At 46.8% G+C, this 105570-nt stretch overlaps 1 protein-coding gene across 2 annotated transcripts; it reads left to right on the forward strand.

The window, feature by feature from the left end:
* The first annotated feature begins 250 nt into the window (after positions 1–250).
* On the forward strand, positions 251–83523 carry LOC135373034 (atlastin-2-like). Of its 2 annotated transcripts, none has more exons than XM_064606347.1 (11): positions 251–360; positions 20733–20860; positions 26429–26485; positions 31933–32004; positions 33126–33281; positions 44026–44088; positions 44162–44215; positions 49615–49698; positions 50349–50432; positions 72309–72386; positions 83337–83523. In XM_064606347.1, exons 1-11 carry the CDS (start codon positions 306–308, stop codon positions 83460–83462), a joined length of 957 nt encoding a protein of 318 aa, XP_064462417.1. In that variant the 5' UTR covers positions 251–305; the 3' UTR covers positions 83463–83523. The 2 variants fall into 2 exon arrangements, with proteins under 2 accessions (XP_064462417.1, XP_064462418.1); XM_064606348.1 differs by having other exon boundaries at positions 72309–72420; positions 83337–83403.
* The last annotated feature ends 22047 nt before the right edge of the window (positions 83524–105570 follow it).

Consider the following 105570-nt stretch of genomic DNA (forward strand, 5'->3'; position numbering starts at 1 on the left):
AGCTGCAGATAGGCCTTTTAGATGTACACTACTCTTTCTTTTTTTTTTTCAGTTCTTTGTTAGCTGCGCCCACATGCTGAAGAGAGCACAACACTGTAAGGAAGACGAAGAAGAGCTACGCTTTAGAACACCTGCTTTTTCTGGTTCGTGATTGGGAGTTTTGTGGACGAGATCCCGTATGGCTTCGATAAGGCTGGAGACTTCATCGCCCAGTGGCTGACGCCTGATCACATCCGCGCCGGATAGCCTTAATAATACCCGAAACGAAAATTACAAGATGCATAAAAGACATCTCTAGTTTTTTAATGCCGCACCCAGGGCACCAAATCAAAGAGCTAACATTCAACGGAGGAACACACGGTAAGTAAGGAATTCTCATTTATGTTTCCACTGTATTCAATGTCAACTTTTCATTTATTTCTCAACACTGAGCGCGTAAGTATGTACATGACATGAGGAAGGTGGAATGGCTTTAGCAGCACCACGTTCAGTGCGGCATGCGTAATCGACCGACAGCAAGTTTTAAATAATTAATGAAAATTTGTTCTATATTTGAAAAGAAAAAAAAAAAAAACTAGTGCGATGATTAACAACCCTCTCGGGTACCTTTTTTTTTATGTTGTCTCTTTGCGCTGACCCCTCTGTTCGTTTCAACTCGCTAGCGGATGGAACATGAGTGAAAGCAGTTTTCTTGATATTAGAACAGTCAAACAGACGACATCGTTCCGTTCCTCCCGTAGTTCGTACTTCTATAGGCGACTACCACTCTTTGAATCGTTCGTATTTGATGTGTTCAAGAGTTTCTAGTGCAGCTCCTGAAACGTAGAAATTCTTCTGTGTTGCGGAACTGACCAATGTTTAAAGCGACATGTGGACCGCGAAGAAGACTTTCTGGAGGAAGTGTGGACACTTATTTAACATTGGCTTAGCTTACTTTGTTGGAAAGAAAATCATAAAGTAATTTACAAACAGGTACAATTACGGTCTCACTGCAACAAATCGGGCACTACACCAGAGGCGGACCCAGACCCCGGGTTCGGGGGGGGGGGCGGTTTCTCGGGGGGCCGGTTGTCAAAGCGCGCAATCGAGCGTATAAACTGACGTTCTGCAGTGGAGGGCGATGGTCCCTCTCCGGATCCTTCCAAAACAAAACCTTTCGCGACTGTTTTCATAAACTATTCACTCTGCTGGACAACAAAAAGTAGCAAACGGTACCTAGTATCGGTATTTGACTGCGCGAAACTTGACTGAGTGCACAGTGTTTGCTTACGTCGAAACTACGCCGCCTTAGCTTTTCTAAATCTTTCTGGGTAATTTCAATATTTGTCTGCATTTGATTAAAGCTCTGTAAGCTGACGTTACGACAAAGAGTGAGGACCATTCCTCCTCAGGACAAATACCAAATGGGAGTCTGTGAATGGTGAAAGCCATTCTTCCTTAAAAACCCTAGACAAACCACGCATCGCGAAACAGCCACAGCTGATTTTTTCTTGGTTCCGTTTCTGTGATTGAAATAGTCGAAGGGAAACGTTTATCCGTTCGGATCGAGTTTAAGTTCGACGATAAGGGTCCAGTTGTGGTTCAGCTCCGGAATGCAGCTATAATGGTTCGAACCGTTGTGTTTTTTTTTAGAAGGTTCGGTTCACGAACCGGTTGAGGAAGGGAAAGAAGCACAACCAACAAGTTAAAGCACATTTCCTGTTGTGTTGTACAGTGATTGAAGCAGACAGGAAGACGGCAACGGCCATTCAAGATTTTTAAACAGTTTGCGCAGAGTGAAAGACAAGATTAGTAGTGCTTACGACATCAGTATAACCATGAATTACCGGTTGTGGGTTGTCTGCATCAGCACGTAGCTCATGTCGCTGTGGTGAACAAACCTCCCGGGTTGTTCGCCTAACCTCGACAAGGATATAACAGTCACCCAAGCGTGCTCCTCGGCCTCATTCATTTAAAGGGACAGTCTGGACCCTACATGTGACGTAATTAGGCCTTATCAGATGATTCCTTATATCTTCCCATGCCACTATGGAAAATATTTCGTTTATATTCGGCTCTGAGAATTCATAATGGCATTTTCAACTTGTTTCTTTTGCCCTCGACTGAAAGCCGCACTTCCCAAAGCAGCAAATTACTCCCAAATTAATCAGCAAACGAGCTTCATGGTAGTTGGATTGAAATGGTGCGATTCTGAGCCTGTGGTCTTTGTGCAATATACCCGTTACCGTTAATGACTGACCACCCCCTCGCTACCATGGTGCCGGCAGAGCAGCAGAGTGAAGTGAAGCAAAGACAGAGCACGGGAAAGTGCAAGTGCAAACAGAGAGTGCCACTCATTTTCTATCTATTCACGATTTTTAAATATTATGCATATTGTTACAAATATTGCTTTTGACGTTTTTTATTGTTTCACACGCTCATATAGAACGGGCTTAGTATGTTATGTACATTCTGACCTGCATGAGGGTGACTACCCTTTATTTTCTAAAAGGCTCATGTAAGTTCGCACCTAACATCGCATCTTGGAGCTTATCCTGCAGTCCTACACACGGATACGAGCTGTAGTTCAGCTCATATAGTTCGCCTTCGCAATGCACTGCGCAAGGACAACAGAAGATGAAACCAGGATACAAACGAAGAAAAGAAAATTTCGAATACCGAAAGTCGCACAGTCGACGACATATTTATTTATTTATTTATTTATCTTTTCGCCACGAAGGCATTACAGTATCGGGGATAAAAAAAGGAACGTGACGATATAAACAAGTGTTATACACACACGTCACAACATTGATACTACAAATTAGTGACCAACGAAGAGTAACAGTGAGTAAAACGTGTCAACGCAATTTGCATGAACACCATCACGAGATAGTCCATTCCAATCGGATATCGCTCTTGGAAAGTGAGAAGGTTTAAAAACATCCTTGCAACGAGCATATTCACGGACTACTTTTTTCAGTGATCACTCTTAGTAGCACATAGGTAGGTTGAGTGAAGTAACGTGAAGGGTGCGGGCAAGCCATACCGTGATACAAAAAGTAGAAGAAACTTGATCTTAAGTTCATCCTACGTCCTGAGAAGACGTCGCAACGCAACATGGCCTTGGGTTGGGACACCCAACAACCCTTTTCTCTCCCGTGACGAGAGCAAAGAAACCAAGCAGTGTTATTTTTAGGATTCCGCGTTTTCTACGTTTATTTTTGGGCGGATTCGGCGAATGTTTTCGATGTTTATTGATTTTCGCGAAATCGGAGTTTTTCTATGTTTTTCCTTGCCTGTACATGGTTTACCCGACAGTTATCGCCGAATAGCAATTAGAATGTAATTTCAGTGCTGTGCGCGCCTAATGCAGCCCTAACAACAACAACCAATTCGAATTACCAGTTTTACGAAGTACCAGTCCGAATTGTGTAAGTGCTGCAAGAAATGACCGGAAGGCGTTTGTTCACCTTGTTCGTTATGAGGATTCTTCAGAATCACGTGGCGCCGCGATTGCTCCGATATGCGCGTCGCACCCCTTCCACAGCCCACATTAGCCGTCACGCGACAATACTTGCATACGACAACATCTTCCTTCCCTGAGAGTTCAAGATCTTGATTTTCGCAAACGTTGTCCGAGGCGCTCTTCCTTTTTCGTCCCATCTCGGGTGCCGCACGTGGAAAGTGGAGGGGTATGTACTGTCGTAACATCTACAGTAAACAACCAAAAATGCGACATTCTTCTTGACGTCACGTCCGTAAACGGTTCACAAGTGTGGTGTGGCACATACAATGGCAGAAGAATGAGATCACGAGCTGCGCATCCGATCAGGGACAAAAAGATTGACGCTGGAACACTCTCAGTGTTATCGCAGGTCATCCAACCATAGGAAATACCAAGAAAAGAACCGTAATAAACGAAAGTCTGCTTGGCATGTTGGAATGTTAATCTGGGCATGTGCAGCAATTTATCTGTCATAATTCCTGGCATGTTCCTTTGTATTGGATGTTTTGCGAATAAAACCGAATAGGGAAAAATTTACCCGGCGTATGTTTTTCGATGTTTTTGGATTAAAACCGAATGCACGGAACCTTAGGTGTTTTTTGTACTTTTTCTCGAGTAGCGCAGAGGACACGCCAGACTCTCACTGGCTTCATAACTAAGGACACTATACCGCCGGAAGCCCCCTGGTCTCTCCCGGTACCGCCCACGTTTGTACGCCTCCCAAACCTTCTGCAAAGAAGAGATCAGGTCCCCCCTCAAGTCCTCCGAGCCCATTTTTCATGCTCTGGTAGACGAGAAGTTTTCTACGTTTACGGCAGCATATACTGATGGCGCATCCCGAAACAACAAGTCCGCCTCAGCCTTCGTCATTCCATCCGAAGGCGTCGTGCACGGAAGACGCCTTTCACATCCAACCTCCTCCACAGCTGCGGAACTCTATGCCATCCTTTTCTTTCTACAACACATCGCTGATTTTCCACCCCGGGAATGGGCAGTCTTTACAGACTCCAAATCTGCATTTCAAGCAATTGAAACTTCCGGCATACGAGGCCCATCCGCACCCCTAGTCACCGACGTGTTAATGGCTTACCACACTATCTACGCCGCAGGCCACAGGCTAGTTCTCCAGTGGGTTCCAGCCCATTGTGGTGTCGTGGGGAACGAGCAGGCCGACAGCGCCGCAGAAGCAGCACTCTCGTCTCGGAACCGGACCCGTATTGTTCTGCTCAGAGGAGACCGCCGTTCAATTCTGCGACGTCTAGTGACACCCCTGGCTTCCCGCCAACGGACAACCGACATTCTTCCCCGCTCTATGTTGAACAGAGTTGATCCCATGCTCGCTTTCCGGATGCCACGAAACACATCTCGTCAGGATGCTGCATTAATCCACCGCATGCGCCTCGATGTGGCCTTTACAGCTCAGTGGCGTTACCGCTTGAGACAAATTGATTCTCCCACCTGTTGCCACTGTGGTGCTCTTGAGGATCTGGAGCACATTCTTCTTCATTGCCCTCACTACGAACCTTCCCGAATCACACTCTCCGAGTCTCTTCGTCAGCTGGACTCTCGCCCTTTCTCCCTACCGAAATTGCTTGGTCCCTGGCCCAATCCAGCCCAGCAACGCTCTGCGCTCAAAGCTCTTCTGACATTTCTGGACACCATCGGACTTCGATCGTTATTGTAAAGGGGCTCGTTATTTTATTCCCCCCATTCCACCAAGCACTGGGGTAGAGTATCGCCTGTTGCGATGAAACTCCCCACTCTCCAAGGCCGAAAATAAAGTTGTTGTTGTTGTTTGTACTTTTTCTATTTGACTCATGCATCCAACAGAAGGAGTGCCCCATAAAACACGTGCATTCGTGCCAGCTGACCAGCCATTGACAACCGCGCAAGGGTAGATTACGGTTGTCCACTCTCTCTCTCTCTCTTCATAACGAAATAAAAGCCTTGACGTCTGCGCACAAGAGTGAAGGAAAGGTTGTCTTTACTGGTTTGAGCAGCGTTTTTGAAATTTCCAGTTAGCATTCTGAGCCAGCGACTGGCCTTGTTGGTTGCGAAACGAATATGTCTATTCCATTTAAGATCCTCGGAGAAAATAAATTCCAGGTACTTGTATTCATCAACATTCCCCAGTATTGCATTGCCTACCCTATAAGTCGCGTGTGTAGAGTTCACGCTCTTCGCAAATGATATAGACCTGTACTTGCACAAGTTCTAGGGTAACTCCCAGTCGGCGGACCATTTATCAAACTGTAATGCAACCATATCATTATGTAAAGTAAGCAGTGTGCAATATTTGGCGAAGCTTTGATGATCATTATCACCTTCACATCATCTTCAATGATATCGCTAATATAAACAAGGAACAAAAGTGGTTCAAGGATTGATCCCTGCGGGACACCTTGACACCATTCCACTTGACATGCGGGACACTTGATTCCATGACGCATACCTGAGATTAAAAAATCATTAATTACGACAGATTGCCCGCGCTTATCCGCGTAAGATTTGAGCCACGAAAGTACATTGTAAGGGTTCAACGTGGAGAGTTTCTACAAAAGCAGTGAATGGGGAACAAGGTCGAACGCTTTCCTGAAGCAAAACAATACTGGATTTGTATGCCCACCGTTGTCAAACGAAGACGACAGATAAAAATGAAAATCAACAGGCTGGGATACGGTGAACATCTTAGTCGAAACCCATATTGGGCTGATGTAAAGAACCCATTGCGAGAGAACTTTTCGATTAGGTCGCTGTATGTTGCTGTTGTATAAATATATATATATATCATGTTCATATATGTATATCTATGAGTATCAGTTTCTCTGCGTGCAGTCATAGAAGCCTTCTTAATCTGTAATTTTGAATTTCAAACACGTCTAGTATCATTTACTTGTTTCTTTAACGGCTTGTTTCCCTTCATTATAATTCACTGGCTTGCACTGCGGCATTGAGGAGTGCTCAGTCACCCTCCCGGGTGTATATCGCTCGCTGAGTGACCCCTGGTTTGCCGATTCCGAACGATGCGCAGCTACCCAGGGCTGACGAGCCGCAAACACGGCGAAACACGTGTCCTCTGGTGCTGTCGCATCGTTCCATGTGTATTTGTTTCTCGGCGTGCAGCCACAGAAGCCATCTTAATCTGTAATTTCGAATTTCAACACGGCTAGTGTCGTTTACTTGTTTCTTTAATGGCTTTCCCCCTCATTATAATTCACTGGCTTGCACTGTGGCATTGAGGAGTGCTCAGTCACCTCCCCAGGCGTATATCGCTCGCTGAGTGACCCCTGGTTTGCCAATTCCGAACGATGCGCAGCTACCCAGAGCTGACGAGCCGCAAACACGGCGAAACACATGTCCTCTGGTGTTGTCGCGTCGTTCCATGAGTATCTGTTTCTCTGCGTGCAGCCATAGAAGCCATGTTAATCTGTAATTTTGAATTTCAAACACCTCTAGTATCATTTACTTCATTTTAATGGCTTTTCCCTCTTTATTATATATATATATATAATGTTTGCAATTCAAGCGTGCCACAATCCCAGCTGGGACGGCTGTTTCGAGCTTCTTGGCTCTCATCGGCACAGTGTAGGGATGTGACACGTTCTTTGGTCGGCACAAACACTGTGTCTCTGCAAGACATCAATGTTCCAGGGTGTTAGCAACATCCCTGGAGGCCGCAGTGCAAAGCCAGTAAGCATAGATACAAATATAAAAATGAGCAAATGCTCCATGGCTGCACGTGAGGAATATGTTTACAATTCAAGCGTCCCACAATCCCAGCTCTCGACGGCCGTTTCGAGCTTCTTGGCTCTCATCGGCACAGCGTAGGGATGTGATACGCTCTTGGGTCGGCACAAACACTGTGTCTCTGCAAGACATCAATGTTCCAGGGTGTTAGGAACATCTCTGGAGGCCGCAGTGCAAAGCACGCTTGAATTGTAAACATGTGTAAACACGTGCAGCCATGGAGCATTTGCTCATTTTTATATTTGTATATATATATATATATATATATATATATATATAGTTGTGGAAGGAAAAATACACGGACAACAGATTTTAGGGAAGTTAGAAACACTAGTTCAGTTAATGGGCAGAAATTAAAAGTTGAATGAGAAACGGGGTCGACGTTTCGACAGTAGCACTGTCTTCCTCAGGACAAAAGATGCCCAGGGGGTTACAGATTGCTTAAATAGGTTTGGTGTGTGACGTCATCATCGGTACAAGGCACGCCACAGGCGATTGTCGGTGAGTCAGGTTCGCGAATATTTCAGGAGGTCAAGTCCGGGTGGTGAGGTCATTCTCCTTTAGTCCCTCTCCGTATTTGGGGAAAAACATTCCTAGGCAGGGTGAGTGCCGCTTCGGACTTTGCTGAAAGAAAGAAAAAGGAAAGAAAGGAACGGAAAGAAAGAAGCTCAACTAGGCGGCCAGATTTCCTACCGTTGACAGTGCTCCGAGATCTTCGTTAATGGTTGATTGGAACTTGTGAATGAGATAGGATTCGCGTTGTTCTCTGCACCGATCTGAGCTAAAATTTGACTGGAGAATGAAAACTGACACATTATTTAGGGAATGACCTGGTTGTTTGAAATGACGAGAGACCGGGAGGTTTGGCTTTTTTGTAACGTCAGACCGGTGGTTGTTGAACCTGATCTGAAATTATGTTTTGGTCTTACCTGCGTATTGTGCTTGGCGCATGTCGCACTGAATGACATAAATGACGTTAGATGAATTACAGTCAAAGTCACCATTAATTTTGAATGAAAAATTAGAATTAGTGCTTTTAAGTACTTGGGCGCTTTGCATTAATTTGCATGTCTGACACCTGCGACCATCGCACGGGCGGCAACCCGTTCCTGGATGTTCTGGCTTGCTAACCTTAGAGCTAATTAGATTACCGTGCAGGTCGCGTGCGCGCCTGTACGTAACATGCCGTGGCTGAGGAAAAATTTGTCCCATGCGCTCTGATTGGAGAAGGATGCTGTGGTGACGGTTTAGTATACTGTTAACGCTTGGAATATTGCTGCTAAATGTTAAAATGAGGTTTACGGAACTATCATCAATCATGTGTTTGTGGTTTTGGAACAGGGCTTTGCGATCTACTTTATGGGCTCTGTTTAGTGCGTCGTCAACCAAATTAGGTGGAAATTGGCGATCGATGAATGTTTGTTTGAGTTCAGCTAGATTGCTGCTCAGGTCGTCGTCACTGGAACAGATACGCCTGTACCGAAGTGCCTGACTGTAAGGGATGGCAATTTTAGTATGACGCTGGTGACAGCTGTTAAATGCTAGGTACTGTTGAGAGTCCTTAGGTTTACGGAACAGGTTTGTGGACAAGACTCCGTTGGTTAACTTTACCTGGACGTCTAAGAAGTTGACAGTGAAAGCGGAATACGAATGGGTGGGCTTGATGGCCGGATGTGCTTGGTTAAAGTCGCCGATAAATGTGATTACGTCTGTGAGGGAAGAACGAGGCGCCCGCTCTGCTTCCGAGAGGAAAAGGTTTAATTAACTAAAAACCGAAAAGCAATATGCGAATATAGGCCCGTGACCACGAGACCCACCTCGACCCCTTTAATTCCGCAACATCATCCCCGGCCGGCGGGTGACGAGGACGTCTGCTTCCAAACGGCAAAGCCTTTGAACTGGACGGGTTATGGTAGTGCCGCTTGCGAGACGTACTGAGCATGCCCGCACTAACCCATCTCTCCCTCGTACCAACTTCGCTATGCGTCCGAGCTTCAAAAAGGGGGACGGACATTATCTTCCGGAAGCACCACCAAATCCCCTTCCTTGAAACGACTTTGGGTAGGAGACGCAGTCACGTGGGCAGACCTCAGCTGCAGAAGGTACTCGTATCTCCAGCGCTTCCATAAGAGTTCCTTAGCCTTCAGCATTTCTCGGAAGTTGTGCCGGAGTCCTCCGCGTCAGGCTGTGAGGTGGCAGCGTGTTCGCCCGGTAGAGAGATGGCTCGTTTGCCTATGAGGAAGTGGCTTGGCGTGAGGGGGACGAGTTCCTCGACAACAGATGCGACGTGGGTTAACGGGCGGGGAATTTACGAGAGCTTGCACCTCGCATAGGGTTGTAGTAGGTGCTCGAAAGCAAGGCGGCTTCTACCGAGACATCGCCTTAGAGCAGCCTTCACGGTGCCGGATGAGGCGTTCCCACCATCCGCCCCACCAAGGTGCTCGCTCGACGATGAACCGCCACTGTATACGGCGCTGAGTTTGCAAAATCTTGTACATCAGCTGTTGTGGCGCAGACAAGATGGCTGCGCACTTGTGAAACGTTCGGGCGTTGTCTGAGTAGACAGGTGGGCACACCACGTCTTGAAACGAAGCGACGGAAGGCCATTAGAAAGTCTACAGCGTTCATAGAAGATGCGAGCTCTAGGTGGATGGCTCTGTGACGCCACACGAGAAAAGGACGATGTATGCTTTTCCTGATGCGGCGTTTGTGATGAACAGCGGCCGTGCGAAGTCCAGACCAACTACCGAGGAAAGCGGTTGGCCTCTGTGATTCTCTCGCGAGGGAGGGGGGCCGTTGGAACGCTAGCGAGTTCTGCGCGCTGCAGGCGCAGCTGAGGCAGGAGTGTAGGACGCGACGAACCGGTCTGGCGTGCCCGGAGGATCGAAAATCGGTTCCTGACTTGGGTGATAGTATCTTGTACTCCGGCGTGCAGGGCTTGTCGGTGAGCGTCGACTATTACGAGATGCGTAAAGTGATGCTTGGATGGCAGAAGAATGGGGTGCTTTATGGCGTCGACCACGTTCAGTTGATGAAGACGGCCGCCGACACGCATGATGCCGTTGGCGTCCAAAAACGGTTGGAACGCATGTAGGGACGATGATGGTTTGACGACGTTGCCTTTGCTGAAAGCGGCAACCTCATGGGGGAAAGCCTCAGCCTGCACGCGACGGATCCAAAAGTTCTCAACATGCGTGATTTCCTCAAGTGTGAGTGGGCCAGACACGGATGGTCTCGCAGATCTAGCGTTGTTCGCAAATCTCAGCAAAAAAGGCGGTGACCCGAAGGAGCCTGGATAACGTCCCGTAGTCCGTGATTTCCATCCATTCTCCAATTCCGACGACTGCCGAAACGGAAGCATGTTTGAGCGCAGCTGGACATTCACTTGCTGGAGAGGCTCTGTCATCGGTTAATCGTACCCATGGCTGGCAAAGCTGGTTTCTGTACTTACGAAGGTGCCAAACGACGATGAGAGCCAGCCGGGACCTGTCCACCACAATCTGCAGCACTTCAGAGTGGTAGCGGATACGTCCCGAGTGAGCAAATCAGCGGGGTTGTCACTACCGCTGCAGTGGAACCATTGATCAGTGCGCGATGAAGACAAGATTTCGGTTATTCGAGACTGAACAAATTGCTGGGTTTTGCTGCCAGATCCATGAATCCACTGAAGAGCGATGATGGAATCTGTCCAAAAATGTACTGTCACTTGACTGAGAGTCTTCAGCGCTGAAACGTGACGGTAGAGACGTGTAGCTAAGAGGCAGGCGAGGAGCTCGAGACGAGGCAACGACACCTGTTTTAACGGTGCCGTTGGGAGAAATACTCCGCAAGTGTATGGCAGTGCCATAGGCTTTCGGACAGGCATCTGCGAAACAGTGCACATCGACGGGTGAGTTATCTTCAGGGAGAGCGCAACGCGGGAGTCTGAACAGGTTCAGTTCTCACCAGGCTGACCTTCCACTTCTCCCAGATTACGTTGTCTGATTCGCTAACTGGTTGGTCCCACGATAGGCCATTGCGCCACAGGTCTTGAAACAGAATTCTCGCAGATATAATGACAGGTGCGATGTACCCCAAGGGGTCATACACAAGTGAAAGTGCTTTCAGGACAGTGCGCTCGTGGCAGGGTGTGCGACGGCGAAGACTGCTGCTCGAGTCGTTTTGAGAAGAAGACCGTCCGTACTGCGATCCCAATATAGGCCGAGAACCTTGACGATGGGGGTCGCCGTCGGAGGCGTTGTCATAGGACGTGCCGTCCATGAGAAATCTCTCGCGCAGGACCGGAGAGTTTGAGGTCCACTTGCGAATATCCATTCCAGCGGATTTCAATATTTCTACCGTTTCTTGGTATACCTGCAACGCATCACTGTATGACGTGCAGCCGACGACCAGATCGTCGACATAAAACCCCGTCCGGAGGCGGGATACGGTGTTGGGATAATCCGAGCAAACTGGCTCAAAGTGGTTTGCAGCGTTGCTGCTAGCAGAAATGGACTCGAAGTAGCTCCGAAAGGGACTCTAGTCATCCGCCACTCGACAAGTTCGAGATTGCTGTCGTTGGATGCCTGCCGTACATCCTTTACCCACAGAAAGCGAAGGAAATCTCTGTCTTCGGGCGAATGATGATTTGCAGGTATGCCTTCCTGATGTCGGCGGTTAAAACCGTGGAGCTGCAGCGGGACTGCAACAGAAGATGTAGCAGGTCTGCGTTTACCTCCGGCCCTTTCATCAGGAGAGTGTTCAACGATTGCTGACCTGGCAAGTGGGACGACGCATCAAATACAACGCGGAGTTTCGTGGTGACCGCCTCTTGTCGCACAACCGCGTGATGGGGCATGTAATAAACGTTTTCTTGGCGGCTGCTGATCCCCATTACCTTTTCAGGATGACCTTCGTCAAAATACTCACGTATGACCTCGTCATACTGAGACAGCAATTCTGGGTCGAACCGAAACCGACGTAATTGCGAGAGGAGGCGCTGTAGAGCCGTATTCCTGTTATTGGCGCAAGCAGGGAGCCCTAGTTCTGGTTTAACCATTAGCGGGACGACGTTGCGACCGTCATATTGGCGTACATGGCTTGTAAAGTAGGCGGCCGCGAAGTCATCGTCGGGATCAGGAACCGGATCGCTTATGCCAAGGGCATCCAAGCGCCACGCTTCCGAAGGGTCCATGTGGTCGAAGAATTCTTGTTCCTCGCAGGAAAGGGAGAGGACTGATACCACGGTGGACAGTGTTCGACTGGGTGACCGCTGGACTCCCTGAACGACCCATCCGAAAATGGTCTCCACCGTGACAAGATCGCCAGGTAGACGTTCCACTCGGCCGGTGACCAGCTTCCAATAGTAATCGGAACCCACCAGCAGAGCGATGTCCGTGGTGCAGCTCGTATCGGCCACTTCGAGGCCTCGCAGCGAGAGAAGGCTCATGGTTACGTCGTCCAAGGCTGGCGTAGACACGCGGCATAGTTCAGAAATGCCGAGGGCTTCAAGCTCGATGAACGACCGCGAATCCGAGATGGCTTCGAGGCGGACTTGCACCCGTTCGCAGTGGAATCTTCTGGGGTGGCGCGTACGTGCGAAAGAGAACACGGAGGGGTCCTCCTCACCAGTGATTTGGCACCCTAGCTCCTTCAACAGATCGCGACGTATAAACGTTTGTTGACTACCTGTGTCAAGAAGCAGCCGAATTCGCTTCTTGCCTGCAGGTCCTTCTGCCCAAACCGAGACTGTCTGAAGGCCGTCTCATTCCAGATTTTGCATGCACGTTCGAGGGTGATGAAGACATGACAGTCTGTGAGACGACGTTGTCCAACACTTCGCGCGGTGCCCCCATGTCTGCAGCCGCGGGGAGAGTGGTCGAACAACGCTGAGCCTCCGGACGTCTTTGAATGTCACACAATATGGAAAGGTGATGTCCGTGGCACTTCGAACAAGACAACCCAGCCGCAGATCGGCAAACCCGTGAAAAATGTCCGGATTTGCCGCACCTGAAACATCTTCCCGGTGTAGACAAACGATGGCGCATATCGGCTGCCGGTAAAACCGCCGTGCAGGACTGCAGCGGATGGTCCGGAGAGTGACACAAGGGACAGGGTGATGAACGTGCTTCAGCAGTCCGCTTCGGAGGTGCGGCGTTTGCAGCGGCTAGGGCAGCGGCAGTAGGAAGCCGAACCGGCTCGTTAGGACTCTTGCTGCGAGCAGCCGACGCTGGCGAAACTGCCCGAGTTAGCAACACCTCTTCCCGAGTCTCCACCTGCACCTGAAGAAATGATAGCAGCGCCTGAAGATCCTCGGCGGCCTTGTCTATCCCAGTGCTTTCATTGTTGCCTTGGGGTTGAGGTACTGCGGCTGTATCCCTTCTCCGCTGATGAAAAAGGACACAGAGGTTTTCGGGCAAGCATCGTGTCCTTACATCGTGTCCTTACAGCATATTTGTCCTTAGTTACCCCCAAAGAATCCAACGCTGCCATTCGAATGGTCACATCGTCATGAAGACGTCGGAGCTGGGGAATGTTCTGGGAATTCGAGATGGGACGAAGAGCAAGCAAATGGTCGATGTGCTCCGCCGTAAGGAGTTCCGGTCTACCGTACCTGTGTGTGAGCAGAGTGACCGCAGAGTCGTAGTTGTCGCCGCTGATCCTGATGCTTTCGATGGATCGCTTCGCGTCGTCAGTGAGGTAGGAGACCAAGTACTTAAACTTCTCGACCGGAGCCAGTGCTTGGTTGGAGTGGATGGTGGCATCAAAATGCTGCCAGAATTGTTGCCATTCCTGTAATTTTCGCGAAAACTTGGGTATCTGAAGCTTAGGGAGAGCGACGATTTTTTTTTCCCCGCACGACGCTGTTGATCCAAAGGTGCAACATTCTGCTGCTGGTGAAGCCTACGACGTGCCCTTGTGATCATTCCCTCGAGACATTCCTCGTACTGGAGCGCCCGTCAAGTTCCGCTCCCAGCTGATCTTCCGTGGTTTCCTGGGCGATGCTGCTATCGAGGTCGTAGAGCGATTGCCGTTTTGCCACCAAATAGTCCAACGCAGCTTCAACCTCTTCGACGGACGAGTCCTGCTGCCCCAGCAGGTCGGAGAGCCGTGTCATGGTCCGCGTCAAGTGTGCACGTAGTCCACCTCTTGTACGCTTCAAGCGTTCCATGGCAGGTCACGACGAGATGACCTCCGAAGAGAAAGCGAAGGAACAGGCGGCCTACGTTCCCGGGTTTCGGCACCAGAAATGTGTGAGGGAAGAACGAGGCGCCCGCTCTGCTTCCGAGAGGAAAAGGCTTAATGAACTAAAAACCGAAAAGCAAAATGGCGAATATAGGCCCGTGACCACGAGACCCACCTCGACCTCCTTTAATCCGCAACAAGGTCATCTTCTGAGTGTGGCCACACCATAAAGATGTCGTCGAGGAACCGCTTGTAAAGCGTGGGCTTCTTTATGCGCTTGGTCAGAAATTCCTCCTCTAGAGCTCCCATAAAAATATTTGCGTAGTTTGGTGCCATTTTTGTACTCATAGCCGTGCCATTGACTTGCAACTAATGCTTACCGTCGAATTCAAAGTTGTTATTTTTGAGAATAGGATTGAGAAATGTGGATATGACACACGGATCGTAGGGGGTATCAGAATATTTGGAAAACGCCCTTTCAGCTGCAGCAATGCCATCTTCGGGGGGGGGATGTTGGTATACAGAGATGAAACGTCTAGCGTGACTAGCAGACTGGAAGGAGGAGGTTCACATTTACATAGTATTTGAAGAAAGTGGTTGGTATCCTGAATGTAGGATGGTAGTTGCGGAGGTATATACTTGAGAAGGTGGTCTACAAAGCTTGAGATGTTCTCAGTAGCTGTACCGTTGCACGAAACTATGGGGCGCCCTGGATTTCCAGGTTGATGGATTTTAGGCAGCATGTAAAACCTGCCCGCTATGGGGTTTTTGAGGAGTAGATAGTCGTACAGGGTGGTATCTATAATTTTTCTTGCCTTTAGAGCTTTTAGACTGCGGATAACATCTGCTGTAATTTGCTCTGTAGGGTCAGCGTCGAGGAGTTTGTAAAAATAATGTGCACGATAGTTGTCGAAGACCTTCGTTAACATAATTGTTTTTGTCCATTACCACGATTGCACCGCCTTTATCAGCTTTTTTGACGACTAATATATATATATATATATGTATATATATATATATATATATAGGGAAAAAGACGCCAGAGACTGAAGTAGGGAGTGGGGGAAAGTTATTTATTAAGCCGGCATTTAAAATAAGGGTCTGGGGAAGTCGACGTTTCGACAGAGGCTCCGCCTTCTTCGGGAGTAGCTCCGAGTAGAGCCCTGCAGGGGCCCGGGCCCGAGCCGGGCTTGTTATTGGATGTGTGCTCCCGGCCGGGCCGAGCCCGGGCCGACAAAATACGCTAGCACCACGGGCCGGGTCCGGGCCGTTAAAATACGCCACCATCGCGTGCCGACAGATATGTTTCCGAGAGTCAGGCCCGGCCGGGCCACGCAGCTAATTCCCCACAATGGAGATGCATTAGTTCATATCATCATGCGCTTGCGTCATTCCTGTGCATATTTTGCAAAGACAAGCAAGGCATTAGGCATATGATTTGACCCTCTAGAACATTCTGAAAGCCACTTTACATTGCTCCCCACTCCTCACATATTTCACAAGCACTTGGCAAAGCTCGGTGAGAGGGGTATGGACTGGGAGAAGGAGTTTGTCGACAGCGTCCTCTACCTCCGCAAAATCTTGACAGTGTAACGATAAAGCCCATGCCCGCGTACGTTCTGGATTTAATTTGGTCTGGTGCGGTTATGGTGTTAAACCACCATCACTTGTATGTTTGTCTTCTCTCCTTATAAATTTACTGATAAACTTGTTTGATAATCGCCAGAAACGCGTACGTCGCGGCTGGAAATACTAAGCTGGGATCTACTCGCCGGGTCAAGGGGTCGGGTCGGGCCGAGCCGGGCTCTAGTCACTGGGTCACCGGGCAGGGCGGGGTCGCGTAAAAATATGAATGTCCGGGCACGAGTCGGGCCGGGCCATTTTTCGATGCGCCCGAGCCGGGTCGGGCCCGGAAAAGTCGGCCCGTGCAGGGCTCTAGCTGCGAGTCCCCATCATAGTCCCGAAGAAGGCGGAGCCTCCGCAGAAACGTAGACTTCCCCAGACCCTTATTTTAAATGCCGGCTCAATAAATAACTTTCCCCCATTCCCTACTTCAGTCTCTGGTGTCGTTTTTTGCCCTATCTATATACAACATCCTGGTCCAGCTCTTTGGCTGCACGTATAGCACATGAGGCCCACCAAGGCCGAAACAGCCGTCCAGTACCGGCATGGCGACGTTTGACTTACAAACATATGCTATACGTGCAGCCAAAGAGCTCCTGCTAATTTCTTTCCCCCTTATACACTTGACTGGCTATGCACTGGGCTTTCAGAGGTGTCTTACGACACCCTGATGGGAGGCATCACGTGCCACGTGACCTTCTGACGCCATCCGCTCAAACGTTGCCTGCCTGCGTACTGCTGATGAGGCCCAAGAAGGCCGAAACAGCTGTCTGGTACTGGCATGGCGACGTTTGACTTAAAAACATATATATATATATATATATATATGTTTGGAAGTCACAAATATATATATGTTTGGAAGTAAGTTTGTAAGGCAGGGTCTTTCACTCTGTAGTGACCCCTAATTATTAAATAATGTACTCGGGATGAAAATTAGAAACCTTCTGCGTCATACTTGTGAAGGAATTTACCGCCCAAACAGGTGGTTTCCATCAGTGTACCTAATTTATTTGTCAAACAAGCTTAATTAGCCATGGAAAGGAAACGTTATATTACGCTAATTAGAAAGCGCATTACCAAAACACACCATTTCAGTCACAAGTACAGGATTAGACGGAGAACCTTTTCATATGCATGCACAACATGCAAAGTTTCGCTCTCAGTTCCGTATGAACCTTTCCTCCTCTGATTGTTGCCTTTCCCTCCTCCGTTTAGGCAGTGACGTCACGTCGCCGGGGCTTCTGCGGCCGAGGAACTAGCGCTGACCTGTGAACTTTACAATTCGTTTATTTAATATCAACGCACTTTTCGGAGGGAAAAAAATAGTCAGTTAGATTTGCGTTCCTTTAGAAGTAGTGCACTGAACCGACAACACCGGCTCCTAAAAAATGAAGGAAGTCAGCGGCAGCATGGTGGCGTTGTAGCCTATTTCCTACCGTTTGTTCGCGCTTTGTTTCTACTAGAACGCCCCTGGCGATGAAACTCCCCATTCGTCGTGTTAAAAATAGTTGGTTATTAGATTGTGTTCGTATTCCATTTCCCAAATCGGCACCAGCAATGTGGTAGAGTATCGCTGTAAGATGAAAGGAAAAGGAAAACTGAAAAAGTTATCCAGTTGTAGGACTCGAATCCACATTCTCTGGATTACCGATCCAGTTCTCTATGAATTGAGCTAAGCCAACACACCTCCTCACCGACTTCAAAGGGCGCGTCATCTGAAGGGACAAACCAACTCTCTCACACGTCCTCCTTTCAATCTTACATTTTTGCTCACTCATACAACTCAGCATCCAGCCATCATTTGGAGTATTGCCCCTGGCGATGAAACCCCCAACCATCATCATCAGATAAAGGTGTTGTGCACTGCGTACCCACGGTACTCTACTGTATTCTCATATACAGGGTACATCTTTGCGGTAGACAGACCCCACACCACGTACCGCTGATGCAGCCAACCCGCACCGCAACCGCCGCTGTGTTGCCCTGTTGTACATAACACTCAGCATATACTGAAACCACCGACTGAGCCATAGACCGTTACCGACTGAGCTACCGAGGTCGGTAAAAGAGACATTTGTTTCTGGCGGTTCAATATATATGGTGAAGGCGTCTTGTTCATCGTCTTACAGTTCACCATTATCTGTTGTAGCGTAGCTGTGGTGGAACTCCTTGGCATAGTCTTACACGCACTTGAATTGAAAAAGTTTAGTCCGCACAGAAATCGTCCATAATTCGAGTTTCCTACATTAACGGGTCCATATTAGCGAGGCACGACAGTATATGTTATGTTTACTGCCACAATCATTTAAAAAAAACTCATAGCATTTTCATAACCATCTCTGGTTCTAAAGAGATGCAGTTAAATTGTGAATACATTCGAACAAGAACAAAACAACAACTTTATTACGGGATGATGGCTGTAGAGTTTCATAGCTGGGGCGATGCTCTACCCCATTGCTGGTGGTAATGCAGAAAATGAAATCATCAGCCCCAAGAGCAAATATCAAAGTTCATCATCAACTTTAATTAAAGCTAGCGATATCCTTCACACGAAATGATAACGCAAAAAATTACAGTATCAAACACTTAACCATGCGTTTGAAATAAGACGGTGTGGGAAATTACCGCCCACAAACCCTGGGAACGTCACCTAGCTACGGAAGGCCAGCTCAGTGCCCCTTCCCCGTCCTTCGTTATGTGGACCTTAAGAGCCAGAATTCGTCTGCTACTGCAATTCACCGTTCTGCCAATTCAAGAACCTGGAAATGACTGCAGCTCACCTAGAATATGTAGACATAAATATTTATACAAAAAGTGCAAGACGCTTTCCAGAATAGCACTTTTGAGAAAAACTAAGACCCTGTTTGCGCTTTATTTCCAAGTTTTCCCATTTGGTACGCGGGAATGTTAGATCACTATTCGCAGACAACACTGGTTCGTCTGCATGGCCACGACCGCTGAAAGTTTGTTTGTAATTGGCTATCGCCATTGAAAGCATAATGCTGATTGGCTGATTCTTAATCGTTACGTCACGTTGACGAGTGTGCAGGCTTCCTGTACCTAGGTGGTGTTGGCCTGGGTCGCTCGACTTCCAACCTGCCGACAACAACCGCAACCCCGAAAAACACAAATCAGTCAACGACAAAGAACAGCAAAAAGCGTTTTTCTTTCTTTTTTGTTTTTGCTTAAGTGAAAGAAGAAACGCTGCTGGCATTCCGTCGGTCCCGAGCAGCAGGCAAACCATTGCCAAGTCACTTTTCTTGGCAAAAATACGGCCATTCCGCACCCATACATAGGCATAGCCATTTGCGTTAGCGTGCTCTGTACTCAATCTCAGGATGTCTTTGTTTTGTCCTGTTAGATTTTCACAAACAAAAAGCTCCTGGTAGGGTTTTTCATTTGATACCTTTTTGATTTCAACTTTGGCTTTAAGCTATCCCTGTACAGCAGAACGCTTCTTAAATCTTATCAGGATGATGAGTTTGTTCTGAAGATCCTACTGGGAGTCCGTGGTAAGCTTCAACTTCAGTTTTGGATAGGGGCCGAACATTAATTTTTAGTACCAACTCATGCAGCGTCTTAGTAATGTCTTCACCAGGGCTCTTACATGTGAACTTCGCCGCACAGTAAACTCCTAGTCAACAATAATCTGGAATTATATCGTTATCTGTCCTGATTTGTTCAGAACGCGAGGCGTACGCCGTTTTTGCAACACTTATTGGGGTAGATAATGATATCATTGGAGATGATGGTTGGCTAGGAGAGTGCTACGCGGTGAAGGTGCAGTTCTATGTTGAATCGGCGGCCGCGCCTGCTCGTTGTAGCTCATTGTCTTCTCCAGTTGCAAAATTTTATCTTTTCTTCTCAAAAGCACCTCTACATCGGGTAGCGTTTCGTCAGTTGCGTCGAACGTTTTGTCAGACGATGATCGTCTTGTCATTTCGCCTAGATGCGGCGATCGTCCCTGGCTAAATCAGAGAGGGAAGGAAAATTTAAGGGCGACTAATCTAATGAATGCGATGAGATTGCGTTGGCATAAGACATTTGTCTTACTTCTGATTGCTTCTCATACAGAATGCAAACCTCGACCACAGCCATTAGATACAGCACACCGCGTACACCACACCACACGCGGACATGGCTCATATGACATAAGCCACAGGGCATGACGCACAACCTCAGCCCGCTCGTGAAACTCTTGGACAAGGAAAGAGACAGGTCTGAACTTTTCCAGAGACGAGGCGCGACGGACAATACGACTCAATCTCCAGGCCGCTGTCACTCCACGCTTCCACTTGACGGGCACCTTGGTCATACCTCTATAATACGCCGGATTCTATTCGAAATGGGGCTTGTAAAGTTAACGAGTTTAAAAGGAAATCAAGCAACTCAGGAAAAAGGTGTTGACTCCAGGATATGACCCTGGAGCCAAGATTTCCCGTCATGGATGCGTACGCTACGCCGGCACAGCAGGATTTTCTCCTCAGCTAGTGTGCTCCAGAGTACATTTGGCCTTTGAGTGCCTTTTTCAAGTGTCTTGTAAGCGCCTCACGAGTCTTAAATACTTGACATATTTGCGTTTTGTAAACTTTGGCACTCAGAAGCTACAACTCCATGACGACGCGCTTGACCTGAGCGCTATTTTTGCGGAAAACTGTTTTCCCGACTTGTTTTGTGCATTGGATTCATGATGTTCATGTCGCACTTACAGGATTGCGTGAAGACTTCAAAACACAACTGGATAATCTCGTCTCTGTTCTTCTCTCTCCGGAGAACCTTGTACCAAAAATGCTAAATGGAAGGCCAGTAACCTGCGACGATTTTAAAGGTCTTCTCCTGGTAAGTCACTTTGCTCTTGTTTGACTTCCTGTATTGTTTGACACCCAACTTATAGTGCCAATATGAGCAGTGAGAGGACTCTACAAGCAAACCATACATGTGTAATCAAATAGACATAAGTTACACAATCTAGTACAATATACTGACCACGACCAGCCAACAACCCCTTTGGATGCCATTAAATTGCAATGGACCTCTACCGACGAAACGTCGCCGCGATGTAAATCACGACGTTGGTAGACATAACGAAACCAAAACAGAGCGGACGGAGAACACAGTCATTTCACAAAACCATGTTCCTACACTAAGGTACACGGGGCTTCTTTGTATAAGTGGCACACGCAAACGGGGTCACGTTTTTAGCCGCTTTCGTGTCTTCATTCGCGTTCCAAATCCACTCCCACCACGACGGAAAGAAAAGAAGGCTTCACCTCAACCGCTGCATCGTCTGAAAGTCATTGCCGTAATCTTTTGCGGAACATGGTTGTTATCACGACTTAGTTCGCTATTGCTTTGTATAATGACACCACATGCACTCCGAGAGGAACTCGTGCCTTCAGGCTCGAGAAGATGGAAGAGCCTGGTAGTCACCCTTAGATAGGGCTACCGGTAGTATGGACCAGAACACGACCATAATAATATGTAAAGAATTGCAACAAAAATATTACAGTATGAGATGCCACATCTAAACGTGGCGTCTTATGACTTATTGATTTTTTGCTATGGTAGCTTCGCTCTGCAAAGTCGGCGGCGCCGTTGTACGATCTGACGTAATTTGTTTCTGAACAGCGATAGGTGTACTAATTAGTCATTAGGACCTCCCAAAGGAATTGAGATAATCCATTGAGTCACCAGACTATTTTGGGAGCATCTATCTCGTGTCCAGAGGGCGTTGTGTGTAGTGTTGTCGGCTAGCCGTGGTCATAATAGAGCGATAGAAATAGAACGGAGAGATATAGTTTAACTTAAAATGAACGACACCACCTCGAAGACAGCGGTCCGGTGCGGCCGCTGGCCGTCACTGGGTAGATAGGTGCACAGACAGTTGACTACCTGGTTACAAAACATCACATCTTCCAAACATCTTGGGACTTCATGTGTCACGTCATCATGGCATGTCTGGACAGGTTAGGACAGCTCTGGACAAGCAAGGAGAAAGACACTTCTAACCTAGGCAGAGGAATTCAAATTTTAAATTTGAACAAAATGAACTTTGACTTTAAAAACAAACTTCAAATTACATTTACATTACTCATTTTAAAGTAAGGCATCATCTGAGTCAATGCTGAACTCGTCGTTTTCATGTCGACGTTATAAATACGATAGGGACACAGAAAAAGAGTAGACGGCTAGACAGTCCGCCACTTGCGACAGAAACACGGCGCATGCGCACATCCCCCTCTCCATCTTGCTTCCCGTTGGGTCTCGAACTGGCTGGAAAACAAACGCCATTTCGCCACTGCTGCAAGCCATGCCTGTGAATTGCGTGCCTTATGGCTGTACGAATTATTATGTGCAGGGCAAGATGTTACGTGTTTTATGTTTCTGTGTGATACGTGATATCCCCAAGAACGCGAAGCGTCGGTTCGCGCTCTAAACAGACGGGAAGCATTGTGAGACATGACAGTATTTCCAGCCGTACAGGAAACACACACGAATTTTTCCAAAGCTTTTCGCAAGATCCCCAACATAAGATTAGTACTCGATACTACTGAAGTCAGAATCCAGAGGTCATCATCTCTCAATGCAAAGAGACATCTTTTTCGCGTTATAAACATTACAACACATATAAAGCAGTTGTTGACTGCGACACAGTAGGCTACATCAGCTTTGTTTCCCGGCTTTGGGGTGGGTCCGTATCTGGTGTGGACATAGTACAGAGTAGAGGATTGTAAGATGACCTCGAAGCTTGTGGTGCCATAATGGTAGATAAGACTTTCAATGTTTCGTGTCTCCCCCAAGGAATTGTACAATCCACCATTTAGGATGAGAGGAGAAGCCAAAATATCCAAGGGTAGTGTTCAAAATACAAGAGAAATTGCCTGAGCAAGAGTGCATGTTGAACGTGTGACCGACGCGGGAAAGAATTTGACATTCATTATCGGGCCTTTCCCATCAGCATAGTGGACATAGCTGGGCAGATATTTCATGTATGCAGCTACCTCAGTAATTTCCAAATGCTCTTAATCAATCAGGTCTTACTGGGCACAGTGAAGCTATTAAACAAGTGCGCATGTATTACCTTATTATCACAATGTAATCTGTGAAGTCACCTGGTTATGAACAAGGTAATAAAAATGACTCAGATATGAGAACAGCATCTGGGAAAATGTTAGGTACACTACATATATGCATTTACTACATTCATTATAAGCAGTTACTACACACATTATATGCATCCTGTACATACATTATGTTCACACACTATTCATTAACACTATATGCATTATACCGCTACAGTGCTGCACTCAGACGGGACGCAGGTTTGTTAAAAGAAGGCGACAAACGTATCTGCGGACGTGAACTTCCCCTCTTCCTCCCTTTGATCAACTATATGCATTATACATTCACCATATGGACTACAATTTACAATACATGCATTCATTTTGCACTTCACGACTGGAGGCTCTTGACGAATCTTGAACTCCCTGATAATGTCTAAGACAGGGTACCCAGTTATATACTCTTTGTATAGGATACAATGCCCCAAGGTTCCCAGGCGGTGGATGCGTTTGGTGAGAACTTCTGGGACCAGAGCATACTAAAAAAAATACATATATTATGCGTAACGGAAACAAAGTCGTTAGTGCAAGGTTACGCTGCGGCATTGCGAATACCAGAGCTGACGTACCAGCAGCGTAGCCAGAAAAATATTTCGGGACGCGTTCTAGAAGCACGTTACATGGGAGAGGGGGAAATTTCCCTCATTTCCGTCTCCGAAATGCACTACCAAAGGTACCATTTGGGGTTGGGGATTTGAAGATCCATCACTTCCTCTGGTTACGTCAGTGCGACGTACTTTGAGGTGGATTGTCCTGCGTCTGTGTTCTCTTCTCCTCAGCGGTTCCTTAGGAAAACGAGGCGGGGGAAGATGTAAAACATGGGACGCCAGAGAACCAAAATAAGTGAGTGGGTCATTAGTGGCAGTAACAAAAATCACGAAAACGGAATGCCTTCTAAGGACAGCTTTGCTGCATGTTCTCCGCAGCCTAACAGACGGACCTGATCATCAACACGTTGGCCATCAGTTTGGTGGGAACCTAAACCCCCATTCTCAAGGCGAACGCCCTTCCGCTTTGCGACGACGAAAAACCGAACGGAACGAAGTCAAGTAGCGCCAAAACGAGGTTTATTACCGAACTCACAAATGCTCCAGAAACAGGCCGTTATAAACCAAGTCACGCAGGAAAGTAACTTACAATCACCGCAGCCTGGAATCTTCTCTTTTTCTTCACGTCGTGCGGTTTATAACATAATATTTATTATAATATAATATTATTATAATATAATATTATTATAATATAATATTATCATAATATTTCGGTTTTGGGAGAGAAAATTACGTGAACAAAGCGCAAGGCAGCTGTTTAATACCATCCTATTTAGACAGTTCAGTACAGACTATTTAAGGACTATTTACTGCACTGTATAGGGTATAAACATTTGGTACACAATAAAAACATAGTACGATTGCGGCAAGTATCGATGCCCAATTACCCTAGAACTAGCTATGGTTACGGACACTATGTATGACTTATCGATAGTTCTGCATCACTACTACGCGTTCCCTTGGTAGTTTTCTCTCTGGCTTTTTCTTGAATGTGCAGTCTGGTAGCGCAGCAAATTCATGAACACCCCATTTTCCATTTGGTACGTTTGAGGCAAAATCAGCCTCTTTCAAGCGCCGTGAGCATACTTTCCTGTGTCACCACTGAACTTATCTTTTCTCTTGATTGCCAGCAGTCATTTCTGCCCCAGGGAAGCTATTGAAGGTGACTGTAAGGCAAGCATGAGATGTCCTCGCACTAAATGATTGAAACAGTCAGAGTGAACCGTCTGAGGGGCGCATCTGTCCACCAGCGCAATGTACTCAAAGTCGAGTGCAGTAGGGGTGGACGGTATGCATCTTATCAGTAATCTTTAGTTTCACGAGTCTGTTCAAGGCCTTCCACTTACCCGTCCACCCCTATTGCACTCGACTTTCAGTACATTGTGCTGTTATGGGTAAGGAGGACACTCTGTCTGGTAAACAGTCACATGAAATGCAGTGCAACCAAACATGACAGTTATACGGGAGATGCTCAAATAACGAAAACTCAGATTCACCGAGCTGAGGAAACCACAGTTTATACCAGTGCGTAACGGTGCATATCACAGCGGGTTTCATAGCAAGAACTGCAATCGTACTAAGCGTTTATTTTTTCACCAAATGTGTCTGCTGTATAAAGTGCACTAACAAGTTTTCAAATGAGCTGTACTAAATTGTATACATTTCACCTGGGATGGGATAACAGCATCGTTCCACTAGGTTAACGTAATTTTATTGTCCAACCTATGTCACCGCGCTCAACAGTTTCGTTGCAATAAGGAATAGATATATTTGAGGTTTTCTTACCTGGTTTACATTCCCCTTTGAAACGCGCGTCTGATAACATAAGTAAGATATTGAAACAGCATATGTGAGAAGCATGACACGCGAGAAAATTGTTTTATGGCAATCATTTGCATTGCTCGGGACGGGTGGGACGCCTCATACATGGCGGAATGTCGGTAGGTTCTCGGGACTGCTACGAGATGGCGCTCGGTTTTGCATACGGTCTATTTTGATCGCCAAGATAGTTTCATCATTACTCCAGTAGATGGCGGCGCTGGCATAGATGTCTTCTGTTGTGGTATGGGAAACTTACGACGAGCCTTGTGTCGCAGTAGGTTGGTGGCAGGTGTGCGAGAAGGTGAGAACGTTGCAGTTCCCCAGTACCAGGACAGTCTCTGTAACAGTAACATGTGCACTAATGTTCTGCACGTTAAAGGCTCCTATCACCGTATTGTCGTTCTTCCTGACGGGCTGCACCATATTTTCAGAAATCTCAAGAGTAGCAGATACCTTTTCGCTCGTTTAGCGTCTTGCACTGTGAATGAAGTTGGTGACGTTCGTTGTTTTCGCCCGTTTCGCCCCTGTAGCTTGTCGCATTTTACATAATTTGACACAAACGTTGCTCTGAACTCTCCCGCGCGAGTGGTTTCTCTGTGCGCGTTGACACGCATACTCTTGAACTGAAGAAGTTCCTTCGCCAACGACTGCTAGGCCTCGCCGTGACATTTCGGCTGTGACACGAGAGCGTTGGTGGGCTGGATTTCGCCAAGTACCAATCAATTTTAAGCGACAGAAGGAAACGTATTATAAAATAGCACAGTGCTATGATAGATATCCTAGTTGCGTGATGAACACAAATGAAAAAGGGGAGCAAGGAATTTTCCATGTCTTACGAAGATGACGTTTTAGCGCTCAGGGCAATAACTGAGCAGGTACGCGATGTGTTTCTCACATACTTTAATGCCTCTTTTCAGACGTATTCATCTTTGTGTAAAAGAGGGAAGCTGCCTGACGTGCAGACTGTGACTGACGTAAGTATGTTTCGATTTATGATGGCAGTGCCTATAGATAAGTAATTAAATTGCTAGCTAAACTACTCTGTGGTACTTCACAAGTAGTGCAAAACCATTTGCGAATATGGAGATACAACTACTAGACGACTTTACCCGTTTCAAGCCTAGAGTAAGTTTGTTCCTGAAAACAGTTGTATATATTCAAGGTTACGTATATTGTACCATGACCCCATGACCATACCCCGTGACATCATGATTTATGTGATGATCCGTTGTCTTGCTCACATCTGATGTGAGACAGACCTGCGTCCATCGCCATCGTGCTCCTCTCCTTCCCACGCTGCCCCTGGGTGACACGCCTGCTTGATTCCCTCGGCGCACAATAAACAGTCTCCCACATAGAAGGCCAAGCCGTTCTCTTGCTCACACTTGATGTGAGACAGACCTGCGTCCATCGCCATCGTGTTCTTCTTCTTCCCACGATCTCCCTGAGTGATGCGCCTCCTTGATTCGCTCGGTGCACAATAAACACTCTCCCACATAGAAGGCCAAGCCGTTCTCTTGCTCACACCTGATGTGAGACAGACCTGCGTCCATCGCCATCGTGTTCTTCTTCTTCCCACGCTCTCCCTGAGTGATGCGCCTGCTTGATTCGCTCGGTGCACAATAAACAGTTTCCCACATCGAAGGCCAAGCCGTTCTCTTGCTCACATCTGATGTGAGACAGACCTGCGTCCATCGCCATCGTGCTCCTCTTCTTCCCACGCTGCCCCTAGGTGACACGCCTGCTTGATTCCCTCGGCGCACAATAAACAGTCTCCCACATAGAAGGCCAAGCCGTTCTCTTGCTCACACCTGATGTGAGACAGACCTGCGTCCATCGCCATCGTGTTCTTCTTCTTCCCACGCTCTCCCTGAGTGATGCGCCTGCTTGATTCGCTCGGTGCACAATAAACAGTCTCCCACATAGAAGGCCAAGCCGTTCTCTTGCTCACACCTGATGTGAGACAGACCTGCGTCCATCGCCATCGTGTTCTTCTTCTTCCCACGCTCTCCTTGAGTGATGCGCCTGCTTGATTCGCTCGGTGCACAATAAACAGTTTCCCACATCGAAGGCCAAGCCGTTCTCTTGCTCACACTTGATGTGAGACAGACCTGCGTCCATCGCCATCGTGTTCTTCTTCTTCCCACGCTCTCCCTGAGTGATGCGCCTGCTTGATTCGCTCGGTGCACAATAACCAGTCTCCCCCACAGAAGGCCAAACCGTTCTCTTGCTCACATCTAATGTGAGACAGACCTGCGTCCATCGCCATCGTGTTCTTCTACTTCCTACGCTCTCCCTGAGTGACGCGCCTGCTTGATTCCTTCGGTGCACAATAAGCAGTCTCCCACATAGAAGGCCAAACAGTTCTCTTGCTCACATCTGATGTGAGACAGACCTGCGTCCATCGCCATCGTGTTCTTCTACTTCCTACGCTCTCCCTGAGTGACGCGCCTGCTTGATTCCTTCGGTGCACAATAAGCAGTCTCCCACATAGAAGGCCAAACAGTTGTCTTGCTCACATCTGGTGTGAGACAGACCTGCGTCCATTGCCATCGTGTTCTTCTTCTTCCCACGCTCTCCCTGGGTGACGCGCCTGCTTGATTCCCTCGGTGCACAATAAACAGTCTCCCACATAGAAATCCAAACCGTTCTCTTGCTCACATCTGGTGTGAGACAGACCTCCGTCCATCGCCATCGTGTTCTTCTTCTTCCCACGCTCTCCCTGTGTGACGCGCCTGCTTGATTCCCTCGGTGCACAATAAGCAGTCTTCCACATAGAAAGCCAAACCGTTCTCTTGCTCACATCTGACGTGAGACAGACCTGCGTCCATCGCCATCGTGTTCTTCTTCTTCCCACGCTCTCCCTGAGTGATGCGCCTGCTTGATTCGCTCGGTGCACAATAAACAGTCTCCCACATAGAAGGCCAAACTGTTCTCTTGCTCACATCTGATGTGAGACAGACCTGCGTCCATCGCCATCGTGTTCTTCTTCTTCCCACGCTCTCCCTGGGTGACGCGCCTGCTTGATTCCCTCGGTGCACAATAAACAGTCTCCCACATAGAAGGCCAAACCGTTCTCTTGGTCACATCTGGTGTGAGACAGGCCTGCGTCCATCGCCATCGTGTTCTTCCTCTTCCCACGCTCTCCCTGGGTGATGCGCCTGCTTGATTCGCCCGGTGCACAATAAACTGTTTCTAGAATTTCGGAATATTGTTTCGAGCAGTAAAATTTCCTGACTGGCATTGTAAGCGCTGTGTGTTTAACGCCTAATTTACAGCCGCTGGTACATCCAGTTGAGAGTCTCCGAAACACCGACATCTCGCGTGATCTTTGATAGAATATGAAGTTACCTATCCTTTGCCATTTCCTGATTTCTTAATTGGCAATCGCCTTGTGCTCAGACTCACTGCTGGCAACGTTCGTTCATAATACCATCTGTGTGTGTACTGCCCATGTTGCCATCCGTACTATCCGATCACACTTGTTACCTCGGCATACAGTAAGTATGCACTAGTAAAACAATACGAAGAGGAACTAAAAATTGTATAATCAGTCAGCACAGACGCCCGTGACTCGTGGAAACAATAATTGTAGCATAAATATATAACAACAAAATAAAAATAACAAGGTACTCATGTAGCAATAGGAGACAAGCAAAAAGACGTGAATGTCTCGAATCGAGCTGCGGACATTTCGTGTCAAAGTCCGACACTTTATCTCTCGACAAACAGCGCAGAGGGTGCGGACCGCCTTAAACTCGCGACGTCAACCATATACAATGGGAATTATTTCGGAGTCGGAGGTGAACGGCGTGAGAAGGACGGCGGCCGTGGCGCCATCTAGAATCGGGAAAACCGTGAATCGGAGTTGCTCCCCGACTGGTATGGCCTCTTAACACATCCAACACCAGCGGTGCGGATGAGCCTCGTATGCCAGACACTTTTCAATTGCGTGCAGCGCAGATAAAAAGTCAGTGAACATGACCTATTCCCGCGGGGTAAAATTGACGATGTGCTTCAGAAAGAAAAGTATTTCACGAGGAATCCGGGTTTCATCGCTACCGTTGCATGTGTGCATTTGTACATTTTAACGTAATGAACTGCTCAGGGATTATTATTAGTAGTATACTACATGAAGAATGGCATTTAGACTCCGCTGTGGGATCCTTTATTTTTTAATAGATGTAATAAAACTCATATTTCACACATCCCGTGTTTCTTGTCGCGTCGGCCTGTACAAGGATCTTCCGCTACGTCGAGATGCATTTACATCGTACACCACCCACAAAAAGACAAGTCAACAGTGGATGAATAAAATACCAGTTGCTCATCTTCCAAAACTATTTGGGTAGATCACTTAAACGCTCGTAAATTAGAGTCTTGCTCTCAGACGACCTAATTTAATAAAAATTGCTTGGCCTGGTGCAAAAGCCCTTGGCTCTTTCCTTGTCTTTCCTTTGCATGAAACATGTCCCCCACGGCTTCATATGGTATCTTCTACCTGTCTGGACAGCTACTCCTTGCTGCATAGCTTGAAAACGTACACTCAAGTGGCGATAAAACAAGGAAAAAGACAAGGAATTTGAAGCATCCCTTTGGAGCAGTTGTGAAGAGTGCTGCTGGACTACATTAAACGAATGCGAAGAATTAAAACGCTCCCTTTCTAGGCGATGTACTGTAGGGGACACGGTTGTTTAAGATCAGCACCCCATGATTTATCTCATCTCACATCTCCCGATGTTGCAAGACTTTCTTTTGTGTAGTAAACACATGCAGTGCACTGTCCTTACCTTCAAATGCCATATGGGCACGCCAGTTTCAAGCGCAACTGAAGCAATATGGGTAGGCGAAGTACTGACCGGCAATTTTAGCTAACCTTGTCCCCAGCAGTGCATCAATGGAAGTTGTTCGAGTGAGTAGTTGTCAACTTTTTTCTGCTCACTATTCGCAAATTTTTCTCCTGGGGTAACGGACAAGAACGATATGTCAATAAATTTTCCCCTCGAAGCCATTCTCACGAAAGACACTAGCTGCATTTAAGAAATGAGCTAACACGTGCACTAGAACAGCATGCAAACAAAATACTCACGAGTATTTACTTGCCAGTGTTTTGTTTGTACGCACTTTTCAGCTTTACGTCGACAGTGGCTTTAGCCGCGCCTACCGAGACAATCCGTCTTAAATAAATAGATAATCCAATAAAATACGATAGTTAGCGCCTGTGTGTTCACAGGATTCCTGGCCCGTATATCAATAAACGCCCCCTTTCCTGCATGCTCTTTCACTCCCTGCACACATGACATGCTCACATCATGTCCCTGCTTCGTAGCGTCTACTACAATTCGACGTCGTCTTACTGCCACGAAATCCATATTTTTTTTGCCAATCCCGACATTTGCGCCCCTCATCATTAAACAAACTCGAAAATAATGCAATGCACATTTTTTTCTATATTGTCAACTTATCCAGTTAGCTATCGCAAGCCTTACTTCGTGCTACAGGATTAAAAAGTCGTTAATATGCCACACAACATCAATTTGGCTCTGCAATATCGCGCGTAAGAAATCACGGCGATCGCTGAGCGGTATCCTAGGGAGGCAGCGCTTCTTGCGGAGGGCGTCAGAGACAGAGGGTTCGGGCGGCTCTGTCTGATCGCGTTACAGTTGGACAGGTATTCTCGAATATAGGAGGCTATTGTCTCACCGTATCCGCACTCAATCAGCTTGGATCCGCCTGGAAACCTTAGAAACAGATGAGGCTGCAAAGCAGTTCTAATAACGGCTGGTAAGATGTAGTTGAACTAGTAATTATACCTAATTTCAAGACTTCTGTAGTGATTTTAGTTAAACGACTAAAGGGCTAGTTACTGCCCGTTTGAGCTCGATGTTGCAAAGAGCAGTCCTGTGAATCGGAGGCCAACTGTTCGGTCAGCTGTCTGGGCAGGAATCTTTTTCGTGACAAATACGCATGCATCCATATACGGGGGAAAATAAGCTGCTCCTCAATGCTCGCATGTAATGTATGTGGCTTTTAACATCATTACACCAGAAAACGCGGGGGCAGCACCACTCAAGACATTCCTTATTTCAAGCGAGGGGTGGAAGTGGTTATGTGTAGAAGGTGTCCTAGCAACGTATGAGAAGTGGTCCTAGGTAGGAGATATATAGAAGAGAAGTCTCCTTAAAAGAGGACAAAACAGACGTGACAGTATCCTGCCAATGGGCGTGAGCCAAGGGATGAGCAATAGAAATAGGGACGTGTCTGTATCGGTCTTCTGCTGAAATCCTCGGATATGGTCATAAAGGATAACCGGGACACGTGGTTCTTAGTATAATCAGTCTATTCATCTATATTATTTGCCAGACATGTGCAGAAACCGTATGTAGCCAACGGGCGTTTTTTGTTTCTTTTACATGAGCAGCAAGCTGCGTTCGTCCACAACCAGAAGGTCCTGAAGAATATTGACCAGGAATATGAATTAGCCATCACAGACGTAAGTTGCGACCTCATTCCGTGCATGACTTCTTTTTCTGAGGATTGGCGAACGCAAAGCGCCGTGGGAATGAGTGGTCTACGAACGTAGAGAGGTCCTGATACGCCAAGTGAATGGGCATGAGTTCAGTAGTGTGTGAAGTATGCGTGATAAATATCCTGGAAGGCAGAAAGAAAATGTCGGACACAGAAGGAAGAATGTTAAAGCAACCGTTGCCAGGATTTCATTCTGTGACACCGCAGTGTTCAGTGTGACTTTTAAGACACTACATACGAACGAATGCCATTTTTGCTTGGGAACGCAGTTCGTTACTTATTTTCACGAAATACCCATGCTAGCAGTTTTAGGTGAATCATTATGCTTATACTAATGAAACAAACAATGTGAAACACACCACTAACGCGCACAATAAACAGTTGAATTTCTGGTGAAATACCGGCGGTTGATAGAAAAGAGCCGCCTACAAGCATCGAAGGTATAGCCTCCGATTCCTAGAATTCATACCGTTGCTTCAAAATTCCAAATGCGTCCAGTTGCTGATACTTTACACTCTGCGGTGGTCATTGCCATAGATATGCAGTTGACCGTTGTCAACAGTAGCGTAGCCAGAAACATATGTTTCAGGGGGGGTCCTACGGGAGGTATACATGGGGAGATTATTTTACCCTGGTTTTCCCTCTCCCAGATGTAGTAAAAGCACGATTTTGGCGGGTTTCAACCCCGGGATTCCCCACTGTGACTACGCCACTGGTTAGGAAACTTAAGTGAGACATAGGCCATCGCCATCGTATGATGGCGACTTGGTGTCTTTTGTTTTGCTGACTTCCAAATGTAAATAAATCTTACCTGAGTAAAAGGAATATAGGACACGTTTCATTTATTTTACAGACTCCGTATGCAAGACCTAATTGGTGCGAACTTTGTTTATCATGTGATGAGATTTCCGACGGTAGACATGTTGTACAAGAGTGCGGAGTGTTCTTTCGTTAGAGAGCTGTATTCATGACGCTTGCCTACGAATTAATTTACACGTGTGCAAAGAGGACTGGAGTCGAAAAACATGTGAAATGATGTGGCAGCACTCAACATCGTGAGTTTAAGTAACAAACTGTTTCCCGCAGGAGGTTGAAGAGATACTGAAAGCACCAGACGCAGTGGACAAAATCGGCGTGCTGAACAGAGCGCACGACAGACTGAAACGAGAAGCCTTATCAAAACTTGGAAATGCTCCTGTCATGGGGAACAGAATGAATGAACTTCAAGAACAGTTGTCCCAGGCGAGTTCGGGCGTAAAATATGTGATTCGTTACTATTACTTTGCTACGTATCTTGTTACACACGAAACCCTCCACGATGACCATTACTGTTCTTCAGCGCATTCCAGGGGAAAAACTTGTGTGTGGGAATTGTGTAATTTTTATTCAGCACATTATTATGTCGTTGTGGTTTCCGTTGCCTAACCGTAGAGTTCTCTGGTAATGAAGCCGGGGGAAGGCACTTGGAACACTCTTTTTTATACTGCGTCATATAAGCATTCCACGTTCAGGAACGGTCACGCAAAGTGTTTCATTTGGAAAGTGTGAATTTTCTGTCAAAATTGCTTAGCGGGTGGGAGCGCACCTTCGGTGGCCTCGCCCAGCATCTTCTTGCGTCTTGTGATGTCATATGGCAGGTCACTTTTGATGGGCAATCGTGAATTATCTGCTAAGGAGAGCGACCAGTCGATACGCTGGACGGGCTGGGGCGAAATGAAAAGAAAGAAAATGAGGATTAAGAAGGCGCTATCCTCAGTATTGGAGGGACACATGACGCTGCAGACTCCCAGCCGAGGACATCAACGAGGAAGACCAGTTCGCGTCACTGAATGGCTAGCGTGCTCGTCATGCCACGTCGGTACTGGGAGGTACCCTGATTCTGATCCCGGTGCTGACTGTGCCGCCTGAGTTTTTTCCTGGGATTTCTTCAGACGTTGTCAGACATATGTCGGCGCAGTTCCCTTACAAGTCAGCCCAGGAAGCACATTCCCGCAGAGCATTAGTCGTGGCGTTACCCACCTCTGAGTCGCCGACCATGGGTGAGTTCTTCCAGAAGTACCACCACCGAGGAGGGCAGGTCGCGGGATATTGAGAGGGGGAGGAAAGCTCTCTTGACCTCCAGGATTACCCCCTTGTTTTTGGGAGAATGTGTGTCCCAGGACTCCCAATACAAATTTCTAATTCTCCCAATATATCTGTTTTCCAGTCCTCCCATGCTCTTTTAAAAAAGCGCTTTTGTGGCAAATTGTAAGCCTTCCTTTTTTTTTGAAATGTGACTCCTTCGTCAGGTGCCAACTGACTGCAATCGCGCATTGGCGTTTCGCGGCTGCGACACCCATGACGAGTGCATGTGCGCATTGCCTGCAAGGTCATCTCGCATGGCGAATCGACACCCTGGACTTGGGATATTTTTTTGTTTTTGAAAAATTTTGATATTTCAATTATGCAGTTCCATAAAATTTTGGTTATCGTTGTTGAATCGGACGTCGAATAAGGTCCATGTAGAACCTCTCAGGAGCTTTTTAACGACACCTCGATCGGCGTCCTAGCTTCTCGCGTTCACGAGATACACTGCCTGCAGGGTACCCCTGTCTCGCATGCGACCGCCACACCTAGAAATTGCGTCAGCCGCTGCACTGAACTTATTAGATAGAATCTTACAATCAAATCGTACTGACGCAGGATCCACATCGCGCAGAATCGTGATTAGGCAGCGATTATGATTAGAGCTGCGCGCGGGTGTGGCTAAACCCGCGGGAACCCGCAGTTACCCGCACATAGTCACGATTTGCAGGTAGGAATTCATGTGGGTAGCCGGTAAAATGCGGGTGCACCCTCACTCCATGGCCAACTAAGTGATACCTTTCTGTAGCACTCGAGCTCAGCAGTGCCCTATGTCGTTGGCCGAATAAACCCATGTGACAGACCGCAGCAGTCAAGTACTTGAGGAGAAGTTCGATTATTAATGCAGACATATACGGCTCTCTGTTGAACTGCAGTTCTATTGACATACGAGTGAACGCGTGTATACCGCTCACTTCCCCCTGCTGGTCTGAATGCGAGTATACAGACAGCACTGTGGGTGCGGGTCGCCGAGATTAAATTGTTGCTTGTGCGGGTCACACACGCGCGGGTACTGTGCGGGTGCGGGTCCAAGTTTGCTTACCGCACTCACCTCTAATCATGATATCCCTCAGGTGCGGACAAAGCCAGTCTGGACGACAGAGATCGACAACGCACCAGCTCGCGTGGCTCAGTGGTTAGCGTGCTGACCATGTCACATCGAGACTGGGAGGTAGCCGGATTCGAACCCCTGCACTGTCGGGGATTTTTCCAGAGTTTTCGTGAGAGGCTTTCCGGCATGTGTCACTTTAGAAGTCAGCCCAGGACGCACATTCTCCCAGGGCGTCAGTCGTGACGTTGCCCACCTGTGTGAGGCCTACAACAAGAAGGCGTTTCACAACCGCCCCCAAATGGACAACGCAGGCACTTGTTCGGTTCGCGAACATGATTACATACTTCAAGGAGGGTTGGCGCAGGCGCAGCGGCTTCCGTTCAGCCTCGCCTTTTCGCTGCTCGCAGTGCCGGTTCCGAGCCGGCATGATGGGGGCGATGACAGCGGCCCGCACGAGCAAAACAACATCGACAAACGCGGGAGTAGATGAAATGGCATTTTTGTTAATGTGAATTTATTTCAGGTAGATATCCCTGGACCAATGTTTTCTTTTCATTTGAAACTTGAGTGGATATTGTGCAAACCGTCCGCAGGACGGCTGCAAATGAAAACCTCGATTCTGTGATTCAATCTCAACTCAGGCACGGTGGTCCGGACACAATCACCAATTTCCCTTGAAAAAATATGTGTTGTATTACAACACGCATACACACGGGAGCAGCAAATATTGTTTTGTGGTCTGCCCGAAAAAAATTCCCAAAGAAATTGACTCGTCGACGGCGCTTTCTGACGGAACGACTTTGACATTTCATTCCTCGCCATCGGACGGTCCCAAACTATAAATTTTTTTGCACAATATGTCAGGTACAACGACTTTCAGCGTGCGCAAACAGCACCGGTCATTTCTATTTTGAACTTTAATTAAAAATCGCCAAAGTTGCAACAAAATCCACATTTTGCTCATATTTGTCTTTACGCTGTACTCCTGCTATACAGGGTGTCCCAGAAAACGTGTCATTGAATTATAATAAAAAAACTACACCACCTAGAGTCATGCGGTCAATGGCATTTGTTCTTACTGGGTTTTTGCCACCTCCTCATGTGAATGTCGTGTAAGGTAAGTTTAATTATGTAAATTTTTGCGAGCTTAAGTCAGAAATTTGCTTAGTAAAGGTCACTTTTTTACCCCACCAATGTGAAGAGCGTGTCTAATTTAGTCAAATTAATGATAATTGACAGGGATATTCAGGAGCTGTCCCATCGGAAAAAATAGCCGGACATTATGCTGTACGGAGGTCGCACAGAATAGCGCACGATGTATTTTTCAGTGCAATCTTTGTCAGTCCGACGAAAGGAGGTTGGAAACCCAGCCCTCCCCGACATCGCAGAAAGAGATAAAACAGGCACGGCTTATCACGTCCGACTTTCGCTGGGATAATGCTTTCCCTCTCCCAATTTTAGGAACTGTTACTTTTTCTACTATCACTCTGTGGGCTGGCTTCCGAACCTCCTTTCGTCGCACTGAGAGCCATTGCGCTCAAAAAGTCATCGCGCGCTATGGTCCGGTGCTCCGAAAATCATGATAATTCGGCTATTTTTTCCGATGGGATAGCTCGTGAATATCACTGTGAATTATCATGAATTTGAGTGAATTCGGCACGCTCTTGTGACCTTTAGTGACCTTTAAAAAAGTGGCATTTAGTTGGCAAATTTCCAAGTTCAGTTCGCAAATATTTACATAATTAAACTTTGAGTACATGACATTCACATTAGGATGTGGCAAAAACCTAATAAGAACAAATGCTGTTGACCGCATGATTCTAGGTTGCGTAGTTTTTTTATTATAATTCAATCACACGTTTTCTGGGACACCCTGTATACGCCATCGAGATATATGAGGTACCGCTGTGTAGGCCAAAGCGCGCTCTTTAAATTGATGTCAAATTTACATGTTTGTACCTTACCCACTTGCGTCAAGACGGTGTAGAGTACAGCTATGTTTTCAAAAATGTTTTTTTTTTTACTCTTGTTTCTGAAAAACCCCACTTCCGATTTCCTTCATATTTTGTAGCTATCGGCCAGGCCTATATCACATGCTATGACCTACATGTGTTCGCAAAACGGAAGGTTCCTTCTTAGCACAACTCGGGATAGCCCGCAACAAACGTGGAGTGCGGAGCACACGATGTACACCGCGACTGGGAGAACCACGCCAGATAGTTAAGAGGATTATTGGTGTCTACTACTGCCGACGTCTCCGGCTTTGAATGACAGAGCTCAGGATGCAGATCTACCGCAAATCCCATCCTAGCAATATATTTTGAGTCTTTCTGACTCGTTTTTCCCACAGTCGGATCTCAATGCCGTTCACGTGAAGTTCAGCGACGTTCTGAGTCGGTGGCTTGTGTTTTCGATATGAACGCCAAGTACAGTATGGATCGCGTGTGACTGTGCTGACTGTGCGGTGCTATGGTATCCATCTTAAACCAAAAAATCAAAAGAATGACGCTTTTGTTATTAGAAACAAGTTACCTAGAAACATACCGGGTCTCAAATAAGGAAGGATGGAAGACAGCGCGAAGCGCTGTGAAAATCCAGTCTTTCCACATGTGGACGAAAAACGTGGAAGGAGATGGACGCGTCACTGTCAAGATGTCCAGTATTCCCAAGGAACAACAAGAGAACCTTCTGAAAAGAAACATTAACAGCGTCGTACAGCCAGGTTATACCTTACACGCTGCGTGATCTGTGTTATCGATTTTCTGAATTTTCTTATATAAACAAACCATTTCTTGACGACTAGATGCTTAAAAAGTGTTCAGTTCTGTTTTATTGCACGCGATTATTACATTTTGATGGTATCACGGCTCAAGGTATCATTCTGCCCAGCATTCCCAACTTGTTTCTGATAACAAAAGCGTAGTTCTTTCGATTTTTTGGGCTTGAGATGGCTAGCATAGCACCGCACAGTCGGCACTGTACAATCCACACGTACGGCAGTCCATACGGCAATCATACGGCATCCAGGCACGGCAATCCATACTGTACTTGGAATTAATGTCGGAAACACAAGCCATCGACTCAGAACATCGCTGAACTTCATGTGAACGGCATTGAGATTCGACTGTGGGAAAAACGAGTCAGAAAGACTCAAAATATATTGCTAGGGTGGGATTTGCGGTAGATCTGCATCCTGAGCTCTGTCATTCAAAGCAGGAGACGTTGGCAGTAGCAGACACCAATAATCCTGTTAACTCTCTGGCGTAGTTCTCCAGGTCGCGGTGTACATCGTATGCTCCACACTCCACGTTTGTTGCGGGCTATCCCGAGTTGTGCTGAGAGGGTACCTTCCGTTTCCCGAACACATGTAGGTATAGCCTGGGCTATATAACTACAAAATATGAAGGTAATCGGAGGTGGAGTTTTTGAGAAACGACAAAAAAAAACACATTTTTGAAAACATAGCTGTACTCTACACCGCCACAAAGTGGGCAAGGTACAGACATGTCAATTTGACATCAATGTAAAGAGCATGTTTCGACCTACACAGCGGTACCTCATATATCTCGATGGCGTATATAGCAGGAGTACAGCGTAAGGACAAATATGAGCAAAATGTGAATTTTGTTGCAACTTTGACGATTTTTAATTAAAGATCAAAATAGAAATGACCGGTGCTGTTTATACACGCTCAAAGTCGTTGTACCTGACATATTGTGCAAACAAAATCTATAGTTTGGGACCGTCCGATGGCGAGGAATGAAATGTCAAAGTCGTTCCGTCAGAAAGTTCCGTCGCCGAGTCAATTTCTTTAAGATTTTTTTTTTTCAGGCGGACCACAAAACTTAGAACCAAAATATTTGTTGATCCTGTGTGTATGCGTGTTGCAGCACAACATATATTTTTTCAAGGAAAATCGGTGATGGTGTCCGAACCACACTGTCTGAGTTGAGATGGAATCACCCGATTACAAACTTACGGAGGGTGCTGCGTGCCCAGCGGGACTGCGCTGACCATTATAGAGGACCGATCCAGATTGTGTGCGACAGTGCGTTATGGGTGTAAAACGTATACGCTCTCTGGTTTTAGTCGATTGGTTGGTATCGCTCTATTTCTCACCGAGTTATCGCATCATGAAATTCGGCATAATTTCGTTGCACCGCAAAGTAGTGACAGAATGTCGTTACCTGTCGTAAATCTGCAAAACGGGACTAAATACATTACTCGTTACAGAAAACCGAACAGGTTTCGTTTCAGTAACGTTTCATGATCCACACATCCAAATTATGGACACGTCTTTTTATTATCACTCATATTTCACATTAAACTTAATTTCAGCAACAGATGGTGCGCGATATGCCCATCGGACATTTTTGTGTGTTTTTGCGCGAGAATACCAGCGGCGATAATGACAAGGTGCTCAACGGAAGCATTTGAAGGGACAACCATCTTCGTTGAATTAATAGACCGGCAAAAAGACGACTCACGTATTTTGCGGTCCCAAATGACCTTCCAACACGGTCGGCAGAGAAGGCACTGGTGCAAAGCATTAGTGTTCATTTTTCGAGCTTGAAATGAACGCCTTCAACAAGTGGCTATATGTACAAACGATATAACAGAAACAAGATATGTGCTCAACATGTTTCCTTAAATTCTAGGAGGATTTGCTGGACGTGCTCAGGCATTTCGTTCTCAGAAGGCAGAGAAGGCACATAAATACTAAATCAGCCCCTACTGGAATTAGTCCAATTCAAAATAGATCAAAATATCATTCGGGTTAAGTGGATATCGCATTCACAATTCTCATTGAAAGTGACCAAAATTGCTCATTCTGAATTGACACTTTTGGACAAATACCATATCGGAAACAAGAATTTGTTGGGTTTCGGTGAGAAATCATTGTAAATGTCAATGGGAACGAGGTGGAACTTCGCTCGGTCTGACTGGCCAGCCTAGTCTCCTATTGGCCAAATTCACACCAGCAAGGGTGCTCCCATTCAAGTCACATTGAAATTCTCATTGCCGATGCACTTTTTAATGTGGAGTGATCATTATGTGGCGTCAAATGATCAGAAAGCTTCTTGTCGCTGTAAAAATGAATTACACACAATATCGTTCCTGCGTGAACATTTATTCTTACACATATAACAATACAGTAGATCTGAAAATATTGCAAGTGGCAAATACAAAGGTGAACGTTATTTTGATGTTTTCTATAAGAGCGAATATTCACCAAGCGGTTGAAAATCGCTAGCAAAACCTAGTACACACCAAGAATAGAAACCTAAATGAGCACTTATATGTTGTGAAAGCATGCTGTGCTTCATCAACACACGCAACATGATCCACAATGAGAAACTTCAAAGAGATGTACCCCATGTCGGAGCAGTGCCGACGAAAGAAAAATCTCGAATGCATAATGATCTCCTGTGCTTCGTGGGATATTTCTAATGCCTCGTCCAGCTTGTAGAGGACGATGGTATTCCTCTACATGAGCCCCGACCGGCGATGATGGCATGCCACGGAGAGGCGATGACGGTGGCCTATCACCATGGCCGCGCCGGTGGAACTGAGAAGCGGGTGCTCCACGCGCGTGGCCATCGCTGTCGTCGTCCAGCGTCCGCTACACGGGTCCCCCGGCCGTCAGATGCGTTGCGGACGCATCGCAAGAGTCCAGGTAACGCTTCTGGGAAAAGCTGCAGTTGAGGGCGACCGTGGTGTGCGTGCAGACGTGGTGACGTGTGGTCGAACAGGGGCACGGCACACGTTGGCGGCATTTCACAGAGGATGGAGACGGGAACAGCGATCCGTCAGGTAGAGACGAGCGAGAGAGAGTGAGGCGCTCGGTGGCGTGGTCCTGGGGTGCCGCGACCGGCACGGGAGCCGAAGCTCGAGAGTTCCAGGTGGAGTGAGTGAGGTGCCGAGACGGGCTGAAGCGTGCCGAGGCGTCGGCTGCCGCGACCGGCAGGTGAGCGCAAGGCTCGAGTGTCGTGGCCGGCAATGAGAAGCGTGAAAAGAGGAGTGAAGAGTACCGAGATGCGGTAGGAGTGAAGGCGGGCCGTGTGTGCCGGAGGTAGTGCTGCTGGATGGTGTCCTCACAAATTTGGGATGGTGAAGGGCCGAATTGCTCCGGACGTGATGTTCTTTGTCCGGGTCACCAAATGTAGAGGACGATGGTATTCCTCTACATGAGCCCCGACCGGCGGTGATGGCATGCCACGGAGAGGCGATGACGGTGGCCTATCTCTATGGCCGCGCCTGTGGAACTGAGAAGCGGGTGCTCCACGCGCGTGGCCATCGTTGTCGTCGTTGTCGTCGTCCAGCGTCCGCTACACAGCTTGCCCCTCTTGCGTGAAAATCAAGGCAATCCAGCTTCGTTGAGGTTTCGTTTTGACCACCTGCCGACAACTGCCGACAAATGTTCGACGCCCCTATCCCAGCCTCGTCGTGCGAGGATCACTTTCAAGTAATACCATTTCAAAAGATTATGTAAAAGGTGCTGTAACAGCAGCATGTTAACGTAAGTGAGCATCAAAATATATTACATCCTCTTGCACACAGCGCGGGTGGAAACATACTGACAGCACGATCCTCCCACCAACGGAATGGAAAACGGCATTGAACAACGGCCAGAATGCTTGACAAATCGACTAGCTTAGAAGCAGATAAAATCCTCACTATGAAACCCGAATGACGCCAACTGCTTGTGAGCGACGGCGCACATCCTACTGCTCCAACATTTCGTAAGAAATTGATTAATCCGTCAGTGGTGGTTTCGGCGGTTTCTGAGAACGCGCCCACGTACATGCACTGAATCTTGTACGAAATGCAGAGACAATAGCTTACAGTAAGAGGTTTAATACCAATATACCACGGCACATGTACTTTTGAGGATGTGTTCATAAGCATTTGAAAGAACTCGAACTATTTTCAACTTGCACGAGCTACTTCGTGGTGCGGCACGGGAATGTATTAGAACGCGCCCTCCTGGCGACATCGCGGCCCGCGGTCCGCTAGCCTCCTCAGTTGATTCGTTCCGAATAAATCTTTATTTAAATGTTTCATTCAAATTTGACTCGCAATGTTTTCGATAGAATTCGTAATCTGAAATTCCATTCGTTTGAATTGGACGCGTTCTCGAATTAGTTCATCCTCAACACGACCGTACTGCGTTGTTCCTAATCATATATTAGAATTTAATTTGAGAGTGACGATGTACCGTTGGTCACCATTCAGCTCGTTCCTTCAGCGACTGACTTCTCAATTACTGTAGTGGCGGGAATGGCAATATGTTGGATCCCATTAAATCAGTTGGAAAGCAGTTTCTCATTGATACACATTAGGCCAGTTCCTCATTCCTTCTCTTGGCGCAGTTTGTAATGCGCAACATGTTGGATCTCATTAAGTCACTTGGAAATCAACATTTCTCATGGACGCCCACTAAACCAATTCGTTGAATTGGTTTCTTACTTCGTTGATGCGGTTTCCGTCACACAGCACGGCGAAGCCCGGTTTCGCGAAGGCAGCTTCCCTGCTTAACTTTCTGATTCTAAGTCTCATTTCTCATTGAATCTCATTGAAATGAATGAGATCGTGCCTGCCATTTGCAGCAGGGGCATCGCGTTTCTCCTCTTTCACCCTCATCACACCGTCTAACGCAGGCCAGGGTCACGTCATTGTACTGACTAAGTGTGTGGACCTCCAGGCTTCTGGAACACGGTCTTGAACTTTCAAATAACAAGGGTTATCGTTTGTAGGCATTTCTCTTGTTTCCCGGGTGCGCCACCAGAAGACAAACAGGCGACCGACCGCACGTGTGAGGAGGGCGTACCGAGAAGGTATAAACGCGGGCACTGTTCGGATGAGGCTCGATTCCGAGCTCCCGGTTGACGGTGTTTGTGGATTGCCGTGCAAGTCATGAAATAAGCCTTCCTTTGTTGCTCGAACTTCTTGCTTGCTGTATCTTCCTCGGAGACAGAATGGACGGAATGACGCCCTGAGGTTGTGGGAACACGGGTTTCCAAACGTTATATTTAAAGCTTGCGTGCTGCAAACGTACCGCAGCGGGCACGCGACAACAGTTTTGCAAGACGTCTACTTCAAATAAACATTGTGATTGGCCCTCGCGCGAGAGCTCGTGGCAAATCACAGGTGAAGTGATGCATTTAAACATAACTTTAAGATAGGGGCCCAGAAGTCGAGCGTTAATATAAAGAAGTAGGCGCGAGACAGAACGCATCACAGGTGAAAAACGCCTACAGCTTCAAATGGTTTATTACATAATTTACACTATGAAGCACTTACATACAAAGTGGCTTCAAGTAGAAATTGTTCCATAAATGAGTTGTAACCGAAAAAAAAGGAAAATAAAACACCTGAGGTGGTTAATTATTTTGGAAGCTTTCTGGAGTTAGTGACTGAAGCAGGGGCGTAAAGCAGCGCATCATCCAGGTCACGTTTATGACATTGACAAGTGCAGACAATGTCCCCATAACCTCATAATACCACCCGACGAGAGTCTGAAAGACCAAGAAATGGTTCTTCCAGGAGGCTCAATGTGACTGAAGGTCCACGTAGAGCACCACTTGCGAGACACAGCGATGGCGCGTCAATTTCAGATGTTTGTCCATACTGCAGCAATAGGGGAACTGGAGAAAAAATAAAATAAGGAGTAACCATACAGTAGCAAGTTTTTTTATTTTTACAAAGAAATTCATTGCTAGTTAATTTGAGAAAAGTAACGGAGTCGTTGGACCTTATTTTTACATCGTTCCCCACGAAAGTAACTAGGTACCTATTTGTATGTTACAGATGATCGACGTTTTCTACACGAAATGCAAGAAGCCAATCGTGTTCCTGGCAAAGGAACCAAAGGTGCGTTTTGTCGGTTTTCGTCTTTACATCAATCTGAATGAGCGCGTTTCGTGAATCATTTTTCTGATTCCAGATGATGCGAAAGCAACGTGCAGCTGAGTCCCAATTCAAGGAGCACAAGAAAAAGGTACGGTGAATGTTCCTCGTGAACTTGCACAAATTTAGATTTAATGATGATAATTTAATGATTTCAATTGATGATTAACTTGCACAAATTTAGATGATTCTCCGAAGTTCATTATAGTGCATGAATGATCTGACGTTAATTCCAGTAACGTCAGTTGTTGGTTATCGGGTTTGGTCTCCTTTTCTCTATAATGATGATATTTCACACCGAGGCTGTGTGGTCAAAGCTTCGAATCCGGTTGTCTGAATTTTCCTTAGACACTTTAACAGCAATCTTGGCACGGTTCCCTGTGAAGTTGTTCGAGGGCACACGGTCCTCCGTGCGATAATCATGACGTTCCAACTTGAGCGTGGCCGCTTACAGCACCACCATCACAGTGTTAAGAAGTGGAATTCGGCTACCCGAGTCCTGCCACCACGACGGTGGAGGCAGCCATCTCCTGTTTCCAGAGATAACCTACTGGACGCGGCGGGATTTGTCATCAGTAGAGCCCGGATCCCTAGCAAATGCCAATTTCTTTTGTGTGGTTCTGATAATTCATTTTCAATACAGGAGCACTAACTGAGAACCTCCTGTAACGTTTTGACAGCGCCTATCAATGTCTATTCCGGCTTTAGTGCATATTTTGGCGTAGGTGCCTAATTCACGGATTAAACATCGAAAAATGTCTATAATAGTCTTTGCGAAGAGGCGATACTCCACTGTGCAGGTGGAGTCAACATTGGTCACTTCGCGTGTCAGTTTAAAACCGTCGGCCCAAGCAGCACAACACACTTGGACCAGTATTGTACAAATATTGGCAACGTTAACCCAGTATTGGGCCAATATTGGCAATGTCAACCCAATATTGAACCAATATTGATCCAACGTCGGGCGAAGATGTTGTGCTGCGGTGTCCCGTCAAATTCGCGAGTCAAAAATCGCGACCGTCAACACCGCGAGTCAAAAATCGCGGCAAGTCAATATCGCGACACGTCAAAATCGCGAGATGTCAAAATCGCGATACGTGAATATCGCGACACGTCAAAATCGCGAATACGCCATATGCAGGGTGTCCTAGAGAAAATTGGCCAAGGGTTAAAATAAAGACGAAGTGCTCTATGCGAATGAAACCAGCTGTACATTGCTCACAGTTTTGTGAACGATCCATTTTTTTCTCATCGGACCTAATCAATTAATTAGCGATAATTAATTTTCTTATTCTTTAATTATTGGTTCTAGTGCCATGGTGCTAATTAGTTGCTGCCAATCAAATTCAAATTACAGGAATAGATGAAGCCACTTCCATGCCAAAAACTCATGTATATTACACGGCCTTATACTTTCATCGTCCCTGATCTCATTTTCATTTTTGGAACTGCAAACTGACGAGGGGACTGAAATCTCGGTGCTGTACGTGACCAATTTTGATGTATACCAACAAACAACTGACGTATATTACGGAGCCTTACACCTGCAACTGAAAGTTATAGGCTATGCCTCTCAAGTAGTCCATGATGTCACGATTTTCATAGTCCTCGGCGATCCTTCTCACACGTAGAGCCGTGTCACGGTAGACTTTCTTGCTGGGCGGCGGCCGAGCGCCACTCAGATGTTGCTCCACTCTCACCTCGGTGAAGCACTGCTCCTTCTTCAAGCATTTTATGAATTCCCATATGTTAGGGTGAGAGCACCCGACGAGGTTGGCGAACCTGAGTGCCATCCTTCCACGGAGTTATTTGTGCGCGGAATGTCACTCACCACAGATTCGTAGCAGTTCCACGAGGAATTGGGGGAAAGTGGCTCGCGGCGCCTTCCTCTACGGTCGGTGCGGCCAATCCACGTGTCCTCAAAATAATTTATGAGCTCCACAAGATCAGGCTCGTTCTGAACGTAGAAGTCCGACTCCGGGACAGCCTCGAACGACGAGGCTACGTCGACCACGGGCACGTAGGCTGGCGCAGCGAGGTAGCGGATGTGTAGGGCGAAACTCGGGTCCCGAGCGTATCTCTCTTGAAGGCCGGTTCGTTGAATGCACCGGCATATACATTGCGAGAAATGAAAGAAACGCCCCCGAAGCGTCGTGCTTCGGAACGCTTCCTGCAGAGAATTCCTTGCACTTCTTTCAAAGTCAGTCATCACAGATCTGGGGCGCAATGATGGTTGGAGTGAGTTCAAGGCAGAAGACGCCATTTGGTATGATGCCGTGTTGCGCTTCTCCATCAGGATATACGCACAAGGGATCACTTCACTGTGCTGTACACCGTGCACGGTGTACAGCTGCTGAAATCTGCTGGTCAGAACATCAGTTCTTTCATGCTCAAATAGCAAGGGCACGGTCTTGAATGTCCCATCGCAGTACCAGTGCTCACACTCACTCAGTAGCTGCAGATTGCGCTGCGTGGGAAATATAAGAACCCGATGACCGTCAACCATGTTGTCGTGCAGCAGGAACGGTTGTCCCGCTTCTGTCGTTGCGAAGGTGCCGTCAATCGTTAGGCCGCGCAGGGAATTCGGAAGTGGTGGCAAGGTGGAAGCGCTTGCTCTCCTCCGCTGAACTGTCCTTTTCATCAGAGAGAGGCACGGGAGGAGCCCTACAACAGCTTGTGGCGTGCTGGATACCGCTTCAGATATGACAGCCTGAGTTGGAATCTGGGACCCGATGCTTAATTCCTTAACAACATTGAGAGTCTTCCTTAAAAGTAAATGGCAATACATGATCTCAACTGACCTCAGGCCCCTCGCTGTTATTTTCATATTTCATAGCTTCGTTTCGCTATCAATCAGTCATTGTTAGCTATCAGCCGGTCATGCTCGATTGTCTCTGAACAACTGAAGACGCCAGCTGCATGATGGTATTAAAAAATTATCTCTGCAGCATATACAACAACTGGGGGTCGCTAAAGCCTGTCATTTGATATCAGCGGAATTCCAACAGTGTAGATGTGGCAAGCTTATCTGACTTCAGCCGCAGCGGCATCCGGAACGTGACTGTGGGCCGTCTCGGAAATAACTACACTATTCACCGTCTTTGCCTTTCCTGGGCATTTCCTTTTCTCCGAGAGTATGCACCTCCAGTGTTGGCGGTCTCCAAAGAGCTTGTCTTTTCTGTACAAGAACCCGTTGTGCGACAGAAGTGGACGATTCTTGTTGCTTAGGAGAAATGTCGCCATGGCTTGTGGAGCTAAAACTCACATCGGAATGACCGAATATTGTCACGCATCCGATGCATCCCTCTTTTTTAACCCTGTACTTCGCCCCTGCCCAATGAGATCAACCCCACAGAATGACGTAGTGACCTTCTTTGAACTTCTTTGGAACGACAGCCCAAATTGTCTTTAGCGACCGGTTTCAAATCCGGGGTCGCTACGCCACAAGTGATTACAACCTCCTGGTCATGACATGTCCTAGTTAGAGGTTGGAATGTGCTTTGCTACGTGCTGGGGAAGATGCTCTGACGAAAAGTGAGAACACAGGACCAACTGCAGCTACCCTTTACTGTTGAAAATTTTTCATTTCTTCTTCTTTTTTTTTCTTTTTGGCCTGGAAGCTCCTCGCGCGGGGATTTGGACCGGAGCTCTTAACGAAGAGGTCGCAAATTCGCGGAAACTGAAGTTCGCGACCTTGGAGTGCACGCGAAAAACAATTCCGGAAGAAAAAAGCCTGTCTTTAGCTCCCTCGGGCAGCACATCGCCCAAAAGGGAGGTAATTGCATGCTAATAATAATTCGGGGATTTACATAATCCCACTATCCTCACAGGCTGCATGACGGAGAACAGAGAGGTAATTAAATCACATTTATGGCCCAGGATGCACTAGAAAGACTAGAAAAAGTAAAGAAAACACAAGAAGAAACTCAGATGTCCGAGCTGCCCATACACTGCCGCGTGTCACGATTCTGACGTGTCGCGATATTCACGTATCGCGATTTTGAGATCTCGCGATTTTGACGTGCAGCGATTTTGATGTATCGCGATATTGACTTGTCGCGATGTTGACGTGTCGCGATTTTTGACTCGCGGTTTTGACGGTAGCGATTTTTGACGCGCGGTTTTGACGTAGAACCTTGTGCTGCCTGGGTGTATCGCTTCTAATAACCGAGTATCTCAAACGTACCGGAGTCCAAGCTGGGAACTGAAAATCAGTTACTCAGTACAGTCGCTTACTCGTTCTTTCTCTCTCTTCAGGAATTGTATTGTTGTTGCGTGGTTCGCTGTGATATAATATAGATACGTTCAGTAATGATTTTGTCGAAATCTAGAACTGTCAGCCCGGCCTCTGATTCTCCAGAAGAGCGATTTCGATGTGGATGCGGGAGTTGTAATCCGTTGCTAACAAGTAGTTCTTCCCATTGGCATGAAAAAGATTCATTGCCATCCTTTGCCATGAACTGTCAGGGAAAGAAGTTGAAATAATAGGTTGGCTCCGAGGCAGTTTTTGCTTCATGCAACTCACACATTTCTCCACCATGTCAACTGTATCATGCGATATGCCTGGCCACCAGCAATACTCTTTGGCTCGCCTTTCGCATTTGACTATGCTATGCCCTCATATCCGTCGAGGAGAGAGCTACGTACTGAAGGACGCAATGCTGCAAGTATGAAAAATCTCTGTCCTCTCATCAGAATTCCTTCATGCAAACTAAGTTCATTTCTGAACTGCCAGTATGCTAAGCAGTCTTCGCACACTTCTGACTTGGTGTCTGGCCAGGTAGTCTGAATACGGTACGCAAAGTTTTGCACACGGTGTCGTGGTTTTGCGCATGCAAAAGTTTCTGATGACTTACATCTGTCACACGCACGCCACGGAGAAGAGCCTCTTCAACCTCTGCAACTTCCTCCGCGAGATGTGCATTTTCTTGTTCGGGGAGTGGGTGTTTGGACAATTTATCGGCGACTACGAGGTCTTTGCCTGGAACATGTTGCATTGTATAGCCAAAGCTCATCATCCTAAGACGTAAGCGTTGATGGCGCGGTGTGAGGTCATCTAGTGGCTTCCTGGTGAACAGATGAATGAGTGACTTGTGATCTGTTTCTACGTGAAACTTCAGTCCGATGACGTAGTCTTTTAATTTCTCACACGCCCATGTGACTGCAAGGGCTTCCTTTTCTTTTTGAGAGTAACCACCTTCTGCCTCTGTGAGTGACTTGGATGCGTAAACAACGACCGGCAAAATTTTGGTATCTTGTCGCTCCATGAGGACTGCTCCAAGGCCATAACTTGAAGCATCGGCCGTCGTCGGTGGGTGATGTCGCCATTGTGAACGTTACAATGGGATTGCCACGTATGTTGATTGTTTCGAACAATGTGTATCACCTGCGGGAAGTTGTTGGATGTAACGGCGTAGACGAAACGTTCACATACACACACTCTAGAGCACATGACCAGCGCATGAAACTACAACTTTTCCTTCTTTGCAGATGGAAGACTTCCATAGACAGACTGGTGACACTGAAGAGGATTCTGATGAGGAGGCATTATATTGGAAGCAAGCCATTAATAAGGTGTGGCGTGTTTCCATATAGGTTACAACGTGAATAATGTAGAAAACACTATCTAGGAGCAACCTCTGAAGTCACAGCCTCGCCTGCGCTGACGTCACTGCCACACCCACAGAAATCTAGTATCACGCAAGAAACCTTTGCGACCTCGGGCGATTCGTTCCGGAGAGCCGTCGCTACACGGCCCGATGCTCTATCCGACGCCAGTAAAGCATATTGTTAAGTTGTGCTTTCGGTTGATGGCACCATTGTTTTCGAGTTCAATGCTTCGCGCCGTCGTCTGTGGGTGATGTCACCACTGTCCATTGGTGTTTCCATTTAGCCCGTATGAAAATTCCGATCCGACAGTCGCGGATGCGCATTGGTTGTAGGACGCGTAATTTCGCTCAAACGACTCCCTCACTCTCAGTCGGCTCGACTGATTGGCATTGGCATCGCGAAGCAAGATGGCGGCTGCTTCTAGAACGTGGAAAGCTCAGTTGTTGAGTTCTAGTGAACGTTACAATGGGGTTGCCACGTATGTTGATTGTTTCGAACAATGTGTATCACCTATGGGAAGTTGTTCGATGTAACGGCGTAGACGAAACGTTCACATACACACACTCTAGAGCATATGACCAGCGCATGAAACTACAACTTTTCCTTCTTTGCAGATGGAAGACTTCCATAGACAGACTGGTGACACTGAAGAGGATTCTGAAGAGGAGGCATTATATTGGAAGCAAGCCTTTAATAAGGTGTGGCGTGTTTCCATATAGGTTACAACGTGAATAGTATAGAAAACACTATCTAGGAGCAACCTCTGAAGTCACAGCCTCGCCTGCGCTGACGTCACTGCCACACCCACAGAAATCTGGTATCACGCAAGAAACCTTTCCTACCTCTGGCGATTCATTCTGGAGAACCGTCACCACACGGCCCGACGCTCTATCCAGTACGCCTGTAAAGCATATTGTTAAGTTGTGCTTTCGGTTGATGGCACCATTGTTTTCGAGTTGAATGCTTCGCGCCGTCGTCGGTGGGTGATGTCGCCACTGTCCATTGGTGTTTCCATTTAGCCCGTATGAAACGTCCGATCCGACAGTCGCGGATGCGAATTAGTTGTAGGATGCGTAATTTCGCTTAAACGACTCCGTCGCTTTCAGTCGGCTGGACTGATTGGTATTGGCATCGCTAAGCAAGATGGCGGCTGCTTCCAGAACGTGGAAAGTTCAGTTGTCGAGTTCTGGTGAAAGTTACAATGGGGTTTCCATGTATGTTGACTGTTTCGAACAATGTATATCATGTGCGGGAAGTTGTTCGATGTAACGACTTACTGCATTGGGCATTTCACACGGTTAAACGTCCAATCTTGCCGTGCTGCTTCTGCATTTGTGCAACGCGGGTACGTACCATTTTCTGTATTTTCAGTAAATATGGGTTGTACAGGGGTAATATGGGGCCCATATTGCCAGGATTTTCCCAATATTGGCTCAAACTGGGCAATGTGTGGCCCATATTACCCATTTTCAGCCCATGTTGGACCCATATCGCCAATGACCAGCCAATATGGGCACAGTATTGTGTGCTGCTTGGACTATGCAGTAGTGGTATATATAATATCTCGTAACAATGGGCCGCTCAGATTACATGCGACACGCACGATAAGATATATCAGAAACCAATGGAATTCATGTATCGATAGTGTGAACAATGGGTTCGCAGGCTTGAATAACATGCGCCGCTAGGATCAGGTAACGGTTAACTGAGGTAAACAATAAGAACTCACGTGTCGATAGCGTTTGATAGGCACCTGGATGCACATTTAATGACATGCAATAACACGCAAATGACATTTAATAACAAGCAATAATATTCGATGACATTTAATAGCATTTTTCCGATCGGGTTGACGTCACGATCAGTCCATCACCTAGGTTGGTTGCTGCGTCAGAGCGCCAGGTGGTTTTGGTTTCGGTTTGAAATACCCACCAAACGCCCTCTAGTTTTCAAGCTGTGGCCGTCTGTAGTTTCGGCTTTAAGTAAACGGATGCCAAGCTTTTGAATGGTTGCCAGATGCCCTCTGGTTTCAAGCTTTTGACCGTCTGTAATTTCGGTTTCAAACCACAGCACGCTAGTTTCGCTGTGACAACGGCAATGCAGGTTTTTGAATGGTTGCCAGATGTCCCTCTAGTTTCAAGCTTTTGACCGTCTGTACTTTCGGTTTCGATTTGAAAAAAAAATGGATGCCGCGTCACAAAACGATTTTTTCCCCATGCCACCTTGATAAGTACACTCAAATAACGACGTATGTCAGAGACCAGACAACACTGTATATATTCCTTTTTTATTTAAGCACATTATTTTTCTGCTCTTTTATTGAACTAACGAAAGATATTCTACAAATTACCAGAGTCTTGCTTGACTTCATCCTTGTACAGAAGCAATCTGCACAAGCAAAGGAAAAACGAAACGTCCTGTGAATGTTTTTCTCAATCAGAACGAAGTCTAGGATGACTCAAATCTCGATCAGGTGCCAGGCAACAACAACAAGCAGCATTATCAAAGAATGGGTTAAACGTTTTCCGCTTTCCGATATGCCTCTGATACTGTAATGCATTTGCATTGGAGTACGACCTTAGGATTTGCCACATGGTAAAGTAAATAACTCAGTGCAAGCAATCACTATAAAGTAGAGGTATGCTATACACACGCATTTCCAAACTTGTGTTGCGCATTGCAACAACAGTAAACAGGGAATCGAGAAACATTGCATGACCACGTATTGTGGTTACCAGCTGTAATTGTTTCGAGATAAAAATAACAAAAAACTGGCATAAGGACAAGGGGGTACACTCACACCCTTCCAAAAGTTGCCTCGTCGATGAAGGCCTGATGGGTCTCAGTCGTCGACAGCTAGCTTATAAGACGCTTGATTTTTGTTTTATCAGGGATCATATTAGGGAAGGAGGGATCACATGAATGCATCGTGGACAGCTTCTCCTTTCCCAGGAGCAGCATGTGAAATGCGATACCTCTTGAAGACGCGCTCTTTTTTCTTCTTCTTTTGTTATGATAACACAACCGCGAAACACCCGTCCGGCTTTTTCCAAACGCTCTTTGGGAACACCAACACCAAAAAAAGAAAAAAAGTACGTTATCGCCCTGGCAAGATGCATTTTCGACTGGTGGTATACGCTGTCTGCCACGCACGGGCTTCCAGCATTGAGTGTGTCACGCAAGAGCAAAGTGATGTGAGTATTTCAAACCATTCTTGTGTTATAGTGTATCTTGTAGCTAAATGAAATACGGGCATGTATTTGTTTTAAATTATTTTTATTGTGTCGTTCACATGAGACAGCAGAAACATGGTAGCAGATTTTAAAGATAGTGATACCGTAACTGCTGTGCTTTCCATTCCCAATGAGTCTTGCAATATTGTACACATTGCCGAGGCATCGTTCTATCGGTCTATTACATAGCTTTAAGCACTGGAAGTTGTAATAATCGTTGCTTAATAATTGTGTAATAATTGCTTCTTTCAAGCGATGCCATAGTTGATGTGTATCGTTTTGCGACAGATTTACTCCGTATCTCGTCGGATGACCATTGCTGAGCCAAAGGCGTACGGCAGTTACTGCAGCTGGGCATCGGTGACGTAGAATTTTTCGTCAATCTGAGTCACGGTAGTGCATTTTCCCTGTTTCAGTGTCGGTTTTGTAAATTCTGTTGTAGCTACGAAAACGAATAGGGAAACAGCACTCGGAAAGGACAAGGTGTAGAAGAACATCTCCGGGCATCTATTTACCATGACGACCTACAGTAAAATGAGACAACTCGTCATGGATTTCATTATTGTTTATTGGTAAGCGTCTTTGGGCGACAACCTATTTTGCAACAGGTCAATTGTCATGTCGTTTATGTACACAGCCAGGTAATGGGAGCCGGTCTTCATTGCGTAGTACATGATACATAGACTTTCGGCCACCAGTTGCATTACGTCGACGTCACAATCACCGTAATAGCTGAATATGGAGCTGATCTGTTTTCCCCATTCGGAGATCAGGTCGAACGGGTGGTCGGATAGGTTTTCACACTTCCTGTGTACCCTGGCATAGATTGTGTTTGAAGACTCCCACACAGTCTTTTTTGTGGGAAGGTTCAGAGGCAGGGGCTGGAACAGGAAAATGCCTCTCGTTATCTTAGACGCTGCGACGAGCACTGTGTCCTCCGTTGACATCGATGAACCACATTCTAACATGTCACTCTAACAGGTATGAGGACGGCGACATTTTCCTTGGAGTTGATGATCCTGGGTAACGTCCCGCATGCCGCACACATCATCACCTAATTGGGACCAGGAATCGCCAGCATTGGCTGGCTGTTTGACATCGGACCAGTGATCACCAGTCATTTCGTCGTCGGTGGTGGCAGGTACTTCTCTTCCTTCTACGACTTCCAGCAGGTTGCAACAGGTACTGCACCTTTCCATTCCGAACGCGTCTTTTTTAATGCAGTGGCCCTTTCCAGGCTGCACACGCGTTAATTCGCTTGCATAAAATTGACCTTCAATAGGTTTTTACTGCTGGTCACGTAAGATATAGGTATTCGGGTAACCAATCTTGACTGCTCTCACCACAAAAATTTCACGCGTAAACGAACCAAGGTAACTTTTGACTAACTGGTGTCTGAGTTTTGCTATTCTGACAAGGTCGCCAACACGACTCTGGGGGTTTGCTCGGAGTAGGATAGAGCTTTTGCCTAAATAAATGTTCATTTCCTTTGTTGACATCCACAGGTCGTGCCGACAGAGTTCTATGAACACGATGATTATATGCTTTGACCAGAGGCTGTCAAACTTTCAAGTACGATTTATGTCCCTGATATTTGGAAGCACGATAAAGTGGCGTCATAAGACTTCGAATAGATTGTTCTGCAATGCTTGCTTCCGTATTTGAATTAGAGTGGAAGAGAGATATCCCTTTTGATTTTAAAAATGCTCCGACCGATTTATTGTGGAGCTCTGTACCACTGTCTAAATGAATCAGTCTCGGAGTGCCAATACGTCTAAAAGCGAGTCTCATTCCACGTTAATTTCCGCTGCTCGTTTATTCTGCACAGGCATTACAGCAAGCATACGAGAAAATGCGTCCATACAAAACAAAAGATAGCGCAAAACCCTTGTTGCATCTCGACAGGTTCTGAAGGTCTTTCAAATCTATTTGAAATATATCCTTCACACCCAAAACGATGGTCTTCCGGAACTGACGTGGTCGCTTAAGTTCTCTGAAGAGAGATCACACATGACTGGTTTCCAGCAACTTGGCAACATTTGCCGGCTTTTCACCTATATGGCTCATGCGAGTCGTTCAACACCACCTAGAGCACCAGGATGGTATACATGTACGTAAGCAGCCATTAGCACTATTTTCTTTCGCAAACACGAAGTCCGTCGAATGACAAATAGGCATTTATAACGGCCGCAACGTCACTTTTGTACCAAGAGGGCGATCGATTGTGCAGTTCGTATTTTATAAGCTCGATAACAGAACTACTTGGAACAACCCGAAAATGACAGATAACCCTTCCCTCTTCATATATCGCAAATACAGTCTTTAGCATCGGCAGAATGGCGAGGGCCTTCTTCCTGTGTCGAGCGGGAACATGCGCCAGAATGTTTTCGTCCCGAAGGTAACCACAGTGTTCCTGTTGCGGTTCCAACGTGCTCAATACTGGTTCTATTCTCGAAGTCTCTTAGCCGCTGTTGTGATAACCGGAGAAATGTGTCGACGAGGTGTCTCAGGTGTGAACGTAGGACTGCTGGCTGACGACTCTGCAGTCTCCTTTTCAAGTCGAGATGGATGTACGATAAGTGTCGGTATATTTAGCTTGACCAATAGTGGTAGGATTCTCTCGAGATACGGGGGTCGCCACACATTTCGCACTTTTGTGACCAAATAATAAACAAGGTCTACAATGTTGGTATTTGTTGACCATTGACAATGAGCTCAAACGTTCTGCCGTTCCAGCTGAGCACGGGTTTTAGGAAACGCAGTAATTGGCTTGCTCTCATCTTGTAGCCGCTGCTCATAAAATTAACGATGGCATGTTCCTCATCGTCTGCTTGAATCTGTGTCTGCTCGCTCGTCGACGCCACAGGATTTGTCTCCTCACTTGCTGCACTAGGCTTTCTTAATGTGTTCGCGGGAGGATGCAATAGCTTGTGCAAGTACTGGATGATCTCCATGGCCTTGATATCATCAGGCTCCTGTTTATTCAATATCGAGGGAATAGTGCTTTCCCGATAGGGAACAAGCTCGTATTTCTGCATTCTTTAAATGCCGATTGCTTTTGCGATGCTTTTGACCGCTAAACTTGAAACGAGACCTAACAAGCGTGGCAACAAAAATTGCAAAATCCCGCCGGACTGAAGAAGAATCCGCTTAACTTTCTTCACATCTGCACGGTCTTGCCTGGAAGCCAGTGTCCTAATGGGTGTTGCAAAAGGCTGCAATTGCTTTTTAACTTTCGGCGTTACCTCGACGTTTCCTTTGCAGAGGTTCATGCAAATCTCCCTGATTGTTCGTAGCTGTTCCCTGCTGGGATGTTGAATCATGTTGTAACGTTCTGCTGGTGTCTTTGCTTCAACGATGATACGTAGAAAACGAATGTGTTTGTTCAGCCTTTTCATGACCTGTATATGATCTGTCTGTGATCGTCCGGGAAAATGTTGGTCCACACCTTATATAGTGATCGTTGCTCTGTTGAGACAAGTCGATAACTAAGTATGAGTATGGTTTCTGACAGGCATCTTTATATATCGTGGGTAACAAATAATTTCTCCCAAAAATCTGCCTGGACAGCATACGCAGCAGGTCTGTAGTGCGTGGTGAACGAAATAAAACGAGAGCCGTGCTATTGAATTGCATTGTGCGATACAAAGGGTCGTTGACGAACAGGTATTGCGAGATGAACACGGCCGTGATTGACAGGTGGTGACACCCAGCAATATAAAAATTGCAGATTTCTTTCAGTCTTTGCCGGTCAGCTAAACACTCGTCAAAGATAAATACTGAGTGGCTATTATTCTCCGGATCTGCAGGGATGTCTTGACTGAAATTTACTTCAGGAAGGGTATCGAATACCGACTGCTTATAAAGATAGATATACAATATTTGCTTGAACGGTTTGTCAAAGAGGACAGCTCTTTTGTGTTTAATTAGTCGTGCCACGAAGGTGGATTTCCCACTTTGACTAGCCCCTGAAATTGAGACCAAGGCAGGCGTCACGTACCTAAAAGGTGCTATGACTGTCATTTCCTGCAAGGGAATGAAGTCTGGTGAAGATACGTTTTGTTAGATAAACAAGTTCGTGCTTGCAAAGTGCAGGAAAAAAAGCAGACTGCAAAGGTAGGTTCGACTGCAGAGCTGACGATGTAAAAAGAAAGACTGCTCAAGGTTGCCATGCTGGCAACTTCTTATATAAGAACCGTCTGACGCTCAGCTCCTTCACTCTCGAACCTCCTTCTGAGGAGGTATGGTGTTCAGAACGGTGAAATAGTTTGCAGTGTTCTAACATGTGCTCCTTTTGTTTTCAGCCAGTCCAACCTGCCCGAAGGATCATCATCATCGTCATTGCATCAGTGTACAAGTAAGCATCATGTCGTCGTCGATCTTGCATAAACTTGACAAGCTAAAGAAATATGGAGAGTTTCAAAAAATGGCGACAATTCCTAAAATCATCAAGTATGACGTGGTCGATGTCAACAAAATTGAAACGAGGTATGGCGAGGCAGTCTACGTAGCAATTGTGAAGGGTCACGAGCACGTAAAGATGTTCCTTCCTGCTCGGTTTCATAAACTAAGCACTCAAGACATCGAAGACATGAGGAACACGAGCGGACTCTGGATGGAGAAGAATGAGCGAGTTGGAAAAGACGGGACATATCTTCTTTCGCCAGATATCGTGTTCGGTCAATGCGAGTAAAAAATGAAAAAGAAATGGTGACATGGCACCTTTGTCCTCCGGCCTATCGGCAGCACTACACAAGAGCGCTGGGACTTCAAATTGATCTGGCTAACGTCCATAACCTTGCAACACCCTGTATCCCATTTTGTGAGACACTCTGTACGCTCCGCTACACTAACCGCTATGAGCTTCATCTACATGACAGAGACGACGACGGGCAGGATGTCAGCACGTTCTGTCATGAAAACGGACGCTACCTTGCCAGTGTACTTCGACATTTCGGATTTCCGTTACGCTTTTATGTTTTGCTGAAGGCGGAACTCGGGCAACATACGCCTGAGGATGAGATCATATTTGTCACTCAATTTATTCCTTGGAGTGTGCATACGCTGTGGTCGGAACGAGACGTAGGACGTGCTGTCATTGAAGTAGGTACTGAAGTGACCAACAATTTAGAAAAGCTTGAAATGCAGGGATCGGGATTTTTTTATTTCGAATTCACGTCTGCATTTTTCATGTTGGTCGTCTCGCACCACAGCTCATTGGATGTACCGACTTTGAATTGCCAAACGAATTGAAGAAAAAGTGTCGCTGTCTTCTGAGTGTCGACCTTCACGAGGATAGTGAACAGAACATGTGTTTCGCATTTTGCGTACTTGCCGGTCTACATCCTGCAAAGGGCTCTTACAAACGAAGAGCTTCATCCTACAGGTCGTACCTGTCTCAATATGTATTTCCAGAGACGTTTCCTATAGTGTTCCCGAAAGATGTAGAAATGTTTCAGAAGCAGAACGATGTGAGCATTAACGTGTACGGTTATGAGAAAGACGAAAAATATGTTTACCCGATTAAGGTTGTCGACGACCAGTGCAAGAAGCATGTCGACCTACTGCGAATTGACTTCCATTTTGTACTCATTACTGATTTCAATGCTTTGTTTACACCACCTGGTTATTTTCACTGCAAACGGTGTACGATGGGTTTCACCACCCCGGGTGTACTCGCCGATCATCTACTAACGTGTAAACAACAAAAAGTGTCCAAGGCTATTTTTGCAAAGAAGGGTGAGACATTGTCGTTTGCCGAAGAGCATTTGATGTCGGAAGTTCCCTTCTACTGTGTATACGACTTTGAGAGTGTACTATCATCGTGTTCGGCAGGCGGGAATGTCTACGAGGAACACATCCCTTCATCCTTCTGTCTCCTCGTCATACGCTCGTGCGATTCGTATGTGTTGAAGAAATATATTTACCGTGGTGCAGACTGCGTTTCCGTTTTCATGGAACTATTGCGTAATTTGCATGATGAGCTGTATGCGATGTTGCACGAGACTGTGCCCTTGCAAATGACCCCAGGAGACGAACTCGAACATTCTGAAGCCACTAAATGTAACATCTGTAAAGAACCATTCACAAAGAAGCAGAGAGTACGAGATCATGATCACGTAAGTGGAGAATATCGCCAATCGTTGTGTCAGGGATGTTATCTGAAACTGCGGATACCACGTAAAGTGCCCATCATTGCGCATAATGCCAATAATGACCTCGGATTCATAGCAGCTTATCTGCACCTGCTTCGGAAGAGAGACATCAGAGTGATAGCTTCGAGTTGTCAGAAGTTTAAAGCTATAGACATTGGTATGTTCCGCTTCATAGACTCGTTAAGCTTCCTGAATGCTAGTCTCGACACACTGACCAAAAATCTATGCGACAAAGGTGCATCTAACTTCAGGTGTCTGCGTCAGTTTTTCGCAGAGGAGGACTACTTCAAGTTGGTTGTACGTGAAGGGGTTTTATATAAGTACGTTACCTCTTTTTTACGTTACGACGAGCCCTGTTTGCCATCACGTGACCCGTTCTTTAACTAACTGAACAGATCAGAAGTGTGCGAGGAAGATTACCACCATGCGCAAAACGTCTTTGAAAAATTCAACTGAAGAGCCTGGGCGAGTACTCGGATTTGTACCTTCTGACGGACGCACTGCTTCTGGCAGACGTGACTCAAAACTTCCGAATATGGGCGTTGGAGACACACAAAAGTGAACCACTTCATTTCGTGTCACTCCCAGGACTAAGCATGTCTTGTGCACTAAAAATGAGTCGGATTAATCTGGATTTAATCCACGATCCCGATGCCTATCTGTTAATTGAACGGGGCAGGCATGGTGGTATGACCCAGTGTTCAATGCGAATGGCCCTTGCAAATGTCCCAGGGACAGAGCAGTACGATCCCGAAAAACCAATGACCATAATTCATTACATGGACATAAATGGACTCTATGGCACAGTGATGCGTGAACCACTCCCATTCGGAGGCTCCGAATGGCTGTCACCCGAAGAGGTTGCAGGTTTAGATATAACCCTTGTTGCAGATTATGCAGACGTCGGTTATTTTTTTAGAGGTAAACCTGGCCTACGTACATGAGCTCCACCAACGACATAGAGATTTACCGCTCGCGCCCGAAAAAATGAACGTTCCGTATGTGTTGCTCTCAGATGACCCGATGAAAAAATTGAGCCTCCCACAGCATGATATAGAACCAAAATTACTCCTTACATTGCTTGACAAGAGGAAATATTTTCTTCATTATCGCAGTCTAAAGTTGTACCTACAGTTGGGTCTCCTACTCTCGGGTGCTCAGGTTCAAACAAAAACGATCCTATGTTGACTTCCATCACGAACTACGCAAGCAGGCAAACAATATCTTCGAACGTAACCTGTACAAGTGTTTACTTGTACTATACTCCGTATATGGGAAAACATGTATGAATGTACGAAAGTTCGTCGACTGGCGCTTGGCAACTTCCGGTGAGCAAGTGTTGAGATTCTTGCGTAAACCGAACCTCAAACAATTCAGGGCTCTATGCTCTAACGTAGTCTTGTTTCAGTTCGCTCAATCGATTGTCCGTATGCGACAGCCTCTGTACCTGGAGTTCACTATTCTCGAGCTCTCTAAAGTCATACTTTTTTATAACAACTTGCTTCGGGTAGCCCCGGACACAAGGCTCTTGTATATGGACACAGATTCTGATATCGTGATGCTGAGCGATGAGAAGGCCCTTGCGGAGCCCAACGACCACATCCTAAGGTTCTGTTTCCTGAAACCAAAGCTCTATGCACTAGACCTCCAAAGGAAAAAGAAAAAAAACGATACAGTCGTGCTAAGGGGGTGAAACAATGTGAAGCCCAGAAGTTGCATTATTCAATGTACATACACTCTCTTAAGCTTGGCGAAGTTTTCAAAGTTTGTCAGATCCTCATTGTGCGCAAGAAAAATATCAACAAAAGTGTATGTGTTACGAAAGTAGCTCTAAATCCCCTGGACACAAAGCGTTTCATTTGTGAGGATGGTATCCAAACGTTACCCTTTGGGTACACATCCAATGGAAAAAAGTAGACAGTTTTTATGTATATGTTGCCCTAGCTGGCTGTTGTTGTTTTAATGCTGTTCTTTTTTTATACAGGGTGTCCCACCGAAAAAGGGCCAGGGGCTAAAGAAAAAACGGAGTTCTTTACACAAATGCAACCAACTGTACGTGCTTGGCAGTTGTGTGGTCTATCAAAAAAAATTTTTTTTTCATCGCCCCTTGTCAATTAATTAGCGGTAATTAATTTTCTAACTTTTTAATTATCGGTTTTAGCTCTCAGATGTCAATGAGGAAGTTGTGGTACATGTCGAAAAAGACGCAACTGAAGTGGTTCGAGGTTGCTATGGCTTGTGGTTTAGTTTTTTCCCGGGTTTAAAAATTGGTTTCTGAAGCCGCGGGCACCACACAGCGCTTCCCATAATTCGGCGCCCGCGTGCGACGATTGCAGTGCTCTCTGATAGATGTGCCGTGAAACAGGCGAAATATCTTCCTGTTGTGTGAAGTGGCCCAAGGATGGTCTCCAAGTGCTAATATCAAAGTCAATGTACGCCGGAGGGCGCTGGAATCCTCGCGCGCGGGTGCCGGATTGCCGGACTTTTAAGCTCGGGAAAAAAACGAAACCACAAGCTATAGCAACCTCGAACCACTTCAGTTGTGTCTCTTTCGACATCTACTACAACCTCCTCATTGACATCTGAGAGCTAAAACCGATGATTAAAATGTTGGAAAATTAATTACCGCTAATTAATTGACAAGGGGCGAGGAAAAAAAATTTGGATAGACCACACAACTGCCAAGCACGTACAGTTGGTTGCATTTGTGTAAAGCACTCCGTTTTTTCTTTAGCCCCTGGCCCTTTTTCGGTGGGACACCCTGTATAAGATTGTGCCTGTAACGACATGAAAATAAATACCATTTTATTGTGTCAAAGTACACTGCAACATGACATGTTGACTGTCTTTCTTAAGAATTGCTTGCGTGCAAGGACGGGTATCAGCTTCTCATTTAGTGTGAAGTTTGTTGACAAAAATCTCTGAGTGCACTCTTGGAGCGAAAATCCACAAGCCCGCATGCTGCCTACATACAGGCAGTAGAGGCCACATGTAGATGATTCGTAGCCCCTATGTGTTTTCTTGTTAGAGTAAAATGACCTTTTAGGATGAATGAATTGGTAGAATTCTTTGTAGACGGGCTGCTCGACTGCTCAAGGGTACACGACAAGGCTACACGACTGCTCAAATTGAGTGACTGTCCAGACACACACTGTGGCAACATGTTGCCTGCTGCAATTATATGCATATTGTAGTGAAGATAACGACACGTCAGATGACGACGATGACTCGCGCCACTCCCGCGCGGCTGTCTGAATAAACCTATTCCTACGGTCACACCTACCTGCGCTCTTCCGCTCTACATATTTGGTGGAGGTGCGGAACCAAAGGATTCCTCTGCTTATTCCCCGCCCCATAGGCTACCCTCTGGAGCTCCGCAGCGGCCGAACGCTACGTCAGATGACTCCTTCTTCGGGAGCGGGAGGTTCCGGCGAGGATCAACAGCCGCCCCCTCCTGACGCATCCAACCGTCATTGTCAGGTGCGGCAGCGGGATCCTCCGCCTTTCAGCGGAGCACCGGATGAAGATGTTGGCGACTGGCTCGCACAGTATAATCGAGTGAGCTCGCATAACGTCTGGGCCGATACCGTGAAGCTTTCCAACGTAGTGTTCTTTTTGAAAGGCACGGCGCTGCAATGGTTTGAAAACCACGAGGCGTCACTCACCTCATGGCCCATATTCTCCGACTCACTTACGAAGCTGTTTGGCAGGCCGTCGCAGCGCAAGCACTATGCCCTTCAGCGCCTTTCCGTCCGGGCCCAGCTTCCTGGAGAGACATGTACCTGCTATGTTGAGGACGTGTTGTTTTTGTGCCGCCGTGTGGATGCCGCAATGACTGAGCAGGACAAAGTTAACCATATTATGAAGGGCATCGCAGACGACCTTTTTAATTTTCTTGCGCCGAAATCGCCTCAGACTGTTGCTGAGCTTGTGGAAGAATGCGGCAAGTTCGAAGAACTCCGAAATCGCCGAGTGTCGTCTGGCTTCCAGCGTCTTCCGCAGACGCTCGCCACGTCTTCCCCTTGCGACACGCACTCTCTTCTGGATCTTATACGGCAAGTGGTTGCCGAAGAAATTCGTTGCATTGTCGTGCCGGCACAACCTCCTCTTCCGCCCTGTACCAACCCCGCTGCTGCGACTCAGGAAGCCTGCGCGGAGCCAGCGCCATCCTGCACTTGCCCCATGCATATACCGCCGCCCACCTACGCTGCGATTTGCGCGTCTCAGCCTCGGCAGCCCAACCCGCCGCGGGATACATTCCGGCCCTTTCGGGCCCAACCTGACCGGCGCTACCGCGTTCCTTACGACGCGCCCGCACGCACCGATGTTTGGCGCGCTCCGGACGGTAGTCCAATTTGCTACTACTGCCATTCACCCGGCCATATCCTGAGGTATTGCCGTCGTCGCCCGGACTATTCTCCACAGTCGAATCAGACCCGCTACGCTGCCCCTCGCCGGTATGACTACGAACGTGACCAAGACGAAGGTCGCCGCCGCTCACGGTCGCCGTCACCCTACCCCCGTCGGCGACGGTCGTCGTCACCCTTGGTGACTCCGACCCCAAACTAACCTGTGCAGCCTGCGATACTGTCGGGGACCAGGCTGCAGTTCCCATTTCGACGCAAACCCATCCCCGCGTTCTTTGCTCCGATGTGCCTTGCCCTAATTACGTTGCCGTTCAAGTCGATGGACACCACACCTTAGCACTCGTTGACACTGGGGCTACAATGTCATGTATGTCGAGCACATTTTGTCGCCGCCTGCGTAAAGTATGCACTCCGCCGCCCGCTGGACGATTACTTCGCATGGGTGATGTGTCCCTCGTCGGCCCCTTAGCGCAGTGCACCGCGCGCGTTTCTATTGGTGAGTCTACGTACTGCATCCCATTTTTAGTTCTTTCCACGTGTATCAGCGACGTTATCCTCGGCACCGATTTCCTTTACTCTGTCCGCGCTGTTATAGACTGCCGCTCAAGGACCATTTCTTGGGATGTGCTCCCCGACGCATCTGTTTTCGTCGAGAACACCGTTCCTGAAGTACGACTTTGTGTGCACGAAGACGTTGTGTTACCTCCAGCCGCACTTGTCCCCGTCCGTCTCCATGCGCCTCTTCCTTGTCCCGACATGTCAGCCGTCGCGTCCTCCTCTCCGCCGCTGTTTGCTCGGGGCCTGCTGCTCCCGCCAAGAATTGTGACCATCACGTCGGGTGAAGCACTTGTTTGGGTTCTCAACACATCTCCGGAACCCCAACTCGTACCACAATCAATGTGCGTGGCCACCATTTCACCTGTAGCTGACGCCGCTATTACCCCTCTTGCGCACGCTACAGCCGACGACAACCGTCCTTCCGATGAGTCTGCCCCGTGTGGTTGCCCGGAGTCGCCGAACCTGGCCGATACAGGCTTGCCTGTGCCACCGTCTCCCATTACCACTGCCATCCAGAATACTATTGACGGGTCACTACCGCCGCAGGAACGCCAAGACCTACTGGCCCTACTGCGCACCTTCAGTGACCTCTTCGACATCAGTGCCCCCAGTACTCATTTGCCTGTTACCCACACGGTGGAGCACGTTATTGACACGGGAAACTCCTCGCCGGTGCATTCTCGACCTTACAGAGTTTCATCGTCTGAGCGCTGTGTCATCCAAACGCATGTCTCCGACATGCTCAATCGCGGAGTCGTCCAACCCTCGTCGAGCCCCTGGTCCTCTCCGGTCGTTCTCGTCAAGAAAAAAGATGACAGCTGGCGCTTTTGCATTGACTTTCGGAAACTGAACAAAATAACGAAGAAAGACGTGTACCCGCTGCCACGCATTGACGACCTTCTAGACTGCCTGCAAGGCTCCGAGTACTTTTCTTCGTTAGATCTCCGAAGCGGATATTGGCAAATTCCCCTGGCGAAAACTGCCCGTGAAAAAACTGCTTTTGTTACACCGGACGGACTTTACGAATTCGCTGTCATGCCCTTTGGCTTATGCAACGCGCCCGCCACATTCGAACGAATGATGGACACCATCTTGCGCGGCCTCAAATGGCAGACGTGTCTTTGCTACCTAGACGACGTCGTCATTTTCTCGTCCACTTTCCCGGAACATCTCGACAGGCTGTCCGAAGTCCTTTCCCGGTTTCGTGCCGCACGTCTGCAGCTCAACTCGAAGAAGTGCGTCTTTGGCAGTCGTCGTATTACGGTTCTAGGCCACGTCGTCGATCGGACTGGCATTCACCCTGATCCCAAGAAAGTTGATGCGGTGCGGAACTTTCCTCCCCCGTCGTCAATCAAGGAATTACGTGCCTTTTTGGGATTATGCTCCTACTTCCGCCATTTCATGCCCCACTTCGCCGACATCGCTGAACCATTGTATGCCCTTCTCAAGCGGGATGCGCCGTATCATTGGAACGATGTTGCGTCCCTTTCGTACAACCATTTGAAGGAGTGTCTCACCAACGAACCTGTCCTCGCCTTTTTCGTCCCAGGAGCACGCACGGAGTTGCATACCGATGCCAGCGCCACTGGCTTGGGAGCTGTCCTAGTGCAAACAATCGATGGTACTGAGCGTGTCGTCGGGTACGCCAGCCGGACGCTCTCCCGTCCGGAACGCAATTACTCAACCACAGAGAAAGAATGCCTCGCCGTTGTGTGGGCAATCTCGAAATTTCGTCCATACCTTTACGGCCGCCCGTTTACCGTCGTAACGGACCACCACTCCCTCTGCTGGCTATCCAACCTTAAAGACCCCTGTGGACGCCTTGGCCGATGGGTGCTCAAGTTACAGCCGTACGACATCACGGTGATCTACAAGTCTGGGCGCAGACACAGTGATGCTGACGCCCTGTCCCGCATGCTCCCGTCTCCTTCTGAATGCGCCACATTGCCGGCTCAACCCCTCTGCCCCTTATCATCTATCGACGTCGCAGCTGAGCAACACCGCGATCGTCTTCTTCAGCCTCTGCTCCAGGTTCTCCAACAACCCGACCACCCTGCTCCTAGACGTCTCCACCGTAAAGCGAAATCCTACGCTTTGCTTGACGGCACTTTATATCGCAAGAATTATCGCCCTGACGGCAACCGCTGGCTCCTCGTTGTTCCATGTACCTTGCAAGGCCACATTATTCGCAGTTGCCACGACGATCCTACTGCCGGGCACCTGGGCTTTCTCAAGACTTACACTCGCGTCGCTGACCGTTTCTTCTGGAAAGGCATGTATCAGTCTGTTTGGAAACACGTCCGAGCTTGTGTCCCCTGCCAACATCGTAAGCGGCCGCCAGGTCTTCCCGCAGGGCTTCTTCAACCGCTTCCTCCACCAGAGAAGCCTTTCGACCGCCTCGGGATTGATTTCCTCGGACCCTTCCCGCCCTCAGCGTCTGGTAACCGCTGGATAATCGTCGCCGTGGATCACATGACCCGCTATGTAGAAACACAAGCCGTTCCCACTAATAGTGCGGACGCGGTGACGACCTTCCTTCTCCACAACATAGTGCTTCGCCATGGTGCTCCTCGTACGTTGCTCAGCGATCGTGGCACTCCTTTCCTTTCTGCTGTCGTCAGCGCACTGCTTCGAGCCTGCAGCACCGTCCACGCCCTCACCACCTCATATCATCCGCAAACCAATGGCCTGACCGAGCGTTTCAACCGCACCCTTGGCGACATGCTTTCGATATACGTCTCCTGTGACCACACCAATTGGGATGTCGTCCTCCCTTTCGTCACCTTCGCCTATAATACTGCTCGTCAGCGTACCACTGCATACAGCCCCTATTACCTTCTGTACTCCCGTGCTCCGACCACAATCTTGGACACTCTTTTTCCTTGCCCCCCGCACTCTGATGACCCAGACGTGGTTCTCGACGCGGCCGCCCATGCCGAGGAGACTCGTCAACTCGCGCGTTTGCGTACCTTGGAAAATCAGGACACAGAGCGCTTTCGGTACGACGAACGCCATCGGCAAGTCCGCTACGAAGTCGGCGACGAAGTCCTTCTATGGACTCCGCTTCGTGTACCCGGCCGCTCATCGAAGCTTATGAAGCGCTATGTTGGCCCATACCGTGTCACTCGAAAGCTTCCACCCCTCAACTATGAAGTGACGCCCCTTACCCCACCACCTGATCGTCGATCCCGTGGCACCGAAGTCGTCCATGTCATGCGGATGAAGCCTTTCGTCACTCTCCCTGCCCACACACCCGAGACCACGGCTTCACAGTCCACCGCTCCCGACATCACCGGGCTTCCGTCTTCCGAGGGGGGGCAATGTAGTGAAGATAACGACACGTCAGATGACGACGATGACTCGCGCCACTCCCGCGCGGCTGTCTGAATAAACCTATTCCTACGGTCGCTCCAGAGGGTAGCCTATGGGGCGGGGAATAAGCAGAGGAGTCCTTTGGTTCCGCACCTCCACCAAATATGTAGAGCGGAAGAGCGCAGGTAGGCGTGACCGTAGGAATAGGTTTATTCAGACAGCCGCGCGGGAGTGGCGCGAGTCATCGTCGTCATCTGACGTGTCGTTATCTTCACTACAATATATACTTGTGACTTTTCAACTTTCCTGAAGCATTATGTTCTTGGGGCTCAATGGAAAATATCGTCCAAATACTCTGTTAGATGATTCAAGATGTCCACAAGTCAGTTTTACAAGGAACCAACCAAAAATGAAATATGATCTGCGACATGTAACTCTGTAGTTTCTCTACTGCTATCCTTTGGCTTTGACAGATCGGCATCTCTGTTGGAAATGGATTTACAGTGAACTTGGTGAGAACTTTGTATTAGTTAGTTTGTATTGTTTTATCTCACGTATGTAGGTATGGGTTTAAGTAGCTTTTTTAGTTTATACATCTAAGTCATGAATAAAGTTTGTACTCACCTATAAACCTTGCAAAGGAACGTGTTTTTTCTGTTGTATGTGTACAAAATTAGGTGATAAATAATAAAATAAATCTTTTATCATTGACAGGCTCAGGATATTGACTCTCTATTAAAGCCCTACGTGGACATGCATGGTCTGGGGAGATGTTTACTTGCGTATGCCCATATCAACTTCTCGTTGAAGCTAAGATTGACTGACGAGAACTTCTTAGTACAACTTGAATTGATCGACTTAAATTAATACGCCACAGCAATGACGAATTCCTAGGTACAGATATACAGACAGTAGAATCCACAAGTAGCGACCCTGAGAACTGGTCATATGCTGTAGCTGTCAAGGTTCGAGATGGTTTTGTCCTTTCAAAAGTGACACAGTGTTCAATGTTCACCTGGAGAAACTTGTGGGGCAGAGTGCGAAACAGAGTTCACGTTCAACTTTTTATTAGCAATTTCATCACAGCTGAAGGTTCCAGAAATAAGTATTTCGTACGAAGAAAAGGCTGTATAGAACTTTAACTCTTCCATTCTTCTTTGAATCTGACATGGCTTTTTTATCCTTGGTGACTTCAAGTTCAGAGGGCGTTTCAGACACAAAGAGCACCGTGACAGGTGCGGCGAGATTTGCTACAAATGTAAAAGTGAGACGAGTACTTGCCTGCATGACTGGGCTGAGTGATAGGTTTTCTGAGTGTGGAATAAGATGATAATGCAGCATAAAATAGCGCACGCGTGACGCCAGAGTAGTGACGGTTTAACGTCAGAGTACCGCGGGTGTGGCAAGACGTCGCATGACGTCGTTTGAGGTCAGTGCGAGCCTGGCTGTGACGTCAGACTCTCCCGATAGCGGGCTGTTATCTGTGACGTGAGATTTTGCTCAGTGATAGTGCTTTATATACTGCTAACATGTGATTTATTCTGCACTTGAAGCATGCTAATTTTGGCTATCGGGACTATGCCCTTAACAACACGACGTGTCTGTTTCGAACGTGGTCTCGGTCAGATTTATCTGTACGTTGCATTGTTTATATGCTGCTCCATGGATACTAATTGCGAAAGTGATGTCGTCGACGGACTGTAGAGAAAGCGTTTTTCTTCGTTCCCGAGATACGTGACCATCTGTGCTAAATCTTATTTTGCTGTTTGTTTTCGGTGCAAGACATCCAGCGAATACACTAAGAACTAGCTTTCCTCCAGGTTTGGGAATGTCACCGTCGTCAGCTGTACTGCTTTCTGACAGACCAATTTCTAAAACAGCACATGTGCACGGTCCATCTTCTGTGTTCGCGGAGCAAACGGGGATCCCAGATGCTGGGCTAGGCGTTTCGAGGCTAAGTGAAGGGCAAAGACAGTTGGGCGATTCCACGCGAAACGATCCGGCGGACCTGCTCGGCCCCTCAGAAGGCTATCGTGATTTTTTTCATACGACGACATACTAAAAACGTTTCGCAGGTCTTCCCAGATCTCAATGTGGCGGGTGCTAGACACGAGCAGAGCTCGCAGCGCTGGCGAAAACCGTGCCTCGCGTGAACGACAGCTGCGGCTCATATAGCGCCGTGACCTTCGTGCGTGTCAAACACCCGCCACAGTGATGTCTGACGCATGTCTGGGAAGAAACGTTTCGTTGTATGTCGTTTTGCGCTATTAGGGACAGCGAAAAAAAAGAAATTCAGGAAAATTCGCGATAGTTAGATAGGGCGGAGCAGGTTCACTGGATTCGTTCACGTGGAATCGCAGAATCCATTTTCTTTTTCTTTTTTTTTGTTACGGTGACCTGAGCCTGTGTAGTGTCATTCCTGTAATATTTCCTGGGTGCAGCAAAGGGAGCCCTAATAAACGCCTGTAAAGTGAAGCCCTGGCTCGAATAACGGCCACCGATATCACCAGCCCGTGTCATACGTGCCATGATTTCTCGATTTGTGCAGAGGAAAGACCCATTGTGAAACGAGTAGAGCTAAGAGAGTGGTTCAATAGGTGACCTTGAAGCTTCAATTAAAATACTGGACTGTAGTGATAACTGATGTGATAACTCTGCTATTTATGTATTCGGAGGAGAGCGCGCGAGATAATCTCTCCATTATGTGACGATATTGCTGCTGTGTGGGGCGGTAGAAGCATTTTACTCAACCTGTTGTGTTTTACGACTTCCATGTAAGCACAATACAATTAAAAATGGCTGCCCCGCTTCAAGTTTTCACGCGGGGGAACAACAGCCAGTCATTCAATCCGTCAGTCCACCCCAGGTTCGGCGTTATCAAGAAGGATCTCCACAACTGTTTCCCGCATCATTCCTTTTCAATGTTGTTCATTAAGTTATATACGGTTACCTATTGAACGAAGCTCGTATAGCATAGTTAGCTCATCCTATGTCTAGCCTAACGTCACCTATGACACGATATCCTGACTTTACGATCCTACCAAGCGTTTCGAGAGCGGTTAGTGACACCACGTGTCTCTGGGCCTGATTGTTTCTATTTCAGGAAATTGATACGATGCTAATCAATAAGATAGCTTCATGTGTTTGTTGATTCCTGTATGTAAGTTGTAAGATGTAAGTAAATAAGTAAGTAAGTTCTGCTCAACTGTCACGCGAATGGCGTATAGCAATATTAGTAGTGCTATCATCAACATTTTTTGCCCTCATATACAGGGTGTCCCAGAAAACATGTCATTGAATTATAATAAAAAAACTACGCCACCTAGAATCGTGCGGTCAACGGCATTTGTTCTTACTAGGTTTTTGCCAACTCCTGATGTGAATGTCATGTATCGTAATTGTTTAATTATGTAAATATTTGCGAACGGAACTCGGAAATTTTCCAAGTAAAGGTCACTTTTTTACCCCACCAATATAAAGAGCGTGCCGAATTCACTCAAGTTCATGATAAGTAACAGTGCTATTCGCGAGCTATCCCATCGGAAAAAATGGCCGAACGTCATGCTTTTCGTAGCCCCGAACCATAAAGCGCGACGACTTTTTGAGCGCAATCGCTCTCAGTGCGACGAAAGGAGGTTCCAAACCCAGCCCACAGAATGATAGAAAAAAAAGTGACAGTTCCTGAAACTGGGAGAGGGAAAGTGCGATACCAGCGAAAGTCGAACGTGATAAGCCATACCTGTGTTATCTCTTTCTGCATTGCAGGTGTGGGCTGGGTTTCCAACCTCCTTTCGTCGGACTGACAAGGATTGCACTGAAAACATTGTCGCGCGCTAGCTCCGTAGAGCATGATGTTCGGCTATTTTTTCTGATGGGATAGCCCCTGAATATCCCTGCCAATTATCATTAATTTGAATAAATTAGACACGCTCTTCACATTGGAGGGGTAAGAAAGTGACATTTACTTGGCAAATTTCCGACCTCAGTTCTCACAAATATACATGATTAAACTTACGTTACACGACGTTCACATCAGGAGGTGGCAAAAACCTAGTAAGAACAAATGCCGTTGACCGCATGATTCTATAAGGTGGTGTAGTTTTTTTATTATAATTCAATGACATGTTTTCTGGGACACCCTGTATGCCCTCAGCTATAGTGTGGAAAGTTTTTTCGTCGAGCCCGTAATTGCCCGTATACAGAAGATTGTACCACGTAAACTACTTGGAAGGCTACACGTGTTTGTTTTATTTGGATCCGCCGTATGTCTTCGCGGTTATTCTGTTTCTGTCACAACTGTAGACTTGCCTTATGGGCTGATGTAAGATATTTTATCCGATTCAAAATTATGAAACAAAATTAGCTTCCGTAATGCGCATTTCCTTCTTACAACGTCCTAGGATGGAATGTAGTGGTGGGAATCATAAAAGCTTTTTCGGTGCCTCGAAACAAAATGTGTACCAGTATTGTGTCTCCGTATTTTATTGCCATAGAGTGAGGAAACAGCTATGTTGGTAAAGGCAGGCGCTGCATCAGCGAACGGACCGTCTCAACACTATATGATCTTCACCTTCACCTTGTGGAGCATCCTGATAGTAAGCCAATGTTCTCCTAAATGTTGCTGTCATTCTATGGAGCGTGACAAGCACCGCAGGACTCCTCATAGCCAATCCCTTCCAACGATCTATAGAGGACACTTGTAACCAACCCTCCTCTTTCAGTGCAGTCATTCCGGGCATGAGCTTGGTCATGTCAAATAAACATTCATCTGCCGTTTCGGTGACGTGTTTTCTGTTATTGATGTTGAAGGTCTGCCAGACTCCGTGCACATGCATGGTTCTTTTAGTAATGGAAAGAACGCGCACTATCTACTTATATCCGATTACAGGTTTGCCTCGATATATGCCACAGGTGACTATGACTATTTTGATGTACTGCTTCCTTTCTAGGGTTCTGATATGTGCACAAACGCAAAGAGAGATGTCATCGCCAGGCACATGAAACAGCAAGGAGTTCTTCTGGAGAAGGTAATGTTCGAAAGCCTAGCATGCCCAGTAGAAGGTGAGGAAATCAGATGTAGGGGGTCAAGCACAACACCTACGCATGAAACACCCACTTGCACGACTTGAAAAAAGCACACCAGTTGATTGAAACAGCCACGTAGAAGCTTCACCACACTCACGCACATAATCCGCACAACGAAGTGATTATGAGCGGTATAGCTTGCACACCTCAGGATGTTTCAGCGTGCGCTGAAATGTAGGCACGTGGCACACCGGACTAGCAGGAATTGCCTACTAAACTTGCCACCAACGGATGAAGCCAGTAACTACTGGCTTCATCCGTTGAGGTCGAACCCACAATCTGAATGCAGGATTCCCTAATCTTTTCCTGAACTGGCAACTTGCATGACGGTTACCGAAATGCTAACGATCTGATACCAGTTAAGTTCTGTGGACGGATGCTGTTGCACCTAAAGTAACTGATTGATGTCCTTCACCTGAAGCATCTACCGCACAATATCGGAAAGCGGACACGAAGGACATGCATAGTGCATGGTGGTCAGTGTAGGGACTGTTCATTTTACATCATTCGGGAACCTACAAACGGAGTCATAAGAGAAAACGCGAGAACCTGCCACGTCAATGATTGTGGCATGGCAGGTGTAACCTCATAGATTAATGGAGCAAGTTTTCAATAATTCACAGGGATGAGATTCTGTGTGTTTCACTCGGTTGTCCGGCATACTTTCTGGCAACGAAGCTTTCCTCCGGATGTTCCCTTTAAAAGTCCTTCCAGGGTAATCACTAACGTCACGAAGTACAATTGTGCCCTTGTTTTATTTGTGGACTCTTTCAATGAGTGTAGAGTGTTGGAAAGGAGTTTAAAACAGAGGCCTCACTCGCGCTTTGCAGGTCATCTGCGCTCATCAATGTTTCACAGGAGTTTATTACTAATCCGACGCGCCAGAACCAAAAACAAAATAATTATACTTGTGTTACTTCTTGATGCCTTTGTAACGCAATTATAGCCAGAGAAAAACCGCAAGCGTTCTGTGAGCTATCACGCAAGCATGAGCTTGTTCGGACTCAGCTTTGGCGTAAAGTTATAACTCCATCGGTTAGTCCATGATGGCGAATAGCAGCAACAAGACAAGAACATAGACAGAAGTAGACAGGACAACTGCAGGCTATCAACTGTGGTTTAATGAAGGAAACAGCGTCTCAAACGCAAATATCAAGATCACTGACTATCAACCCCCTACTCTGAAAACCCTGAAGGCGGACTTCACAATGTATACGGCGAGGACCAGGGTTATGCTGTCGGCTGGGAGGTTGCACTCAACTCAACGCTTTGTCTATGTGTAGAAAATCGGTTATATTTCGGCTATATAATATGGCTATATTTCCAAATCGGTCAATGCGACTGATGGGGAGCTGACGGGCGTACCCTGTTACCCACTCTTAATAATAAAACTTTTGAAATCCACGCTAAGAAATCCACCCTTCGCAATCCATCCCTTTGAAATTCACGCTGTCAAAATAAATCACATTTGGTCGATGCAGTCCAGTGTTAAGCATGGTTTCACGTGAGGAAATCAGTGTTTAAGAGGGTCACACTCCAGAATAACGAGTCTTTATGCAATTCTGTGTCGTATTCAGCATGTATCTCTCAATTATTCATTAATTTAATTAAGTTATAGGCGTAAATAACTACGCGTATGAATACCAGGAAGACAACGCTTCAGCGGTTCGGCCGTTCGGCTAGCACTGGGAAGGAGGCTATCTGAGAACATGGAGCAACGACGGAGCCGTATGGTTCGTACGGTGTTGCGGGATGTGCTTCATAAAAAGGATAATCACTGCAAGCTCTTATAAAGCATATGATTCTTCTGCCGATTTTGTGAGGTATTTTTCAGACGTGTAACGACTCAGACGTGTAACGACTTGCAACACGCGTGCAACTCATCAAGGAATTAATGGGTGAAGCGACATTGATGCAGTAGTAGCTGTTTTGGACAGGAAATGGGGTAGTGAAAAATGTCCAGGATGAGCAACATATAAAACGTACAGGCCGGTTTCACGTCAGTTCAGGCAGGGAGGTCCCATCGACCTCTTGGATTTTCATGTTTTTTTTATATATATTTAGAAGCTTATCATACATGATAACCAACAGCGGTAAAGTGAATAATTTCTACAGAATGGTTTTCGAGCAAAAAAATCAAGAAAATCGGGCCTGAATTCGAGTGTTTCAGTCTTGCTGTGTTTGCACGCGTATATCTCCCGAGTCTTAAAATATACTGCAGTGAAATTGTTTTATGCTGGAGTGTGCCTTCGGGCCAGCAGTCCAAGCGCAAATTTTGGCGCGCAGGAGCAACGATCTGTGCTATAAAAATGGCGAACATGCTATCTCGCGCAGTTTTGTTCCAACTTCGACGCGTGATTTCTCGGCTGTAGATATTCCTCACTACCATGTTTGGCATCACTTTACTCAGCTTTTAATGCTATTTCATTTGATATATATATATATCGCGCGTATACCCACTACAAGTAACTGTTGAAACAGACAAATGTTAAAGTATATTTCGAAAAAACAAAGATTATGGGCGTCAGTTTCTCGAAAAGGCCCCTTTTTATTTCTTTTATATTTTGCCAGGAGATGGCCCGATGTCAGACCTTTCATCTTACGTAAAACAATTCTGCTTCAAAAGGCGTGCACTGGCGATTAGCGCGTAAAAACGCAGCCCTTGTCTGCGTGCGTACGTGTCGGAGCCCGGCTGCCGGTACCCAGGGATGGCGGGGCTCGTGTCGATGATCCCTTTGTTTGAGCAAGGTTGTCCGGCCTTGGCCTTACCTGAGCTATTCGTCGGCAAACTTTTGACGTCCTGCTGAAGAAATAATTCACTCCTGGGAATTAGTTATTTCCAACAAAGCATCTGAATGAAATCCTTGCCGTAAAGCCGTATTTCAACGTACTTCTAGGTCAAACTTAATGGTCAGCGAAGGTAAAACCTCACTCTTGCAATCTCCGTACACGGTGATACCAATACTGTACAAATAAATATCGAGGTAAGAATTGCTTTTTCCAGGGTTCCCGCAAGTTCCTGCGAAGCTCGCTTTACTTCATTTTACGATATTTTTAAGTTATGCAGAGGGCCTTTAGCACAAAATGCGTGTTCTGTGCTGAACTTGCAGCAGTACATTTCTTCTCAGAGCTGGGGAAGTGGGCGGGTTCTCGCAGTTTTCATAGTTAGATGAGAGACGTTCACAGCAGAGCCATCCGGGAGACGCACCTAATGCACCTCGATGAACTCCACGATTAACTCAATTTCTTATAACTTTCTTGAACACCATCTGCAACTTGTGCGAGGTGGTTTAAACCACTCTTATAACTACGTCTTCTATGTAACCTATTCGAACGAGTTTCGTAAAAACACTTTCAGAGAAGAATCCAGAACCGAAGCGGGTCAGTCGTTGCAGTAAATAAATGGTTTCGGTTTATGTATTACGACAACAGGACGTAATTGATTGGTGTAAGGACATCATTCATTGGTGAATAAAGGAGTGGAAGAGTGTCCTTTTGCGCTTCAGTGCGACCAACCGCGACAGAAATATATAAAACAAAACCAATTAATTGCTGCAACAAACCCGCTTCGGTGGCAGATTTTTCTCCAAAAGGTGTCCACTGAAGGTTCCAGAAGGGGTAGTACCCATTTTAATGCCAATAGCGCCCTGCTTTAGAAGCTGTCTTTTTTTTTTTTTTTTTTTTTTTACGAAACCCATTTGAGCTGATACTTCTGAACTGATACTTCTAAAGACCAAGAAGACTATGGCAGGCTTAACGAGAATCCTTCCTGTTATTTCGTGAACAGCGATAGCTGTCGGGTCTCCCTGAGGCATTACAACGGGAGACTGTGCAGCCCTCTGAGAGATAAAACGGACGCGCGCTGTAGATTTCAGTGACGAAGCTATGTGCACAGTGATCTACCAAAAGGACGACAAGGCTCAATCAAAATCATGATGTTTCAAGTGACTGGAGTCAGAGCAATGTAACTTCGCTAGCAAGCCAGGGCTTTGTGAGACATCAAATAACCATGTCCCGACGTGCCACTTGTTTGTGTGCCACAGGTTTGACACAGGCAGACGCGGGTGGCTGTAGCCCCTTCCGCACTGTTAGATACATTATAAACACGCTGGTTGCCTCTGTGCAGTTTGTTTCCATTCTCTCCTTCGCGCCACTGAAAGGTTCCACATTATGTGCGTTTAGAAAATCAGCCCTTTTAATTAGGGCGGTCGACACGCATACTAGACTTCCACTTGAGAATACATAGAACGGGGGGCGTGGTATCAAGTCGGGTACTTCCAAGACCGCCACTGGCGGCGCTGTCGCAACGAAGAAACGCGCCCTCTTTAGGTGTCGCACGGTGCCTATAGAGGGTAATTAATCGCAGCGTGTTATTTCCTATGGAAATAACTAAACCTATACGTCCTCATTTGTTTGTCAATTGTCACAAGTGTTAACTGTAGGCTAACAGCCAAGCTTATACGTTGTCATAAAATATATCACCACAGTGAACACCTAAAACACACTATTCTTCTGCCTCCGACATACGTATAGACGCGACTTGATCACCGACATAAAGTAGACATTAAATACTGTCCACCCACAACAACAACAAACAAATTAATGATAATGAATGGAGAAATTCGCCGCGTGACGTGCAGCAAACTACCGCAAGCCATAAAGGGCAGGATGAGATATGTCCTGATGACGAGGTGATGAACGACGCTAAATAGGGACGTCAAACATCAGAACGGAAGGCAAAACCACAGCACGCACACAAAAAGAAACACACCGCACACAGGTACGCAGGCATCAGGATCATAGCAGGAAGCAGGATCATAGGGTAGAGAGGAGACCAGTGTCCCGGCGAAAAGTCTTTAAATACTCAAGAGCTTGGCGATGGTCAATCTAGTTAGACCAAGGGCCGAGAATGGTTGCCAATGTGAATGGTGCGGCCGTGATCGACTGCAGGCGACACTGTAGAGCTCCTCTTTGGGAGGTGTAAAGATGGCAGTGGAGGAGCACATGCTTGGTATCCACCAAACCAGCACAGCGAGAGCAGAGCACGGAGTCGGAGCGGCCGATCAGATGCTTGAAATGGGGGGTGAATGCAACCCCAAGACAAAGCCTGTGTATCAGCGACGCAAAATGGCGGGGACGACGAGAAGGCATGATGAAACCAAAGTCAGCGTCCACTTCACGCATCAGAACGCTTGATGGAACGTCCCGAGACCATTGCGCATGTGCGAGAGTTCTCACCACATCATTTAGGAAGGTTCGCCTGTCACCTTTGGGGAGGGTAATCCGCACGCTTGATCGAGAATGATACGCAGTTGCTGCAGCCTCGTCAGCCTCCTCATTGCCGCTCCTCCAGTATGTCCACCAGCACAGGCGGAAGTGATCCACGGATACCCATGTTCGCTATACACTGGAAAGCTGCGTTGGAGTCGCAGTATATCACACAGCTGCTGATAGAGGCGGATGGAATGTGCTTGAGGAAGAACAAAACGGCATGCAACTCTGCAGACGTGGATGAGGTGCGGTGGGAGAGACGGTATGCGTGGCAAGACGACATAGTCGGAATTGTAAAGGCAACAGTGGAGCAGTGTAATTTGGTCGACCCATCTGTGAATACTGCAGTGTGCGTAGGGTAACGGCAGTTGGTAAAGTTGTTGGGCAACGGGTAAAGTTGTTTCCGCACAGGTGCTGCAACGTGACCCCTCTTGCTCTTGAGCCCAGGAATGGAAGTAGAGATCGAGGGTATCGAAAAGGCCCACGGAGGGGACCTGGGGACGACTGACCTTCCAACAAAAGCCGGTAGCAAGGGCTTTACAGCAGCGATACAGCGAGAAATGTTGCTCTGCCTCCGCCTTTTGAGATTCGAAACCAAGTGGTGACGACGGTGTTCCGCGACGAGGGGTTGATAATGGCGCACAGTTTCTCTTAAGGCTGGTTCTGTGAAGGCTGAGTCCGACGCAGTTTTCGCCCATGTCCGCCCGCGCTGCGCGCCGACAGCCAGCGTTCCCTATGCCTCGCATTCTCATCCTGCGCGATCATAGTCTGACGCGATTCGGCGCACCGCAACGAAAACAGCAGCGGAGATTTCCACATTTCGTAATGGAAAAGCAGTCATATCTGAACCCGCGTGCTGGAATCCGACTGAAGACAACCCGTGTTCCCATCGTTGGCGCTGTTATGCTTGTATTACTGTAATACGTTTAGTACCACCAAACGTGAAGACTGAATTAAATACGAAAGTCGCACGTCTTTCCTTCTTTTGCTTGTCTCTATAGTTCATTCCTGGTTTTTATAATGGCAGGATGTTCCTTTCCAATTTCGATCAAAAGCTCCATGAGCGACGCCATGTTGGGAAATGCGAGTCCACCGGAGCCCACGCCGTGCACAGCTCGCTGGCCACCGCCAGATGTAGAGCATTGCTCTACTCCCCTGACGGCGGCTGGCGTAGTCGTGCGTTGACGCCGCGCCGCGCTTCGCCCAGTGTCGTCGAACTATGAACTCACCGGCGACGGTCCGCGATGCACGGCCGTGCGCTGAGCGTCGTTTCGCCCCGCTCCGCTGCACTCTAAACCAGCCTTGAGGCGTAAGACTTCTACTGGCTCGCGGGCCTCTACCACCACCATGCGCGTTTCAGTGGCGCGTGGTACACTGAGGCAGATACTCAAGCTTCTGGCCGACATACACCGAAGCCTCTGTTCAGAAGTTCTTAAGATGCCGTGTAAGACCGGAAGGCTGTAGAGAATGGTTCCCTGAACCAATGCCCCATGAATCGATAGGAGCGCTTCCTGATCAGTCCCCCATGCAGCGCCAGCGAAGTGAGGAATCACATTGGTCCAGCGTTGAACTTTCGCTTCCAGGCACCTGATATGGGCGCTCCACGAGATATTGGCATCCAAGATAACACCCAATAATTTGTGGCACTTCACTTGGCTGAGTGTATTATTGCCGAGCGAAAGAGCGAAGGCGCTCATGTGTTTCCGCGTGAACGGGGGCACAGCTGTCTTCACAGCTGAGATGTCCATGCGAGCCTTGGTGAAGTAATGCTGAAGATCATTCAACGAGTTTTGAATGCGGCGTTGAATCGCCCACCCATACCGTAGAAAGCACTTGAGGTTTAATGTTCCAAAACGTTACAAACAACGCCAGACGGGCCGCAGTCACCCGCGAACTCGCCAAAAACGTTCTCACACACGCACACAGTCCTGCCGTTGCTTCGCTCTCACCCACGTACAACAGGGGGGGGGGGCAGTAACGAGTGGAGGAGAACTGCATACACAAGTCGCTTCCCGGAGAACGGCCGCATCATATTCCGCGAAGCCGCGGCGTTTTCAATCAGTATCTGCTCCCCAGCCAGTGTCATATCCTCCCAGGTTTCCAAGTGCGTGCCCAACTGCTTTCTTCCTGCTTTTCCTTGTTTTTCGTGTTGTTGTTTATGATTAAAGCACATGTCGATTTTTTTTTTTTTTTTTTTGCTACGAACTGGACTGGGAAGGTGCCACTCTCATATTCGATCAAATGAATCGAATATTCCCGTTTTACAAAATTATACCACAGTGATTTTCAATATACCCTTAGGGTTACATGTTTATACCCTGACGTGCGAACAATATCCCTTCAGGGAGGTATAAAGTTACCACGCCTTGAAGTACGTATAGTGTTTATAGTTTAAAAGAGATTCGCCCTATGACAAGCAATTCATACAACAAAAAAGGGGTATACATTTTTCTGTCACACAGAGAGCGAAGAAAAAGTCCGGATGACGTCGTCCTGCACGCATTCTTCCGGGGCTAGTATTTTCTATTGTGTCAATGGCCTGTACATTTCCGTTCACTCCTCCGGTACAATTCCATGAAATGTTCATTTAGAGCCCGGGACTTCATGCAAACGCGTATTCTTGTAGCATTTACACTTACTGGTTCATTCCACAAACGTTGGACACGCGCATGCAGTATACGGAAATGTTCTCCTCTCTTGGTTTGTGCCGCCCGTGTAAGATGCGGCAATGCCGAAAATAACGGCTTCACGTCGGAGGCAGTTATCAGCTGAGTTCAAGACTGATGAGACGGTTCAAGACATTGAAGACGGTCGGATCTTGTTTGACTGCGAAATAAACCCGAGATAATTTCTCGTTAGGTCCCGGGTTTACTTCATAACTATGCACCAGCTTGTCAGCACGGGTTCGCTTTTGTCGACCGCCTCTTTGTGCCTAAATTTGTTCAAAGACTTGAAGTTTCGATATTTCTCATAGAAACCGCACTGCTTTTGAGGAGATTCCCAGCGTATGTAGAATATGATGATTGGTACGTGTGTATGCGCAACGAACGATGCGAGAAAGCTGTAAACGCTGACAGACGCTTTCTCGTTCATCAGCACTTGAAGGCAGGGAATGTTGCATGCAGCTACGTATGGGCCAGAGTGCATCTTCTACGTCCAAATGTTCTGATTTTCGGATGGACCTTTGTAGGGCATTTTGTCTCGTAAATAATCCTTTTTGAAGGTGGAAAAGGATGAGCGACGTGTATTTCTTCAGAAGTCACACGCCGACAGCAGACGCTTCAGGACGGTGCGTAGCCTCTGTTGCCGTCTGGCCACTTGGGCTGGGCACATGTGAAAAGAGTTCCCTACTGAGAGTCGAGGAGCTTCCAAAGGACAATCATTCGACAGTGGCACAGCCCTTCGTATACTGTGTTCAGATGTTACTCAACGGGCATGCGGATGCAAATGAGGTTCTGCTTTTTTGTTACGGACGCGGCCCCTTACATGGTGAACGGTGGTACCGCTTTTCGTGCTATATACCCAAAAATTGTTGACGTCACTTGCGCACCCCCCACGTTACACGGGGTTGCACACGAGGCTCGTGGCTGTTTCCATAATCTTGGTGGCCCCATATCGAGCTTGAAGAAAGTCCCATGCTCGCGCAGCTCTTTAAGGATTTGTCGCCAGCTGTCGCTTTGGCTCCTCAGGCTGTGCTGACCAGGTAGGACACGTGGATGGAAGCAGCAAAACATTGTGCCGCAAATTTTGAAATCGTGCGTCAAGTGGTCAGTAAGCACAAAAAAGAAGACGTCACAAGCATTCGTTCGGAGCAGCGACTCTTTGAAGACGTTAGTGTGAAAAACGGCTTACCAGCTGTTGAAGCTAATTTCTCGTTTCTTCCCATTTCTATCACAAAGTTGGCGTCTGCAAATTTGACTCTCGTGGAGGCTTTGGACAATGTTTGGGACATGCAGGATCCCTTACAAACGGTGCGAGGAGCATATGCATCTGTTGTTAAAGCAAAGCTTGATCCGTGCTTGACAAAAATAAGGGGCTGAAACTGTTGCAGTCCGTATGTGCGATTCTTCAAGGAAAGGAACAAGACTCCCATGCTCTGTCTGGATATAGCGCAGATGATCTATCTCCTTTCAAGTTCGCAAAAATAGCGTCTTGCGATGTAGAACGTACGGTTTTAGCGATTTTACCAGTATAACGTACATTTTCTCCATACAGGACTGTATTGTCCCACAAAAGGATGCCTTTCCAATTTGAAAACTTAAAAATGGGATTGGTTACATACTGTAATGTCGTAAAGTTCAGAGCGGTTGAGTGCAATAAAAGATATACGTCTGACATTCTATGGTACTTTTCTGGTCATTATTTTACTGCATAAAGAGGTTCATGGTACAATAGGCTTTTGTGCCACACTCTTGGCATCATGTTTCAGCAAGAATTTTGCTGTGCATATTTTGAGCATATTTGACCGTTTTTTTTTTCGCATAGTTGCGAGGATCTGCAAATTTCTTCAATATGTTTTTGCATGATGTCCCGGGCCCAGTATCATCGTATACCATAGTCTGTGTGCACATTTTCAAATGATACCACCCCGCATTCAACGTAAAAACTAATATATGGTTAAGGAACACAGAGAAGACAGAGACGGAAAACAGACACGCAGCGTCCAACGGCAACTGCTCCACGTTGCTTAACCATTTATATCTTTAACCAACACGCTGTTTTTTCTACCCTCAGTATTAACGTAACAACTTGATCGCACAATCTTTTGGACCAAGAAACAAAACAGCAGATATTAAATGGAAGCGCCTATTCATTCGCGCAACATGAGTTTTTATCTCGCGAGGGCCTCCTGCTACTGCAGATGCGTTCATCTACCCACTACCGTGCCCCAGCAAAGCACCTCAAGCGCGCTGGTTGTAAACCACAGGTGTACAAGCCTAGTGGCAATTTTGCCATCCACACATGATGTTCACGTACAATACCAGTGAGCTCTGACAACGTCATTCCTAGCCCTCTAAAAACCTAGCCCCCTAAAAATTCTATGCCAGTTATGAGGACGGACTCTGCTCGAAACGTCCGCGGCTCTCGTCCAGGGGTTCTTTCCTCAACACTTTGATAATGGAAGTATTTCAACTTTACTTTGCGTTTGTATTATAACATCAATAGCCCCCAGTATGGTTTCCCTGTGCCTGGAATTTAAGCGGGAAGCTTCAGTAAAATGGCAAACGGTCAGCAAGACATCGCATATTGTTAAAAAATAGTGCAGACTGGCGTCTCGCAATCTTGGGCTACTTTTGGAGGAACGAGATTCCTGAACTGTGCCGTCAGCAGCGTTAGTAGTGCCTTATGCGCGACAGTGTCGAGGACAGTAACACGTACCCGAAACACTAGAGAAGCGCCCTAGGAGGCCACTGAGGAATCTTCTCTATGCTCGTGGAAACATGCTCTCGTTTATAGGGAATGCATTTGCCCAACCTTCACAGCATGATTATGTTTGGTTGTGTGGGTTATCTGCTCACATGCTTATTGCTCCAGCGTTAGCTGTCAAACCATGTTACCTAATGCTATATTTCGTACACTTTGATGCACTTTACATTGGGTCTCGCTCTCTTTCTTCGCAGGAGGATAAGAAGAAATATGCCTGTGCACTCGCCACCACCAATATTTTTCGGAGAATCCTGACAGCCGTTTGCAAACGTGTTGCTCCTGCTCTATTGTCCATGCTTTTACCGGCGATTGCCTTCTGATCTGCGTGAAGCTCGTGGAAAGTACTCTCATTGCCAATAAAGGTTACTTTACCACACCGTGTATGTACAGGTGCCTGCTTGTAGATCTGTCCCAGTAGTTACATCACATGGGCTGCGCCTCCTAAAGCCCAAATAGTGATTTCTCGTCCCGGAGTACATTCACGGCTTCGGGGTAGTGGATAATCGGTAGTAGCTTTAAACATAACAACAAGGCAAGCACGTAGCGAGGAAGTTGTACGTCCCAGCTGGAATGCATTCCTGCTGGAACCTCCGGCTTGAAATTGAATGCAATCCCCCGGAAGACTTGCACGGATAGAGTTCTAATACATGGAAGATTTGCTCCCTTTCATACACCTATATTTAATTTCGATTCCAGATCAATGGAAAATCCCTCATCAGTGATAGTTGCATTCGTAAGCAAAACTTCATTCAACGCAGTAGCGGCGCTCACATTATTTTCATGCACGGTGCCCTGTAACCAACAAATGCTTCTGAGCCAGGAGATGAAGTACACACTAAATCTTTTTACACCCTTTTTGGTGTGAATTGGGTGCGCCATATCGCACACCCTTTTGAGTGTAACAACTACACCGAACATAGTGGGTGTAATGAAATACAACTTAACCATGGGGTGTAATCAGTAAACTACCACTGAAATCAACAAGTATGTCGGAGGCAGCACAGGGCATCGCTTCTGTAATGACTCCTCCGCTGCTCAGCAGCTCATCACTTCGAACTCAGTTACAGAACTACTGCTGGTGTCTCGCTAGTGTCTACAACTACAAAATAAAACTCATTATATAGTTGAGCAAAAACTGCATTATTTATTTTCTCACATTATCACAACTTGTTAGAATACCTATATTATCACAACTTTGAGTAATATTATCACAGCTTGTTCAAACGATTATTCCATTAACTTCCATTAACGAAGCTTGTTAAAAAATGCAACGGCTGCAGGTCTCAGCTTGGTTACACTTGACGCAAGGCAAATACTTTCAAGCAGGCACATGGTATTGAAAACCTTTTGGGGTTCACGGAGAGTCCTTCTTCTGCATTTATGATACGGAAGAGTTTCCGTTGGTCCACGTACATGTGCATTTCTTCCGCTGATAGAATACCGGTCCCGGTGTAAACAATGCAAGGTGTGACTGGAAGATGTGCCTGTAAGTAAACGAAATGAAGGCATTACAAGTTAAATATTGTACTGCATGATCTAAAATCAATCTGTTCTTATATATCTTAGCCCAGTATACGAAACTATGCTTACTTGGTAAGTCCCTGCAAAGCTATAAAGGAACAAATACTTATAGGACAATCAACATTAACATAATTTGTACAAGTTATTAAAATGTATTAAGGATTGTTCTGGTAAAACTGATCGTGCAGAACATAGGCAAAACTTTTCTTTTACTGTCGAAATTCTCCAAGTGATACTGAAACTGGGCACACTGCTTCTGATGCAGCAGAGGGAGTATGCGATATCCTGTCCACTAGAGTGACATACGGAGGAAGAAATTGGGGGCATCAATAGAAATGCTGCATCTAACCACAGGTATCTTCTGGTAATTAGATCATTGCTAGGAATATGTTAATTTGAGCAACACCTTGTACCAAATCTTCGTACCAAAGGATCAAATAAATGCAGTCCTTTGCAGACACTGTCTGAATTAATTACATGAATACAGCGAATGTGATGCATCAGGGATGAGACTATGCATAATCCCTATGATGTAGAGTCATTTTACCTTTTGCATTACCATTTCAGGGATATTTGAGAACAGCATACCACATGCAACAGCATGCATGCTGATGTGCAAAATGTGAAACTGGTGCTAATAGGGTCGCTACAATGCAATTACTTTGAACTTCAAAGAAAATATAAGCCCGACCTGAGAAGTCACTTAATGAATTAAAATACAGCTACGCTACAGTCAGAACATATTTTATAATTTTTCAGCTGACTCTATAAACCAGTTGCAAGAATTTCACCTCGGTACATCATGCATGGAGTTCTCTCATAAAACTCTGTAGCGAATGAAAGACATCTATATGCGTGAGCTGAATACACCAGCAACACATCAGCAGCATATCATACACTAGTGTGATGAGCCTGCAGTGTCGGTCGTGTTACATCACTCACAGTGGCGTAATGTTGATATCTCTAATACAGTCATTGATACTAAGACGTTCAATATAAAATCAACAGTAAACAAGTAAAGTTTGTTCAATTATGCCATTTCCATCCCTAGAAAAGGAACAGGCAACTTACATCATATTTTACAAAAAGGGTATCGCGAGCGTTTGGATCCCTCACGCAGTTGCAGATTATTTGCGCCGCATACACTGCAAGGACGTCTAGAAACAATGCAGCCATTTAAATCATATAGCCACCAGAATAGCCTTTGCATCTGCATTTGTAAGCAGTGGAAGAACCAATGCTGCTAAACCTAAACACAAGGTATTACGTACGGTTCCGACGTGTTTCGCCGACAGAAAGTGTAGGGACTTCACATATTATCTGTGGCAGCTCTGGTGTACACTTTATCTTTCCGGCAACAGCAACGTCTCTAATTTTCTGAAGACCGGGTTTTGTGTGGAGCAGCGGGTCCTCGCCCTGAAGTCTCTCATACTCCTTGAGAAACTGAAAAAGAAAGCAGAACACAAGAGATTGCACTACAGCTATAGTAGAACAACAAATTAAAGAATAGAAAAAAATCTAACGTTGCTGCATACCCTTATAGAAGTCATGAGGTAAGGAAACTGCTGTCTGACTGTGTTGATGGGGAGACATGACGCTAGAACTGGAGTTCTTCTTTTGAATGTTGCGTCCATGCGGATTTGTACTTGAGTCTCGTCAGCGGTTCCTTTCTTTGCTTCTTTCAAAAGCCACTCTTCATGCTCCTTAAAGCTCTTTTCGTCTTCTCCTTCCAAAGCTTGGATATCACGGGGCTGTGAAGAAGCAAATTTTTTAGGGTTCTTGTAACAGCAAATCTAAATTCAATGGTCATTTAGCGTCGAAGATGCACAAGCACAATGAAGTACACGTGGTGAAGCTTTCAGCTATTTATTGACACAAGCTTTCGTGCCGAAGCCGCAACGCATCAGGTCCAAAGAAAAAAAAAATAGAGAACCGAAACATACTCTAAAACTGAACTACACCGCATAGCATTCTCTATGCCAACCAATGCCACGAGTGATGCTATTATCGCTTCTGATTCGAGGCGAATGAGGCCTTTTTGTGTCAGTTAACATATATCCAAATTGACCGTAAAAGCGTACGCTTCCCTTTCTCCTCGAATCAGAAGCACTAGAGCGTAGAGAATGCTATGCGGTGAACTTCGGTTCTTAGGCTGTACCCCGACAACGGTTTGCCTACATCGTGTATATATTGTTTTTGTGTGACGTTAAGTTCAAAGCAAACCTCTACTATGATTCTGGCATACATCTTTTCACAGTCCTTGCATAATTCAATGCTACCGTATGATTGGAAAGTAGGGAAGATCACCCCAATGTCTAAGTCTGGCGACACCCAATTAGCTAATAACTACCGACCCATATCGCTAACAAGTATCTGCTGTAAACTACTAGATCACATTATTTATTCACATGTTGCGAGATTTCTTGAGAAGAATGACTTCTTCTATCCACTTCAACACGGTTTCCGTAGGGACCGTTCCTGCGAAACTCAGCTTGCATCTTTTCTTCATGACCTCTTTTCTAACGCTGACGTATCTGCACGAACTGACTCAGTATTTCTAGATTTCCGTAAGGCTTTCGACAAAGTACCTCGTAATTACATTTTACAGAAACTTCGTGCTACTAATATTGACTGTAAAACCTATTATTGGATACAAGACTTCCTCACGAATTCTCTTCCTTCGTAGTATGCAATGATCATCGTTCCGATTTTTTTTCGGTAACATCTGGTATCCCTCAGGAATCGGTGCTTGGTCCCCTTCTCTTTCTTATTTATATTAATGAACTCCCTAATAATATTTCTTCCACCACACGGCTATTTGCCGATGACTGTGTTATCTATCGCAAGATTTCTTCCTTTTCTGATCAGGTTGCTCTACAACATGACCTCTCACTAGTTCACTCGTGGTGTTTATCCTGGCAGATGCCTTTTAACCTTAACAAATGTAATGTTATTACTTTTGCCCGTCGCAATTACGGCCGTTTTTCTCCATATCCATACTCATTAAACGACATTGCTCTTACTAAAGTAAGCTCTTACAAGTATCTTGGCATTCATCTCTCCCAAGACCTAACTTGGAACAAGCACATTGAATTCATTGCTGGCAATGCTAACCGGACTCTTGGCTATATTCTACGTAACCTGAAACTCGCACCCCAGGGAATTAGGAAACTATAGCGTACTTATCACTAGTACGTTCAAAACTGGAGTATGCTTCAGCTTTGTGGGACCCTCCTCAGCAATACTTATCCTCCGCTCTTGAAGCCATCCAGAATAGATCAGCCCGTTTCATCGTTGGTGATTACTCACGTCATTCTTCAGTCTCGGTAACTAAACAACAACTTCAACTCCTTAACCTAGAAAGACGTCGATACATTGCAAGGTCTCTGTATCACAAGTTCATTCATACCATTCCGCCTAGCATTTCCCCTATCACTCGTTCTTCCACAATCTTTCCCCGCTTCGACCATTTGTACAAGGTAACTCGTTTCGTCTGCCACACTGATATCCTTGCTAAATCATTTTTTGTAAGACTACTATTAACTGGATTGACCTTCCCTTGAATATTGCGGAGCTCACTGATCACACCACGTTTCATAGGAAGATATCATCTACCGTTTAACCATTCACTAATAATCAATTGATTCCTTTCTTTTCGCATCGTTATTTGTCAAGTGCATTTATTGTTATACCTAATATCTGTACAACCCAACTCCCCCAAGAGCAAGAGCCTTTGGGGTATTGTAAATAAATAAATGTTCTCCGCATATTGATCTTTTTAACGCTAACGAGTGCATTTTTTATAGATCACTTTATACGTGTCAATTGTCAGCCTTCCTTCAGTTGACTTGTGCACCATTACTAAGGCTACTGCTGTTCATGGGCACCTAAAACAAAATTGAGAATTATTTTGTCTAATTACCTTCATTGAACTAAAAAAATTTCCAAGGAAAGGTAACTTTCTTGCACTAATTTGAAAGGCCATGGCTGTAACACCTCATTTCAGTCGCAGAGACAGGATGATCCTTCCACAAAAATTCGACACCCGTAAACTTGCCATCTCTGCAAGCCTATTTTCGCATTTCATCAATGGCGGCGCTATCGGCAAGGCCCAAAGACACTCCCACTGCATATAGAACCAACATGAGAAAAACAGAAAAAGAAAGAGTGGGCTGGGACCAGCCTAATCACGCATTTTGTCTTGCAAGCTTGTCTGTTCACATCCTCAGTTACCAATAATTACCGACACTGGATGTTCTGTGCTGTTTCCTGTGTTGTCCCTTCCTCCTCCCCGTAGCTAGGTGAGGCAACTTGAACGAGCGTGCCTTCATAAGCGATGGGTTTCCGGGCCGTTTTTACATATTTTCGGCTGTCAAACTGTTATGGAAAGATCGTGAACGATCCTGTAATTGTGTCTGAAATGAGGTGTTGTGGCCATGGGCTTTTTAATTAGCGAAGAAAAACAAAACAAAAAAGACAATACCCCTCTCTAAGAATTTTTTAGTTCAATTAAGCTAAATAGACAAATGAATAAGGCACACTGATCAAAATCACCTGTTTGGGCAGCAAAAACGATCACGAATATGACACAGAAGGTTTCTAATTTTCATCTCGAGTACCTTTTTTTATAATTAGGGGTGAGTCTTAAGTGAAACACCCCGCGTGTATTATGTAGATCGTGTACGCAGATCGTATCAATCATCACTGAGAGTTGGACTACATATGTCATCAAACCTAACTTTTGTTCAAGCAAGTCCTTAGAAAAAACGCTTACTGTTGATGCTTTTGATTGTTTTATCTGCAACACTTCTCCAGGACTTCCAGGAGATGTACACTCTTCTGTGTTTTTCCTTGAGCTTGCATATCGTTCTCGTGCTTCGTTTATCCTGAGGTCAGATTGCATTTTGCGGCGTTGGTTTTTAAATTTGTTGCGTAGAGCAACAATCCAAGAATCCTGTCGTAACACATGTAACATAACACTGTAACATTTCACTGTGCAGTAAAACAACAAAACTTTGTTCTACATATCAGCAGCACCCGTCATGAGCCACCTCCCTTAACATATTTGCTGCGACGAGCAGTGTTGAGAAACAGAAAGCGTGCACACCAAGAGTTCTCAATTGTTCCCTTCAGTAAGCACTTATTCATGCTGCAGTTACATAGGAACGATGTACAACAGTGTCAACAATAGTAATGACATGCAAGAAATCCAACGGTGATGCGCTCTTGGTTAAATATAAACTTCCATCAAGTAGACTACAGTTCTTCTCAGCCGTTCCACGACAAATGAAGCAGAGGTGCCGCTCGAACCTCCCTAAGATTTTTGTGAATTATCTTGGTGGTTCCTTAGAACTGAGAAAGCAAGGACATGTTGGTTTTTGACAACGACATTGACCTTCATGGGATGCAGAGCCCCTTCAAAGCAGTGTTTGGTAAAAGCCTCTGCAGCTTTGAGCAGACATTATGGCCCCATAACAGCTTGTAAGAAAACGTCTTATTTGATAGGTGAGAGCAAGATATAAGAGAGGTAAGCAATTTTTGTCATCTCACTCAACGGGCTCGACGCTTGTGACATGCACAAAATTTGCAAAGGCTGTGCAAGGTTATCAATTTTTTGCAATATTAAATTATCAAATTTCTTACTCAATTTTTTTTCGAGAAGCACACAAAAACAAAAACCAGTGCCACGGGAGCACTGTTAGCCGCAGTAAAACAGAAGGAAGAGTTCGAAATTCATAAAAACACACAGGAGGTCGGGATACAAGAGTGATCAAGGTGTCGTTCAATGCATCGTCTTCCTAGCAAGATGTGGAAAAAATATCTTTAGGTGCATTTTGTTAACTTAAAATAGTATTTTTTTCTATTGCAGTGAACTTCGCAAAGTTGTATGCACGCTGAGGTTCATAGTAGCGAGTAAAAAATTTAGTGCTTAACTCACAGAGCAGTAGATGGAAATAAGTCACTAATTAGTCGCATAATGGAACAGCAAATAATGGGTACACACAAGTGTTTGCCTCCTTCGAGATCAGGTGATTATGCAGTACACGCCCGTGAATCTTGTCATCTTGTGCGCCAATGAAAGTTTTAGTCAGCTCCCAGTGTTGGTAAGTGAAAGGTAATGGAAGACGTGGAGATATGGCTTAATAGAACCATATAGTTGCTTTTGTCCGTGGTCGCATCTGTCTCTTGAGTCGTTGACATAAGTAAAGTAAAGAACAGTTCACGACATGAACAATCACGCAGCATTGCCTGCACCCAGGTGCAGATCTAGAGTCGTGGTCTAGGGATCTGGACCCCCTCTACTCCAGACTTGAACATAGGGTTTAGTGGACCATTCCCAGCGTGCACGTTTACATAGCGCCCCCCCCCCCCCTCAGGGGAAAATCATAGAACCGTCCCTGCCTGCAACGAACACAAGCAGATCAAGTTTCATTAGTGTTTTCGTGTCATTCGTTCGTTTATTCTTTTTCTCCATGTGTGTGTTAAATTTCTCCTGTATTAGAAACAAATTAGCATCATTTCAGCTGTAACACCTAAACATGACTATGTTCATAAATCTTCCTTATTAGTAGCCGTAATGTATTAATTTTCGTTTTGCTCTTTCCTTGTGAATCTACAGTGCGGATGTTATTGTTAGAGAGACACTTTGTCTGCACAGGTGTTATCACTTTCGATATTAAATAAGTCATCTAGGGGCACTTCTATTGTGCACATGGCTATGATGCTGTGTTATTCAGGCTGCGTCTCCATTTACATCATTTTCCTCTTGTATACCAGGAAAAGTTATTTCAGAGAAACAAGGGAGGGTTTACGAGATGCCATGCAATGTGGAGACACCTTAGTGCAAAACATGATCCCTAAACATCAGTTCAGGAGGACCTGTGACTTTTCACATTGTTCCTTGTAACCTGATTTCTCCAGTGAAACAGCGGTCACAAGGGGTCAAGTTATCAGTTTTTACTCAGGTGGACTGTGAAAGCCAAGATCTAGGTAAAGGAAGAAGGTGAAAAGGCACGAATCTCCTGGAAAGTATCACATGATGAGCAGTAATAATGCGACGACGACGTTGATCTGTACAGACGTTCGCTCATTCTGCTCCTGCTGCTATACTAAGCCTAACTTCGCTTGCCTGGGGTTTGACTTCTCGTAGTCCACCCCAGGGTTCTTCACGATGTCCGCCGCACTGTCCTGCGCGCTAAGCACCGTAAGGCCCCCAAAGGACCATGCTTTCAACTTCACCGTGCCCGACGAGGCTTCCGTAGATGGCGTCATGGATGCCGTCTGTGACCTGGTAGGTCACGACAATGTACACTCCATTCAACACCAGGGTGGTCTGTCTTTCCAAGTTCTTGCCAAAAATAGGCGAGCCCGTGATACTCTTCTCGAAGCCGCAAAGGTGGTGTATGAAGACAAGGAAGTCCCTCTTGACCCAGTTTCAAGCTCAAGGATCACGTATTTGACAGTCAAAAGGTTACCAGAATACGTGTCGGATGACGCACTTGTGCGGGCCCTTGCACCGTATGGAATAGTGAAGGATCTTTCGTTCCCGGTCTACAAAGACCGCCCAACTATACGCAACGGAATCCGAGTAGTCAAGTTCGATATGAGGAAGCCGGTCCCAAACTTCCTTCTGGTTGGGTTGGAACGTGCTATGGTAGACTACAAAGGGTTAAAGAAAGTGTGCGGTAGGTGTGGCTCGGAAGGCCACTTCCGAGGCGACTGTATGGTATCACGCTGTGAGAGATGCAGAGTCTTTGGTCATCCAACTGTGGGCTGCCGAGCCCCCTGTCTTCGATGTGGTCAGAGCCATGCCACAGTCGACTGCGTCCTGCGTCGGTCCTATTCCTCAGCAGCGAAAGGGGAACACTCAAGGCCCAAGACCCCGTCTCCCGATAATAGAGGTCGTGCCCGTGCTCTTGTGGACAGTGTTGCTGGCTTCCCAGTTATGGAACCGGCAGTGCCTGATACCGGAGATCATGCCCACGATACTGCTGCTACAGCTACCCCTACTTTTGTGGATAGCGTTTCCGACTTCCCGGCTTTGGCATCGGCGGCTGGGGTGACGGACAATGCTGTTTCTCCTAAGTCGGTACCTGATTCTGTGGGCTTGGACACGTCATGCACTCACAAGCTGCCCGACATCACAGTGCCAGTAATTGCGGCTGGCGGTCTTCCCCAGCTCAGTGGCTCTGAAGCAGGCACGGAAGAAAACTGCAATCCGTTGGGCCCAGAGGCCTGGCCAGTGCTTGATGATGACGGGATGGATGATTCTTCAACGTCCCTCTACTCCATCGCGAGTTCGGACGTCGATGAGAACTCCTCTGAGCCTCGAGCCGCAAAACATCAGCATTTGTCTTCGTCTGGGGACGCGGCTGCTGCTCCCATGCCGAAGCGTAAGAAGTGTGGTCGGACGAAGTCACGTACGGGCTCCCCGCCTAGCGTCCACATGCCGCCTGCGTCTGACGGCGAATCATGATGAGTGTATCCAGCTCTTTCATCCTCACTGTTATGGCTCTCCGCGTCATGTCCTTAAATGTCCAAGGGTTCCGGTCGCCCGCCAAACAGGTCTCCGTTATTCAGTTCGCTCGCAGCCTGAGCTGCGATCTACTTTTCTTGCAAGAAACGCACTTCACAAGGTATGCTGACGTCTTTGGCTTTACTGCGAGGTGCAACGTCCGCGCGTTTTTCAGCTTCGGGACTGTACATCGGAGTGGTGTGGGCGTTGTGGTTCTCAACCCGAGCCTAGAATCTCATTGCTTTGCGAGGCATGATGCGGAAGGTCGCGCCCTGCGCTTCGACTTCATTATCCAGGGGAAGAAGCTATCGTTCATCACCGTGTATGCTCCATCCCGCACAAGTGACACCAACACCTTCTTTTATCACCTCCGTACGAGTTTCATACCACCTAGTGGTGCCTACCTGTGTGGTGACTTTAACTGTGTGGTGGATTCTGACTGTGACGTTCGTGGCCCCGGGCGCGGACGCCCAACTTGGAACGCGCGTGAGCTCCGTCGGTTGCTGCAAGAGCACCGTCTGCGCGACGCCTGGACGATGGTGCATGGGGATACATTCGTGGCAACGTGGTCACGTGCAGGCTCTGCGTCCCGTCTGGACCGTTTCTACATACCTGGGGACCTTCAGCCGTACGTTACTGGCTGCAGCGTAATCAGCACTGCCCAGCTCGGCGCTCATGTTAGTGATCATCATGCTGTGATCTTGATTCTAGATGTTTCACAGCTTCCCGGCAGCACTGGGCATGCAGTGCGTTGGCGTCTCGACTCTTCGCTTCTCCATGACGACTATGTTGTTTCGGAGATCAAGGGTAAAATCGCAGAGTACCTAGCAAGTCGGTCGCCAACTCCAGCAGAGTGGGATGAGTTCAAAGTCTGGGTGCGCGACCTCTTTCAGACGTGGGGACGCCGGAAAGCGCGGGCGCGAACAGCCATGCTTGCGCGTTTAGCTGCCAAAATACGTATTGTGAACAGAGGAGCGCCGTTGACACCCATGATGGAGGAGTATCTCGCGACGCTGCAGCACCGCTACCGTCTACTGCTTCAAGATTCTTCTGGACGGGCGCGACAAAATTACTTCAGGTCTCAGGCGCTTGCTGGCCCTGGCGTGGTCCGGTACCTGGATTCCGTGCGCCGCACCGAACAGCGTGAGCTTCCTCGTTTCCGAAGACCAGACGGCAGTGTGACTGAAGACCCCGGGGAGGTGCTCGCCGGCTTTGAGAACTTTTTTCGGAACTTGTACACTGACGAGTCTGTCAGCAGTTCGCGAAGCTCATTCTTCGAGGGCCTTCCGGTCCTTCCCCGGATCGACCACGACGCTTTAGAACATCCTCTGCGTTTGGAAGAGCTGGACATGGCGGTCCGATGTGCGGCAGTTGGCAAGAGTCCAGGACCTGATGGGCTTTCTTCCGAATTCTATGCTACGTTTTGGCCTTGCATTCGGGAGTTCCTCTTCGACGTTGTTCGAAGGGCTTTCGAAGGTGCCGACTTCCCGGAGTCGTTTGGTTATGGACATATAGTCTTGCTCCCGAAGACAAGCGGCGACCTTGATAGTCCCGAACACTGGAGGCCAATAACGCTGCTGAACAGCGATTACAAGATAGTGACTTCCGTATTGACCAATAGAATCCAAAATGCTCTCCCGGCAGTAATCCACCATTCTCAGACTTGTTCAGTGCCAGGCCGCACGATGTACACCGCGCTGTCAGGGCTGAGAGACGCACTGAGCTACGCCACTCCACGTGTACCGGATGGTTGCTTACTTTCACTTGACCAGAAGAAAGCATTCGACCGTGTGGTGCATAGTTACATGTTCGCTGTCCTCAGAGAATACGGGTTCCCTGGATGGCTCATCAGTGCCATCGCCAAGCTGTACCGCAATCATCGCAGCAGCCTGTACATGTTGCAGCAGTTGTCTAGGGAGTTCCCAGTCTCCAGGGGCGTACGGCAGGGCTGCCCACTCTCTCCAGCTCTGTTCACCTTGGCAATTGATCCCCTGTTATGGAACATTGAGACCAACCCGTGCATTCGCGGTTTTCCGCTTCCCAGATCCGGGGAATGGAAGGTCAGTGCGTACGCTGATGACATCACGGTTCTTCTGCGGGATGCAAGCTCTGCGTCTGAGGTCCTTCGAGTCTACGAGTCCTATGCTGCACTTTCCGGTGGGATACTCAACTTCGCCAAGACCAAGTTGATGCCACTCGGGAGCTTTTCTCCGTATTCATCACTGCCTTTCCAGTTCAGCGCGTCACTAAAAATACTGGGCATTGTGTTCGACTGCCGCGGCCCAAAGGTCGATAACTGGTTCAGGGCGCTGGAGGAGCTCCAGACGAAGTGTGATGCGACACAGGCATTTGACCTGTCGTACTGTGAACGATCGTTCCTCGCACGTACTGTCTTACCGGGACGCTTGTGGCATCTTAGTCACGTTTCTATTGCCCCAAGTGCAGTCGTCGTTCGGGTGCACTCTTGCCTCTTGTCATTGTTCTGGAGAAAGCGGAGAGGCCCTGTCCTACGGACCATGCTGGCATTTACGAATTCTAAGGGCGGGATGAGCCTTCCAGATATCGGGCTTATGAATCGGGGCATCGCTCTCAGCACCACGTTGCGAATTGTGCACGCTGAGGAAGACTCGCCGGCGAAAGTGCTGCTCACCTACTGGGTGGAACTCCTCGGGCCAAACCCTGTCAGTGGTTCACGGGCGGCAGCACCATTGGGGTTTCACGCCGCGGTTCATACGTACTACCAACAGCTCTCGCCCCTTGTTCCTGATGGCTGCCTCGTTGCGGCTTCCCCCTCTTCGATGGCTGGTGCGCTGTTGCTGGACTCCGTGTCAGCGAGCGAGAGCCTTCGAGTGCGTGTTGAGCAGGCGTCAAACATAGCATGGACGGTGTTTACATGGCTCCCTGGATTTCTGCGGGACACCATGTGGTCTTTCGCGTGGGGCGTGCAACCCACACGGGACCGAATGTACTCGTGGCACGTAACAGCGACAGATTTGTGCCCTTACTGCAGTGAACGTGAGACAAACATGCACGTGTTGTTTGCCTGCCGCATTGCTCGCGTCTTTTGGAACCTTGTCCGACGAAGCACGAACATAGTATGCCCAGTGCGCTTTAACCAACGTCACCCACACCGCCTTAGTGTACTTCTCACAGCTTGCGGCGCGGTTGTGCTTTGGGAGGCTCGTTGTAAGGCAGTCGCGCAACGTCGTCGAGATGTGCCCATTTTTTGCTTGGTGCGGAGAGCGCGCATACTGCTCACTACTGAGTTGCAGCGGGAACTGTTCGCTATTGGAGATGACAGGTTTCTTCGTCGATGGCGCTTCCATCCGTCGCTTTCAGCCCGAGGTGGCTGCGTTACGATCAAGGGCACGCCGCCGTGAACTATATCATATCATTTCATCGATCACCATGTTGTAAATAACCGTTGTACATAATCGTTGCGTCATCCTGCAGCCCCTGAACATGTGACCATACCTGTCTCATACCTGTCTCATTAAATTTTCCTATGACAATAATGCGTCTGTCCTCTAACGCCCGCAAAAGTTTATTTGATGTAACTATCCCTGCACGCAAGATGAACAGGGAAAAGGTGTTAGACACGGCGGTTAGTACCATAGCTTTGTACACAGCAAAAATGCTCGGAAAATGATTATTCCATAGTGGGAGTGACAGCACCCATGACTGGCAAAATTTTTCTCTTATACGTACATCTCAACTGCTTGCGCGCAAAGCGAACACATCGTACATCAGAACTACTAAGTAAGTTTTATATATGTGAAAGAGGAGTACACTGGTAAACAAATCTGCTTCCAGTGCTGAAAACACACACATGCAAAGACAGAAAAAAATGTAGCAATTGTACAACCCGAAGAACTTAGCTGGTGAAAGCATTATCAGTGTCTGTTTGTCTCATGCAGTACCTGATCAGTGTCCTTGTCGTGCCTCTACTAATGTCAACGGCTCAAGTAACGGATGCCGTATGCCGCACAGCAAAAAATCACCCACATAACACCACACAGCCTGAATGGACCCTTGTCTCATGTCTCTCCTTATCTCTCACTTACACCAGCACCGCACGCGAGCTGGCTAAAAGTTTCGTTTGAGCACAAGATGGCCGGATTGAGGAGCGCTCACAGTACAACCATAAGGTCTCGAAGGAGGGAACCACATATTTGCAATCGTTATTTGCTGTTCAATAATGTGACTGCTTAGTGTTCTCTTTCCATCTAGTGTTTTGCGAGTTACCCGCTCAGTTGTCCATTCGCTACGATGTGTCGCAGTGCGTATACGTACACGTTTACGAAGTTACCTGTACTTAAAAAAATATTTGGTTTTATCAAAAAGTACCTCTGAGATTGTTTCTCTATGTCTTGCTGCGAAGATGATATATCGAACTGCACCTTGATCATACTTCTATCCTGACCTCCTCTCGCCGAATTTTTGGAACAAAAATGTGCATTTTGTGAAATTTTCAAAACTGCCTGATTCTTTACTGCAGCTTACGCCCTCAACACTGGATTTTCCTTTTGTGCTTAAAGTACAACGCCACAGATATTCTCCAAAACAACTCTCTCCTATCGAATGAGACGCTTGCTAAGGTGGTCCGTGCCTTATGTTGCCATAATGTCTGTTCAACAAACAGTTCTCGCCAAGCACCACATCTTTGAGGAGCTCGGCGTCCCCTCAAGACCAATGTTTTGTTGCTTTAGGAGTCCTAAGGAACCAACAAAAAAGTTAATATAAAATTCTAGGGGGGGGGGGGTAAGGAGTGGCACCCCTAGATCACTTGGCGTGGAATGGCCCTTCTGCTCGTTTGAGGAACACTCGTGACACCTCAAGAAATATCGTCTGCTATACATGAAAACATCTGTTCAGTACGTTTCACACCTGGATTCGTTGCACATAATTGCTGTGCAGAGATTGAGTTCAGTCATCAATGGTACATTTTACTGTTATCAAAACTGGCACTAGAATCGAAGGAATCATGGTTTAACACTAATAAGGTCTACAAGACCACATGCCAACTTATGGAAGGAATACACATACATATCCTGTCCCAGTGACATCGGCAAGCTGAGGGTAGCGCAGAAGTAGCTGGTTCACAGCTTTGAAATAAATTTCTTTGATGGGTACCTGAAAGAAAAGGAAGAGTGTTCTGAATCGTCCTTGCTCTTATAAGTTCCAACTGCACAAAGTGCTCCCTAAGCTCTTTTAGGAAACGCACATCGTGAAGTTGTTCGTGGAATGGTAGATAAGACCTACTATCTTCTTGTGCACTGATGAATTCAAGTCTTCCCCGATACTGATAGCATTATATAACGCACCAAAATTTGGGAGAGAGAACGCATTCCCGTCATCATCTGACGCAGCGGTCCTGCAATTGGATGGCCAAAAGTGTAAAAACTGACACACAATACACCGTAACATAAAGTGCTGCTGCCTCGTTTCACCAACCACGGTTAACGTTTAAATCACACGAGAAAAGGGAGGGTGATAAAACGTTTTTACCTGGAGACCAAAAATTAGAGGCCATTATTGCTACTGCCCATACCCGTCACACGTGTTGAGGTTTCTGGTGCGATCACATATTGCATTTCAACTTGATGCGACTCCTGCGTCTATATTTCACAGCACATGTTTCATTTCCCAAACAGCATACACAAAGAAAGAACAGTGGACATATATCATTCGGTCATACCTGCTGCGCTGATGTATCGTCAGTTACGAAAACGATGTCCTGGCCCATTGCTGGCTGCTCAGAAACTCGGATGCGAGACATGTGGGGAATCTCGTCACTTTCTGAAAGTTCTATGTACTCTTGGAAGTCTTTATAGAATATCTGGGCAGAGGACACGCAATTTATCAGATGAACACTTCCATACGTTACATAGGAGCAGCTCACCTGGTACCTGCTCGTGTCACCAGCGTATGAGGTTGAGGCGTAAGACACAATTGCCTTTTTGAGTCCAGCTAATGAAGGCGTTTCTAGTATGCATTTTCGTTTCATGCCGCCAGGCATGACTTCCACAAGGCAAGTGACTTCTTCTATTATAGATGCCCGGCCCGGCCCGCGGTGCTGGCGTATTTTGTCGCCCCGGGCTTGGCCCGGCTCGGAGCAGACAGCCAATAACAAGCCCGGACCAGCCCGCTGGCCGGGTCGAGCCCGGGCCCGTGCAGGGCTCTAAACACTGGTAAGGGTGTAAAAAAATTTAGTGTGTAATGCGAGTGGCATGTCGGTGATGGAATTTGAGTACATTCGGCATGCTCTTGATATTATTATTATTATTATTGTTGTTGTTATGATGATGACGATGACGATGATGATGATGATGATGATGATGCGTGGTTTGTATGTGAAACTCACACACAAATAATTGGTCCCGGGGGTAAGACGTGCGACCACGCCTCGCACAAATGAATCTTACATAAGATGAGCAATACCGCAGAGATACACAGTAGTGACATACTGTGCTCAAGCGGAACGCACTTATACACAACCCTATGCCGGGGCCATGATGGGCCTTCTCGCACCCCGAAAGATTTGTAGTTAGAGGCTCCTATCATGCACACCAAAAGCATAATGAATAATACTTTCGGGGTCATTATGCTGGTACCAAAACGGTTGTGTGGCGATCGCAAGACACCACATAAGCATCGTTCTTTATCATCGTCTATGGTGGAACGACAGTTCACTAATTGACGGAACGGGGGCGCCTCGTCAGTTTTTCACATTTATTTCTGGATTCGCACGATATGTTACTCTCACTAGAGGGTCTCCTTGCCTTCCAGAGTTGATTGGCTGCAAATAAACTCATTCAAGTTATATGCGTAGGAAGCCAAGGTGCCTCAGTCTCATCAGAACATGAGTAACTAAACCAAAACAGGCATGCACTGCTATAACATAATGCCAAGCATGATGGCCACTGGGAGGAGATCAAGTATGAACGCTCGCAAGATGAGAAAAATCTCACGTTGACGCGCCTGTCCAATTTCATCTTCAAGGTCAGCTTTGCAGAATCGTCATGGAAGACACCACCGCTTTCAATGCGTACGAACATCCGATACGGCAAGCACTTCAAGGCCGGGGTAAACAAGCGCATGAAAGTTTTCTGCAAGTCGCATCTTAGCCTCACTGTTCCAATACGTTCACTTTCTGATATGTGTTATTTTGATATTGTGCGTGAAAAGGAAATGTATTGTGGTGTACTGCATAGCGGTGGAATATAGAACTGTGATTTCACCAAAGACGATGAGGGGCTTTACTCTGGAAACATTTCACCTTAACAAAACGAGCAAATACCTTCCCGAAAATGCTGCGAAGCTCTGCCTCTTTCTTCTACGATGATGCGTCCAACGTTTCACCCGCTATAATGACCGCTCCCCCTGTTTTTGAAACTGTCATATCCAGTAGAGATTGAGTGCATGGTAAATTATCATGACAGATCATGACAGTCGCGTTGTTGTCAGTGTTGTCTCACTCTGATCTCGCGCTTTTGCCCGAAATGTCACTAAGAGTGCATTAATGAACTTTAGATAGTTAGTCATTTTTATAGTTGCATATATTCGAGAGGATATGGGCATGGCCGCAGAACTCGACTGCAAAAATGCTGCTCTCACGGCTCTCGTGGCTTTTAATTAAAAAAAATATGTAACCAATAAAAAAAAAAAACCTATATATATATTCGTATCTCTGAATGTTTACCGTACTTTAACAGATATGGCAAAAGATTCCGTTGTTCTCCACCGCAATAAATAATACGGATACGGCCCAGAAATACAATACAGCAACACTGCAACATTTCATCTAGTAGTTGTTCTGATCATGGAATTTGTCCTGTATCATGGTGCATGGTATTGTTCACGCAGGCTAAATTCCGCAGTTAAAATGTTGACCCACGGGCTTGCCACACTGAACCAATATTGGCAGTGTCATTGTCTCAATATCGGGCCATGTTGCACGACCAATCTTCAACCAATATGACTTATATCGGTTATCAATTTTGGACCGATATTGAACCAATGATGGCGTTCCGCTTGGGTTACGTGTCCGTGGAGAAAAAAGAATTCGCATGTCTGCACATGACCGACCACAAAGCACACCACGCCATTTGCTGTGGATGGGCAACTCTTCACCGGATCCTCCGCACGTTTTATCGCCGCACACGTTGCAACGCTGTCTTGCAGGCGCGATTTGGAGCCACCTCCCCTGGCGAATGCCACTCCCGCAACTGTACACTACAATTAGCGGGACGCGAACGACTTCATGGTGTCGTTGTCGCACTGCTACAGTAGCATTCCGCCCGTGTGCCTGTGCTACCTGACCAGCATTTTCTGCCTCGATGGCCTGTAGACTGGTACACGCATCACCTACATCCATCGCGTCGGTAGTATCCCTGGGTTGATTTCCGGTGCACGATGGTTTCGCACAGTTTCACGCATGATTTTGCATGGTTTGACACGCAAATGGGATTTTTTAGCAAGGTATGAAATGGAGCAACCACGAACACACAATTGAGGCTCACGAAGTACATCATCGAGGCCATTCGAATTTTCATTCGATGTGAGCTGTAGATAATATTTTCACTGCGCAATGCTTGCTCACTCCTTTTTCGCACTCATCCACACATCTTTCGAAGTTGTGCGAAGTCGAGAACAATAGGCTCGAGAGCCACTCAAGATAGGGGTTTCAATGTCATTCGCTCAGCCCTTTCACGGTACCCGAGTTGGGTTATAGACACGCCTGACAGGAATTATTGTTCTATTTCAGCTGTTGTTTCACGTGTGGACACATGAAAAGTTTGCTTAGCGTTGTTAAAGGGACTGAAAATATGAACGCATAGAGACTTGAGCATGTAAACGTTCAAATGTGCAAAACGCTCCGGTGAAATCGGCGTATTTTTTAAAGAATCGAATTTGAAATATTGCATGCCCCGTGAGCTGGTGGTAGTCTGTCAGTCTGGCGACTGCTTCATCACCGGGCCCTCTGCTGAGGACGTATGCAATATGCGGGCTCTCACTTGCAAATCCGGTAAAACCGAAAACAGTTGATCTGTTTCAACATCGACAATGTCGCACATTGAGATTCTGAGAGCACCAGGACTTCATATTCTGTATCTAAGCAGGCTTCTGTTCATACGATAGCACGCTGGAACGTTTGTGCGTTCCGGCAAAATCATCTGAGTGGCCGTCGTCCATACCAACTGCCACGGTGCCAAGAGCTAACCGTGTCTAGAACACGGACTGCTGAGAAAAATTTACAAGTGCACCAATAACATTCGTGGTCCTCAGGATGCCCTCATAGTGTCGTCATGTCCTCGTCCGCGATACGATGAACTGAGGAGGTCCACTATATAAACACTTGCATTAACAGTGACTGTTTCAAGGTTTCTACAGTTCTTTCCACTGGTCTGTTGGATTGCGGAATGCACGGTGGTGTTAATGCATGCTCAATGCCATTCAACTTTTAAAAATTAGCAAACACTTCAGCAAAGGAGAGAAATTAGCAAACACTTCGGCAGTTGCGGTCTGTTATCAGTGACAACCTGTCTTGGTAGTCCATATGAAGCAAAAATGGACCTTACAGTTTGCACTGTTTTCTGGGCAGTCGTGCTAGACATTATTTTCACTTCCAACCACTTTAAAAATGTATCCACCAGTAACTAAACCTTCTCTGCGAAATCGGTAAGCACTCCTTCCCAACGACCTGTAGACACGGACCGTGATTACAAAGCGACAGACGGTGATGCTGGTCGAATACTTTAACATATCACACAACTTTGTACTCGCTGCATAATTTTTCATCGACGCCTGGCCACCAAACAATGGTTTTCTCTAAAGATTTCATTTTGCAAACTCCAGGGTGTTGTTCATGCAACCAATATTGCACCCGTGTCGCCAATGACCACCCAATATGGGCGCGATATTGTGTGCTGCTTGCGTTGCTGTTAGGGGACCTACTCTAATAGGAGAAAAATAGTGTATTTCTTCTTGGTCTTTCGCCAGATTTGGAAGCGGGAGTCTAGAAAGACCATCAACATTTGGTAGGGTTCTTCCTCTACGATACTCGATCTTGAAGTGGTATGTTGGGAGAATGTTCAACCAACGGTGTACTCTTCCCACCGCTACACTGCTTCTATGTCGTTACGGATCAAATGCGTGGCTAGTGGTTGGTGGTCAGTTATGATGGTAAACATCCTGCCCCAGCTTTTCTGAAACTTGTTTACGACAAATATAATGGTGCATGCTTCTTTTTCTATATGAGGATAATTACACTCACAACGTACGAGAAGCATATTCTGTCGGTCTCAGTGTGTTGTTAAAGGGACCGAAAAGTGAATATAAACCTATCGAAACTTTATGTGCAACGAAAAGCTTGAACCTTCAAAAGTTCAAATATCAAAGAACTCCGCTGAAGTTGCTGTAGTTTTCCTATAATCGAATTTTCTATAATTGCATGTCCAGGGACATAGTAGGAAGCCGAGCAGTCTGTCAACAATTGCATGACACCGCCGCGCCATCTGTCGAGGACGCATGTAATACGCGCCATTTCCTTCGCTAATCCGGCGAAAACGAAAATGGCAGTGGGCGTTTGTGACCACTTTCTGTGTCGATAATGTCGAGCCTCTTTAACATCAGTGCGCTGGTATTCCGCATTTGAGAACTGTCGCTCACACAGAACTTCTGTTCGTGCGTTAGCGTGCTGGAAATTGTGTGCCACTGGTGTGCGCTTCGAAGCAGAAGAGTCCTGGTCCAGAGATTAAACCGGTGTCGCATTCGTCCTCACCAGTAGCTCGCCGTGCCATGAACATGGACTGCTTTGTGAAATTTCCGTGTATCAGGGAGAAGCACTTGTGTCAGCCGAAACAAGCGCTGTTTTTTCGTTGTGCAGGTGTTCACGCGTGAAATACAAACCGACGCATACTACGGTTTTTCCTGCCGAGAGGTAGAGAATGCGTGTGGAGAGCAGACAGACAATTGCATCACAACTAACGAATATCTCGAAATACTGTGCCTTGGCACCGAAGTACTGCAAATGTCTTTTACATACATTCGAGAAACCGAAGAGCATGGCAACATGCGCGGCAGCGCAGTGTGGTCTTCACACGCTCCTTGAACGGCAAAATTGGACGGGATTTCTGTCACCTGTCGACCATTCACAAGAAGGATATAGGGTGCTCCGAGAACATACAATAGAAAGTACCAAACTGGATCACGATCTGTGTCGTGCATGCTATTAGGGATGCTTTCTATGATGCTAGGATCTATTAGGATGCTTAGGATGCTAGAACTACGTAATTATGTTGTTGGTAAGTTGTCGGCATGCTGATGTGCTATTTCGTTATAGCACATCAATATAGATGAAGGGCGAACACAGTAGAGAGCGTGATGGCTGCAAACTCTCAATTGAATATTTATTCAACAGAAGAATAATCCGAAAGCATAAGTAGAAAAAGGCAGTGCCCATGCAATGCAGGACCACATTAATCTATGAGAAGGTAGGATTGGGAGAGCAATAAAGAGAAATGACTGTTGTTTCCGAGATAAGGGAAGTCTGCACATTTGGGTCCGATATGATGTAGCGTTGCATGGCTCACTGCGGCTGTGACACGCTTTGAACAATTCCAATAGGGGGCTTCAAAGACAATGAACCTTCTTAGAGCAGTCGTGTTTCACTGGACATTCAAGCGTAGAGGAAGCATCTCCAGAAAATTAATTAGCGTTCTTTAGTCATAACTATGCCTCAACAGGAAGTATTCCTCTACCCTTCAAAGAAGCTAGTAGTTCTCATCGGTTTCTTCTCCTACTGTTGACGTCATACTAATGTTCTGCACCTTTCCAAAGACTCCAAAAATGTCACAGAGTCTGCAACACGTAACAGATCTAGTGCTTCCATATGTGGACTTTGCATATCTGCTTTCAGCTATTTCTGTCATGTCAACATGAGTGCCTGGATCACACACACACGAAACAGAAGATATTTGGAATTGTCCTGTTTGTTAAAAGATTTCGCAGGCATTCTGGCACCACCGAAAAGCTTGCATTCCACGTCTCAACTATCACCTTCTGGGTTTCAAGGTGGAGGCTGTCACCGGTGGCAACCAGACGGTGTTTTTGTTGACGGTGACCAGTTTTTGTTGACGGAACAGTGACACGTGGTACTGCGACAATTCATTTTCTGATGAATCAAGTGCATTGCATAATTTGCGCTCGACTTCGTTTATTCGTATACCCTTGCTGTTACTTGCTAGTCCAACGATGCATGAGGTGTTTGTGTTCTTGCTCCTGCGCTTTAAGTGTATATTTAAGCAGTATCATCGTATCATACGCACGGCAGCACATCTGGTGTATTTTGAGTAAGCTATAAATTTAAGTGTTGGCTCAGCTGTTGTATT

Source organism: Ornithodoros turicata, unplaced genomic scaffold (genome assembly GCF_037126465.1).
Source record: "Ornithodoros turicata isolate Travis unplaced genomic scaffold, ASM3712646v1 Chromosome190, whole genome shotgun sequence".
In the NCBI taxonomy this organism is placed as follows: Eukaryota; Metazoa; Arthropoda; class Arachnida; order Ixodida; family Argasidae; genus Ornithodoros; species Ornithodoros turicata.

Bases quoted from the DNA above. Each gene is read 5' to 3' on its own strand.
- LOC135373034 (XM_064606347.1), top strand. From the start codon at position 306: ATGCCGCACCCAGGGCACCAAATCAAAGAGCTAACATTCAACGGAGGA. The intron at 361-20,732 runs GTAAGTAAGGAA...TCGCACTTACAG, and splicing joins ATTCAACGGAGGAACACACG to GATTGCGTGAAGACTTCAAA. The intron at 72,387-83,336 runs GTAATGTTCGAA...CTTTCTTCGCAG, and splicing joins AAGGAGTTCTTCTGGAGAAG to GAGGATAAGAAGAAATATGC.